The following is a 121,896-nucleotide window of genomic DNA, read 5'->3' as shown; positions in this document are numbered from 1 at the left end:
CAAAAAGCACAAGTTACTGTTTTTCCCTCAGACCCACTCCTCACAGGTAACCCCTGTTAATAAGTTTCTTGGATACCTTAAAATGCTTAACAAATATTTTCTGAATGCATAAATGTCCTTCAATGAATTTTCTTTGCCTGTGCAATCACATGTGTATGTAAGTTGCCTTTTCTCTTTAACAACATACTTAAACCTTCTGTCATTTCACAGCAGCGGGGTACTGGCACTCCATCATATGGTGGTATTTAACCACTCTGCTGTTGATAGGCATTCATGTTTATAATTTCTTGTTATTATAAACAGTGTTGCAGGGAAGATCCTTGAACAGCACATGGAGTGTCTGACTCAAACTTTGAGTTGTTTTTCCAGGAGCTGAGAATCAGCCTGGTGATGACAAAAGAACATGGACTTGGGATCCAAAAGTACTAGCTGGGAGGGGAGCTATTCATATGATCACTGAAAAAAATGCTTCTTGGTCTGGGAAAGGTTAGTGGGATCGCCTTTGATCCAACAGTTTTAGGAAATATAAGGGAAGAAAGAAGCCTCAGAGTATTCCCCAGGCAAGCACATCCTCCCCTGACCAGCCAGTGAGGCAGGTCACTCTAGATCATCTTCTCAACCTGCTCTGGAATCAGAGACTTTGGTTCAGATGCTTTAGAATCCTGGCTCCATCTCTTAAAAGCTTCGAGATTTGGAAAAGTCACATCACAATGTCTCAGAGCCCCAGTTTCCTCAGAATAGTTGTAAAGATTAGAGATATGTTTGCAAATTACCTGGCTCATATAGGCATGTGATAAACAGTAACTAATGCTGTTAAACCAAGGTCATTTTCCACTGACTCATTCATGCTTTCGGCCATTTCCTGTTGCAGACTCAAGCACACATGCCCAAGGCAGCCTCCTGATATCAGGACTGTAGGATACTTTGAAGAAGTAGAACAGAATTGGCCATTATCCAGACTCCTGACTTGCCTGCCTTCTGGAAAGCAATAGGCATTAATTCCTTCATTTATTCAAGTAGCCATTTAATGAGTACTCACTATTTATTATGTGCCACAGACTATAGGGTAGAGCTTTTCCATTCCAGGAGCTTTCAGTCTCATTAGAGATAAGACACACTCATGAGAAATAAAATATACAAGACAATACAAGAGAGGAAATAGCTGTCAAGCAGTCTAGACTTCAGAGGAGAGCTATCACTTTCAGCTAGAATGATGGGGAAAGGATTTCATCATAAAGATTTCATGATGGAATTGGAATTTAGAGAGCTGTGAATGGCGGGTGTATTTAGATAGCTGCTGTCACAGCCGTAAGGATCATCTATCTTAGCTTTGAGGGAGAATCCCCTGCAAGCCAGGATGTGTGCCTGGCTCCCAAAAATGAAACTGTGAGCACATTTTTCTCTAGAAACATTGTTTTAAATTATCTAAACTACAATTCAATGACTGGAGCTATGTTATGGTAGCTAGATTATAAAGTCTATATTTAGAAATAGACATAAACTTTTGTGATCTGAGGTAAGTAGCAGTTATGTGCCACTGATGGGAAACTTTGTTCCACTGTTCTGAACAGCCAGCTTACAGATGAGCTTTGCAGTACCACCTGTTCATACATTAGAAACTACAATAGGGAAGCATTGAAAGTTCTTGAGCAGAGGAGCAATATCAAAATCTTTGGGGAAAGTTATCTGGTGCAAGCATGCAGGACGGATTTCAGCTGCAGAGCTATAAAGGTTACTGCCGAAGCCCAGGTGTGAGGTAACAGAAGGAAGGGACAGATGCAAAAGATAGTATGCAAACGATATCTACCAAATTAGTGTTTTTTAAAAAATCACATAGGGAATTCCTTGGTGGTCCAGTGGTTAGGACTCTGCACTTCCACTGCAGGGGCCCGGGTTTGATCCCTGGTCAGGGAACTAAGATCCCACAAGCCACGTGGCACAGCCAAAAAAAAAAATAATAAGATAAAAATCACAAAATTTACCTGACAACTGGATTCCTTTGCTAATTCAGTAAGTATTGTGTGCCTACTAGGTGCCAGGCACTGAAGATGTAACAGGAACAAAACAAAGCCCCACCCTCGGGGAGCTTATGGTACAATTGGGGAAGATGAGTCAACGTACATTTGAGGGCTCACTGTGTGCCAGGCACTGATGGAGGAGCTGGAGATGTAGCAGTAAATAAAGCTTTAAAATCCCTGCTTCTGTGGAGCTTACATTCTGAGAATGCAAATATGTGTTAAAAGGAAAAACCAAGGAGTAAGGGGGACAGGAGTGTACACAGGTTTACAGAACAGAAAGTGATGCCGTGGAGGGGTGGGTATATACTGTTCATTCAATAAGTTTGGTTGTGAATGAAAAGAGAAATGGAGTGGCTGGTGAGAACAGTGGGGTGAATAAAGTATTTTTCAGGATAGCGTAGGTAGAGGATTGGCAGCCAGTGAACAGTAAGGACTGAGCAGTAAGGGTAGAAGGAAGATGGGTTAAGAGCACTTTAAAAAGCTCAACTGGCAAAGAGGAGCGTAAAGAAGTGTGGTGTCAGAGGCTGAGGGTAAAGGAGAGGGACCCTCATGCCTGAGGTGCCTCAGGGTAGCAGTAGGAGAGATGAGGGCCAGTGTGGCGGAGGCCTGGAGGGAACCTGTGAAATCCACAATTCAGACTGGTCAGCAATGGATTCTAAAGTTGCTGAAATAGGTATCGAAGGAGGAAGCATATGCTGCAATCATGTAATGGGGGAATTCGGTGTAAACAAGAATTGAGAGGGCAGGTACGCTGAATGTCGGACTTCAAATGAGTGGGATGGGGCACCGTCCAACATGCTGGTCCAAGAGGGAAGGACTAAAGGGAACCATCTGGTCTCTCCCTTTGATGGGACTGGGAATTGGCCCTTTACCCCCTCACCTGCATGCCTGAGACTTGGCAATCGCTTTGCCCTGCGCTTCGGCAGCCCCCTCAAATCAAGTGACCATGAAGTTCCTTGACTGCAGGATGATCCTTGACCATCCTGATATCCGCTGGGGACTAGCACATGGTAGGCACTTGGTTTCTGTTCAGTTAAAGTGAAGCCACACACAGAATTTAAAGAGTTAGAAGGAACATCAGAAATAATCCAGTTTAAAAAAAAGAATCTGGTTGAACTCTCTTGGAATTTGCTTTCTGTGAGGAGTGGGCCAAATTTGGGGTCTGTCACGTTATCAGGGTCAAACCCCCTCCCACTAAACCCTTCAGTAGGATTTTTCTCCCATCTTCGAGATTACGGTTTTCAAAGTATGGGCTGGGGACACCAGGACTCCCTATGACCCTTTCAAAGGATCTGTGAAGTTGAAACATTTTCACAATACTGAGATGTCATTTGCCTTTTCCACTCATTCCTTACAAGTGTACAGTGGAGTTTTCCAGCGCCTGCATGATATGTGACATTGCAGCAGACTGAATGCAGAAGGAGACATGAGAATCCAGAAGTGAAGAGGCTTGCAAAAATGCAGAGCAATGCCACTCTCCTCATTAAAATGGCTTTTGGGAGATGCAAGAGGGAAGACATATGGGAACATATGTATATGTATAACTGATTCACTTTGTTATAAAGCAGAAACTGACACACCATTGTAAAGCAATTATACTCTAATAAAGATGTTAAAAAAAAAAGACCCAACACAGCCAAAATAAATTTTAAAATTTTTAAATATAAATAAATAAAATGGCTTGTTTTGGAAAAAATATCTGTTATGGTTATTTATGCTAATATGTAATGGATTTATTCTTTTTAAACGAATTAATAAAGCTTTTATAGTTGACCAGTTTTGCTGTCTAAGATGGTAAGTATCAGTAGGCAAATTACATATAAGCCAGAGCTCTTTGGGTCCTCTATCATCTTTCACAGTGTGAAGGAGTCTTGAAGCAAAATGTTTGAGCAACTCTGGGTTAGATACTGCTGCACCCAGCTTCCCACCTCCCTTTTCCATGGGAACCTAAATGGTAAGAAAGATCTAACGTAGCTTATGACCAGGCTGCCATCTCAACCAGAGAGCTCAGAGCAGCATCACAAAGTGACCGGTGTTTCCATGCAGACACACTCAGGAGTCTCACCCAGAAATCCCACTGAGCTAATAATCCTTGGACCAGTTTTTCTAGTTTCCTAAGCTTTGTTAATATCAACACTACCCTTCCACCAGGGAGGCCTGCAGGGAACCCTCCTAGCAGCTGAGAACCACCCAGTGAAATAACTGAGCTCCACCTCTTCTGAAAGGTGAAACCTAGTCACTCCAGAGAGCCACACGCCAAGAACTTGACTGTTTCCTTTGTTAAATTCACCTTCCAAAAGTATTTTTATAGTATGGCCCTGGGACGTGGTGACCAGAGTTATCAAGAAATGTGGGTTTTTTCCAGTTCTGCAGCCAACTGGCCACACAACCTCAGAGACGCTCCTTTCCTTCCATACCTCAACTGTACTCATAAAACAGGGACAGGCTCCTGGCCTCTCCTGTCGGAAGCACTGCTCCAGCAATGACAGGGGAGTGCTTTCCAGCCCAGGCACAGTGAAGCCCCAACCATGTGCTTACACACCTCTTTTTCAGTGTTTTAGATATTCAAATGCAGTAATCACTCTGCAAGAAAAATCTGATTTTAAGTTAATAGCTTTTCAAACTTCAGGCTCAAAACATTAACATCTGTAAATTCTGGGTCCAGCAATTACCCCCTGGATAAGAGCACTGCACTTGCGACACACCTTAAATGGTACTAGGTGCCCACTGTTCAGTCCATTTTTGTCAGTATACCTCACTTTAATCACATCTTCCACATATGCAGCACCTCCCGCATGCCCAGCCATGTATGGAGGGCATTACCTCATTCACTCCAGACAAGCCTGTGAGGCTTGTCACTGTACTGTCACTGTACAGATGAGGACATGGGCTCAGAGAGGTTAGGGGACATGCTCTGGCTTAATATGTAGTGGTCATGGTTTAAACCTGACTTCCAAGTCTGTGCAGCTCCACTAGGGCGCTCTGTACTAAACTTTTTTTTTTTTTTTTTACTTATTTTTGGCTGCGTTGGGTCTTCGTCGCTGCATGCTGTCTTTCTCTAGTTGGGGCAAGCAGGCTCCAGAGCGCAGGCTCAGTAGTTGTGGCGCACAGGCTTAGTTGCTCCGCGTCATGGGGGATCTTCCCGGACCAGGGCTCGAACCTGTGTCCCCTGCACTGGCAGGCGGGTTCTTAACCACTGCGCCACCAGGGAAGTCCCTGTACTAGACTTCTAAAGCAATAGCTGCGTTTCCTTAAAAATATTTTAGAACCTAGATCTTTAAGTTAGGCTGGCTCCTGTTTTTCTTATTGTTCTTATTTAGAAAGGCTTGTAGCAGTTTAAGACCAGTCTGCACAGAACTGTACTCAGAAGAAAAACATTCCCAACTGTCTGTCTTGTTTTGAGATCAGCTCTCAGTAAAATAACGTCCCCAAATCCCTGCCAATAAAATAGTGTTGACCCTGCAGGTCCCTTGCCCTTCTCCCAAGCCCTCCGGCATCACAGCAGTGGGACCAAGGGAACTCACCTTTGGTTCCTAGAAGGGACATGAACCATGTCACACTCCCCAACATTTTAAAATAGTCTTGACGCCCATGATTCCAGAGGCTCCTAGAGTTAAAGGGTTGAGAATGCTGTTTAGTTGTCCCTGGATTAGCTAAAGGCACACCATTTTGTCACTGCCTTTCAAACACATGGCAGAGAAAGATGGGAGTCCCCTCTCTAGAGGATCATGGAAGTCTTAGAAATGTCTTTTCTAAAGACAGCAAGGGTTCTGTACGTGGGGTTAGGTATGGCTCAGCCCACAGAGCTGCCGGGGGAGGCCTGGGGTGGCTCAGGCCCCGGGCCAGTCACCTGGAGCCGCCTCAGCACTTTACCTCATGTGCTGCAGGATGTGAGAGGCCTGCAGGCCTCGGCCTAAAGAGTGGCAGGTGCTTGTGCCCAACTAGCCAGTTCAGTAGGAATAAGAGAAAGGCTAAGGATATGTATGACTCTGGGGACAGACCGCCACTTATTAGCCTTGTGACTTCTCTGTGCCTCAATTTCCTCCTCAGGAAAACAATAATAAGAGAAACTACTCCGTAGGTTGAGTGGATTAAGTGAAAAAAATGCCAAATGTCATCTAATTACTATTAACCCCCAAAAGATAACTTTAAGACATATGGAGAGCTTCCACTCCAAATTCCTCATTATACAGATGAGAAAATTGGCCTAGAAACGTTGGGTGACTCGTCCAAGGCTAAACCAACCACCAGGGCAAATAGCTTTGGTCTCTGCAGCTAAGCTCCATTTCCTCCAGGATGTTCGTTCAGTCTGGGCAGCTGTTTTCAGGACTGCTATGACTCTGGCCTGACGGGGTGCCCTTTGCCTGCTCCATCATCATGGCTGTGACAGCCCTTCACAGCTCGTTTCCTGGGAGCACACACCCTCATTCCAGACTCAGGAAATACAATTCAGTATGTTCGGGGAGCCTCTGAGTCATCTCCGTCTGTAAATCAACCTTTATCCGTCTATCCTGAACAGAGAGATCTCATCCTCCTCCAGTTTCTGGAACTGGAACTGGTGTTTTTCCTTTGGATTTTGCTTACTGAGTCTCTTCCACCTCTAAGTACATCAGGCTCCCCTCCCAACTTCAGACTGGGGACTGAGCACCAGAGGTAGACATAAGCCTCTAAGATTCTAGAGGAAACACTGAAGACTTACCTCAGGGGCTTAAAAGAGGTCTCCCAGCCCACGCCCCCTCACATAGGAACTTCATCTGCCTCCCCACAGCTAACTGGCAGAGGTGACTGCATATGCAGACGGCTTGCTGGACATATGCCCCAGGCAGCTGGGAGGATGCTGATGACCATCTGAATCCCAGAAGCAGAGAACAGTTACCATGGCTACCAAGAGCTGTAACTATTGGCTGCCTTGGCTATGGGGATCAGCTCAGCTGACCTCTCAAGGTCCCTTCCAGCCCTGGGATTCTACATTTACAGTGAGCCTGATGAGACCGTGTCTGCTGCAAGAAAATAGGAAGTCCTGTGACATATACGGCTCAGGCATAGAAAGCAATTATCTCAGAGGTCACCTTGTCTTATTCATCAGAAGTGCTGAGTCACAAGGCTACTTTCTATCTCTGCTGCATCATTAATAAGCAAAGCCTTGCTTTTTTTGGTATAGCACTTCAGGCCCTTTATAAAGTGAGTCTGCGACCACCATGTTCAATTTTTCTTCCTTTTACAGCTCTGACCAGAAATTTTGATAGAAGTTTGTCCCATATCGTGACCAGGGAAACAGCCCAGAAACACTTGCGTCTCTGGGCCCGGAGGAGCGTGCTCCATCAGACAGGACGTTTGGATCACGAGCCTTCCAAGAACTAGGAGGAAGGAAGTCATTCATAAAGGAGGCAGATGCTGAACTGCAACTTTGGTTTCCTCTGGCAATTCTGATTACAGGAATGTGGTTTGTTCTTATTCCACACAGGGGAAGGGTTTCTCTTTAAAACTTGACTCCCAGAAGCTCCCTACCGGTCTGAGTCAGGACAGAGCAGGGAGGTGGCTAATTCGACCCCTGTAACCTCCACAGCAGGTGAGAACACAGGCCTGGCTGCACCCTCCTTGATACCCGACCTCAGGACAGAGAAGTCTGTAGATATCTACAAGACTTCCAAGAGCAGGAGAGAGATGCCCAGAAATCAGACTGCTGACTGTGCTTATGAAAACAGCTGCAAGTCTTGCCTTGTTCCTGACGCAGGAAGCTTCATGTTTAGTGGATGTTTGGAGATTTTTTAAAATCTGCTTATCAAGATTAAATCAAAGCCTTTATTAAACATCCCTCGTTCAAACCACCTGCATTTAAACCTATACCCCTCTCCTGACTTGCGAACTGCTAGGGCTATGTGTGTGTCATTGTCACCTGGAGGGTCAGATCCAGTTGGGCTACACAATGCTGAAAAGCCACACCAAGGCACACCACACTGGGCACACCTCCACGGTTCTGTGCCCCTCAGGATCTAGGCAAAGGTTGGCAGCACTGGCCCTGGGACCAGAGCTCAAGCACAGGAGACCAGGAAGCTGAAGTCTGAGCCTCCTTGTTCCAGACCTACATGCAGAACGGACAAGCAGCTCTTGGTTACCACTGGGTGAGGCTCACCAATGTGCTTTTCCTTCTCGTCTCCAAAGAAAAGGGTGAGAGATGGAGGAGGCAATTTTCAGTTGTGTGTGGGTTTGATTTAAGGCTTTGGCTGTGGTCTGCTGATAATATTAAAATACTTTCTGGGAACGCCATCTCCTAAGCTCCCCATCAGAACAAACGTATTTCCAAAAATGAAAACATTGAACAAAGAGGTGGAGCTGAAATGCTGATGCAGAGCCCAGTGGACAGGCCCAGGTCTGTCAGGTCAGGATGGTGTCGTCCACCTGCTCCGTGGAGTCGGCCTGGCTGGCCAGCTTCTTCAGAGACCTTCGGTTGCATTCATTCAGCACCTCCAAGCTGGTCACGTCCAGGATCTTGCAGAGGGACTGGGGGGAAGATGGAAACAAGGAGACGAAGTCAGAAAATATGGCTTCAGATTTCTCCAATCAAAGACAAAAATGAATGTTAACCCAGGACTAGAACCACTGAGGTGGAATCTGGCAAAATAAGGGAATCAGATGGATCCAGGGAAAGCCAAGACAACCACTCATCACGCCTTTCACGTGGTGAGGTATTGTTCAGTGCTTTAAAGGTTGCTCAGCGGGCAGGGGACTGAGTGACAGGACTCTGGGCCTCAACGGGCAGCACTGTGGGATCTGTTGTAGGGCTGTGTGCCACGTGAAAGTCTATTTGAAGAAGGGACTCTGCTGCTGAAAGACGTCTGAACACCTCAGGAGTAGAGGAGTGTGTTTTTAGGCACCAGACCTGTCACTCGACTACAATCTGCCTGTCAACACTCATGCATACGGATGGGGTGGCAGTGAAGAGTGATGCTTAAACACTGTCATGCAGAAGGCCTGCAAGGCCAGTGCCCACAGACGCCCAGGGGAGGCACGCCAGTCCCAGATTCCCACCTGAAACACCTCTTCTCCCTGCCTCATCTTGAGGAGGTTGACGATTGCCTGGTCGCTGTAGGCCCTGACGACGGTGTTTTTATCCTTGGTGTTGTCAAGAAGAGCCTTCAGGATGGGCTTGATGGCCTGGGGGTCCAGGGCAGGCAGTGGGTCCCTGTTTGCCCACCAGATCATCTTCTCAGCCACCAGCCTGATGTCACTGGATGGGTTCTGCAAACACTATGAAGAGGAGCGCAAGGCTTTCAGCCAGGCACATCCAGTCTGTTTCTCAAAGCAGCCCAGACTCTGCCCTGACACTCTCTTCATCGTGGAAACTGACCCCACTGCTCCCCTCCGATGCCATCCCCACTGTGGGAGGGTAATAACCAGGTGTGATTCGGACCCTATTCTCTTCCACTTCATCTCATGCCAGTCTCTCCTTTGCTCACCACTCTCGGCCCACGTGGGCGTTCAGCTTCTGCAAACACACCATGCTGCTTCCTGCCTCGGGCCTCTGCACTGGCTGGTCCCACTGCCTGGGACGTGCTTGGCCCAGATCCTCGTTTGGTTGGTTCCTTCTCATCCTTCAGGGTTCAGCTCAAACGTCAGCCTTTAGAGGTCTCCCCGACAGCCCCATCTAAATCAGAGCCTTCCCACAGGCTTTTTGTGTACCTCCACCTCCAGAGATCCTGTCTGCCCTGTTCACCTCTACACCTTCAGGGTCTAGCCCGGCTGGGCACACAGCAGGTCATCAGTAATAAACGCTGATAAAAGCTGCATGCAGGGTGATGCCGTCATACAGGCTCAATCTAATCGGGGCCCTGTAAACTCTCCACTGTGGGTGCCTGCAGGGTGGTGCAGTCAGCCTTGGGAACCTCACTACTCAGAGCGAGGTCAGCGCACCAGCAGCACTGACATTGCCTGGGAGCTGGTTACAAAGGCAGGGTCTCAGGCTCGGCCGCATCTCTTAGCATGCAGACTCTGGTTCTGTCTTGTGTGCACACAACCGTTTGAGAAGTGTGCTCTATTACACAGGGGCTGGGGCCTCGCCATCAGGCTCCCCAGCTTTCCTCCTTGGGTCTCACAGCCACCACAACAGCCACCACGACAGCCATACTAGTAAGTGTCATGCCTGCTAAAGGCAGGCAGGGAAGAGGAGGTTTATTAAGATTTGAACCCAGGTCTGCCCCAAAGTTTGCAAAATTGGTGTGCCTAGAAAGAATGCCTAAAATGGAGGTTCTTAGCGTGATTTGGGGTCATAGGTCTATTTGACATCCTGACAAAAAGTTGGGCACTCCTCCAGAGAAAAGCTCACACACGACTCTTTTGCATTCCAGCCCTATGGGCTCAGAGATGCCGCAGGCTATCCATGGAGAGCTCCTAGAATACAGAGGACACAGCTCTAGTGTTTTTTGGTCACGGGTTCTTCTCACAAGCCTGGCTGCCCTGCTCACCTTAATGAACAGGCTGGAGAGTTTGGCTGGCAGCTGTCCTCCTCCTGTCTCGATGTGATGCTTCATCAGGAAGCCCATGCCCCGGACCCCGCTCACAGCAATGGGGATCTGTGGAGAGAGGAGAGAGCTAGACGGGGTGGCCTCCGGCTCCGTCCCCGGGGCAGCAGGGCCAGGCACCAGCCCTTCCCCAGGACTTTCCAGGGACCCTGCCTCTTCCCCACCAGTCCCCACCCCCCGGCAGCTCTCATGGAGAGGGTCTGCCGTGGCTGTGAGGCAGATGAACCAAACCCGAGTCACTAGTTCCCAGGTCAGGAATCAGAGACCTTCTGACCTAGAAGGGACCTCTAGATGCTCCAACCCAAACTCCTCACTGTTCAGATGATGAAACTGGGGCCCAGAGAGATCAAGTACTAGTCCAAGGGCACAGTAAGTTACTGGCAAAGGTAAAATTTGAACCCAGGTCTCTGAGCACCAAGTCTGGCTGCCCCAAAGCCTTACCCTGTCTGCCATGGCATTGCTGAGGATCATGTCCTGAACTTCACTGCTGTATCTGCCTGCACAGAGTCTGCTGGGAGCCACATTCACAGCCACGGAGAGAGCCAGGCTCCGCCCGTGCCGAACCATCCAGTCGATGCCAGACACGTCCGCTGGGTGCAAGGACACACTGGGGTCAACCTGTACCTCACAGCATGGCCCACCACCCACGAAGCCCACCTCGCCAACCTGAGACTCATGTGGCAGCTCAGAGCCTGGCAGAAACCCCAGTCCACGCTGCACACAGGCCTCCCTGCCCCGAGTGGATGTCAAGCAGCCATCCCTCACAAACTGCTCCAGACTGTGGCTTGTGTTCTTGGAGCCGAAACACTCGGGGCTGCAGAACCCCCAGAAACTCCATTTTGTTTTAACAGCTGAATTTCCAAGGAGAGGGTGGTCCCACTGTCAGAAGACCCTCTGAGGGGAAGGGGAGACAGAGAGGCCCTGAAAAGAAAGCCCCCCGTGGACACAAGAGGCCTACCCAGCAAGTACTGCTGAAGAACAGTGTTGAGCTCCTCTTCCGTCAGAAAGGCACACAGTTCCCCCAGGCACCCAGCTGAGGAGATGCGAGTGTTGTCCTGACGGAGCAGAGAAGGCAGTGAATGGGGATGCAAGCCCACAGGGGCTCCGCGGGAACAACGTTGGAAGGAAGGCGGACCCTAAGTCCAGTCCTCCCTCCAGGCACTCCACGCTCCCACCGCCAGAGCGGGACTGCCACTCACTGCAGCTGCCACTTGGTGCCGTGTTAAAAATTACACACCCAGCACTTAATTTTAGAAAACTCCAGCCTGTGTGCATACGTTAATCATCATCGTAATAGCAAGAATAACTATATTTACATAGCACCTTTCTTCTTACAAGCCTGAATGCTTCATATTTATTATCTCAGTTACTATCAACAGCCCTGTGAGGCGGGGAGGGGCGGGAGCTCCCGCCCACAGTGCCCAGGAAAGGCGGTCAGAGAACCACTTGGAGCTCCACCCCCAACCCCACACCCACCCCCGAACCGCTCACGTGTCCGCCTATGTCCAGAGAGACTCCCTGCTGCCCCGACATTACTCAAGTTTGTCCCGGGAAGTTAAACTGAAGAGCTGATCAACCCAAGGCAATAGGTAAAGGCCGAGTGTTTTGTGTCAAAACCAAAGCCACGTACATAACAAGCCCTGCTGCTCTCCCTGCCAGCTAACTACGGGACACCACACAGTGGATTCAGGTTATGTGCTACAGTATTAGGAAGTGCCAACTTGGCGTGCCTCCCCCAAAACAAAACAAACAACCAGAGCCTCAAGGGCCCATGGGGAGGCATCAGCTGGGCTGGCACTCTGGATTGCCACCTTCGATCCAGCGCAAGTTCTGAGCGAGAGGGTGGTTGGCCAGCACCTTGGGCCTCTGAGCTCCCTGCCCAGGTGCCAAGCAAGGCTAAAGCTGGCTCTCTCTGACACGACAGCCACTCTCTCCACTCTGGATCTATTTTAAGCTCCATTGTGGTGAAATGCAAATTGGTTTACATACTAACTTTTGCTTGCACTGTGCATGGCCCTATAAAAACCGTGACAGACTGTGACCAAAAGAAGGTGGAGTCTCCCATCTGTACCCCAGAGAAGGCTAGAGGGCCGTGATAGTCGGCCCCATGCATGGGCAGACGACGGGGTGTAGCTCCATGTGAACCCAGGGGCCTCTCTCCAGAGATCAGCCCCACAGTGTACATCTGGCCACGCAGCAGAGGGCTGTCAGAGGGCAAAGAGAAAATTCTTCTCAGAGGCTCAAGCCCTCCTGGGCCCGCTACAGCACTGGGCTGTCAAGGGGTACTTCACAAATGCTTCTAGACGGGGTCAGGAAGGGCTACAGTAACGGCATCAGAACAGAACCAGGAGTCACGGGGCTCAGGTGCTGGTTTTGACTCTACCACTTGCTAGGGTGCAGCCCCAAGTGAGTCTCACCCTCTCAAACAGTGCTAAGCCCTCCCACCTGGACAGACACCAGACAGTTTCCTGAGGGCTGTGCCCATGCTTCATTTACCTCTGGGCTAGGCCCTTCAGCTCAGCAAATGTTTTCTAAACCAATAAACGAAACTCTTCACTTTACAACTGGGGAAATGAGGGGCAGAGAGGGAAAATGACTTGTTTAAGACTAGAGGACAAATGAATGAGAGACCTGGGACTTTAAAAACCTTACTTTCCTTATCTATACAACACATCATCGATATCAATATTGATATCAAGACGCGCCTTGTCTCCCTCACTACCAGAGGCGTGGTAAACCACAGAGTGATACGAATGTCGGGAGTGATTATCACTACTGACCAAGTTCTTCTAACACAAAGCAGAGATGCTAACCAAAGGAAAGAGAAGGGAAACCAGCCGAGCCCCCCAGCCCCACGTCCACCTGCCGCTGTACCTCGTCATGTCCCAGCGTGCTCAGCAGGAGTGAGACGATGCTTTTCCGGATAACCACGTCCACTTTGGCCCCTGCTCCCTGAATCACAAACCTCAGGGCCTGAAGCATGGTGTCCCTACAGAACCAGTACACCCAACTTAAAACCTGGCTCTGCTTCACCTATGCTCCCGCTGCACAGGCAGGGCCCGGGCTGCTTCAGGAGCTGCCCGGCCTCCCCACGGCCACAGCTCTCCCCACCAGGGCCTTACCTGACACCCGGGTCCTCCATGACCCGGATTCCGTTCAGCAACTCTGTGAAGAGAGGATCCACCTTGATATGGATGGAGATGAGCTTCCCTAGTGCATCAGCAGCCTTCAGGCGCACGCCCCGGTTAGAGTCCTGCAGGGCTTTGGTGAAAGTGGTCTGCAGCTGGGGCAGGAAGGGCTTCAGGGCAATCCCAACCTGTTTGAGAGACCCACACCCAAAAGCTGAGGTGGAGTCCAGGGCCACAGTGCACTATAGGCACAAAAACAAATGATCACAAACCACCATAAGCTGCCCTGGCTCCCACACATAGGCCAGGAATAGATGTCCCGTTAAGGCAGGGGCGCCCAGCACAGAGAGGTCACACTCAGTCTCCTCTTCCGTTTTCAGCATCCTGCGCTGCACTGGGAGGATGACACCACCAGCACCACCACCACTACCATCCCCCCACCAGCGCCACCAGCAGCACCACCACCAGCAGCACCAGCACCACCACCACCACCAGCACCACCAGCAGCACCAGCACCACCACCACCACCAAGGGAGCCGTGGACTTGGCTTAGTGAAGCCCTGTCCACGTGGACAAGTGACTCGAAACCCTTGTCTCCAAATACACTAGAGCAGGCTGGGAGACGCTGTCAGTACCATGGAAGAACATTTTAGTGCAAAGACAGGGAAATGGACCAGGTGTGTAAGGGCAGGTACCATCTACTGAGCATTTAACATTCAGCCTTCAGAACAATCCTATGAAACAGCCTCAGAAGGTCATCCTTGTACACATGTGCGCCCCCTCATTAACAATCCATTCTAATCCCCGACCACACATAGAAAAACAGGCACATTTGTGACAAAATACAGATGAGTCCAAGATGAAAGATTTACTTATTGCTAAATGGGAAAATCAAAGTAGCTGTTTGGAGGTTCAATGCCAATTAAAGTTTGGAGATACTGGGGTCGGGGTTTTGCAGGCAGCTGGGAGGCAGACCACAGAGTGAAGCTGGCAAACCTGCGGCGGGAACCACCTGCCTATGGGTGGCACCTGGCTTGTGGCCTAAGGGACAAATTCCAGGAGGGAAGGGCTCCATTTGTATACAGAGTTTAAAAAAACAAAACAAAACACAGAAAAGAACAGCACAGAATGTAAAGATGATACTTAATTTAAAAGAAAAAAAAAAAGACTCAATTTCCTACAGAATGAGGCTGATGCCCACGATCCCATTTTTTATCTGGGAAGATGCTCCCCACACTTTTCTCCCAAAAGGAAAAAGCTACAAATCTTAAGCTTTTGTTCCCAAACCTCAAGTAAGAAATTTTTTTTTTTAACAACAACAAATCCTGGCTGTTTATGCTTTTTTAAATCCAAAGGGCTTAATTATTACACTATAAAACATCAGAAACAGTTAATGTGTTCAATCTTTGCTTCTGACACTTTGGGCAAAAACTGAAGTTAACTGCAGTTGCTCTCAGACTTCCTTTTCATTCTCTCCTCAGATTCTTTTCACCTCATTTATGAGGTGGTCATAAAGAAGGGAAATGTTTTTGAACAAGGTTTTAATTGTATTTACATGGCCCTGGATTTTGTCCTTTGACCCATTTATAAATAATAGCAATTAACATGCACTGGTGTGTCGAGTGCTTAGAATGTGTCAGGCCTCGTGCCTGATGTTATTTTATCTGAGCCCTGTGTCACACCGCCCTTCGAGAGGCAAGCAGTCTTAGTACTCTCAAAACACAGGTGAGGAAACAGGCTCAGAGGCTGCGTAACTTTCCCAAGGTCATTCTGGCCATACAGCTACCAAGTGGCGGACCTGGAATCGACCATGTGCAGTGCGTCTTGACTCCAAAGTCTTAACTCCCTCTGCTCTGCCGATTCCCCAAGATAAGCTGTCACCCCGCCTCTACGGGACACCGCGTGCCAGCATCCTACACACAAATCCATTCTCTAAGGCCTGAATGGACTGAGAGTGTGAACTCATCAGTCACTCACCTTGGCCAGCAAAAGGCTGAGTGTCTCAAGCAGAGCCGCCTTCACGTTCCAGCTGAACCGGTCCCCCAGGATGCGAATCAGAGGGCCAGTGATGCTGACCACGGAGGGTCTCAGGGCGTCCGCTGAGGTCAGGCGGATCACCAGGCCTAAAGCTTTGGCTGCTTCCTCTTTCTGTTCTGGGCTGCCAGTCAGGACGCCCTCCCGCAACACTGGAAGGATGGAGGTTACTCCCTGACAAGAGAACCACACCTGAGAGTCAAATCTCAAAGGTTCTGGGCCCAGGTGTCTCCCACCCGAAGCAAGGAGCTCCTGTTAGCCAATCTCTCCTCAACTCCATGAGAGATCGATTCAGGCCGCCAGGGTCGCAGCCTGAGATGGTGCTGGCTGGGGAACAGTCTTGACAGTGACAAGAAGAGCAGAGTCCCAGCAGGCCTACCACACAGGGTACCTGCACTGCTGTCACTCACTCACTCTGTCTGAGGTGGCTTCCACCACTTAAACCGAAGATGATGAATGCTGTCCCCAAGGGGTCACCACAGGGAAGAAGCACGCTGCCTGTGAAGGTGCAGAATGGCACCTAGAGCAAGCACTAAGCCAGATTAACACACGGGCTGCTCCAGCGGCCCGACCTCCTGGGACCCAAGGGGAAGGCGGAGGAAGACCGCATGCCTGCCGCACCCTGCACGGGCCCTGGCTTACCTTCTTTGGAAGGCAGAACCCTGGCACGTGTTCGCCTTTGCTCTCATTCCCTATGAGCCGGATTTCTTTGTGTAGTTCCTCAATTAGTGCCAGCTGGTTGCCAGCATCCAGTTTCTGTGGGAAGCCGGGAAAAAGCAGAGAGGATGTCAGAGTTCTAGGTAAAACCCTCTCAAGGCTGTTTCAAAATAATATAGCAGGCGGAAAGGTGTGGGTGGGAGTATAGATAAGACTGCCCACGAATCGACAGATGCTGAAGCTAGGTGACAGGTACATGGGGTGCCTTAGGAGTCTAGTCTTATAAGCGCCTGGAATTGTCCACAACCAGAAGCTGGCTGTGGGGTCCACAGCTCCTCACCTTGGTGATGGCATTCAGGGCATCCCAGCTCTCCTCCAGAACCACAGGGCTGGAGTCGTTGAAGAGGCGGATCAGGCCTGAGACCAGGCTCCGCAGGTGGCTAGTGTAGTCCACCTTTGAGCGGGAACAATAGATGTTGAGGATGATGGCAGCAGCCTGCCTCATGCCCACTTCAGGGCTGCGGGTGGCTTCCAACAGATCCTCGATGATGATCCGGTGCCCGGTGTCATCTTCTACCGAGAGGATCACAGCCTGACAGTTGGCCATCTCCTAAAACCACAGGGGATGCCTCGGCTGAGCACAGCTCCTCCAGGACAGGACAGGATGGGGCAGGGTTAGAGAGCCTGCAGGAGTGACTGTGACACTCACCAGCTGCTCAGCTGGAGTCCCCAGCTTCTCCTTCAGGGCCAACATGACCGCCGGGAGGATCACGCCAAGATGACGGGTCAGGGCGTCGCCTGCCACAGACGAAAGGAAAGCCAGCACCCGGGTATTGACAGGTGGGGTCGTCAGCTGCGGAATGATTAACAGCAACTCAATGGGTGCTGCCCTGTGCTGGCCGCGGCGCTAAGCTCTGGGAAATCCCATCCCACTACAAGAGTCACCAGCCTCTCCTAGCATCTGAGTTCAGAGTTGGCCTTCACGCAGGCCCGGGGAACAGTGATGTGGCTGTGGCTTCTGAGCCAGAGGGTTGCCACGTGTTGGGACTTACCTTGGGCACGAGGTAGGGCAACACCACACGGCTCTTGATGGCCATCACTTGCTTCAGACCATCCAAGGCAAATTCTGACACCTCCTCATCATCCTGCAGAGGGGCAATGGGGGCAATGTTCAGAAGCCGGCTCTTGTCTCCACCTCCACTGTGTTGGACCGGCCGGCGCCAACGTCCTTCTCCAGTCTCCTCCCCTCCTCCCTCTGCACCCACATGGACTGACTGTCAAAGGAGAAACACAGAGCCAAATCCCATCCTGTGCACCCACTCCCTCTGGGGCCCACACTGCGGCTGCCTTGGCAGAATCAGCCCCCCGCGTGTTGCCTCTACAGAGATGGTAAAAGCCCGATTGGTAGGTGTGGGGCAGAGCCACTCACCAGCTGCTTCAGTAAAAACGGGAGGATGTCCTCCAGAGCCTGGTGGCCGATGGTGGAGTGCAGCTGCTCAAAGGTCTTGGCCGCCGCCTCTCTGACCTCCTCCAGCGGGTCACACAAGGCCTTCCTTGCCGTGGGCACAAGGGACTCGGAGAAATACAGCACCTGCAACGGTACAGGTGTACTGAACCCGACGTGGCAGAGGGAGAAGAAATCAGCAGGGGGGCGGTGAGGACCTCTGGCCCAGCCAGGCCACCGCTGCTCCCTGGGCTTGACTTTTTTTTTTTTTAACTTAGATGGTTTCTGTGGAAATGCACAAGTATGAAAAAGCAGAGAGGCTGTGTAATCTACTCCCAAGGAGCCTTCACCAGACTTAATAATTAATAGCCTGATTTTTTCCGGCAAGTTCTCCAAATACTCTGGTCTCCTACAGGAACTTCAAACTCGTTCTCATGTCAAGGACCCTAGTGATGTGGCCTCCACTCCCCAGACTCTTTTGCTCATCTTCATAGGAAACTCCGAGTCCTTCTTCAAGTCTCAACTCAAATACTTGCTCCCTGGGACTTCCCTGGTGGCACAGTGGTTAAGAATCTGCCTGCCAATGCAGGGGACACGGGTTTGAGCCCTGGTCCAGGAAGATCCCACATGCTGCAGAGCAGCTAAGCCCACGTGCCACAACTACTGAGCCTGCGCTCTAGAGCCCGCGAGCCACAACTGCTGAGCCAGCATGCCACAACTACTGAAGCCCGCATGCCTAGAGCCTGTGCTCCACAACAAGAGAAGCTTCTTACTGCAGTGAGAAGCCTGCGCACCGCAACGAAGAGTAGCCCCCACTCGACGCAACTAGAGAAAGCCCTGGCGCAGCAACAAAGACCCAGCACAACCATAAATAAATAAATAAATAAAAATAAAATAAAAATTGAAATTGAAAAAACCTTGCTTCCTTATGAAGTCTTTGCATCTGCAACGGGGCCAATGACAGGTCTGTTTCCTCTGCAACCAATTCAACCAAAGCAACGCCCCCTATGAATCTAAGGACTGAATATGAATATGGCCACCAGCAAGGCCTCAGCCTTTGGGGCACTTACTATTTAATGAATCACAGCTCTTTTGGTGACAGAATTTACCTTTATTCTTTGAAAAATGCAAATATAAAACCCCAAATGTAATACGTATACTGATACACACAGGAGGAGAAGAATCCTGTAAATCAGACGAGGCTTTTCAGGCTGAGCAATTGGCTACGTGCTCGAATTTCTGACCCGCCACCCATTCATTGCTTTGGTGCTTTCATCCCAATCGAGAGCTCTATGCCTACTCTCAACCTACTCCCCACGTTGGGGAGGATCAATGTTTGGAGGATCAATTACCGTAGAAAAGTAGGGTCAGTGAAAAGGACTCCAAGCCTCTTGAATGTAGCTGCTATGGAAACAGTCTCATTGCTGGAGACAATGCGTTTCCACCCACTGGGTACTCACTCTCATCTACTCCGCTCCCTCTGAGAACGAGCACACCCTCCTGCTCTCTGCCGCCCTCCACCACTCACACACGCGCACCTCCTTTCTCCGCTAAGTGCACCACACGTGTTAACTGAACTGATGTAGTGACACAAAAGGATTACTCTTGGAGCAACCTCAGGAGTGGTGAGGGAAAGACTATCTCCAATCTCCAAAAGCTACTCCAGGCCTCTAAATCGCTTAGGTCTTATAGCCTGTAAAACTGATGGGAAAGCTGAGAGGGAAATTCCAATGCACTGCGGCCCTGCCGGCACCCCGCTGCCAGCAATGCCCTCTGGAGCGAGGTTCGCATGTCCCTGAGGGTGAAGTGTCGCTAGTGGTGCAGTTTGTCCTGTAACCTCCCTGGCCCTCTGAGTCAGGTGCAGGACCCACAGGGCCCTGCGGAGATACTCACGGCGTCCCGGCTGGTGGACTTCATGATCTCGCTCAGCCCAATGCACACTCCCTGCCTCTCGTCACTCTTCCGAGACCTCAGGCCTTCCTCAAGGATAGGGATGATCTCAGGTAGGATTTTCTCCCCTAACTTCCGGACGAGATCTCCCAGTGTCCTGGCTGCAATCTGTCGGCAGAGCTCAAGTCAGGACATCGACTCCCTGCAAACCCCAGGGCACCCCATGCACAACTCCAGAATGAGGGCCCTGGAACCTCCCAGACTTTATCCAAGCCAGACTTAACTTTCCCAAACGCTCTTACCCCTGGAGAGCCCCCACGGTGCTTGCAAAACATGACAAAATAAAATGATCTCTCTGCGTCACACACACCTACACAACCTAAAGCAAAAGCTGGCACCTTATATACGACCAAGAAACTCATCATGTGCTGCCCAGTCAAGGGCCGATTTCCCTGGATCAAAAACTGGGGCCTAGAAGTCACTTAACCCTCATGCTCTTGCCCAGGAAAGCGGACCCTGAATTTGGGATAAACACTTTAAGGAAAAAAACTCATCTCCTCTGAGGCCTCATGCAAACCCTTCTTCAGAGCCAAATACACATCTGCTTGCCAAGGATGGGGGTTGGGGGTGGGCCAAAGAGGACTGGCAGGAGCGATCATCAGCCCTGGTGGGCCTCTCCTCCAGCTGCACCGGCCTTCGTTCAGCCCCTGCTGTTGGCCGCATTCCCGCCCACCTCATGGCTTGTGCACATCCCATCCTGGTATCTCAAGCACTAGTCCCTTGGTCTGGAACAGTCTTTCATCACCTCCCCACCCATTAATGCTCACTCATCGTTCATCCTCAAGCATCACTTCTTCTGAGAAGGCTTCCCTGACCCCCAGCTGGTTGACCTGTTATAAGCATTAGCAGTGCCACATAGCACTTGCCATAGTTGCATTTTCCATCTGTTTTTGTGATTATTTGATTAACATTCATCTCCTCTACCAGACTGTAGCTCCACGAGGCTGCCTTTCTTCTCCACTATCTCCCCAGGTCTTGGGCCGCTGCTTAGCACATAGTAGATGATAAATATTTGTTGAATAACTAAGTAAATAAACAAATGCTCCCGTGTTAGATAGGGGACCCTAGGGACTCTCCCATCCTCTGCAGGCATCAGAGGCATCAGGGGCTGCTTGGTCAGAAGCAAGGCCTGCGAAACTTACCGTTCTCTTATCTGCACACGTGCTGGCCAGGAAACCCAACAGGAGCCCGAAGAGGGTGGGCAGGATCTCACGCAAGGTGCGGGGGGTATTGGAGACCACAATCTTCCAGACGTGCAGGGATGCTTGCCGCACAACCAGCTGGGTGTCAGAGCGGCCCATGTACAGGCCTGCTAACACCCGGTTCCGCCGATCTACCCCCAGGGCAGTGATGATTGCCTGCAACAGTGGAAAGAAGCAGAGAACACGAGGTGGTGAAGCCTCCACAGTGTGAGTGCCAGGGAGTCTCCCTACCATCAGCAGAGGGAGGAAAATCAAAATAAGGCACACACCTTGTTGGACTGGGCAGTTCCGAAGTTATCATCTTCAGAGGCAGTTTCTGTGGTCATCTTCCCTGTGACTCCTGAGATGTGGAACAGGAGATCCCCAAGGAGCTGAACAGAGCTGAACCTGAGGAGGCCAAGAACAGAGTCACACAGTCACAGGAGGCTGTCTCAGTGCACAACCAAGCCACTGGACAGAAAAGAGAATAGAAGGAAATGTACCCAAAACACTCATGGCGGTTCTCTTAGAACAGGAGAGGTCACAGACGATACTCATTTCTTTATAGTCTCCCACATATGTTCCTTCCAAGTTATCTACTAATGAACATTACTTTAATAATAAAAAAGGACATTTTTTAAAAGCAGATACAAAAATTTCTATAATAAAGTTATTAAAAAGAGAGAAGAGAGCACAGAGGGAAGTATTAACAAGAAATCAGGAACGTGGATCATCAGAACTACAGACATAAGGAGAGGCCTAGAAGGATAAACTTTTGTTTCTCTTCAAATTAAATTAGATTTATTGTTGTTGTTTTTTTGGCGGTACACGGGCCTCTCACTGCTGTGGCCTCTCCCGTTGCGGAGCACAGGCTCCGGACGCGCAGGCTCAGCGGCCATGGCTCACGGGCCCAGCCACCCCGCGGCATGTGGGATCTTCCTGGACCGGGGCACGAACCCATGTCCCCTGCATTGGCAGGCGGACTCTCAACCACTACGCCACCAGGGAAGCCCAGATTTATTGTTTTTAATGATTACAGAAATACCATATTGAAATTGAAAATTCAAACAATACAAAAAAAATATAAAGAGAGTGTAAACAATCACCCAGACTCCCAGCACCCAGGCAACCACTCTGACACTCCAGTGACACCCTTGTACACATCACCCTCCCACACACACCATGTGTGAAGTGGGCCTGCACCACATACACCGGGCCATGGCCCGCACCTTTCCATCAACAATAGGTCGAGGAGCTTTCTGTGTCAGCTGACATAGTCCTTATGCCATTCTTTGTAATGGCCAAATCAAAGTTCATGGTGTGGATGTGCGATGACTTTTGTAAACCTACCTTCAGTTTTTCAAATGATAAACAATACCGCAACAAACATCCTTCTAAATACATCTTTAAGCACTTGACTAAATATGTCCTTGCAATAAAATCCTAGAAGTAGAATTTTCAGATTAAAAAGCATTTGCATTTAAAATTTTGACACAAACTGAAGGACTGAATAGAGAAAACTTTTTAGAAGAGAATTAGAATTGAAGACACTGCTATGGGATACTGGAGTTACAAAATGGTTAAAAGTGAGGGTCTGGAAAAATTGAGAGTTTTTCGCAGCATTTTGCTTTTCATTTCTCAGTTCCCCAAACACAGAACTATGGCCACTGGCTCTTTCCGCCTGAGTTCTCACCTTATTCTCCAGAGGTCGTCAAAGAGGCCTTGCTCCAGCTGGGGCAGCAGCAGGGCTATGGCCGTCTCGGCGTACATGGAGATGACCCGCTGGCCCGCACGCAGAGCGGTATCACGCACAAACTCGTTCTCATCAGCAAGAGCCTGTGCACACAGAGGGTGGGTCAGCCAGAACTGCCTCCCCCTAGGCACCCAAACCTAAGAGGAAATGGGACTCCCTGAAGAGCAGGATGAGGACTCCTGCCACCCAGCCCCAATTGGCGGGGAGCCCTAGCTCTCTGGGAGAGTGCATGTGTCCTGCCCTCCTCAGTAATTCTATCCTCAGCATTTTCGCTGGTGCCTACTTTGAGGATACAGGGGATGATGGGTCCCACATAAGGAGTGAACTTGTCCCCGAAGGTGATGGGCAGGTAGTTGAACATCATGATATAGCCATCTCGGACGTGGGGTGCAATGTCCACTTTGCTGGCTGTAGCCACAATTTCTGGCATCAGCTTCTCCAACTTCTCCACCCCCAAGCCAGCCATGACCTCGGCCAACCCTGCAAGAAAAGGACAGAATGAGCCCATCAGATCTAAGGGTTCCCAGAGGGCACTGCCGGTCTGGCCCCTGGGCCCGCCCTGCCTCACCCTGCGCAGCGCCTGAGCGATCCACAGAGCTCTGCTCATAGGTCAGTGTCTCCATCAGCCACGGCAGCAAGTCCTCAAAGCATGACTCCCCCATGCCCTTCACCATGGCTCCAAGAGCCTTTGCAGACACCGTCCGCACCTGTCAGGTAACCAAGAGCAGGGATGGTGAGGAGATGTGGCTCAAGACCAGGTGACCATGCAGGAGCAAGGCGGGGTGCCCTAGGGTCTCCTTCCCTTTACCAGACAGACGCAAATGCAGCTTATAGGGAATTCTTAGGAATCAATTTTCTGGGACTGGGCTAAAATAACGAGCTCCTGCCCCCTCTCCTCCCAGACTCACCTCAGGTACAGGATCCAAAAGAGAAGCTTTCAGACCAGGCGTGACGCTTGGCAGGTAAGGAGCCAAGTCCTGCAATAACAGAAGAGGTGGCTCAGGGGAGGCCCAATTCCGGCTTTCTCCAGCCCTGCTTCACGGTGGACCCTGACCACACCATTCTGTTGACTAGGAGCGCTCACAGGGGTGCTTGTCACTGGCAAAGAACCCCCATCACTCCCACTGGTTCCTTGAAGGCCCATGTGATTGCTCAGGGAAACCTACAAGGGACCCCAGGCCCATCCTCAAGAGGTCGAGTGAGCCCCCAGATGCAGTTCAATGCTCTTCCTCCTCCTGGGACCAAGGGCTGCCCAGACTCAGGAATCTAGGAAATTCTTTTGGCACTCCTTTCAGAATTGCATTATCATCTTTTCACTCTCTTCACCTTAAAAGGTTTATGTCTCTTGATACGGCATTCAGCTTTCAGAAACAGTTTTAAATATAGAAAATGCCTTATGTTCACTGCAGCATCATTTAAAATAGCAAAAAACCTTGGACACTGTATGACCAACAATAGAATTATATAAGTTATGATATATAAACTCGTTGGAATATTACATAACTATTAAAAACTCAGTTTTATGAATAACTTGCTATAACTTAGAAATACATTTATGTTTGGAAATATCTTTTTTTTTTTTTTGCGGTACGCGGGCCTCTCACTGTTGTGGCCTCTCCCATTGCGGAGCACAGGCTCCGGATGCGCAGGCTCAGCGGCCATGGTTCACGGGCCCACCCACTCCGCGGCATGTGGGATCTTCCCGGACCGGGGCACGAACCCGTGTCCCCTGCATCGGCAGGCGGACTCTCAACCACTGCGCCACCAGGGAAGCCCGGAAATATCATTTTTTTACATGTAATTTAAAAACATTAACAATAATTATTTTAGCTTTTGGAGGGCTATGGATAAAATTTTTTGGTTTTCCAACTATCCCAAATTTCCTAGGATTGACTAACTTTCCCACTTTATCTCTTGTGCCCATAGCCTCAGCAAGCAAAGCAGATCTGTGGTAGTGAGATCACACATCCAAGCCCCTAGGAGCAAGTAAACAAACAAAGTCAATCTCCCAAACTAGGCTAATTTCCTCTGAGAGGCTTACAGAAGCAAATGCTTTCAATAAGAAAACACCGCAAGCAGTCAAAGCAGCAGCCGGTTTCCCAACACTCCTGAAAGGTCGTCAAAGGCAAGGCTGGACCTTTCCTCCCTGTCAATCTATAAAAGGAGCCCAGTGGGACAGGCCTCACCTGGGGTCTGAGCTAGTAAGGACTTGTATCGCTATGTTCTGGAAGGTGCCCAGAGAGCCTAGATTTCTACCCTCCACCCCCAAATGGTCCATTTCTCCCCACAAATATAATCAGGGGCCAAATGCTCATAGCTCTCCTGTGTCTACTGTCAGTAGGGACTCTGTGCCCTAAACCAGCATCCATTAGTCTGTCCTGTACGAGCCCCAGATAGGCTGATACCTTCTGGTCTGTCAGGGAGTACATGTTGCCAATGATCTGGGCTGCCATCTTCCGTGTGTCCGTGGAACGGTCCTGGAAGGCTCTCTGGACAATGGGCATGATGAGGGCCAGGGACGGGGCATCAATGAAGTGGACAAACTTGGTATCCAGCAAGGTCTGCAAGCACTTCTGGGTCTTCCGAGAGGGGTCCGTCAGGGCATCCAGCAGGACTGGGGCAATGGCTGCATGTCCAAACAAGAGAGAGGCTGCTTTGTACAAGTCTATGGTGTGGCAAATCTGCTGGATCCCCAGCACTAGAGGGAGCCAAAAGAGAAGGGAGTCCAAGGTCACCCCTCCCTAGAGCCCCGCGAATCGCCAACTGAGGAAGCCAGCCTGTCTGCAAAGAGCAACTCTATTCTTGCTCCCCAAGAGGAAGCGGTGTGGGGACAGCAGCCATCACCCCTTTGCACTGCACAGTTGTGGTCTGGTGGGGCACCTGTGGGCTAGCTTCAATGGCACTGAGCTGCAGCCTCAGTGCTGGGCCTCCGTGGGAGAGCTACTTGGACAACATGGATCTTATTCTGGAAGCAGCAACCCAAAGTGGTCTTGAGAAAAAACTGTTTGGAGACACCAAAGGCCCCTGAACCAGTGGTGGGAGTGAAGCACACAATACTCAGAGCAGCTAAGCCCAGGTACAACAAGCTCTCAAAAGTTCAGCACCATCAGCCCAGCAGAAGGAATTCCAAGAGGAATACCTGGCTTATCTTTTCCACAAACCCAGGGAATTCAACAACTACAAAGACACATGCTGGTCAAGACTTTTAAGGGAATTCCCTGGCAGTCCAGTGGTTAGGACTTGGTGCTTTCACTGCCAGGACCCATGTTCAATCCCTGGTCAGGCGACTAAGATCACGCAAGCCAAGCACGCAGACCAAAAAAAACAACAACAGAAAACAACAACAACAAAAAACTAATAACTCAGTTAAAAAATGGGCAAAGGATTTGAACAGACAGTTTTCCAAAGAAGATATGCAAATGAAAAATAAGCACATGAAAACATGTTCCACATCATTAGTCATTAGGGAAATGCAAATCAAAACCACAATGAAATGCCACTTCACACCCACGAGGATGACTGTAACCAAAAAGACAGACAATAACAGAGGTGGCAACTGGAACTCGCATACACTGCTGCCGGGAATGTCAAATGGTACAGCTGCGTGGGGTAACAGTCTAGCACTTCCTCAAAAAGGTAAACAGTTACCACATGACCCAGCGATTCCATTCCTAGGTATCTAACCAAGAGAACTGAAATCATGTCTACAGGGAAAAAAAAAAAAACCTTGGATACAGACGTTCATAGCAATATTAACAGCCAAAAAGTGGAAACGACCCAAACATCTACCAATTGATGAATGGATAAACAAAATGTGGTATACTCATTCATTGGAATACATTATTGGGCCATAAAAGGAAAGAAGTACTGATACATGCTACAGTGTGGATGAACCTTGAAAACATAATGCTAAATGCAAGAAGCTAGACATAAAAGGCCACACACTGTATGATGCCATTTACGTGAAGTGTCCAGAATAGGCAAACTCAGAGACAGAAAATAGATTAGTGGTTGTCAGAGGCTAGAGGTAGGAGGGGAAATGAGGAGTGAATGCTAATGGCTGGGTGTGGGGTTCCTTTCTGAGATGATGAAAATGCCCCGGAACTAAACAGCAGTGATACTTACATAATTTTGTGAAAATGCTAAAAACCACTAAGTTGTACATTTTTGAGAAGTGAATTTTACATTATACAAACTAGTCAATTAAAAAAAAAAAAGGCCCCAGGCTGGATTCTGAAAATGAAGGCATTCATTTGATAGAGATGAGACTATTCTGGGCCTTAGAAATCCCCAGGGGTGTTGGACATTGTAAACAACAACAAAATCCACATCTACCTATTCATCCCTTAAAAAACAAAAACAAAAACCCATCATTTTCTGAATGAAAACAAGTCTGGAAATACTCAGGCTGAAAGGCACTGAATGGGTACCGATGTTCTATGCTGAAGCTTAAAAATTAACAAGTACAGTACTGGTCAAGGTAGCTGGCTGGGGTTTGTTTCTAGAAATCAATCTTTCCCTAATTACTCAAGAAATAACCACAGTAAAAAGTAAGCTCCCTAACCCCTCTATCACAGGCCTCCTGGAATGAGAGAGAATAGAAAAGTTCCCCAAAACCTAACACTTTGGATGATGCAGATGTGGTCCAGAGCTTGTCATTTATCTGTTGACCTCAAGGCTCCCTTAGAGTCAAGCTATTTCTGGGCCAACAACTCAGTTTCCCTACCTGAGCAGTCAATGACTGCTCCAGACCAACAGGAAAACAGACCACTTCCAAACTACTTTCCACTTATTATCGTAGGAAAAGGGCTCCCCCAAATTTAGAGGTTACCTCAATGTGAACATATCTGTCCTCAGAGGGCCTAAGCTGAATGGGTGTATGTTCCCTGCAGTGTCCAGGGATAGGAGGAGGAACCGGGGCCAGTGCCCTCGTGGGAGAGGCGTACCCAGGATCTCCGGGTTCCTGATGACGGAGCCAATTTGCCTGAGCGCCTGCTGTCCGGCCTTCTGCACTTTGACGTGGGAGTCGGTGAGCACCTCTGTGAGCTTGGGCACGATGTTGGGTAGGCAGGACGACAGCTGCTTAGGAGCACAGTACGCCATCGCCCCAAGCAATTCCACCGACCCTGCAGACGGCAGACACACGCCCAGCATGAAATCACTGAGCACAGGTTGGCAAGTCGCCTGGGCTGGCTGCCCGGGCAAGGGACACACGGCCTGCTCCTCTGCAGACTGCTCCAGCAGTCCCGGGAAGAGGGCACAGGGTCGGGCTCCAGCCAAGCGAGCAAAATGCTCCTGAGGCCTGCTGAGCCTGGGCAAGAGGCTGGGCAGTATTGGGGAGAGTGGCCAGACCTGGCTTAGAGCTGACAGTGATCCAAGGTCAATTCACTGAATTCCTCTGGCCTCAGTCTCCTCATCCACAAATGAGGAGACTGATTAAGATTGTGATTTTTCAAGATGTAGGGGGAAGCCTGAAGGACTGAGGAGGAAGCCCCGATGCTGACCCTCCCCAAACCTGAGCAACTCTGTTTTACAAATTAGGATTCCAAATAAGATTACATTTTTTAAAAAGGGGTTTCGGGACTTCCCTGGTGGCGCAGTGGTTAAGAATCTGCCTGCCAACGCAGGGGACACAGGTTCAACCCCTGGTCCGGGAAGGTCCCACATGCCGCAGAGCAACTAAGCCCGCCCCGTGTGCCATGACTACTGAGCCTGCGCTCTAGAGCCCGCGAGCCACAACTACTGAGCCCGCGTGCCACAACTCCTGAAGCCCACGCACCTAGAGCCCGTGCTCCACAACAAGAGAAGCCACTGCGTGAGAAGCCCACGCACTGCAATGAAAAATAGCCCCCGCTTGCCGCAACTAGAGAAAGCCCACGCGCAGCAACAAAGACCCAACACCACCAAAAATAAAATAAAAATTGATTCATTAAAAAAAAAAAAAAAAAAAGGCGGTTTAATGGGGTGGGGAGAAAGGCTTTAAAATCACAGACCTAGCCACAGACAAGCCTTAAAGCTCTGCGATTTCCTGACTTAGGTCTGTGGCTCCTGTGAGAGGCCTGTTCTTTGCAAGAAAGCAACAAACTAATAAAGGAATGAGCTGCCTAACCAGAGTCTTGGCCTCATCCCTGGGCTGGGGAGCACACACAGCACAAGAGCTGTGGCTCTGGACCCCTGTAAGGGCAGTTTTCAGAACAGGAAGTTGAGGGAGGGAGGGAGGGAGTGGCCTTACCGGCTTTGGTCCTCCAGGATTCCTCCTCCAGGGCAGCCAATAAGGAGGGGAGCACCAGCTTCACCCCATGAGCACTCAGGTTGCTCATCACAGCCTTGGCACAGTCATCTGCAGCCTCAAGGGAGGAGAAAAGATGTTCAGGGGCCTCCTCGGCTACGCAAGGGTCAAGGCCTGATGCTGGACCGAGGGTTCTCCTGGTGACCAACGCTCACTGGGGGGGTCTACTGCGTCAGACCCTGTGCCCAGGCCCGCAGAGACAGCTGAGCAGGAGAAACATGGTTTCTCACCTCACAGGGCTTCAGTACTTCACTGGGAACCAGAGGAGTCCGTACCAGTAACCAGTGTCCAAGATGCGGGCAGAGGGCTTGCCAGCAGCAGGGGCCTCGAACCACTGCCAGCCATTCCCAAGTGCAGCCTCAGGACTTACCTCACGCACGTACTGGTTCCCATCCCCGAAGCACAGCAGCAGATGGGGCAGCACATGAACCACATACGGCTCGAAGAGCTTCCCCAGCATGGTGCAGAGCATCTCGAAGGCAAAGAGCGCTCCTGGGGGAGAAGGCAGGACGGCTGGGAACAGGATGTCCTCTCGGGGCAGCCACAGGACAAGCTCCCCACCACCTCCTCATCCTCTGGAAACACTCAGGGCAGCTGTGGGACTAAAGTGGCTGCCCCGTGAGGGAGCAGCCCCTCTGCCTCCCCTGAGCAGAAAGGAGGTGAGAACAGGGAGCACTAACAGCTAGAATGGCAAGTTTCTCTCAGCTGAGGGTGTTGCTGAGTTAGAAAAAAGGGAAGTCCGGGCCGCATCAGCAAGGATGGGATGGAATGGCTCACAGACACCTGCCCCCCCTGCAGCACACACACAAACGCCAGCCTTCAGCAGGGGAGGAAAAGCCAGATTCCCTCCTCTGGCAGCCATGGGGACTGACCTCCCACGCTGGGCGGCACCGAGCTTGGAGACACTCACCCTCTCGGCGGCGGAAGTTCTTCTTGTCCTGGATGGCATCAGTCAGCGCAGCCATCATCTCCTGCTGCTTCAGCGACAGGATGCCCAGGCCCTTTACCAGGCCCGCCAGCCCGTAAGCAGCCCCTTTGCGCTCAGCGTACTTGTCTGACTCCAGCAGCTGCTGCATCAGCCTCTGGATCATCCCTCCAGCGTCCTCCTTGATGGCGGGGACGAGGGGCGGCAAGCAGCTGGCCACGGATTCCTGGACCTGGGGGAGGGGCCCGCCGCGTCAGTGCTGCAGCTCAACCACAGCCAGGCCCTGGCAGCCGATGCAGTCTTCTGCAGCACCTCACCCCTAGACGTCCCCCAGCCCCATCTCAGCCACCCACCGCCTGTCAGACCACACAGAGCATCGGAAAGGCAGATGGTGGTACAAGCTCATGCCTGACCCGCATTCCGTCAGGGTGCACGCTACATCTGTTAGCCAGGAGAGCATCAGCCATTACGGTGCTATTTCTGGTCTGAAGAGAGAACCTAGGCCTGGGCAGGTGGGGTAAAACCTCAGGAAGATTAAACCCACTCACAGAGGAAGATCCAGAGAGAAACATGCTACTGTGCCTCCTTAAAAACAACCCAAGTCTCTCGGTTTTCAAATTTGTCAGTCAGGGAAATGGGGCTGGGCCTTACAGGGCCAGGTCCAAATCAAGCAGTCCCAAAAGATGCTGTCAATCGTCTTCCAGCCACAGCTCATGAAGCCCGACCAGGGCAGCGAGGCAGTCTGCAGCCAGGGGCCTGGGCAGGAAGCTTGGGAGGCCAGGTACTCTGACAGACTATTTGACCACAATTCAGTAAACCTGTGGTTTTCAACTGTGCCTTTGAGGAGGACACTCTGGATTGTCCGAAATGCAAATAACAGAAAATACATGTAAATGTGTTTTTTAAATAAGAGAAAAAAAAAAATCCTTTGCACTGTGGCTTGGAGGCTGCATCACAAGGCCCCCAAAACATATAACTAACGCAGGGAGAGGATCAGGAAAAGGCTAACACAACAAGAACGATTCATTTTTTTTTTTAAACCTCTGTATCCCCAGGGACAGGTTTACTCTAAATGCAAAAAATGACTCTTAGAAAATGAGTAGAAAAAAATGAAAACATCTAAGAGGTCTACTAGAACAAAGTAACAAACTAACTCCCCCTCCAGAGGTGAGTATTCCTGACTATAAACCAGGCTGTCCCGAGACGAGATGACTCCTCGCAGAGAACTGGGCCTTCTGCACCCTGATACCCGACTCTGTCCCTAGCGTCCCACTGCCCACCCACAGTTGGGGCCCCAGGCCAGGGGGCAGGTACCTGTTGGGAGGGGGTGGAGAGAGCGGCGATGAGCTTGGCGACAATAGGCTTCACTTTGGGGTCGCTCTTTTCCAGGTGCTTGGCTAGAGAGCCCATCAGGACCACCACGCTCTGCCGCACAGCGTCATAGCTGGCATCATTGGGTGCGTTCTTCAGGAACTCCTCAAACACCGGCAGCAGCGAGTTGACGTTCTCCTGGAAAGCCAAGAGCTCCTGGATCCTCACATCAGCCCATAGGCTGTGCCTGGGGATGACGGTCTCTGCCCCAGGACCAAGCCCAAGTCTGGCTCTGGGACAGGCATCCTAACAAGCTAGCCAGCAGTGCCAGCGGGTTTCCCAGTCTTCTGGCAGGACTGCAGCAGACTTACAAGAATTTAACACCCTTTTGGGGGGGTCTTTATGACTCAAAAGAAATACAAATGGAATTTTCCACAGGGGCTAGTGCCCTGCCAGGATTTCGAGCACTCAGCATCCCTGTGGCACCACTGCTCAGCCCACCTTGGCCCAGCCTTCTCCCCACCTCCTCAGCTAGCTGAAATCTTTTACCTTCCCATGCGTGTTGAGCGTCTCAAGGGCTGCATCTAACATGCACTTCCGGACATCTGGGTTTCGGTCGTTGAGGGCATCAGGGACAAAAAATTGAAAGAGTGGCTTCACCTGAGAACTGTCCAAACACTGGGAGAGCTTGTTCAGGGCCAAAGCCAAGCCACACCTAGGAAAGAAGGGGGAGCATGTCAGGGGGGCAAGGGCAAGCCAGAGGCCTCCTCCCCTGCTGGTGGCACCTATCCCAGTATGTCACTAGGAGAGTGAGCCTGCCAACAGCAAACACTGCTTCAGGGGCAGAGCACAACACAGAGCCCAATGCCCTGTGCTTACCCACTGCTGTGCCCACTGGTGTGGCAACGGCCCACTTGTAAAACTCTGTCCAGAGTTTACCTCCTACAGGGTGACCTTGGGGAGGGGACCAGCTCTGCCTCTGTTTCCCCATGTGTGAGTGCATCGCCTACCCCTCTCCCTCCAGGGGAGGAGGAAAGGGAGGTGAAGGAACCAGATGTGAAGGCATTCAGAAGTAGACATACTCTACAAAGGCTAAGTACTATTATTCTTTCAGCTACAGCAGTAAGGAGGGGCCCAGGGACCTCTACAGAAACAGAGTCCCTCGGAGGAAAGGAGAAACATGTCGTCTAGCTAGCCAGGAAGAGCCAGAACTTGAACTCAGGTCTCTGACTCAGAGGGAGGTCTTGCTGTTTCCCTCCGCTGATCCATTATCCCATGCTGCCTCTTCACAGCACCCAGCCCAGCCAACCTGCCACACCTCAGAAAGCACTGAGTGGTACACGGCTGAAGCAACTGTTATACCTGGCTTCCCACTGATCTGGCGGAGATTCTGAGATAACTCGTCCCAAAGCATCCAGCACCGGGGGCGGCCGCTGCAACAGACAGGTTGATCAATGCACTGCAGTGCTCTCTCCAATAAAGCCAATGACCCAGGTGAGACGGGAGATTAGGCACAAGCCACCCTGAGCCACAGTATGGCTCCTGTTTGGAGCAGGTGGGAGGTTGAAAATGGTCCAACCCACCCTTACACACCCAGACTGCATCGCGGTGCACAGACGACTCACATAGAGCTTCTCCTGGTAAATCTCCATAAGCCTGCCCATAACCTCCGCCGCCTGCCGCTGGTAACGCGCCACTGCTTGGGAGAGGGCTTCAGCCCCGGCCTGCCTCACAGCTGCCTCATGATAGATGACGTCGTCGATGAGCAAGGAGCAGAGGTCTGGCTGCAGATCTAGGCCCATGGTTGACCAGAGCCTGTAGCAGACCAAAGGCGGAGCTGGTCAGACAAGGATCTGCAGCACGGGCCCTGCCAAACCCGACCACCCGACCCTTTTTCCCTCTGTAGGCTGAGCACGCTGGGTCCAGTTATTTCATGAGGGGAAAGAGAACAGAGCAGGAAAACCAGCCTTCCGACGGCTCTCACCTCTCTGCCAGCTTCCGGATCTCCTCCTCCTTGTCAAACTTGACCACCCAGAGCCTCCGCAGAAGGTTCAGGCCATTCTTCTCATCAGTATCAGGCGCTGGCAATACCATGTGGAGTTCCAACAGCCCCTGAGAGGGGGTGGGACCACACCGTGTGAGGCATGACCTTTGGGAAGAGCCTCTGACCTGTCCCCCACCACCCTGCCTCCCGCTAGGGCTGAACCGTCCAAGACGTAGCCATTAGCCGCACGTGGGTCTCCACAGTGAAATCATTTAAAACGAACTCTAACTTTTTCAGCTGCACCAGCCACATTTCAAGTGCTCAATAGCCATATGCTGGCTGGTGGCTACCACACTGGACAGCACAGATGTATATTTCCAGCCCTGCAGAACATTGCACTGGACAGCACTGGTTAGGGAATGCCATGAGTCAGTTCAGCTCATTAGCTGCTCTTCAAAGAGCTTTTCTTTCATGAAATGATGGCATATAGCGGTAGAATCTTTTCTAACATAAAATTTAAAAATTTAACTCTAAACACGCAAGTCAGACAAAACCTCAGAAAAAGGACATTCCCTTTGTTTTAGGAACTATCTGCCACATTGCCATTGTTTTTCAAATTTTTACCAAGGACCAGTGCAAACTCTGTCACAGAGCAATAGCAGGAGCCTGCAGTCTGGCATCTGGGAATCAATGTCTCATACTCCAAGGGGATCCTTTAGCTTTGGGTCCCAAAGCACCAAGAGAAAGCAAGTATAAGGTAGTAGGTTGAAGAAATGAACCAATCCTGTGAGTTATATCTGTCTATAAAAGTACCAAGATCCACATTCCGTTTTAGAAATTAGGTGAAGTCTTCCGAGGTGAAGAAAAAAATAGGCAGTGATACATGACAACTGCTTAGCTGTTCCAATTCCTAGAATGACCCCAAACCACACTCTGTGACCTCTTCTCTTTGCCTCCAGGACACGCTGGTGCATATGTGCGGCATCTCCCATCAGGGCAGCTCGAACAGGGACGCTGAGGGACAAGGGATGCCAAGGTAGCCCCAAGAGGGAGTGGGCACGCACCCGGAGCGCAGTGTCCCGCACACTAGCACAGGGGGACAGCAAGGCGCAGAGCAGCACGTCCACCTCCTCCTGCTCTGCAAAGGCACAGCCATCCTCGCCACTGCTGCTGGCACACAGGGTGGTCAGGGCGTCTGAAGCCAGAACCTGAGGAAGACATCCATCCACTGGGCTCAGTTCCCCAATTTTTTTTTCCTACTATGGGGCCAGGCAGGGGAGCCAGGTGATGGGCTGAGGAGCCCAGGGAGGAATCTGAACTGAGAACACCCACCCCACAGCCGTACTAGGGCTCAGACCCCAGCGCCAGGCCAAGGCCAGTGGCAGGACCCAAGCAAAACCCCTCACCAGCTGAGAACAGTCAGGCTGGCTCTCAAAAGCAGCCCTTCTGCCCAAGGCCAGAACTGAGGGCTGAGAGAACTAGAACCTGAGGTTGGGGTCATGAACTGAGTCACAGCAAAAGCCAACTGGGAACCAGATCACCTGCAGTTGGGGAGAGCCTGTGCCGATCACCCAAGTCAGAAGGCGCAGCATGGCCACACGAGGCAGCAACTCTGGGCCATTCTAAGAGAGAACAGAAGGTAAGTCAGGGTGAAGCTCCAGGGAAGGTATGTAACCAAGTCCGGTGGCACATGAAGCAGCACCCTGTCACCCACAGGGGAACATTCTGGGTCATACTGCTGACTCCACTGTAGAAACCCTGTCAGGTTTACAACTCAATCCACAGGAGCCAACCCCAGTCAACCAGATCTTCAGGGACTAAAAATAAATAAACTCTTAACCTTGGTTGAAACTCACAGAATATGAAATACAGGTGGCCCATAAACATATGAAGAGATACTGAACTTTACAAGTAAAGTAAAAAAATGTGAAATAAAACATTACACCATTCTTTCACCCATCGTTGGCAAGATTACCACTACGTGAGGTTGTATTAGGATTGGAGAAAAGAAAACACTCAGTGAGGGTATAGCTCAGAACATGTCACAGAACCTAACAATTCCATGCCCAAGAATCTGTCCTATAGAAATGTTCACACAGTGTGCAAGGGACATAAATGTACAAGGGGGCACACCACAGCGATGTTCAAAATATGGAAACGTTAGAAACAACCTAAAAATATCAATCAACAAGTAAAAAGTTAACTAAACCATGGTGAACCCACAGCATAGAACCCCACGCAGCCTGTGAAATTAGATCCATGTGACGTGGATCACATGGATCCGGACACCGGAGGAGACCCACAGAATATCGTCCCATGAAAGAAGGAGTGCAATCCATTTTTGCTTTACTGTGTTTGTGGGTATGAGTTTTGAATGTGCTTAAAAAAAAAAAAAGTCCACAAGGGTATAGGCCAAACTGTTAGCAACAGTTACCTCTAGGGAGTGGCATTTCTCTTTTTGCTTCTGTACTGTTGGAATTTTACACATGCATTACTTTGGCAAATTTTTAGAACATAATCTATTAAAAAGAAAACTCCTCAATGAATGAGCTCCAGTCTCACAATCATAAGCAAGTCAAAGGGAGAGAGAGTGATCAGAACTATCTTCTGAGTTAGAAACAAAACAATAAATTAATACAAAATCCTTCAACTTCTTTGGGTCAGAAACTATCAGACACAAGAGACCCATAAGCTTCTGTGAGGTCTTGACAACCACACTGAATAGAACATTTGGGTTCTCCTCACCAATGGTTGCTGCTATAGGTATATGTATATGCTGCACGACCTCCCCCCCAGAATTGTTCATGGGAAGCGTCAGAAGCCCCTGCCTCCCCAACGCCCTCAAACCGAGAGGGAGCCGAGCTCCCGGGCCAACCTCGTCCACACGCCCTGGCGGGCTGCTGGGTGAGGCCCTCAGCTGGGCGTGGACGGTGAGGATCTGAAGAATCTGGGCCACGCGCTCCTCCTCCTCCTTGCTGTGGTGGGGCATCTCGGTCAGCACCATCTTCAGAAACGGGAAGACTAAGGAGAAGGCTGGCGCGGACAGGGGCGCAGCGTCTGTGAGAGCAAGAAGCAGATGGATCCTGTAGGTTGGGCAGGACCCCGAGCACGGCTGCCTCAGTGTCCATCCTCAGGGCAAGTGGGTGGGGGGAAGGCTAGAGGCCCTGACACCCTGAAACATGTGGCATGACAAGAGGGATGACAGGCAGTAGCCCAGTTCTAAAGCCAATCCTGCTCCTACCCCAGACACTGCCCAGTTCCACAATGTGAGAGTTAAAACAGACAAGTAGCTTCCAATGGCAAGAACTAAACCCTCAGTGGGGGTCACAGTGACTCAGAATACCAGGGACCAGACTCAAAAATCGTCCATCCCCCCTTTTTCAGATGAGGAAATTAAGGCCAGGGAGGGAAGAGACTCACTGGAGGCTACAGCCTCAGGAAGCCCCGGGGTACGGAGCGCCATAGCTCGTGCAATCCCTGCACGGTTCACACTGCCTCGTGCCCTTTGTCCGTCCTGTCCCTTACCTGGTTCTCCCTTGCCTGCCCTGCTGGTGATGGTGTGACTGTGCAGCAGGGTCACCGCCCTCTTCACGGCCACCGACAGCTCTTCCTGGCACCATGACTTATCCAGGGCACATTCTGGCTTCAGCAGGCGCAGAGTCACGTGGCTCACCAAAGTTCCTGTGTCCAAGAGAAGGGACCCAGCAGGGGATGACCCTCGCAAAGACACAGAATCTGGCCCAGGTGCAAACCAGGGACCCAGGGCAGAGATGCCATGTCCCTCTGACTTAATAGTAATCAATTCTGCTCTGCCTAAGTATCCTCAACCTAATTTCTCATTTCATCTCCAGGACAGTGCCAAAGGGTAGGCAGGCCGGCAAGGAGATACCCTTCTGACACTAAGGAATTAAAAGTGCGCTGAGAGGAGGCATAAGCCACCCAAGGGTTATTCAGTTGGGAGTTATTCAGCTCTATCCACGTGGTCCTCCCACCTTCCATGCAACAGCACAGCCAGCCAGGTAATACTTCCGGCAGGTTCTATGTGTACTGCCTGACTCCAGCCTCACCCTGAAGGGAACATACCCCTCAGGCTCAAGGTATGTTCATCCTCAAGGTCATTAAACAACCCATAAAGCGAGGCCTCCACAATTCCCAGCCACCCCACTTGGTCTTTGTTTCTCCACAGCCAACAGAAAGCTAAAGGCCACAGAGACCTCTGGTCATCCACATGTGGCTGCTCAGGAGCTCTGGGCTACAGACAGGCCACGTGGCACCAAACCATCCCACTGCCACTGAATTTCAAACTGCTACAGGGCTTCCCTGGTGGCGCAGTGGTTAAAAATCCTCCTGCCAATGCAGGGGACAGGGGTTCGAGCCCTGGTCTAGGGAGATCCCACATGCTGCGGAGCAAATAAGCCCATGCGCCACAACTACTGAAGCCCGCGCGTCTGGAGCCCTTGCTCTGCAACAAGAGAAAACACTACAATGAGAAGCCTGCGCACCGCAAAGAACAGTAGACCCCACTTGCCACAACTAGAGAAAGCCCGCGCACAGCAACGAAGACCCAACGCAGCCAAAAATAAATAAATAAATAAGATAAATTTATTAAAAAAAAAAACACTGCTACAGAAAGATCACCGACTAGCATCTAAAAGTTGGCCCTCAGAATGAAGACTCAGCAGACATAAAATGGGAGAGAGGAGGCGGCACTGTGTGCTCCCAAGGATACGCTGCTTGAGATGCCTGAGGCTGTATCCATAGGAAAACAAGTCAGTAGCCTAGGTCACTGCGTGCCTCCCCACGAGCACTCGGGGGCATCTCTGTCCACCACCATCCTGCCCCGGGGTCATGCCCACAGCCAGCCAACGAGGACTAACCCAAAGTCTTGAGCCTAGGGGTCATGACACAGGCAGCTAAGGACAGGAAAGGGTTCTTGATCCTGGGAGCAGCGAGGGGAGATTTCAACAAGGGCAGGAAAGAGTCGACCAGGACAGGGATGTACTGGGTCAGGCCGGACGGGTTCTTGGCCAGGATGGTGTCCAGCAGTCCTAGCGCCGCCTCCAGCTCATTGTCCAGCTGTAAGCAGAGTCACCCCAGAAGGCCAGTCAGCGGGGCCCTGCCCCAGGACAGCGAGGAGCAGGCGACCCAGCACTCTCGTGGCACAGGCGTGTGGTGGCAGCGACTGCTTACCTCCTGCAGCCGCCTCCGGATCTGCGCCTCCTTGTCCAGCTGGGCCTGCAGCATCTCCTTCTGTTTGCTGGTCAGCTGCACCTCCTCTTTTATGCCTTTCTTCTTCTTTATCTCCTGAAGGGAACAAGCAAAGCAAATCCATCTCCAGGGAAAGGAACTCCCTCCCTCCCACCAAGCAGGGCACGCTCAGCTCCCCAGTCAGCACCAGGACAGTTCTATGTCTGTGACCTGGCCCCCCAACCTGCCATGTGGCCTCCCCTACTCCCGCAAGTCCACAGCCACCTGGTATCTACAGAACAGAGAGAGCAGTAGAGAGGGGATTTCTTGCTGGATTCTCTACTAACAAACACAAGAAGGGCCTTTATATGTTAGAGAAAAGAAAAGTCCCTCCAGGTGCTGAAAAGGGTATTCTGGTAGCCATGCAGCTTCAGCCTCCCCTCCTGCCAGCCCGCCCTACAGACACTCTCTTCCAGTATAAGCTAAGGTCCTGCAAAGACCGAGAGCACTCATTCATTTGATAAGTCTTTACTTAGCACCTACATGGTGCCAGGCACTGTTCTAGATGCTGGGGAGACCGTGAGAAGAAGACCAAGTCTCTATCCTCACAGAGCTGACAATCTAGTGGGTGCAGGTAGACCACGAACAGGGAAACAGATACATAAACAAGGTGACTTCAGATCATGACCAATGTTATGAAAGGAATAAATAGGATGCATAGCAAATGAGAAAAGGCGCGGGGTCTACTCTGGATAGGGTGGGCAGAGGGGTCACCTCTCCGCGAAGGGGATATGTGGGCAGAGACGTGAAAGACAAGAAGAACCCAGCCTTGTAAAGACTGAGGGAGGACAAAAAACAAAAAACAAAAAACAAAAAACCGAGGGAGGAGCAAACAAAGGCTCTGAGACAGGAAAGAGCCCTGTGTGCTTTGCTCCTGTTAGAACCAGTTCTGTCACTGCCGAATAGAGCAATAAACCACGATGCCCCAGCGGCTACACTGTGCCAGGCCCTATGCCTACTATCAAGAGGACAGATAGGTCCCGGCCTTCCAGGAGCTGCGGGGACAGGCATGGAATCAAGCAACACCACTTAGCAGAGGAAATACATGAACTACTGCCAGCAGAGAGAAAAATTTGTTTTCCTTGAGTTGGGCGTAGAGAAAGCTACCTGAGAAAGGGCAGATAAAGAGTGTGGCAGTAGGACCCAGGATCAGTGGGGAGGTCGGAGGAGTGTGCCATGGGTCAGGATGACCCAAGAGACCCGCCTGAGGCCACCCCGTGTGTGAGGCCTCCACGTACCCACCTCCTTCAGCTCCAGCTCGATGATCTGCTCCTTGAAGGAGTAAGCTTTGTTCTCTCGCTTCATGTTGGCCTTTTTTATGCTGTCCTGCTGGGCACTGAAACACCAGAGCAGGTGATCAGCCAGGTTCAAAACAGCCACCAGGCCCTTCAGCCTCCCACCAGCCATAAAACCCCAGCTAGTTTTTAAGTCATATGCACCAGGAAAGTGCTGGATACTCTATATGCTCTTGTATCCCAGGCCTAAGTACTGTGCCTAGAACACAGCAAGCACTCCTCCAATCAACAGATAGATTGTTTCATTTACTCCTCACAAGACCCTACAAAGGACACATAGTCTCCATCTGACAGGCACTTCTCTGGTGGTCCAGTGGTTAAGAATCCACCTTCCAATGCAGGGGACGCAAATTCAATCCCTGGTTGGGGAACTAAGATCTCACATGCCACGGGGCAACTGAGCCCAAGCACTACAACTACTGAGCCCGCGCGCTCTAGAGCCCACGTGCCACAGCTAGAGAGAAGCCCGTGCGCGGCAACCAAGAGGGCGCGTGCTGCAGGGAAAGATCCCGCATGCTGCCACGAAAGATCCCGCGTGCTGCAACTAAGACCCGACGCAGCCAAATAAATTAATTAATTAAAAAAAAAGGAAAGAGAAAAAAAAAGAAAACTAAGGCTTGGGGCTATTGAGCCCATGAGTGGGGGCTCACCTCTGGATGATGGATTTGTCGTACAGCTCCCCGGCAGGGGTCTGCATAATAGCAAACTCCTCCCGTGTCACCTGGCACAGCGCTGGGTTCTGCACGGAAGCGGTGATGGTGCTGATGAGCTGAGGGAGGACCCGGTCTGGGGACAGGATGGAGAGGGAGCCCATGGCATTCATGGAAGACTGCCAGACAAACATAGACATGGTCAGTGAGCGCCACAGCTGGCACTGGAGAGGGGTCCTGCCAGGTCTAAATGCCCCAGGCAATGGCTCCCCTTCTTCTTGCCACTGCCTGCTCTTTCTGAGCACTGCCTACTGGAGTGGACAAGCATAGTGTGTGTCTGCCTTCTCAGCGAGCTGTACCTACCTGGTACTAGCACCCTGATTTGGGGGACACATTCCTCTCCCAATCTCATCTCCGTGGTTCAGATGGAGCTGACCCCACCCTCTCCAGAGGTGGGCACGTGACCCAGACCAGGATGGGCCTCAGGATAAGCACAAGACCCAAGTCAGGTCAAGCAGGGCAGTAAGACCCCATGCCAGCTGAAATGACTGGAAAACGCAAGCTTTTCCCACTGGAGCTGATGGGGGACAAGAAGCCTGGAATAGCTATCCTGCTACTAAAAAGGGAAGACTGAGAATGGAGCCCATACCGTGGAAAGCAGAGATGGGACACAGATGGATGAGACAGAGAGATGGACAGAGAGCAAGAGATACACCACCTACAAGGTCCTGAAGACACCTGAGTCCCTGTCCAGTCACATCCTGGGTCTTACCAGTTAGATGAGGGAACAAGCAAGTTCCCTATTGTGCTCAAACTAGTTTGCACTTTCTGCCACATGAAACCCAAGGGTTCAACCCATTTTTCATCACACCTTCACCTGTTTCTCTGAATCTCCCGTCTGGACTCTGACCTGAGACCAAAACCAGCTCACATGCCAATTACCTGGTTCAGGGGGCTCTGTGTGGTGATCCTGGGAATGATCTGATCCAGGTGCCTAGTAATGAAGGCTTCCGGATCGATCTTCATCCTGGCAAGAAGTGCTGGCCACAGGCCAGATTGCACAGCGACTGAAGGGAAGGGGAGCTCTTTGAGGCCTTCTGCCCGGCCTGCTCCTACAACACAGTCCCCGCCCCTCCAATACCCGCCCCAGGCACGCACCTAAGGACGGGTGGTGGGAGATGATCAGCATCTCCTGGGCCAGTTGCTCTGTGTTGGTGACATCACCTTCCAGCCCTGGCACCCCAGAGATGATGCACAGAGCCTCCTGCAGGACCCGCGGAGGCACGTAGGCCTTGCCCGCCTCAGTCACCTCCCCAGCATCGGTCACAAGAGCCTCTAAGGGCAGCACCTGTGGGGAGACAACACATGAGCCCCACTGCTCAGAGCCCCGTGCAGGCCTGGCACACAGGAGATGAAGATGCCAGGGAGGCAGCTGCCTCTCATTCATGTTGTTCTCTGGGCTCCCTGCTGGTGTGGATACTGACACCCAGTGCCCGGCACTGGGACCCACAGGTTATGAGATGGGCCTGGAAGGAAGCACCTAAAACAGCCCACAGGGGGAAAGAAGGCAACAGACACTGGTCCAGGGGACCTACCCTGAGACTGCAAGTCTGTCACTGGCCCACATCCCTCAAGCAGGCTTAGGGAAGGAGGGAAGCAGTGAAACAGGGCACAAAGAGCACTGAAACTAGGAGCCGGGTCTTGCGGGTCAACTCCCAGTTCTGCCACCCACTGGCTGGGGGACCCTGAGCAAGTCATTTCAGCTACCGGAACCCTGGACAACTCATACAAAATAAGCATAGTAAGCCTGTCAGCCTTTTAAAGGCATTGTGAAAAACTGAAAGGGACAATGGGTAGAAAACACTTTAAAAATTATAAAGTGCTTTAAAAATGAAGTGTTTTTTGGGCTTCCCTAGTGGTGCAGTGGTTGAGAGTCCGCCTGCCGATGCAGGGGACGCGGGCTCGTGCCCCGGTCCGGGAGGATCCCACATGACGCGGAGCGGCTGGGCCCGTGAGCCATGGCCGCTGGGCCTGCGCGTCCGGAGCCTGTGCTCCACAACGGGAGAGGCCACAGCAGTGAGAGGTCCGCATACCGCAAGAAAAAAAAAAAAAAGAAGTGTTTTTCCATTACTCAAGAATAAAAAGGTTGAGCTACATGTCATAAAACATGGGAAGAAAGAAAAGCATCTGAAAAGGAAAAGGAATTATATGAAACAAGGTGTTACCCAAACTCCAGGGCAGAAGATTCTGGCATCACACAGAGTCTGAGTGAGTGAGAACAGCCCAGGAGCAGTCTAGTTAAAATCCCACAGCATAAGCAGGGTCAGCTAAGGGGGTCTGAGAGCCCCAGTTCTGCAGCCCAGATGCCCTGACCTTGTGAGAACTGAGGACAGTCTTCAGCTCCTCCAGGAGTCCATAGGCCAGCTTGAAGCCCCCGAGAGCAGAGAGCAGCTTCCGAACCGTCTGCTGGGCCTGCCTGCGCACGTGCCAGGTGCGGCTCAGGAGCACCGCCACCAGAGCCCGGTGGTACTGTCTGCAGCAGAGGGACAGGGCGTCCTGGGGTAAGGCCAGGTGTGGGGGTCTCCACAGCCAGCCTTCCACCCCTCACACACCGCCACGTCTCAGGCTCCTGTCAGGGTTTGTGTCATTTGGTCAAAGGGGAAAAGTAAACGAGCCCCACGTACTGAACTTTGTTGCCTGTGAGTCTGTGCGGATGGTCAAGGAAGAGTCTCTCTGTCAGATGCAGCACGGTACAGAGGGCTGGCGGGGGGGACAGAAACAGCACAAGTGTTTTTAAAATAGAGAACACATCCAGAAAGAACTGGGAAGAGCTGGAAAATGAACATCAAAATGTAAAGGGAAAGTTACAGTTCACTAGAATTTTTTTTAAGTTTTTATTTTATATTGGAGTATAGCTGATTAACAATGTTGTGTTAGTTTCAGGTGTACAGCAAAGTGATTCAGTTATACATATACATGTATCTAATGAATTTTCTTTTTTGCTAACTACACACGTGTATTCTTTTTTTAACATCTTTATTGGAGTATAATTTCTTTACAATGGTGCACTAGTTTCTGCTTTATAACAAAGTGAATCAGCTGTACATATATATATATCCCCGTATCTCCTCCCTCTTGTGTCTCCTCCCATACTCCCTATCCCACTGCTCTAGGTGGTCACAAAGCACCAAGCTGATCTCCCTGTGCTATGCGGCTGCCTCCCACTAGCTATCTATTTTACATTTGGTAGTGTATATTAAGTCCATGCCACTCTCTCACTTTGTCCCAGCTTACCCTGCCCCCTCCCCACTTCCTCAAGTCCATTCTCTACATCTGCGCCTTTATTCTTGTCCTGCCCCTAGGTTCTTCAGAACCTTTTTTTTTTTTTTTTTACATTCCATATATATGTGTTAGCATACGGTATTTGTTTTTCTCTGCCTGACTTACTTTACTCCGTATGACAGACTCTAAGTCCATCTACCTCACTGCAAATAACTCAATTTCGTTTCTGGTTATGGCTGAGTAACATTCCATCGTATATAATGTGCCACATCTTCTTTATCCATTCATCTGTCGATGGACACTTAGGTTGCTTCCATGTCCTGGCTATTGTAAATAGAGCTGCAATGAACATTGTGGTACATGACTCTTTTTGAATTATGGTTTTCTCAGGGTATATGCCCAGTAGTGGGATTGCTGGGTCGTGTGGTAGTTCTATTTTTAGTTTTTTAAGCAACCTCCATATTGTTCTCCATAGGCACACGTGTATTTTGGAACAAGCAAAAGTATATTCAATATCCTGTGATAAACCATAACAGAATATGAAAAAGAATGTATATATACGTGTAACTGAATCACTTTGCTGTACAGTAGAAATTAACACATTGTAAATCCAACTATACTTCAATAAAATAATTTTTTTTAATTACTATGCAGTTCTAAAAAAGAATGAGAGTGCTCATTATATACTGACGTGAAATTATTTCCAAATCTAGACAGCACAATGCATACAGTAGGAATATTAACACTTGTGTAAAAAAGGCAGAGAACTGATACATAAGGTTATTTATTGGTATAAATATAAAATATCAAAGATACACAAGAAGCTGATAAAATTGGTTCTCCACGGCCAGGGACACTGTGTGGCTAGAGATCAAAGCAAGGGTATAACTTTCAGTGTAGACTCTCTTGGGTCTTTTTTTTTTTTTGTATTATGTGAATATATCTCCTATTCAAAAATTAGCGAAACATTTTTTAAACATCAGGAAGTGACTAACAGTTGTAGCTCATTAAGAGAATGTTGTGATTTGTCAGTCAAAAGGCTGTTCCAATCACCAATTAGCGGCAGATACTTCTAAGGCAACCTAGAATTTTAAACATACATTTAAAGATCAACTGTTCCTTCTCTGCCAAGATAGAAACCAGTAGTTCTTCTATCTCCTGGTGTGGGTGGAGCCAGCCACACTTCGCCAGAGCTTCTCAGCTGCCTCTCAGTGCACGAAAACCTCTACGACAGCACCAATTACCCAGTCAACTATAATTACACCTAATATCACAGCTCCACAACTATTAGAGTGCTGTCTCCACAAATCTCCCACTTCCCTCCCATTTCCCTAGCCTTCCACATCCCACAGGAGTACATTCATTCCCACAAAAGCTGAGCTGTTGGCCAGATCACTCTGCTCCAGGTTTTTGCTGAGCTGTCTGGTCAAAACAACAGGCAGTCAGAGAAGGATCCTCTCTGAAGACCCACCAGAGACTCAGCCCCAAACTCGACTTCAACTAAGGGGGTAGTGACTCACCATCCTCTGAAGCCATGAGCAGGAATTTGTCAGAAGTGAAAACCTGCTTCTTCTCATCCAAAATTAGCTGCCAGAAACTGCTCAGTTTGGCCTCTGCAAGAAACAAAAGGTCACTCTACCACACAGCCCCCCACATGCCAGGGCTAGTCCCCGCCATGCTGAAGCTGCGGGGGCTGGCTTTGCTGACAGACTCTCCGCTGTTGCAGCAGGCAGGAGTTCTCCCTCAGCGGGGGCGGGTCACTCCCAGGCTCACTGTCCTCCGGTTCCGAGAACTAACCGGTTCTTCTGGTGGCATTGCCTATATGAAAAGCTTTGGTGGTTCTCTGCAGCCCACAGGAGCCCAGATGAGCTGCTTCCCACCTGGAATTCCCACCTGTTCCAGGTGCCAGGCTGAACTACTTGAGGTCCACATGTGGTGCTTTCCCCGCCCTTCCCTCATTTGAACTCACGCTGGGCCAGCTAGTGAAAACCCTTCTAGCCCTCAGGGCCCTAGTTCAAATGCTCCCTCCTTCATGAAGCTTTTCCTGACACCCAACCCCTAAACTAAAAGAAATCCCTCCTTCAAAACTGCTCTTATGCCACATTTTGCCTTAAACAACAGATAACTTTTGCATATCCTCTCTCCCAGTAGAGTAAAGCAGCTTAAAATTTGCTGAAACAGGGTCATGTTCTGCCTCCCCGCCACAGAAGTAGCCCAGTGCCTTGGTATATAGTCACATGGCACACAATAATATATATGAAAAGAGCTGAACTCCATTTCTAACCACAGGAATAAGTTCAGCTATGTCCCCATGCAGAGTAGGATGTAGACTAAATAAGCACAGAATACCGTGTAGCCACAAAAAAAGGAAAGCTCTTTTTGTTGTACTGATTTTGGAATCTTTTCCAAGATGTGTTCAGTACGCAATATGGCATGTATAGTATGTCACCCAGCATGTTTCGGCAATTACACATTCATCATCTCTAGACACGAAACTGGATAATACTATCCAAGGAGGGAAACTTAGTGGCTGGAAGACAGGATGGCTAAGGGGAAGCTTTTAATGTTATACCCTATAAATGTATAACCAATTAAAAACAACGTCCCACTTATCAGCTGCAGGGATGAGCCTCAGCGTTGCACGGTGCAGCGGGAGTGCAGCCAGGGGACTCTGTCACTGTCCTCCTTTGCCATGTTGCTCCAATGCTCCAGGACAGGGGCTTGTAGATAAAATTCATCCCTGCAGGTGACAAGTGGCCCTACGACTGCCCAGTGTGGTAAGTGGCCAAGCTAATCCTGTAAAATCCTAAATATCAAGGCACTCCTCCCAAGGACTCTGAAAGAGGCCCTTGTCTGCTAGCATCCTGGACATCTCTGGACTCTTACCAGCCTGTGAGTCAGCCATCGAAAGCTTTGAGAGCAGCAAGGCAGCAGCGACCCCTTCGGTGACTACGGGAACCTGAGTGCTTTGGGAGGCTGCCTTCTCCACTGTCTGGATGAGCAAGGGCAACAAGTCCAGGGCCTGCAACAGTGTGTCACCTGTGGAGATAGGACCAGCACCTTACAGAACACCCCAATCGCAAGGAGGCAAGATTACTTGAGAAAGGAGTTATTCACCCATGTCTGAATGGTTAACACCCTTCAGTTACCTTTCAAATATCTCAAATAAGTGGAAGTAAAATCTAGGACTTAAATCAAACTCTACAACCATAAAGCTAGAGCTAGAAGGGTCCTTACTAGTCCAATAGTCCAGGTATTCACTTGATGGATAAGGAAACAGACCAAGAGAGGTGAAGTGAGTTGCCCAAGGCCACACAGCTGGTTGAGGGAGAGCCAGGGCAAACCTCAAGTTGACTAATTTCTCTCTGGGGCTCTTCTCCCACACCAGACAACCTCCAGACCCAAATCCCAAAACCAGAACCAATCTGCTGACCTATGAACTAAACTCTGTTCAAAAAAAGAAAAAGTAGAGGGCTTCCCTGGTGGCACAGTGGTTGAGAGTCCGCCTGCCGATGCAGGGGACATGGATTCGTGCCCCGGTCCGGGAAGATCCCACATGCGGCGGAGCGGCTGGGCTCGTGAGCCATGACCACTGAGCCTGAGCGTCCGGAGACTGTGCTCCGCACGGGAGAGGCCACAACAGTGAGAGGCCTGTGCACCGCGCAAAAAAAAAAAAAAAAAAAAAAAAGTAGAAACCTACTAAAACTATAGCTAAACCCACGTATGTGTGTGTGTGTATGTATGTATGTATAATTTATTTAGGCTGCACTGGGTCTTCATTGCAGTGCACAGGCTTAGTTGCAGTATGTGGGATCTTAGTTCCTCGACCAGGGATCAAATCCGGGCCCCCTGCATTGGGAGCATGGCGTCTTAACCACTGAACCACCAGGGAAGTCCCAACCCACGTTTTCTTAATTACTAAATTGGTATATAGAGTATTTCACAGTGAAACAGTATTTCATTTGGATGATGCCATGGATTTGAATCCAAGAAATGTATATTTTAAAGGTTTATTTTATGATTGTTTTTAAAGTATTAAGCAGAAGCAGCTCAAGCTAAAGAGACTAGGTTAAACCAAGACTTGGCTATTTAGAACTCAATCTAAAATCAAGTTCAATCAGTGCAGCAAAACTGCAAACTGATACACAAGTACAGACACTGTACAGAAGGGGGTCACCTCTCTAGGGGCAGCTCTGGAGTCTCCTAAACATTTTTTTAAACCCAGTCATCATAAGTTTAAACTTTAAGTGAAATATGAGCCCATCTCAGAGGTGGACATCAATATTAGAGATTTTTACTTTGGGGATCAAGCTCCTACAGATTTGAAGTTTCCCCTCGCTGTGCTTGGGAAGGAGGTAGATGCTCAGGCCCAAATGACAGGTTTGTTAGCACTGAAGCGAGGGCAGTTGTTGTTTCTAATAGGTCCAGTGTAAAGATTATATAATTTACACCTTATAAATCAGTCTTATCAGAATCATTTCTCCATGATTTCAGAAAACAGAGTGACAGGTTCTGGTTGTGGCTCCTCTCTGAATAAAGCTTTGTATTCTGAAGGTCTGATAAGGAGGAGAAGCCAGAAACTGTTGTGAAGACTGGGCTCTGATTCTAGGCTTTATGGATGACTAAGCTAGATGCTCCCAGTGGCTCAGGAGGAAATGATGCAAAAAAAGCTGGACCGAAAGGGAAAGCCTGGAACGGTGATGACGCCCTGAAGATCACCTCGATCACCTCTGTGAGGGAAGCATCTCACCTCGGAAGCAGACCAACATGCACTGCAGATAGGCGTGCCTCACTGCAGAAGTGGAGGTTTTAAGGCTGAAGGCTTTCTTGAACCATTCAGTGAGCTTCTTGGGCACTTCTGTGGAGAACCGGTTACACCAGAGAGCCAGGACAGAGGTGGCGTGCACCAAGGTGCCTTCGTGAACTAGGGCAAGAAGCAGAAGTCCAGTCAGCCCTATGTCTTAGACCCACATCACATCACTGCCAGTTGCATGCGAAAGCAAGTAGGAGTAAAGGAGAGGAAGCAGTGAGGCTTCAGGGAGAGGAAGCAGGGCCCTCAGAAGGGGTTCATGGCAGGCTCCAACTGTGAAAACCGGGGGTCAAGGATGGGTCCAGGCTGCACCCTCACCATGGTGCACAATTACCTTCTTGCTGGAGGAAGGGGATGAACAGCTCAGCCACGGTCCCACTCAGGACTTGACTGGAAGGCCCGGCCACCACGTGATGACTGACACTCCCGATCCCTGGAAGGCAGGGGATTCCCTGCTCAGCCCCTCATCAGCACAAAACTGCCAACACACCAGTCCTCCTGTCACTGCCCACCTCCCCAGCAGCCATGCCTCTCCTCTGGCCATGACTGACCCCCCACTCAATCCCCCATCAGACGTCCTGCCTTTTACGGAAGCCAGACTGGGATGTCCAAAACTGTCAGAGGTGTCAAGATCCGACGGACTCACCTTCCCTAACAGTTACGTTACACTACTACTACTACACTTCCTACTACCCGTAGAGAAATTCTGTACCTGAGAGGACGCTCATCTTCTGGGCTACAATAGTTAGTTTTCCTTCCGAGCCTGAGAGGAGAGATAGCAAAGATTCAAAATTCACATCTGCCACATTTCCCAAGGGGGTGAATAAGGTAGTCATGTGTGTGACATCAAGATACAGTTTCTGATTCCAGAAGCAGCCTTTCTATCATGTAGCTGGGCTTAACATCACATGTACTGGCTTTTTTTTTTTTCTAACTAAAGAAATAAATAACATGTTCTTGCAGAAAATGTGACAAATAGAAAAAATATAAAAGCAACATCTAAAAATCACCCATGTTCCCACTACCTAAAATATTATTAACATTTTGGTGTATTTCCCTCTATTTTTTCCCCCTATGCAAACGATAATGCCTATGCTTAAAACTGAGATCACCCCCATCCACACTGATCTGCACATGCTTCTTTCTGTTCATTCTTGACGCAAGCAAACTCAGAGCACCAAGCCCCCAACAGGTCCCGGTGCCCAAGGAATGCCAGAGGCCACACCTTGGCCATCCGCATGCCCGGGAAGGACTTGCCCACCTCCGAGGATAGCAAACAGGTGCCTGGCCAGGGCTTCCATCGCCGAGGAGTCACTGCACTGGCGGACCAGGTTCTGCAGCGCCAGCACGGCTTCATCCATCAGGCGGGGGCTGTTGGACTTCAGCTGGCCTGGACACGGAGAGCCGCAACTCAGAAGCTGCTGAGAGCTGGGTAGCCAGGCTCTCATCTTTGTCTTCCCTGCTCCCAACTCTTCAATCCTGGCTCTGTGTTCCCATTATAAAGGATCTCAGGAAAGAAACTACACAACTGTAGTTTATTTCTAAACTGAGCTGTCTCCTACCCCTTTTTGTACAATAGGGATAAGTACAACCGAAGCCCAAGGTGCCATTCCAGGGGCTGGAGAGGGGTTGGGACACTCACCAGCCAGTCCTTTCACGATGTCCAGGGCATAATGGCTGAGATCGAGAGTCACTGATGCCAACAGACTGGAGATAGCTGAGGGGGACAGAAAGCACGCATCATGCTGGCCTCCAGGGGAAATGCCCGTTTCTGCCTGACTCCCCAGCCAGTGCTCAGGCCTGCTGTGTAGACACATAGGACATGACCACTCTTCATCTCTGTATGGTCACATGGTGGTCACACCTTTGTCCCACAGCTCTGCTGTAAAGCTGTATACTGCCCCATCCCAATCAGCAAAAAACTGCCCCTCCGACATTCCACCCACACCTCTTACCAAGATAAAAAGAGACAGAGACTCAACTCTCATATCCTATGGTTTCAAGTGCCACCTCCACACCAAGGTCAAACTGTCTAGAGCAGAGGTTCTTAACCTGGTTTCCGGAAGGTTCTTAGACCTCTAAAAATGTATGCAGTATTTTAAGTGGGTATACTTTTGTGCATTCTTCCAGCAAGAGGGCCCATTACTTTCAACATACTCTCAAAAGGGTCCCTGATCTCTCTCCCAAGGGCCCAATGAGGTAAACAGTGAATACATCTCCCCCCGACCCAAGCACTTCCTGCTGCCAAGTAGTGGAGACCCGGCTTATCAGGCAACTTCATCTCCCTCCCACCATCCTGTTTGGCAGGAACCTACTTTCAAGAACATTCTCTGGACTCCTCAGTAAGGACTTCTGTATGGTGGGCAATATCAGATCCTTAAACTCCGAGTGGGACATGTATCGGAGCAGAGGGGCACAGTTATCCTACAAAGAGAAAGGGGTCAGGCACCCAGCCTTCGTGGGAACAGACCAAGAATAAAGGATGGTTCTGAATCACAGAATTTAAAATGGGATTTAGCTTGCCCAGGTGAGTAAGGGCCACCTCACACTCACCAACAGATACTTCTGAGGCTTTACTTTGCTCATCAAGATGTTCTTCACATAAAAATCCAGCAGGGCACTCTAGGGAATACAGAGACCTGGTTAGACCCTGACGTTCTGAGATCCCTCTTGTGGGACTGCTTCTAAAAAATACCAATCAGTGCCCCAAATGTCATGGTGTCAAGCATGAAGATCCCAGTGATCACTCCATTCCCCATCTAAAAGCCTTCCACAGCTTTCCATGGCTCCTAGGAGCAAGTCCAAGTCCTTGGCATGGCTCACAGGCCTACCTGCTACCCTCTTTCACCCAGACACCCACGTGCCCCTCCAACCGCACTTTGCCTCCTCTACATTCCTGCCCACATGCTGCTTTCTCTGCCCAAAATGCCCTTCCTCCCCTCTTGACCTTGTTAACGCCTATTCACCCTTTAAGTTCCTTCATCAGAGATGTGTTCCCTGACCCACAGCCTAAGACAAGTCCCAACCAGAGTATCACAGCCTCTTGCGCTTTTCCTTTGCAGCGTGTCTCACAGAGATAATGAGATGACGATTATGTCTAACGGCAGCCTCCTCAGATTCAGTCCCGCCGGGGAAGGGATCACAGCTCCCTCACGCACTGCTGCATCCCCAACACCTGGCACAGAGCTTGGCACAAGGCAGATGCTCAGTGTGGGTGAATAAATGACTGCATGAACAGGCAAATCATCATCCCGTTAACTATGGCAGGATCCATCCCAAGCCACAACTGGAGGGGAAACTTTCCAGCTCCTCAAAGTTCATATATCACCATGAAAGGCCGGGGTCTCAGGTGAGAAAACCAACAAACTTCAGATAAGGCCAGCAGCTGGGGGCCACCAGGGCAAAACAAGCTCCCCCTCCTTCCCTCCAGAGAGTCCACTTGCCTTGTGCCGATTGACCACGTCCATCTCCTTGTGTCTCGTGCAGAACTGCACCAGCAGCCCCAGCATAGCTGCATAGTTCTGGTTGGGTTCTAGGCTGAGAATGGCTGACAAGTATTGTTCCACCAGTCCCGGGTTCTGAAGAGGAACGGGTAAAGCAGGTGTATCAGACGGCAGTGGAGGTGGTAAGGAAGAAGAAATGACCGCCACCCTGCTGCCTCCTGTCACCTCTTTCCATAGTTTGGTGAGCTTCTTCACAGCACCATCCACGGCGTGCTTGTGGGAGCCGCCTAGCACCTCCAGCAGGAGCAGGCACTGCACCTCTACCTGCAGGGACAGGGAGGCTCAGGTCCGGACGTAAAATGGGAGCGGAGATCCCATGGCCCTCATAGCCTGCCCAAGACCTTCGTCAGGCCCGCCAGAACCTGAGGTCATCTCCGCCAGGCCTCTCCCACTCAATTCCAGCCAGATCCTCTTCCTTCCACCCCCTGCCCCCGCCACTTAACCCTGTCCCGGATTTACATCTGTTCACTCAAGCACTTCTTAATAAGTATTTGTTGAGCACCTACTATGAGTCAGACAATGAAAACACCTGGAGAATAAGACAGACACGGTCCTTGCTTTCATGCACCTCATAGTCCAGAGGGAGAAAAAGATACTAAACAAATAAACACACAAATGAATACATAATTCCAGGAAGGTTAAGTGCCATGTGGGAAAAGGATAAGCATTCTGTTTCATATATTTCTTCATCTGCCTTGACTATTCCTTCATTAATTCTACAAGCAATGAACGCTGATGAAGTGGCAGGCACTATGCTAGGCACTGTGGATACAGAAGTGAACACTGATATGCTGATCCTGCCTGCAGGGGGGCCCACTATCCAACCCAGAGTGAAGCACCTAATAGGTGCTCAATTAAAAAGCCTCACAGGGCTTCTCTGGTGGCGCAGTGGTTGAGAGTCCGCCTGCCGATGCAGGGGACACAGGTCCGTGCCCTGGTCCGGGAAGATCCTACATGCCGCGGAGCGGCTGGGCCCGTGAGCCATGGCCGCTGAGCCTGCACATCCGGAGCCTGTTCCCCGCAACGGGAGAGGCCACAACAGTGAGAGGCCCGCGTACCGCAAAAAAAAAAAAAAAAAAAAAGCCTCACAGAGACTGTATGTACCACGAACACCCAAGGTCACTGGTGAGCAGTGGACTGCCACCCTGAGAAAAAAGGCATGCTTAAGAAGTCTGCCAAATTCCATTTGCATGTGTACAAAATGGCAGATGTACAAAGTTATTCATGGCAACAATTTTTTATAACAAAAGACTATAACAACATAAGTGGTCATAAACAGGGAACTAGTTATATCTAAACCGTGGTACATCCACTCAAAGGATTAGTAAATAGTCATAAAGAATGAGAAACTCTATATAATACTCTGGAACAAATCTAAATCCAGTTAAGGAAAAAAACACAAGGCGAAAGAAAAAAGTTTGTATGTATGCTACCACTTGTATAAAAAGGTCTATTTAGTCATATACACAGAGAATACCTCTACTACATAAGAAACTAGTAATAGAGGGGGACCGAGATGGCTAGGGAAGGGGTGGGAAGGAAACTGGTATATCATTCTACACCTGTTGAATACTGAACCTTTTTTAAAAAATTATTATTAAAATAGCTTTTTAAGCTTGCTGATATCACATTCAGAACTATATTGCTGTTCTTTCTTCCTGGAACGTTCTAACCCATAATCTGGGCATGGTTTTTTCTTTCATATCCTTCAGGTCCCTGCTCAAATGGTACCTCCTCCAAAGGCCTTCCTCCCACCATCACCGTCCACCCACTCTCTCTATCCTCCTGCCTGCTTTTCTGCTGCACGACTCTACACCTTGTCATTTATATGTGGACCTGTTTGTGTCCACCCTCTCCCCACAACTGAAAGCTATGAGAAAGTAAGGTCCTCTCACCTGTCCCCTGTTTCAGCCTCAGCTCCTCGAACAGCACCTGACACGCAGGGGGCCCTCAACAAATACTTAAGGGACTGAATGAACTACTCCTATGTGTATAGTCAACATCAGCAATGAGCAAAGGAAAAACCCAGATTCAAGACACAGAAACCACCACCACGGTTTCAAGCTCCTGATGCATCCTGTCCCATAAACACAACTCCGGGGTTGACCCCTCCCCCTCACTAACCCACACTGACTTACCTTGGATAACGGTTATAAGAATTCATTGGAGACATGCTAGTGAGGGAGCCCATGATAAACCATCTTACAAGAAGGCCTTTTGGTAACAATGGAACCCACACTCTGAAGGTGGTTTTCCAGCATATCCACTACCTGTGAGGTTTCAGTGTTCTTATCCTTCCATCAACTGCTGATGGTCAATCTATGGTCATTCCCAGAAGTATGCTGGATAAGCTCCCAGGGATGAGGCCTCAATAAGTCTTACAAGCTGGCTGTGTCAGGCAGAGGCGCTCACTCATTTACCTGCACAGCCCTCTGTAAGTTTCTACAGCCCTTTCACACCTCTTCTGAGCCCATCTTCATGGCAACTCTTTGAGGCGGATGGGTGAGTGGTACTTTTCCCCATTTTTGCAGCAATGGGAAATGGGCTCCGAAATTAGGTATCTGGCCAAATCTCATGGCCAAGAGTCAAATCCATACCAAGATCCTCAGACTCCTTTTTTGTTAAACCGTAAGACCATCCCTCTTGCCCTCCACTAAGCATATCTAGACATTCAAAAGAATCTCCCAACCTGGCCTATTGGGCCATCTCTGGTTAGCAGACATGCTGAAAGGCAAGATAGGGAATGTGGAAGGAGCAGGCATAGAACGGGAGGAAAGAATTGGTAATTTCTGGGTTACTTGTTTTCTGCCTATCTTCCCCATTCTGGCCTGTCACGTCTTTCTCACATGCCATGAAGGCAGGGACCACGTTTCTCTTGCTCATCACTGTATTCCCAGGGCCTAGCACCATGCCTGACCCAGGAAAGCTCAAAGATATTTGATAAATAGACGAATGTTATTATGCTGCACTCATGCCCATCCACCAAAGTCACACACCTCAGGGTAACTCAAAGTGCCTGGTCACCCAGCACTAAGAGCACTGGCCAGAGAAGGTGCTTAAACATGTCCCAACTCTGTGCAAAGAGCTGACCGGCACAACTGCAAAGACCCGGGGAACCTACCAGTTTGCTCCAGATGTCTCCTTGCCGCTTGGCTCTCGAGGGAAAGACAATGCGCACCAGTAGGCAGGTCCAGGACAGGGCCAGCAAGGCAGCCGAGCCACTGCTCTTACTGAAAGGGGAGGGGAGGGGAGGGGAGGGATGAGGTCAGAGCAGCAGCCTCCATCTTGAGGACGAATGCTCACCGCAAGGCCTTGCCTGCTATGCAAGACCCTCCACTGACCTAACTGGAACTGGAAACTTGTTCCCCACAAATCATCTGTGACAACTCAGGACAAGGAGTGCCAAACTCCCACCTCTTAGCACTCACAACTATAAATCAAAAGGATGGTTTCCTCCATTCAGTGCCTAGTGGGCATTTGGTTTCTCCTTAAAATGGCCTTACTTCCACTGGTTTCCCAACCCTGTTCCTCAGGAAAGTGGTTTCTCCGCTGGGCCTGACATCTTGGCTTCTCCGTCCATACAGAAGGCAGACTGCCGGCACCCCTCAGAGTTGCAAAGGGGAAAGGGGCAGGCATGTTCACGCCTGCTCACCTGCACCGGCTTCTCACGAGTAGGACTCCACCAACCCCCAGTGGGCCACCACCTTTACCTCTTACCTGGGGACACCTGCTTTGGAGCCAATGCCTGAAGACTGCAGAGAGTGCAGAAGGTTCTTAGCAGTGGCTTCTGGCTGGGCCTCAGCCAACTGCTGGATTGCTGCCTGCAGAGCCCTGCGTGAGGCTGCATCTCTAGGAGGAGGAAAGAAGGGGAAGGTGAACATGTGGACTCGAGGCAGGGGTGGGGGGCTTAGGCCAGGCCTGGTCTTTCTCAGGAAAATTAGACTGCACTGTATTCCAGTGGGTCATAGATGATGGGATTAGGAAGTAACTGGATAAATCTACCTCATCTGAGAGTTCTGGAAGCATCTAATAAGGGCAAATGAGCCTTAAGGCTGTAAGCACAACATCTACCTTTAGGGAACACTTACTATAGGCCTCAAACTAGGCCAAGTGCTTTTACACACATGACCGGTGCCAGCATAGAGACTGAGCACTCAACGTGGCAAGCAACGTTCCAAGAACTTGACTCTTACTGATAACCACCTATGAGGTAGGTAAAAGCAACATCCCTGTTCTGCAGATGAGGAAACTGAGGCACAGAGAGGTTCAGTAACTTGCGCAGGACCCAGGCAGTCTGGCTCCAAAGCCTGGGCTCTAACCACTACCCTATACCACATTTCTGCACAAACTGCTCTGGACACTGGGCCTTTGATCGGGACTCACCTGTATCGATGCAGAGTCAAGCAGAATAATTTGCAGAGGCCTTTCACTGCTCCCTCTGGCAGATCTAAAACCAAAGATTACACAGGGGTTAATAAAATAAAATCTACTCAATAAAATCTACTTCCTGGGCATCTGCTCGAGCCAGGCATTCTGCTGACATGACTTCTGCCCACTGGACACTCCCCGGGCGTTTGAGATAGAATTCCCAACAGGAAAAAGTAATGACAAAATAGGACTCTAAAGAAACATCTAGCACGGGAAGGCTCTCGGACAAACATCTGTTAAATGAATGAAACTAAGGCAAGACAAGTGCCCTCGAAATTTAACATGCTTTCGAGTGGAGGTGCTAGAGTACAGGAAATGTTCTGCTTCTTGATCCGGGTGCTGGTTACACGGCTGTGTTTAGTTTGTGATAATTCAGCGACCTGTTCACTTATGATATGTGTACTTTTCTTTATGTACGTTCTAATAATTGGTTTTAAAACATAGGACAAAACTTAAGTACTATGAGGGATCAGAAAAGAGAAGAACACCTATAACAGAAAGGTTTCTGAAGATTTTAAGGACACAGAAGCTTGGCCTAACAGATGAGTAGGCTGTGGACAAACGGAAAGAGGGGCCTGCATGCAGAGTGGTGTTAACAACATGAGCAGAAGTGCACGGGATAAGAAGGCACAATGCCTGTGCAGGGCGCGTGAGGAGGAGGAGGAATAACAACACCCGACACTTAACCAGTGCTCATGAGGCACCAGGCCCTGCTCTAAGCATTTTATATACATTAACTCAATTCCTGTAAGGTGGGTACTGCAATTGACCTCATTTTTAAGATGAAGAAACCAAGGCATGGAAAACCAAGCACGCCAGCTGAGTGAAAGGGAAACTAGTGAAACAATAGTGCTCAATAACGGAGAGCCAACCTGTGACAGGTTCTGCATGCCAGACTGAAGCCCGCAGACAAAGAGGGGAGGGTCTGATGGGGGAAATGTACGCTGAGTGTCAGACTGACCGGCGTGGGAGGCACCGAGAGCAGGAGGCCCACAAAGGGCTTGCACAGGGCCTCACATTTCAGGCACCCGAACGATGGGGGCATGGGGAATGAAGGAGGGGCAGGCACCCAGCTCCCCCAGGGTCCTGAGCCTGGTATTGGTCCATCTGATTTGAGGCTACCTCAGTAACGGAGGAAAAGAGTGACTGGAGCCGGGAACAGGTTGTGGCTAAGAGAACAGTGGTAATAACAGCTAATAGACACTGGGCGTTGACCATAGCCAGGCACCGAGTCAAGCACCGTCCCCATGTGTTCTCATTCACTCCTCACTCCCAGGAGACAGGCTCACAGGTTAAGTAACCTGAACCGGGTCCCACAGCCTGTAAGTGGCAGAGCCATGGCTAGAACGCAGAGCCCTTCACCTCTGACTCTGCACTAGACGCCTGTGACTGGAAAGAACAGGCACAGCAGACACCGCCTCAGAGTCTCAGGCTTCAAGTACAGTGAGGCAGAACTGCGGAGAGCATCAGAGGCCTCAGGGCCAGACTGGGCTGAGCCAGGCCGACCATCCGCATCGACAGCTCTGAGGAAGACTTCAACTCCTCGCCCTGGCAGAAAACACCTTGCACCACTGCACCACCTCTGATGAACTCTCCTGGTGACCTGCTTGCTACCCTAACAAAAGGAGAGGCCAGAAGAGTTACCACTATGCAATGACTCCTCCTTAGACTCAAAATCAGGAAATTGAGAATTAACAATTTCATATGGGAGGTTAACTTCCCCCAATCAACTTGTATATCAAAGACTACTAAACATTTTACAAACGTAATTCACCCTGAATTGTAGAATTTCAGGGTGACTGAAGAGTAGAATCACCCTGAAAAGGCCCTGAGTAGTTCATAAACTTCACCCACACATGTCGAACTCCTTACTCCACAAAATGGGGAAAAGTGTAGTATTCAGCTGTTACTTAGCAGGGAGTCAGCCATTATGGTTCAGGGAGTCCAGCTAGCATCTATCACATGGCAGCCTTTTCTAACTAGAACTCTGTTCAGAAGTGACCAGAAAGACTTTTGAAGGTGCCATAACACTCATATGCTAAAGTTCTGATCCACAGGAGAATCTCTCAGAAGCTCACAAACAGCAATTTACTTAATTTACACACTACTTTAACAAGCTTGGGTATGTAACCAGGCAACAGTAGATCAGAAGCAGCGAATGAGAATGGGGGTGAGAGGGGGGTAGGAAGTAGGCTTTTTCCTAACAACAAGTGAAAGCTGACAGAAACGGAGACCCAATTCTATACCGCCATGGTTCTCAAACTGCAGCAAACACAGGAATCACCTGCGGCTTGTTAAAACACAGACTCTGGGTTCCACCTGCAGGGTTTTGGGGAATCTGAGTCTCTGGGGTGGAGCTGAGAATTTGTATCTCAAACAAGTTTTGAGGTGATGCTGATACTGCTGGTCTAGGGACCACATTCTGAGAACCAATGCTGTATAGTAAAAACACACCAAAAGGAAACTCAAAACTAATGAGCATTTATTGGTTGAAGGCACACTAGTCTTATACATGCCCCATAATTTGCAGCAAGAGCCCTCGGGTTATGGTACAGAATCAGGGTAACTACATGTGCTCAGCACTTCCCAAAATGTGGTGCCCAGACCCTGAACAGGTTTTTGGCAAAAATGAGGTTCAAGGAAACACTGGATTAAAATGTGACATCTGGGCTTCCCTGGCGGCGCAGTGGTTAAGAATCCGCCTGCCAGTGCAGGGGACAAGGGTTCGAGCCCTGGTTTGGGAAGATCCCACATGCTGTGGAGCAACTACTGAGCCTGCGCTCTAGAGCCCGCTAGCCACAACTACTGAAGACTGTGCGCCTAGAGCCCGCGCTGCGCGACAAAAGATGCCACCGCAATGAGAAGCCCACGCACCGCAACGAAAAGTAGCCCCTACTAGCCGCAACTAGAGAAAGCCCACGCGCGGCAACGATGACCCAACACAGCCAAAAATAAATAAAATAAATTAAAAAATAAAAGAAATAAAATGTGACATCTCACAAACTTACATGATCTTGGAATCCTTTACTAGCCAATCACTTGATACCATCTTGCTTGTTTTCACGGAACACTGACTGGGAAAAATGGTGCCCCCGGTCATAAAGAAAATGTTTTTCCATCCAATAAATCACTTAAGAAAGACTGCTGGTATCTTTTAGAACTATTTCCAATCAAAATGGTTAAAACTGGTAAAACGGTTTGGCGCCTAGAAGGATAAACTCTCCACCAACCCAACTGCTTCAGTGCAGATTATAACAAGCAAATACTGACAGTGAAGACAGAAGTTGCTGTGAGGGGAAAAGAAGGCCATGGTTCTAAGCAGAGAACCCCATTTAGTTTGAAATGAAATCAATGAAATGAAAAAAAAATACCTTTTCCAGCAATACATTTCCCCAGCTCACTGAGGATCTCTCTCCGTTCCTTCACACTGGCTGTTGTCACCTTCCCTGCAAAACGCTTTAGTGTCTCAGAAACCTGTGAAGACCAAGCCCACAGAGAAAAATTTCAGCAGTCAAACTACAAAACATTGCCCGGGCGGGGGGGGGGGGCGGAAACAGAGAGAGCGAGCAAGCTGTGGGAGGTGCAGAACTCAGTGAAGCTCTCTCTAACCAAAGGTTTCTCAACCTCCACACTCCTGACTTTGGGGGCTGCCTTTATACATCGTAGGATTTTGAGCAGCGTTTCTGGCCTCTACCCAATGGACACCAGTAGCAGCACCCCATCCTCCCACCACAGCTGCGGCAACCCCAACTGTTTCCAGACATTGTCAAACATCTCCTGGGGGACACAATCACCCCCAGTTGAGTGAGATGTACTGCTTTTAACCCAACCAGTCAGCCACTCAGTATACCTCATTTAAACGTGGACAAAAAGAGGCAAGGTCAAAGGCAAAGACCTCAGGACAGAAAATATCCCTTCCAAACTATGCAAAATCTAGGAAGGGCCTACTAAATGCCAGGTATGTTCCCTTTATATTATCTCTTGTAAACCTCCCATAAGAAGGAGTATCCTGGCAACTCATAAACACAGTTGGCTAGCAGGTAAAAGGTCAAGAAATTGAATCCCAGCTCTGCCTCCTACCAGCTGTGGAAACTCAGTCAAATTATATCATTTCCTTGATCCTCTGATTCCCCATCTATACAGGCAACAGCACCTACCTCATGACTGTTAAACAGAGACTAAATGAGACAGTGTATGTAGAGCATTTACCTCTCATCCTGAGCACAAAATCAGCTACTACTACCAGCAAGCCTTCCAGACAGGCACCATATCCCCATTTCACAGGTGATGAAGAAACCAACTCCCAGAGAGGAAGCCACTGCTCAGACTGGACCTGTGGGCCACAGCACCTGCATTTCTGAAACTAAACCTGAAACCAACAGGTCTAAAAACTGATGCTAACAAGTCCTTAGCTTTCAACCACCATCCATGTTACCACAACTGCATCCCCTGCACAGGAACATAAGCATAAGACCTAGAAAGAGGGGCAGTTTGCAAATATTCCTGAAAATCTGGCTCCTGAACAATATTCTACAGGCTACAAAGCAGGCAGGTTGTAGATACATGAGCAGTTGAGCAGGGCATAATAAGACCCAAGTGGGTAACACCCGCCCTCTTTTTCTTTTGAGGGTATTTCACGGACAGGCCTTATTAGTAGAATAAGACTCAAGGGTGCATAGAGAGAGAAAGTAATACTGAGTTCTTCTTACAGATAAATCCCTGCTATAATTCTATTAGCAATGAATAAAATCATGTCCAAAACTGTCTTCTACACAAATTATTTGTTTTAATATTGTCTCTTGTTTTTATAGTCATTCATGTATATAATTAAAGAGTCAAAAAGTTCTGGGAGGTTTGCTCTAAAAATCAGTCGCATGCCCTCACACACAAGGACAATCTCTTTCACCAATATTGGCTGATTATTTCGGTAGTTATCGCCATATCTCTAAATAATTTGCTTGTGCTGCTACTTCTGCCTTTCTACCAAAGACCTCTCTCCCTCTTCAACCCACCAGAGACCCTCCCCATATCCCTGACACAATTCCTTTGTTTCATAATATGGGTTAGCCCAGTAATTCAGTGTTTACATTATATGCAAATGGTATTCAATTTCCATTTAATAAACTGTTTACTCTCTTGCACAGCTTTTTTAAAATTAACCCTGGAGTTACATAAAGGCTCCCAATGCCCATTCCCTCCTCACCTCAGTTTGCCTTGTTTTATCTGTTCTAATTAATAATTCAATCTCAAACTTTCTGCCACTTGTCTAAATCTCAATACATTTAGGCAGACCAGGTATTCTACCAAATTCTATTTTCCTGAAGAAGCCTCTCCCAGTGCTTTCCTACCTGCCCCAATTTGGTGGGTGATCTCCTACAGCTGGGACTCTATCACCCTGAAAATGTACTCTTTCTTGTGTTTGGGTAAAGTACATCCTCCATCTCGTGAAGTCCTTGCAAGTTTGAAAATGTTTTGGCCTCCTACCTGAAGTTTGTCTGGGTACAGAATTCTAGGTTGAAGTTTTCCTAGAATACTGAAGACCTTTCTTCACTGAGTTCTAGCTTTCATTACTGCTGGGAAACCCAACGCCATTCTGGTTCTTGATCCTTTGTCTGAGACCTGATTTTCCCCCCTGGAAGTTTCTAAGATCTTCTTTTTGTGTCCAAGGTTCTAAAATTTCACATTAATGTGCTTTGTTGTGAGTCTGTTTTCATCCATTGTACTGAGCATTTTTGATCTGAAAACACATGCTTCCGTTCGCAGAAAGTATGTTGAATTATTTTGTTGATGATTTCCGTGGATATTGGACCTCCCACACTTTTGTGTGGTCCTGTTTTACACAGAACAAGTTTTCTCCAGAGAGAAAACTTTCAGGCTTTTACCAAGATGGAGAAAGGAAGCTGGGGCTCTGACTGCATCTGAAAGGGGCTTTCAACCAATCCTCCTAACTTAGCCCCTCCCCACTCACCCTCACTTCCAGAGGTTAGCTGATACCACTAATTCCCAGCTGTCAGAGATTCTGTAAATCAGGTTGATTCTCAGCTTTCTTAACTTGGCTTAGGATTCATTTCCCTTGGGTCTGCTGAACCCTTTACCACTTATCACTTTCTAGCTTCCAAAAGTTTGCTGCTATTGTCTGCTCCCCATTCTTCCAATTCTCTTTCTTTTTTCCAACTCTTTACTAGTTTTAGTGACGCTGGAGGAGATAGCAAAAATAGATGCATATATATAATCCACCCTTTACCTAAAATTCTCACATAGCTGTTTTTCCATGCTAATATTAAATTCCTGGCTATAGTTTCTCCCCCAAAGATGAAAGAGCCTTTCAGGTTCAAGGCTCTTCTTTTTCTTAATCAGAAAATGAATGTTACCCACTTGGGATCCTGTCAGAATAAAACTGAGGAAGATCCTTCAGAGAAGTCATTTGCTGGTGAGATCAGATGCAAAGAGCTTAAATGTTCACAGGTTTCTCTCTAGAGGAGCACCGTCCAGTAGAACTTTCTGTGTTGATGGAAATGTTCTTTTGCACTGTACAATGCAGTAGTCACCAGCCACATATGGCTACCGGTGCACTGAAATGTGGCTAGTGCAACCGAATAACTAAATTTTTAATTTCATTTAATTTTAGCTAACTTAAGTAGCCGCTTGCCTATTAATTAACTAGCTACCATACTGAACAACACAGCACTGGAGAGATTTTTTTTTTTGCATTTGAGTTTTAATGTTACACAGTCAGCGTGTATCCTCCCAACACTTTTCAAAATACCCAGGAGACTATGCTTTTCTTTCCAGGATTCACTATAACAAACTTGGAACAAATTACCAGCCCCTGGGACTTCCCTGGTGGTCCAGTGAGTAAGACTACGCTCCCAGTGCAGGGGGCCCGGGTTCGTTCCCTGGTCGGGAACTAGGTCCCCACATGCGAGCCTCAACTAAGAAGTCCACATGCCGAAACTAAAACCCGGCGCCGCCTAAATAAATAAATATTTTTAAAAAAACTACCAGCCCCTCCCTTGCACAGGAAACTCGCAATTCGCATCTTTTTTTTGTTTTGTTTTGTTTGCAGTACGCGGGCCTCTCACCGTCACGGCCGCTCCCGCTGCGGAGCACAGGCTCCGGACGCGCAGGCTCAGCGGCCATGGCTCACGGCATGTAGGATCTTCCCGGACCGGGGCACGAACCCGTGTCCCCTGCATCGGCAAGCAGATTCGCAACCACTGTGCCACCAGGGAAGCCCAATTCGCATCTTTTGAATGCTCAGGTTGAGGAGTCACTCTCTGGCCTCTGGGCCTCCCTATCAAAATCAATTAATCTCCTCACCCTGATACCCAAGTAAGCCATGCTGTCCTTTAGAGACCCATTTCCTTTTCCCATAATATTGTCTTTTCACCCTAAAACACGGCTAAAAGGAGGATGGGGTGGAGGAAAAAGGTCTTCCCCAGCTCCTCCCTTAACTATGAGGCACTTCACAGGTAATAACACTCAAGGTGACAAGACTCTTCCTGAATTGTGACAGTTCTTTTATCTAACGCTGCACCTAATAACAACCATCAACATGGAGTCCTACTTTCTTTCACTGACTCCTCACAACAACCCTACACGACAGGTACTAGTTTAGCCCCATTTTATGTATGAAAAGACTGAGAATTGGCAGGGTTAAGAAACTTGCCCAGCGTCTCAGAGAAACTGAAACTGACCAAGACTCCAACTCAGATCTGTATGAATCCAAAGAATATACTATAAATCCCTGCACATAGTAGGTGCTTGAGAAATATTTGCTGAACACAGTTTAAGAGGGAGTTGGCGTTGGCCGGGGCTCACTGCTGGAGGGCTTCGGAGAAATGGAGCAGAGACTCCTTGAAAGAGGAACTTCGGCAACTCCGGAACCGGGGAGGGCCCGACGGGTTCCAGCCGCCGAGGCCGGAGTCCCTGATTCCTCGAGCCCGCGGCCGGTCCGCGCCACCCGGGCCGGGAGCCGGGACGAAGCCGGGTCCGGGAGGGACCGGCCCAAAGCGGCCCCCGGACCGCGCCCTCCGCAGCCGCCGGCCCCCGGCCCCCTACGCCAGCGGCACTAGCGGTCCTGCCCGACCGCCGCCGTCCGCGCCCCGTCGCTGGCCGCGTTGGCCTCGCAGCCGCCCTCCTCACCTGCGTGTCCGCCGCCATCCTGCCGGCGCTGACTCCGGAACCGCTTCCGGAGCGCTTCCGGGTCACAGCGCGGGCCCACACCGCAGAGCGAGGCCGGGATAGTGTTGGGGCCCGGGGCCTGGCGCCCCCGGGCGGGATGGCGGCCGCGGCAGCCTGGGCTTCGAGGCGGGAAACTGGACTGGGTACCGGGGTGAGCGCCGGGGACTATCAAGGCCTCCTCCCCAGGGCCTTTCTCAGCCCGGCCTCGTGGGAGACGGGGTTCCCTGAGGGTTTGTAACGCGTCGCGACCGCCCTGCAGACATCGACCCACGAGTGCGCAGGTCCGGCCCAGACACCCCCGTGTGAGCCTCTCCTGCGTGAAGACCATTTTACAGAAGTGTGTCCTAGATGCTTCCTAGAGGAGTTTCCTTGATAACAGGAACTGAGCTCGCTAAAAGGCAGGCAGCCAACTCGTGTCTTATCCTATTAAGAGTTTGTACCCCAGCGGTGGACAATGTGAGGGTTTAAAAACAGGGGTATACCTGGCAGTCAGGGGAGGACTCTGGAGCTGAGAGAAAAGCCTGCCCGGGGACAGCTCCTTAAGACAAGGTCACAGGGTGGGAGGCTGCAGGTAGTGGGCCTCATGGTCCAGAGTTGCTTAAGTTTTATTCAGCATGCAGACCTGCCAACTCTGTAACTAGTTCAAATACGGTCTGCACAGCTCAGCTGTCGTCCCTGTTAGCAACGGCTTTCAAAACTTTTGAGTCCTGGTTACAACTAGCACATTACTGGGTGACCCAGTGCAAATCGATAAGTGAAACCTAAGATTCACAACACCTACAGCATCAGCTGTTCTATCTCCTTAAATAACGGCCACCACTAAACTCATCATTAATCACATCACCACCCAGTTTGAAAAACTCTGGCAGCACTCATCCAGTGCTTATCTCAATATGACACCTACTCAAAGTATCTTGGAGTGACCCAGGATAGTGGCCTGATGGTCATGGAATCAATTCCATTTAATAAGAATTCAGTTAAAGCTGGGTCCACAAAAAGTACAGGATGCTAGGAGAGCAGTCCTTCACTTACAAAGAGGACACCAAATGTCAACTCCAAATAAAGCTCTATGATTTTACCATGGCTTCAGTTTCTAGCACACAGAACTATAACCTCAAAATGCACAAAATGAAAAATCCAGAGACTTGTAAGAGAAGTAAGCCTTTATTTCCTTGTTTCACAAATAAAGCCGGCTGAGTTGGCTGCTTTTTGGTGATTAGTCAAAGAGACCAAATCCCATGTCCTCATCCGACTCCTCCGACTCTTCCTTTGCTTCAACCTTGACTGGGGCTGCGGCAGCAGCAGCAGGAGCAGCAGTGCTGGCAGCTGCCACAGGGGCAGCAGCCACAAATGCAGATGGATCAGCCAAGAAGGCCTTGACCTAAAGCAAGGGGAAAAGTTCATGGTCAAAATAGTCCGTCTACACCCCCTACTACCCACAACCCTTCAGCCTCTGCAGAGCTCAAAAGTTTTAAGGACCAATTTCCGTATCAGTGAAATCTTATTCTCGAAGTGACCAGACAGGACAGCTTGGGTATAGCCTGGTGATCTTAGGCCCAGCTCTTACCTGTTAACTAAGCCCCCTTTAAGTCTCTTGTAATTTCTAAAGTCGCGAACACGCCTCCCCTGCCTCCCAACCTCAAGTATACAGTTGGCCCTCTGTATCCAGAGGTTTCACATTCACAGATTGAACCAACTGCTGATCAAAAAAAGGAAAAAATTTCCGAAAAGCAAAACCTGAATTTTCTGCACGGGGGCAGTTATTTACATTGTATTTACAACCATTTACATAGCATTCACATTGTATTAGGTATTGTAAGTAACCTAGAAATATTATTTAACATAACACCATTTTATACAAGGGACTTGAGCACCCATGGATTTGGTGTCCGTGGGGAGCCCTGGAACGAGTCCCCCTAGGGTTTCTATACTCAAAAATGTATCTGCTACATAAAACACTATTATAAAAACACTAACGGGCAGCTATTTATCCTCCTGCTAATAACTGTCAGGTCTGCTGTGGTCCTGGTGGATTTTTTTTTATACCTTTTCAGCAAGTGGGAAGGTGTAATCAGTCTCCACAGACAAAGCCAGGACCCGCTTGTACCCACTGATGATAGAATGGGGTACAGATGCAACAGTTGGGTAACCAATCTGCAGACATATGCTGGCAACATTGCGGACACCCTGTGGAAGGAAGGAAAAAAAAAAGAAAAAAAAAATCACACTTCAGGTGTGATGTCTTTGCTGTTGAGTCCAAGCAAAGCTCGACAGCAAACAAGACTTGCTAGATTAGTATATTAGTCCCACACAGGACAATTCACCTCACACCAAATGCTTCTGGCAGGGAAGTTCAGACCCAATAATTTATAAATGCTTCTTGCTGTTATTCTCAACATGGGCGTTCCCTATACCATGATGGTGGCATTTACGTCAAAACCCACCATCTTGTGAAAATATAAACTATTAACATAACCATTGCATTCCAAGAGAGAAAAACATTAAATTAGTTCCAGATGTGAACTTCATTCACTAGTGAGATTTCCAAAAGTAACTGGAGTTAAGAGTATGTATAATTGCAATGTTCCGTTCATCCAATAAAAAAGGAATTATATCTCCTACCACCTTATTTGTTAACTAGAGGATATATTAGTGGCAAAAACTAAGCAATAACAGTCCCTGAAAGAGTCCATCTTCCCAAGACAGGGTACTTGGCAACACTGATGTATTAACTATCTCATCTTCTCATTCCTCTTTTGACTCACTGACACTACTCAAAATCTCACATCTTACTGCACACCCTAGAATAACAGTCCTTACCATGTGCCCAGCACTGTTCTAAGGCTTTACATTCATAAATTCATTAGATCCTTCAACAATCTTATACTGTTATTGCCATTTACAGACAAGGAAACTGAGGTACAGATTAAACAACCGTCCCTGGTTATTACACTGCTAGTCAGCTGCATGGCCAGGATTCAGTCTGAAGCTAGACACGCTCTCAACTATTAATGCAAGAAGAGCCTGGAATGGACAGCGTGTACCTCCAGGAAGCGAGAATGCAGAGTTTCCTCTGTGATGTCAAGTACTTCAGGGTTATAGATGCTGCCACTGTCAAACACCTGCTGGATGACCAGCCCAAAGGAGAAGGGGGAGATGTTCAGCATGTTCAGCAACGTGGCTTCACTGGCTCCCACTTTGTCTCCAGTCTTAATCAGCTGCACATCACTCTGAAGAACAAGGGAGCTGGCAGTTAACACCTGGACATCCAGCAGGTTGGCAGCAACCGAGCCTGGCTAGCACTGGCAAGCCAGGTCCACTCACCAGGATTTCGATGGTGCCCCTGGAGATTTTAGTGGTGATGCCTAAAGCCTGGAAGAAGGAGGTCTTCTCAGGCCCCAGACCAGTGTTCTGGGCAGGCACAGTGACTTCGCATGGGGCTATGGCACCAGCACGGGCGGCAGCTGGCACCTGAACAAAAAAATGAGAAACAGTGAGAAGTCTTCTCTCCACAGACACAACCTGAGAACGGTCAGTTTTGTTGCTTTTAAGGAGCCAAAATTAATAAGGTCTCTCCAACCAACCTGATTCTCCCCTTACCTTATTGGCCAGCAGCATGTCCCTGATCTCAGTGAGGTCCTCCTTGGTGAACACAAAGCCCACGTTCCCCCGGATGTGAGGCAACAGTCTGCAAAGAGAAGTTTATGGGAGACAGTCACTTTTCAGTACCGTTCTTCTCCAGGAAAAGGGAGGAGGACACTGAGAAGGGCGGATAAAGATGCCCAGGAGGATGAACTGACTTCTCCAAAGCTGGGTTGTTTTCCAGATGCCCTCGGATGGCCTTGCGCATCATTGTATTTTTGCCCATCAGTACCACGGCCTTCCCTCGGAGAGACATGCGGATCTGCTGCATCTGCTTGGAGCCCACATTGTCTGCTCCCACAATGAAGCATTTCGGATAATCATCCAGAAGTTGCTACAGAAACAAGCCACAAACAAGCAACGTTTCACAGGACAAAAGAGGGAAGAGATTAATAGAAACCAAATCCCACAATAACTGCTTTCCATCTCACTCCCTTTCTTCTATGCTTTTGAAATGTCTCAAAGACTGGGACAATTACTTTTACTGCCAGCTGCCCGAGTTAAAACGCTACATTTTCAAAGATTTGCTTGCTGAGTATGAATGGTAAAAATTATGTTTCTACATTCAATCAAAAAATTTTGCTTGTAACTTTCATTTTTAATTTTTCCCAACCATGAAGCATGTTTCTGTTTCACCAAATCAGCTGCATTAATACAAAAAAAATACTTTTCCAAGTAAGATTAGATTTCAATTATTCAAAATACAACATAAAGCAAATACAGTAAAATATTGCTTATAGGACCTAAGTTGCGGGTATATGATTTTACAATTCTTTTAAGTTTTTTGTGAGTCTGAAACCCTGAATGAATGGGGAAGAATACAATGGACTAAACTCTACAATGCATCCTAATGCCTGAAGAGCAGCATGGTTAGCATTTCTAGGCAGGGGAAGACCCAACTCAAGGCCATCCAAGAGAAAGCATTCACTTAAAGTTTAGTTTCTTGACTAATAGGACCTGAATATGCAACAACTTGACTTTATAATGAGTCACTCATTGCCTCAGACCTTCCCAAACAAGGAGGCAGGGGAGTAAAAGTACGATGAGCGCTGTTTGGAAGCCGACAGACCTGGGCGTTAATGCTGTTACCCTAGGAGCCACTTAACGTGCCTGAGCCTATTTACCTGCAACAAAGGGAGGACAAAGGGCGCGCATCTCGGGAAACTGGGAAGATTAAATGAGATTTGCCTAAAACGACCTAATGTGGTAGTAGGCACTCAGCACATGGCTGCTGATTGTCTCCGTTAGTGCCCGGGGCCGAAGCAGCACGGTGGGCGGCTGGGACCCACCCCGCACTTACGATGATCTTAAGGAAGTAATTGGACTTCCAGGTCGCCCTGTCTTCCCTGGGCATCACTGCGGTGCGTCAGGGATTGCCACGCAGGGTTTAAAGACGATGTCACTGAAGAGAAAAAGGGAGCTCAAGACACCCCGACACAAGTCCCCAAGACATGGCGGGCTCCAAGCCCAAGGCACATGTGGAGTAGACCACGCGCGGGCGCCCGCCGCCCCGGCCCGGCCCGGGGCTGCATTTGCCGCCGCCGCGGCCCAGACCAAACAGGCCCAGACCCTGCAGTCCCGAAGCGTCCCCCCCCTCCAAAGAACCCCCGAAGAACCGCATCCTCCCCGCCGCCAGTCCCGGGCGAGACTGCAGGTCACGAACGAACCTCACTCCAGGACGCCTGACGAGAGAAAGGCCTCGCGCCGGCGTGCATATTTTATAGGTGAACGAAGCAGCCAATTAGAAGCTGCGGACAGCGCCCCCATCTATTGGCTGGGGTCAACGTCTGTCTGGAGGAGCCGGATTGATACAGACAACCATTGGATGATATCGGTGCCATTCCATCCAACAGGAAGCTTCCTTTAAACGAGGTAGTTAAAGGAGGGCACTGCTGTGTGTTGGAGGACCTTTCTCAGAGTTGCTTCCCTCTGCTGGGCTGGAGCCGCTCTCGTGTAGGTGCTAGAGTTTGCGAGCTGAGTCCACGTTTCTTCCGGTCAAGTCGCAACTAAAGAGTATGACGTGGAGCTGAGAAATAATTGCTCATGAAAAAAAAAAAGGAAAAAAAAATTGCTCATGGTTTAGAAACAGAATGGTCTCTTGTCTCCTCTGCAGTTTGTTCTTCTCCCTATCGAAACAAAGGAATCCTTTAAAACCTAAGTCGGATCATTTCCTCATCTGCTCAGAACTGTTTAAAGGCTCCCCATTTTCCCCTCGGTAAAAAGCCTAAAACTTAAATAGCCTGCAAGGCTCTACATGATCTGTTCCCCACCTCCACACCTATAATCTAATCTCCGATTTGCTTACTGATTCATTTCCTTCCAGTCGGATGATGTTGCACTAGCTATTACCTCTTCCAGGAAGCCTTCTTGCCGATATCCACACCTCCATCGAGTCTTCGCTCAAATATCACCTGCTGGAGGCCTACCCTGATTGCCCTATTCAAAATTACCCCATAACCACTCCCACTCCCCCCCTTCCTCTGTTCTTTTTGGCAGCACTTACACCTTGTAACACAGTATATAATTTATTTGTTCCATTGTTGTTTGTCTCTCTCCAGATATTTTTGCCTTGTGCCTGGCACATAGTGAGCTTATAATAAATATTTTTTGAATAAATGGATGCAGGGTTTGCAGACAGATATCCTTGTTCTGCCACTTGCTAGCTGTGTCATCTTAGGAAGTGATTTCACCTTGCTGACCCTCTGTTTCCCTTTCCTTATCGGTAAAATGGGGATAATAGTATTCACATTCTAGAGCGATATGTCTTAAGACAACACAGTTCCTGGAATATAGGAGGAAATCACTAGATGTCAACTTATTTTATTACACCTTCATTCAACACTTATTTGAACAATTGTGCTACATCAGTAAATATCTTTTGGAACTTCCCTGGTGGCACAGTGGATAAGACTCCATGCTCCCAATGTGGGGGGCCCGGGTTCAATCTCTGGTCAGGGGACGAGATCCCACACACATGCCACAACTAAGGAGCCCTGGAGACACAACTAAGGAGCCCACCTGCCACAACTAAGACCCAGCGCAACCAAATAAATAGAATAAAATAAATATGTTTTTAATGAATGAGCTTAGATCCTAGGTCGGAAGTGGGGAGGGGTTCTCCTTATCTCCACCCTTTTCACTTGACCAAGTTAGAAACCTTGGTATGTTGTTTTCAAGCCTCCTGGTGCCTCTGATGATGAGCCTGTATAGAGAACTGCTGGAATCCATTACTGCTAAGATCTCTTTTTAGTGACAATGTATTGATATAACTGCATGCTCAGCATTGTGCTAAGTACTTTGTGCACATTACCACTGTTAATCTTTGCAACAATCCCCCAAGGAGGTACAGTTTTAGTATTTCACTTTTATTGATAAGAAAATTCACAGAGGTTAAATAATACACCCAAGTCCATCAGCTGATAAGTGGTGGCTTCAGAACCGAAATCTGGGAGCAAGTTCAAAGCCCATGGGCCTCACTATGCTATACAGTCCCTTCCAAACCTTAAGGCTGTTTCCCTCCAAATGCACTTTTCCAAGTATATACGTTTTCACATAGTAACTTCCCAAGGACATCCTGGCTCTAATGATATAAATATAAATATGTCTCTAATTATAGTACATCAATATAATGGAATACCATGAAGCCATTAAAAATGATGCACATATTTATTTATTGACATGGTTAAATACAAAGTATAATTGAGTGAAAAAACAAATTACAATGAAGTGTACTGTGTTCATTTATAGAAATAAATCCAACATGGGCTGGAAATATTATCTTTGGGTGAGGGGTGAAGGTGATTTTCACTTCTGAGCTTACTGTGAAAGGGTCAGGGTTCAGACTAGAAGTCAACAAGCAGCTTTTGGAGGACCATTCCAAACAATAGGAAAACTATGAAGTTACAAAGCTGTCCAGGAAGCTCTCAAGGGCCCAGGACTGGAGTTCTGGCTCTGACAAGAGCGAGGGAGCATGCAAATACAGACATGACCACCAGGGGGAAGTCGAGAACCATCCTCAACTGTAAGTGAAGCCACTTTCAACTGGAAGGTTTTACACCCGAGGTGTGGTGCCGGAACGTGGGAGTGGTGGTGTCTGGTCAATGTAGGAACACAGACAGAGACAAGCCCTGGGTTCACACCCTGTCTCTGTGCTCATTCACAGGATACCTTGTGCATGTCGGTTCTATCTGAACCTCTTTCCCCATCCATGAGTGTAAGGCCACCCCGAGGCCCATGTAAGGACGCCCTTGGCGAATCCATGGCAAATTGCAGTGGGCAGGGCCTCACCCATGCAGGAAGCCAGGAGGACCACAAGTGCCCTGTGGGACAGGGATCCCATCCCCAGGGCTTTGGCCTCAAGTAAGTGAACTTCAATGATTTACCCCCAAACTGTGGTCCTTGTGAGCCTGGGGAGGGTTTGGTATCTTTTCTGGGACTAAGCTGTTAATCCCAGACCACAGAGAAACGGCACTAGCACAGGTGAAAATAATGGCAAACTTTATTGGCATAAATCACAGGAATTGAAATGGGGAAAAGCCAGGTTATAAGTTTACAGAGAAAAAAAATTAAAATCAAATCATCAAATAACCATTGACCCAGAGGGTGGACCTCTGAAACCCCAGGTCCTCTAGGGGAGGGGTCACTGTAAACAGAGCAATAAGGCCTGTGGGTAGACGTGGAGACATCAGACCCGTGGCGGGGCCTGGCTGACCTCCCCAGACCCGGGCTGCTCTCAGCCCTGCCACCAAGGAGGGACCCTCTTCCCTCCCTGGGAAGCCTCCTTGAGAGGCTCAGCACACCCAGCCTCTGCTAGGAGGCTAGCGAAGTGGTCTGGCTCTTCCTCACTTTAGACCACACTGGGACCCCGTTCCACTAACCCAGAACCCCAGCCCTACCTATCTCATCCTTGGGGGAGAACACTCTGGGGGCTTCCTGTTGCTTCAGCGAGATCTTGTCCTTTTGCCGAGAATCCTAGCAGGCCCCCAGCCAACGACCTGGGCTCTTTTCCCCAGGACACCAGTCTCCAAGGAGGGCAGGAAATTTGGGGAAGGGATGCACCCAGTGGAATCAACAAGACTAATGGTCAAAATCAGACACCAGCTTTCCTGAGGAGGCAGAAGAGCCCCAGAGAAGCAGTGAGAAGGTCGAGAATGTTCTCTTTGTTGCCAGAAAGTTCACAGGGGAGTGGACACTCCTAATGGCTAACTTAGGAAACAGCACCCCCAAAGTGTACTTCCCCCTTCTCCTCCCTCAGGAACAGGACGGATGAGGTTCGGAATTCTAGGCCCCAAAGGGCAAGACACCCTTAAGGCCGGTTTCAGTGAAGAGCTTGCTGGCCTGGATAGTAAGGAAGGGGTTTCAAAATACAGCAGTTTATAAAAAACAGTCCTTGTGAGCTGTGAAGTTAAAGAAGGGCAGTCACAGAGCTGCTCCCAGTTCACCTGCTTGTGCTAAGAAAAAATAAAATACAAATTGCTTCACCCCCTCCAAGCTCTCAGTACAAGGCAAACCCCATATACCAGAGCCACCGTGGCATACACAGGACAGTGGCAGTGCACACGGGGGAAAGGTACAAAAGGAGACGTCTTTAAAATCTCTTCAAAATCATTTTTGTATAGAGAAGTAAAAGCAACTCAGACGATATGAATTCAAACCTCAGTGTAGAAATCTATCAAAGTTGGTACAGTGTCCAGGCACGGGGTGAAACCCCGCCTCACACCATCCCGGGAGAAGGAGGAAGTGATTATAAAACATTATTGCTGGAGAGGCCATTCTCAGTAGAACCAGAGAAGTTACAGGGGTCGGAGGGCAGCTGCCCAGGCCTGGGGAGACTGGAAGGGCAGGAGGCGCACAAGGAATCTTCCGTGGCCCCTTGGACACTTCCGCCCTTGGATGGATGGATGGGTGGATGCTGGCATTGTCTGGAGGGAGCTGCTGTCCCCCCAATACTCTCAAAACAAGGATAATTAGGTTGTGGGGGGGGATATGGATGAAAAGAGGCCCCCATGTGACCCTGCCTGCCCTCCCCACCCCCACCCCCAGCTCCACTGCCGAAATATGAGTGAGATGGCTCCAGTGTGGGGTGCTGGACTGGCCAGGTGGGTTCGTGGGGACACAAGTGGAGCCCTCCAGCCTCTGCCTCTGGGGAGGGTGAAGAGCTGGCAGCCTGGGGGGAGCTGCAGGAGGAGGAAGGAGGCCCAGAGGCTCTGGCAGGGGGTAAGAAAAGCAGGCGGGACCCCTCAGGACCCTCTTGCCATCCTGCACCAGCCAAGGACGTGGTTCCAGTTTCAGTCGGGTTTGCCCCTTCACCCCTAAGCGAGGCCTCTGGGTCACAGTAGCAGTTGGGAGCCTGGGCCGGGAAGCGGGGCAGAGGAAGGGATGAGCGCGCCTAGCAGAAGAGCTTGACGAAGCAGTTCTGACAGTAAGGCTTGTCGTTCTGCTCCTTGAAGGTGCCCTTGTTGAGCTGCTTGAGGCAGAAGGCACAGACAAAGTGCTCCGGGTGGAACTTCTTGGCCATGGCGGTGATGCAGCGGCCCGTGATGGGCTTCTGGCAGCCGGAGCACAGCGAGCCCCGCCGCTCGTGGTAGTGCACCTCACAGTAGGGCTGCCCGTCGTGCTCGAAGAAGCTGCCGTTGACAAATGGTGTGAAGCATTCCTGGAGACAGAAGAGGGGTGGGGTGGGGGGGCAGGGGGCTCAGGCTGGGGCTGGGGGCTGAGGCAGCTCCCAGGTGATGGGCAGGTGACAGTCAGGGTGATCACACTCGAAATGATTCTCCCTTGCTGAGCATCCTCTACGTGCCAAGTGTGGGGCTAAACGCTTATTGAAGTCTCCCAATGGCCTTGACTTGCCACTGCCTGAATTCAGACACGGATCTTACGCCTGGGCACTTCAGCAGGTGGCTTAATGGTGTGCCCAGAAACCCTGGTGTCGAGAAAAGGGTTCCAGGGTCAAACTCTGCATCCTAGATTCCCATTTGGAGATCCAAAGGCACGCTTAGGTATTAAAGGCTCTGAGAAGTCTGGCAATGAACAGTTTCCCAAACTTATTTGATCAGGGGACACTTACTGGATCTCTAATAACATCTGGGGGACATTACCCCCCAGAATGCAGTCTGGAAACCATTGCCCATTTCCGCTGAGGCTGCTAAATGCTTGCATTATCTCATTTCACTCTCACACACCCTTCTCCCAAACATGACCCGTCTCAGGGCTGCTGCACAGGACCACCTTGCTCTTGGTTTCTGCCAGCCTCAGTACGAGCCCTGGCCCAGGACCTACTGGACTTGAAGGAGTGTACCTCCCCCCTGCCTTCTCACCTCATTAATACCCCCAAACAGGGCCTGTAAATCGGATTCAGAAAGCACAGTGAGGTAGGCCCTTCTCTCCCCACTGCCCGCTCTCGGCCCCCTCCAGAGGAGGGCTGGGGGCCCCTTACCCGACACACAAAGCACTCAGGATGCCACAGGGTGTTAAGGGCCGAGATGTAGTTCTCCAGGATGGCTCGGGCACAGCCGCCACACTTGGGGGCGAACATGTCAAAGTAATCCTTCCGGCAGTAGGCCTTGCCGTCTTTCTCGTGGAACCCTGAGGAGGGGGGGTGTGGGGGGCAGATGAGGCCTCCAGAGGAGGAGCCACCCTGACTCCAGCCTCAGCAAGGTCTCCCACCATGCCCCCGCCTCCCCAATGCTCCGGCGACAGCGAGTGAGAAGGTACCGGTCAGTACCTTCAGGCCCAAAGAAGGCTCCACACTGGGCACAGAAGAAGTGCTCGGGGTGCCACGTCCGGTCAAGGGCTGTCACCACTTTCTGTGAAAGCAAAGTGTGGGACCAGAGCTGAGCGCTGCCCCACTGGACAGATCCCACAGTTGAGACCCACAGGCAAGGCCGTCCTTCCACCCTGCCCCCAGCCCCAGCAAAGGAAAGAGTATAACACTCCCAAGATGGGGGTCTCTCCCAACTGTGCTCTGAATACCACTGAGAATTCTGACTTATTGAAGGATGTGATATGTCAGGCACACTCTGTCTCCTCTAATCCTCATGTGCAGTTGAGATCATAGGTTCTATTGTGACTTCCATTTTATAAGGGAAGAAACTCAGGCTCAGAGAGGCTAGACGTTTCCCTAACATCACACAGCAGGAGAGTGAGGGAGCCCTCACTTCACTCCATTTACCTGGGCAGGGCTCCTAACCTCTGGGAGTCTCAGCAGAAGGGAATCGGGGATGAGAGGTAGCGCTGCTTAATGTGCATTAGGACGGGCCGTGCATCCGGCCTGAGTGTGAATCCCAGTTTCCAAGCTGTGTGAGCTCGGCCACGTAATGTGACCTCTCTGAGCCTCAGGTGGCACCACCTGCACCCAGGAACTCACATCCAGGATGGGCCCGTTGCAATAGTAGCAGCGTGGAGAGAAGAGGTTGTGATAGTCCTTTTCACAGTAGGGCTGTCCATCCCGCTCAAAGAAGTTCCGGGATCCGATCTCCTCCTGGCAGTGGGTGCAGACAAAGTGCTCTGGGTGCCACGTCTTCCCCATGGCGGTCACGACCTGAGGAGAGAGGCAGGATACGGTTCAGGACGCAGGTCTGCCACAAAGCACCCTCCCAGAGAAGCCAAGGTCCCGTGCCCACCTACCGCTCCCTCCCCTGCCCCACCCACCCCATCATCACCTGCCCCGCGATGGGTTTCTTGCAGGCCCCGCAGACCCCCTTGGCGACCGTGGCGACCCCCAGTTTGTTCAGGTCAGACTGCAGGCTCCCCAGCATGCTGTCAAGCTGGCTCCCAGGCTTTGGGGGCCCTCCCGGGGGAGAGCTGCTCCCTGTCTTCCCCTGGGCCATGAACTGTGGAGAGAGGGGAGAAGGCAGGTGAGGACATCTGGGCCTTGGGGGATGAGGTTCGCAGCACCAGGGGCTCTCCCCTCTCCTGGACAGATGGGCTGAAGGAGGCAGGAAGTGCAGCCCCTCCAGGGGCTTCAAAAGCCCTCAAGGTGGGAGTGGCATCTGCAAGACATTCTGGTGTCAGAGGGGCTCACGGTGGGCCTGACCGAGCCCTGGGAACACATGGCAAGCAGGACATTAAGCCCCAGCCTTGGCACTGACCCCTCCCTCGTCCTGCCCTTCAGGGCTGCTCTGGCTGCCGTTCGGAGGCCAGCCGGCCGCCCAGCACAGCTCTCCGTCCGCTCTTTGTTCCAGGCCCTGGATCTTAGACAGGGGAGGAAACAAGAATAAGAATTTCTTTTTTCTTAATTAAGGAAGAAAGAATAGGAGACCCTGTCATCGGACCATTTCACAAAAAGGACTTTAGGATGAAATGTAAGGATGGATTTTTTTTTTCCCCTACTAGCAGTACCAACGTCAGGAGAAAAAGTCTAGAGAAAAACAACCACGAGAGAGAGGCCCAGGGAGAGATGAAGAGGGAGAGAGAGGTAAGCCAACCAAAAGGTGCAGGACTTAGGGAGGGGAGGTGATGGGGCCGGAGAGCAAGGAGGCCTCGCCAGGTACTGGGTCTGGGGCTGAAGGGGGGGATAGGTTTTGGTTTTCCTTCTGGGAATGGCTTCCTCAGATGGAGCCTGGGGCAGGACCGAGGGGCGGCAGGAAGGGGCAGGCAGAGGGGAGGCCCCACGGGGAAGAAAGAGGGCGGCTGATGTCTCGGGGGTGAGAGCATGGACATCAGGTTAAGCGAGGGTCCAGGGTCAAGGCCAGGTCTCAGGAAGGACCATGGTACCATGCAGGGCTTGTGGATGGAGGAACAGAGGGGATGTGTATGTGTGCAGAGTGGGAATACCACTCGAGCATAAGGACAGGGACAGGTAGGGCTGGTGTCAGGGCCCCGGGAGGCCTGCCTGCATCGGGGGGAAGAGTGGGTCCTCGTCGGTCTGGCAGCCCATGGACCTCACAGAGTGGGGCGCAGGAGTGGGCGGGGTGGGGCCCTGCACACCGTCTTCCCGTGGCCCCGCCCCAGCACTCTGGACCCCGGGGGGACCTCGAGGAAGAGCCGAGGGCCCCAGGGTGGAGGAGGTGGGCGGGCTGGGCCGGGGAGAAGAGCTGCTGGCCGAGGCGTCTTTGCGATGCTGGAGCAAAGGGCTGGGAGGAGAAGGAGAAGGCAGAACAGAGAAGGTTCTTCTCAGGGGAATGGGAGAGCCAGGAGGGAAGACAACCTGGGAGGAAGAAGAGAGGGAGAGAGATGAAGGCAACGGCGGAGGAAACATCAGCTCAGCAAGTAGGGGCTCCCTGGGGCCCTCCCACTCTGACACCAAGAGTGAGGCTGGCCTCGCAAGGCCACGGGATGCAGAACCCCCCCGCCACATGCCAAACTTCCCCTCTGGCCGCTGCTGGGGAAGAACTGGAGGACCTCCGCCCTGGCCCAGCCCTGGGCAGCTACTCACTACCTTCTCTACCAGCTGCCCCCTAGCCCGCCTCCCACACGGCTGCACAGTGATGACGACGCCCTCGGTCAGCCAGTCCTGGGCAGAGGCCCCCGCGGCCCCCTCGGCCTCCTCCACCTCCGGCTGGATGCCCAGCCGACCCTGCAGCTCTGCGATGAGCCGCTCCTGGGACGGGGTCCTGCTCAGGGTGGCGGGGTCCAGCCGGCGACGAGGGGAGGGCTCCCGGGACATGGGGTGAGCGTGGCCGGTCTCCCGGCTCCTTCTGATCATGGAGCGGATCTGGGGAGGGGGGGGAGGGAAGCTGTCACAGGCCACTCTGGGCTCAGCAGATGCTGCTCAGTCCACACTCGAGAGCCCCCAGGAGGGGTGGGCAGGACCAAACCACCAGAGAAGAGCCAAGCTGAGCTAGGGTGGAGGCAGGGGGCAGAGCAGACACCCTCCAAGTCAGCCCTGACCTTGGGTAAGACACTTCACTTCCAGGGCCTCAGCTTCTCCATCCTTGAAATGGGGTAACAGTATTTTCTCAGCTGCCTTAAAGGGTTATTACAAGAATTATTTGAAAGAATGTAAGTGGACATTCTTGAAAGGGCGTAAGAATTTCCCTTCTTCCCTCCCTTCCTTTTTTTAATTTGTAGTAGAAAAAATGTGGTCTTTCCTTACAGTAAATCCTTCAACCAGGTTTTTTTTTTCCTTGTTTACATTATAACCTACTTGTTTCTAGCACTTTGGTTATTATTATTTATTTTTGGCCGCACTGCATGTCATGCGGTATCTTAGTTTCCTGACCAGGGATCAAACCCGTGCCCCCTGCACTGGGAGCGTGCAGTCTTAACCACTGGACTGCCAGGGAAGTCCTGGTTTGGTTATATTTGTTGTTGTTTTATTTTACTTTGTTTTTGAAAAGGGCCTAACATTTTAATCAAGAAGCGAATAACAACCGTTAACGTCAGCCACGGCTTATTGGGGACCGTGTGCTATGTTCTTTCTAAGCACCTTCCAGGCATTACTTCATTTAATCCTCTGGACAGCTCTGGGGGAAATGGTCTATTACCCTCATTTTAAAGAAAACTGAGGCTGGTGCGGGCGTTGCCCAAGGTCACCCAGGGAGCAAGTGTTGGAAGCGTGGTTTGTATTCAGTTCTATCTGGTTCCCAAGCCCATGCTTTTCACCATTCCACACACATCCCATCAGGATGTCAGGGGAAGCTCATCTGAAGGAAAAAGCCTTAATCAAGCAAGAGGCAGGGTGCCACTAAGAGAAATTCCAGGGCCCAGGGAGCTCCACTGGCCCCACAGAGCCCACTGCCCAGGGCTGGTTGTCAGGGTCTCAGGCCACGGCATCTCGGAATCGGCTGCCCAAGCAAACATGCGCAGAGTGGGAGGCTGCATGCAATTAGCCAGGCGTGGTCCACGTGGGGGCCATGCCTAGCAGCCGTGCGAGCTCACGCCTGCCTGGCCAGAGGTGGAAATCCTCTCCGTGGTGTTGGGTGTGTCCATGACCACAGCCTGTGGAAGTTCTGGCCGTTCCCTCCTGGCCTCTGCAGCGGCTTCGGTGGTGCCCTCTGGCCTCCTGGGGGTCTCGGGTCTCTGGGCTGGCCTGACCAGGCTGCCCCCCGTGGCCGTCTCTCCACCTAACTGCTCCTCCTCAACTGGGGCATGGCATCTGCTCTCTGGCTCCCCTGGCTCTGGCCTTGCCCTCTCCTTCTGCTGTCCACGTGCCTTCGTGAGACTCCAGGTATCCGGTAAGATAGCCTGACGGTCCACGGCCATGGCAGCTGGCTCGATTACTTCCTGGAAGCTGGGCGTAGCTCCCCGGGGGCACTCAGGCCTAAGCGCCTCCAGAGCCCACGGCCACTCCCATGTGGCAGCCACAGCCTCTCCTGGGCACAAAGGGTTGGCTGACAGCACTTGGGGTTCCCCAGCCTCCTGGGAACCTGTGCACCCAGTGTGGGGTAGAGTGTGGCCGGGAGGCACCCTGGAGAGCTCACTCACCAGGCTCGCGTTTGGTGGGTCCCTCCAAACACGAGCCTGGCTCTCTGCACCCGGTGGCCCCAGAGAACTCTCCGTGGAGGGAGACCTTGAGTTGGGGGTGTCAGGCATCTCCCCAAGGCCAGTCAAATCAAGCCAGCTGGGGGTCACATTGTCCTCAGGGCAGAGGACCTCCAGGGTGTGGCCGTGGCCTCGAGGGGAGGGTTTCCTAGGGGGTGGCAGGAATACATAGGGCCCAGGAGGAGGAGGAGAAAGTATGTGGTGTGGGGATGGAGCTGAGCTGGGCAGCAGCCTTGGGGAGCTCAAGGCCACAGCAGAGGAGCTGGTCTAGAGGAGAAAGACAAAAGACAGAGGGGAGAGGAGAGAGAGTTGGGAGAGATGAGGAAGGAAGCCCACTGCAAGGGGCAGGCTGGGCCTCAGGGCTCTGAGAGTCCCCGTCTACACTGACAAGACAGTCTACACTGACAAGACCAAGGTGGTGGCGAAGCTGAGGCATGAGGACTGGCCCTGGAAGAAGACCCAGCCCCCAGAAAGGTTTTCCTGGGCTTCATATCCCTGGCTCCCATCAAACCCAGGCGCAGAAAGCAGCCTCTGAGCCATGCCTGTCGGGCACTGCCCCCCCGCCAACCCCAAGTACAGACGAGGGAGAAAAAGCTAAGGTGAGGTGGGTCTTGGGGAGGTCAGCCCAGGCACCAATCAAGGGACAGACAGCCACAGGCAGCTCTCAGCTCTGTCTCTCCCAGACAATCCCAGCTCTCCTACATCCCCCGAGACCTTGCTCCAGGGGCACAGTGAGAACCAGCGCAGCTTCCCAAGGGATTTCAGAAAAGCAGCACAGCCTAAAGGGTGCTGGGGCAGGGCTCCCTCGGGCCAACTCCTGAGTCCAGTGTACTTGCTCCTGACGGTGGCCACTCAGAACCACTGGCACATGAGGGCCACAAGCCCAGGCCGCACCCATCCCCCCCGCCCCGTGAAACCCCAGCCGAAGGGAGGCTTGGAGGCACCAATGGGGCCAAGAGCCGGCTCCCCTCCTCCGATTCCCTAAGTCATGCCCCCGTGGAAGGGTGGAGTCAGCAACTGTTGGCGAGTTCAGTCCCCATCAGTCCCCATCAAAGCACTGCATCCTCTAAATAAAACATCTCGGGTCTGGCAGGCCCGGGGAGGAGATGGGGCGCCTCATGCAGGACTGGCCCAGTAGCCTGACGGGTGAGGTTTCCCAGAGAGAACTTGTGGGGACTCAGAGGCCCGTGGAGGATGGAAGGCGGATGGCAAAAGAGGCCTGTGGATTCAGGAGCCAAAGGCAGAAAGAAAGGATGTGTTGAGGACAGCCAGCCAGCGTGGGAGATGGGGCTCCAGGGCAAATGACCTCTCGGAACAGGATCCCACAAGGCCTAGCAGAGCACCCCCTCCCCTACCAAGAGCAGCCATCGACACAGGGTCCTTTGTCCCAGCCTCCTGATCCCTCGCCTGGGTGGCTGGGAGCTGAGAGCACCCAGGGAGGAAGGAATGTCCTGCTGAGCACGTCCTGCCTTCACAGGCTGAGAGGCAGCTCAGTCCCCACGTGGCCATCCTGGCCCTCCCTCCCCCATATCCTGGCAAGGCCAGGGCACTGCCTGCGGGGTCCCAGGCTCAGGGCGAGGCACCCAAACACGCAGGGGCCAAGGTCCAGCTACTCATGCTGAGGTACAGGAGGGGAAGGATGGGGGTTCTGAGGGGCCAGGGCAGGGAAGAGGGACCTCAGGGCACCTTAAAATCCGACAGCGAGGCCATCAGCTCATCCAGCTCCCTGGTGGCAGAAGAGGCGGAGATGCGTGTCTGCTGCTGGCTGGAGGTGACTCGCTGGGGGCTGCTCATCTCGCCCTGGTTCACAGTGATGGCGGGGCTGCACGCAGGCATGGCATCAGCGGGGACCCCAGAGGCCAGCCCGTGCACCCCCAGCATGTCCCTCCCCTCCCCAGGGGATCAACAACTCAGCTCTGACACTGGGGTCCTGCCACTCCCAACCCCAGGGAAGCCCACCAGCTCCCAGTCTCTCCTGGGGACCCATTGTTGGGAGGGGCTGCTGTCAGCCAGCAAGACAGAGCACTGAGGTGAGCTGATGGCAGAGAGGCAAGGTCAGCTCAAACGGCACTTCCTTCCAAGAAGACCAAGTCCAAGCCTGCCCGTTCAACAAGCCCCAGCATCCTGTGTATCCTCCACAACACTGCACGTACATGTGAAGTTGTTCCAACAACACAGTAACACCAAGGAGAGCTAAGACTCGGTAGACACTTACCATGGGTCCTGCGTGCACGTGCTTTACGTGTGTTATTGGGTCTCACCCCTACTGAGGTAGGTGGTCTTATCCCCCTTATCCCATTTCCCCTTATCCCATTCTACAGATGGGAAAACAGAGGCTTGAGAGACAACACTTAGTAAGTGCACAGCCAAGATGTGAACCCTACTGTGTGGCTCCAAAGCCTGTGCTGACAGCTGCTGGGCTATGGGTGCCCTCAGCGTGCACAGTGTCTGTCCTTCCTGATGGATAGTGGCTCGTTGAAGGCAGGCATGGTGTCTGCGTGACTCGTCACCATCCCCCAAGGCCTGGTGCAGGGCCTGGCAAACAACAGGCACTTCAGAGGGAACGGGTGACACTGGGGATGAGACGGCAGACCCTGGAGCATGGGACGGGCTGGGCGAGACCTTCCCCTGCCTGGGAGGGCCCAGTGGAGACTCACACGGGGCTGGGCACGGAGCTCTCCAGCTCATCCAAGAGACTCTCCACGCTGGGCCGCACGTCCTCCAGGCCCCGGCCTCCGTTCCGCTTGGGCTTCTCTTTGGTCAGTGGCCCAGCTTTGCCCCCCAACGGGCTGTTATTCTCCGGGATGCCGTAGTGGGGGCTCAGAGCCCCAGGCAGTGGGGGGCTTGAGTTGGCCTCATCTTGGGATAATGGAAGAGAAAAGGTGCTCAGCCCTGAGCCCTGCAGGGATCCAGAGGCCAGCAGGTGGGCCTGGTGGGCCTGACCTAGTCCTACCTGCAGGGTAGCCTGGGGGGTTATGCTGCACGGCGTTCAGCTCCAGCAGCAGGCGGTCGAGTTCAGAAAGGTTGCTGCCCAAGGAGGAGCTCATGACGGTGGGTGAAGGCTCGGCCGACTTCTGCTTGTTGGGGAAGCTTTGAGAGGCAAAGGGAAGACCTTGGTGAGAGACGCTCCCCAGCTCTGGCGGCCCCCAAATCCTCAAGGAGAATAAGGCAGAGGGGATACAGCGTCTCCACCGGCCAGAGGACGGAGAGCGGGGAAGTGATGTGGCAAGAAGAGGGGAGGAAGGAAGTCTTGCTTCAGTTCTTGAACCTTCCTCAAAGCAGGGCAATGTGAGAGCCAGCCCAGCTGCTGCACGGTGATGGCAGATAAGGCCACCGGGCCAGGTGAGAGGCCTTCTGCCGTCTAACCCAGTGACCCTTGAGGCAGAATCCCCCTCCCATCCAGCGCTGTGCCGTGCCTGTCCCTGGCCTCAGTGGCCTCTGCCCGTCAATGCGCAGGATTCCCAAGCAGGGGGAGGAGCTGGGCAGTACCTGTACACGTGCTCTTCCTCGCCAGCTCGGGGACACGGAAGGCCGACGCCGTCCTGGGGGTTGGAGGCACTGGAAGTTTTAGCACTGGAGCCGTACACGGGGGACGGGGATGGAGGCTGCAGGAAGGACAGTGCTCAGAGCCTCCCCGGGGAGGAAAAGGAACAGCCCGAGTCACCCCTGGAAGGCTCCTGCTCACAGCCAGTCTCACCAGGGAGTTTCCACACTCTGACCAGGAGACAGGTGATTAACACTTGGTCACTGCCCCCTCACGTGGCGGCGGCGGGTGGGGAGAGCCAGACGCTTCCCGCCTCTTCTCCCTACTTCCCTGATCGCTGGCTCCCCGAGCCACTGCCAGACAAGCTCCTTGTGCCCTGAAGCTGACTTCCGAGGCCCTGTCCCCACCTTACCTGCTGGTGGATGAATCGGGAGGTGCTGGGCTGCCACTGGTCTAAGGGGTCAAGGACCGTGCCATTGAGGGCCTCGCTGGACGGGGGTGGAGGGACAGGGGGTGGCACGGCAATCTCCTGGTATGTGTGGTTTCCTGTTGGGTACGAGTAGGGGGTCTCCTCAGACAAGAACACAGGCCGTTTGGAGATGTGGGAGGTCGTGGACTCCAAGTCTGCCAGCAGGGCGTCTGCAGAGAGAAGGCGTGGGGAGCGGGTAAGAAAATGGATCCGGGGGACGAAGTCTCCAGTGGCAGCGCCCTCCCTGCCTACACCCAAGAGTTAATGACTTCTGAGCACCTGCCCCGCCCATGGGAGAAATGACTAGCCTCAGGTCAGGAAGGTACCAGCCCAGACCAGCCTGGCTAAGAACAGCTCCCAAAGCTCTTCTCCCCAGCCACGAAGAAGGTGCTCTGGAGGTTCCTGGGGCCGCCCTGAGGGCTCTCCTACCTCTGGGAGCCGGGCATCTGCGTTCCCTTCCAACAGGGCTGTGCAGCTGGCTGGCTGGCCAGCCGGGAGTCAGAAGTACCTGCCTGGAACCCGCACTCTGACTCCGCAGGGCAAGGCGGAGAGAATGGGTGGGAGGGGCCCCACGTCACGGGGAGGGGCCTGGGCACTGCCAGGTCCCACTTAATTTCCAAGAGCTTAAGCCCGCTCAGCCCCCAGCCTGGAGGGGCCCCTGGGGTGGTACCCGCCCTCCTGACCAGGTAGAAGTCGAACCTCAGGCTCCAAGCTCCTCCTGAGAGCCTCGGGGCTGCTGTGAGAAGTGTGAGGGACAAGGCTGGTGCAGCGTTCCCGCCCCCACCCCCCGCCCCCGTCAGCAGAGAGGGGCAGGACTGCTCTGTAGGCTGTTTCTGCGGAAGCCTGGCAAGCAGCCTGGCCCCAGAGGCTCCAGGGCCCCACTATTCTGCTTTTAACAGCAGCAAGGGAGCCGAATCAGCCCTCAAGTGCAAGCTTCCATTACCCTGGCACTAGGCAGTCCGCAGGGGGCCCTGCATCTCCCCAGTCCCCAGACAAGAAGGGTACAGCTGGAGGGGTGGGGGCAGGAGCTGCTGATCCTGCCCTCCTGGGACCCTCAACAGCCCCACAGCCTGGCCCCACATGCCATGCCCTCGTTCCTGCTGTGTCACCGACTAGTTCACTCTCCCCCCGCTGCTGGCCTGCTGCAGTGGGGTAACTCGGTCCCTGGCCCTTGTGATAATAACCACCAGAAAGCAATGGCTGGATCATGGCCGTTTACTAGTAACAGGCACTGTGTTGGGCACGTTGCATATGTGATCTCAGTTAATCCTCCTAATACCCCATGAAGTTGGAATTCTCACCCTCCCTTTACAGACGGGGAAACCAGCTTCAAGAGGTGGTGGGACTGGCCCCAAATAACAAAGCCGGTAAGTGACAGGACTGACTCCTCAGAGGCCCCAAACCCCAAAAATCTGCCCTGCAAGAGGCTGCTGTGGTCACAAGATGGTGCCAGATTTAAACAGTACAACTTCCTGAATGACGGGGCCCAAGCTCCGAGAGCTGCCAGTCTGATCCTTCCTGGTGGCCCTGTCCCCAACCCCACCCCTGCTCAAAGGAAGTAAGAAAGAAGCAAGGGCCTCACCCAGGGCCTGGGTCTGTGGGCCCACACCTCCCAGCTACGTGCCCTGATGTCCTACCCCCAAGGCTGGCAGCACCTACCCCAGGCTCCTACCCAGCTGATCAGAAGCTTGTTCCAAGGCCTGGGATGTCTCTGACTTCCAAGGAAGGTCAGTTCCTGCAGCCCCCGACTCCTCCAGGTCCTTTGGAAGAAGCCTGACTTCCTATCTCTAGCAAACCGGAACTAGAGGGAGTCTGTGTGTCTAGGTAACAGTGGAAAAGGAACCAGTGTCCAGGGCCAATCCCAGTGGCCTCTCCACAGCCACACCTGCTGCCTTGGCTTCACAAGGCGTCCTGGCTTCCTCTGGGCCCAAGCCAGCAGGAGGGGTGGGGTCTTCTCCATCATGGGCAGAGCCAGCCCCCAACAAGTGCAAGTCCAGTAGGGGTAACAAGGGCAGCTGCCATGCCTGAATGCCCACCACGTGCCAGGAGTTTCACCTGTGTCACCTCTCTTTCTCCTCACGATACCACTAGCACAGATGGCAAAACTGAGGTTCAGAGAGGCAGAGGCACATCTCCACACTGCCTGAGCTGGCTGAAGTGACACCGCTGAGACCTGAACTCGGGTCTCTCGGGCTCCACTCAATAGAAGACAGATGGTTAAGCTTCCTTGTCAAACCTTCTGAGCCAGGGACACCACCAGCCTCTGCACCAAACACCTTCTCCCACCTCACTCATGACCTGACTGCAAGCCTGGCTTATTGGTTCACGGATGGATTCTGGTTTATGATTTAAACAGGCTCTTTTCAACACAGATACATCTGTTGGTCAAAAGGACCAGTCCTGGGGGATGGAGAAAAAAGATCTGTGGAGTCAAGCCAGACCTGAGTTCAGTCCCAGCTCCTCTATCTACACTACCCACAGCCACAGAGCAAATCACTTAGCTCCCCACCTCACAGCACTGGCGTGAGCTTTATATGGGATAGCAGATGCTATAGTACACGGGAAGCTGCAAACACCACACCTCAGGTGCTTTGTGTAATTCAGAAAAAGATTTTCCTCCAAGGAGGTCAGGTTGGGTTGCAAAGTGCTGACTTCTCCTAAGTCCTCTATGGGTAGGATCTGGGCAAGACAAGAAAAAGGCAACCTTGAAGAGAAAAGCAAAAGCAAAGTAATAAAGTAACATTCAAAGGAAAACATTTGGGGACTTCCCTGGTGGTCCAGTGGTAGAGAATCCACCTTACAATGCAGGGGACGTGGGTTCAATCCCTGGTCAGGGAACTAAGATCCCACATGCCGCAGGGCAATTAAGCCCACGTGCCACAACTACTCAGTTTGTGCGCCTCAACTAGAGATCCCACGTGCCGCAAACTACAGAGCCCACGTGCCCTGGAGTCTGCGCGCCACAACTAGAGAGAGAAAACCCGCGTGCCGCAACTAGAGAGAAGCCCGCGCGCCGCAACGAAAGATCCCGCATGCCTCAACTAAGATCCGACACAGCCAAAAATGAATAAAATAAATAATAAATCTTTTTTAAAACACCCCAAAAACAGAGTGAAACATTTGTGGATGTCAGAGAGTGGAGGCACACCACTGTCCAAACTTGTGTCTGAGTGAGAGTTAGGACGTGCACAGCCACCGGTTCTGCGGTGTAGCTTCCTCCTCTCTCTCCATCCTTGGTCTTTGCTCTGTGATAGACAAGACTTGGTGCCACTGTCCCACCAAACCCCTCACAAGCGCCTCAGGGGAGAGCCAGGAATACAGGAGGCACGGAGGAGTACTCGCTGGCCCCTACTTTGGATTCCTATGGGTGCCGAGGCCTGCTCTCTCCCCAAAGGCTGCAAAATGGTGATGGGCCAAAGTCTCCTTGCAAGCTCAGCAAACTCCTCCCCGGCCTGAGTGAACAGAGGTGGCAGATGGAGTCCACTTGCAGTCCACAGTGGGGGCGGGGGTGGGGGGAAGGTTCCCAGTTTTCAGCTACAGTTACTGCCTGGTGCCAGCTCTGAATACCCTAGGGGCAGGCTCAGGATTCCTTCTACACATACCCCGAAGAAGGTGTCAGAGAAAATGGTGCCGCTGGAACACACCCTCTCTCCCACATGTTTGGAGGATGGCTTCCATACACACAGAAGCAGTAAGCAGTCAGGGCTCACTCATTCAGCCTAAGGAAGGCCTCAGACTTCCTCAGCGTCACTCCACTAAGCTTCTGGGTCCAGGCCTGAGACCACCGGAACAAGTCAGAGCAACTAGGACCACCCTAGTCACCCTGGGGAAAGAGCTCTCTCTGGGGCTTCCCAGCCCCTTGCTGGAGGAAATCACCCTAGATTCTGCAGGCGTTTTGCCTCTCCAGACCAGCGGATGCAGGCTCTGTCACTTCCATCCAAGAAGAGGGAAAGCCCAGGTCTCTGGGAGCCTATCCAGTGTATGTGTGGAGAGGGAGAGTTCTCCTTTCGAAACTGGGAATGGGGGAGTTAATGCAAAGTTTCCAGTCCACCAGAGGCAACCAGCTTGTTGCGCCCTGGCAGCGAAGGGGTGCAGACCGTCCTCCGCTGCCCGCCAGAGGGAGCTATTGGCCCGTCGGCTCTCCGCCACGGGGAGTAACCGAAGGTAACCTCGCGCAATCACGGAATTTTAGAGCCGGGGAAGACCCGGGAGCCCCCAGCCGGCCATGGGTGCACCGGGAAAGTTTCAGTGCCAGGGAATGCCTGACTGAGCTGGAGGGACGGAGCAGGCTGTGAGGAGGCGCACAGCGACGCCGGGGGGCCAAGCCTCTGGGCCGTGCCTGCAGCACACATCATCTGAAGGCGTGACTCAAGAGTGACACAAGAGACAGACACATGCCCTAGCTTCTAGTGCCCAGCGGCTGCACCTAAGCAGCCACTCAGAGGAGTTGTGGCTTCCACTGAGAGGCTGCCCAGGAGCAAACGGGTGGGTGGGCACAGCGCACGGGGCCAGGACAAGGTGAAAGGCCCTTCCCTGGGCCCCAGCAACCATCGGCCGTGCACAATCCTGAAGACAGGGTCGGGGGTGGGGGGTAGCCGCTGGCTCTGCAGCCCTGAGGGGGTTAAGACTCAGGTGCCCAGGCTCTCTGCGCTGGGAGGGAGGAGACTCGGGGGCCAGTTGGGCTGCATTCCAGGGCAAATGCTGCAGTTGCTCCCCTCATATTCCCAGACCAGCTCAAGCGCCCAGGACGGAGGGAGCCCCAGGCCCCCTCACGTCCCCAACATAGGGGATCTCCGCCAGACTGAGGCCTGGGGGCCTGGGTTGACCCACAGACACACGGCGCCCAATAATAAGTTAAAGAGACTCAACTAACCACCTCCACCTCCACCCCCAACTGGAATATAAAGACAAGTCAAGCCTCTTTCACAAGCCTGGCTTCCTCCTACCCAAGCCCGGCAACTTCTTAGTATGTGATAAAGACTATCAAGATCACAGACCTAGAGCTGGATGGACGCCAAAGAGAGTGAGATAAAGGGCCATCCAGGATCCCTCAAATGTGGCGGGGGGGCGGTTACCAGAGCGATTTCATTCTCCCTCCCAGGCTCTGAGGACATGAGATGTTAGAACTCACACAGGGGAATTCTGAGTCACACAAACTCTGCTCTGTGGCCAAGCTGCTCGTCCAGCTGCTTAACTGCTCTCGTACCTCGGTTTTCCTGTCCGTCCAATGGGAATTCCACCACCTTACTCACAGGAGTAAGGATTACATGAGAGAGTGGATATAAAGTGCCTGCTTTAGCACAGTCCCTGGAATAGAGCACATGCTCAGTAGATGGAGTTCCCTCCCAGAGAGATGGTTAGCCCTGGAGGGGAAGGAGAAAAGCGCTTCAACATCCTGAAGGCAAAGGATGTTGCAATCCTAGATCGTCAGTTAGGGGCTCCATTCTGGGGAAAACAAGGTCACCATGGAGAAGCCTGCCCAGCAGATCTTCATGATGGGGCAGGTACATGTGGGGCATCATCCCATCCCAGAGTTCACAGGCTCCCCTGCCACACCAGCGCTAGGCCGATCTAAAAGAGGTGGGGTCCTTTGGCCACCAGGAAGACCCCAGCTTGACATGCCTTATATTCTTGATACCTAGCCTAGAAGAGGCCCACAATAAGAACAAGGCTCAGCTCACCCACCTTCTTTCTGCAGGCCAATGTAACTCAGCTTTCGCAGCTCAGGCAGGTGTTTCCTTGGGAGCTGAGAAGCAGAAGGAAGGTGTAGCAAACACTGCCCTGAGAGCTCCAGCACAGCCATAAGGGACTGCCATTGCACGAGGCCTTCCCAGGCCAGGGCCAACTGTCCATTCCCTCCATTTATGGTGAGACCCAGACTCTAACAAAGACAGCAGCAGTTTGGTGAGTCCCTTGCCCACCGGACCTGGAGAAACCCAGCCTTTCAGCCTGCCTACCTTGCTGGGCTCAGAACTGTGGGCAAGAGAGGTTTCGGCCCCCCTGCTGACCACCTGCGCAGGCTTGGTGGCCTCAAGTGTCAGAGCAGAAGCTGCCCAGCCTCCTTACAGCTGCCCAAGCTCAGTACATAAGCAGTGAGCGGGGCTCGGCCCTTCCTAAGGAAGGAGCTGTGTAAACAGCAGGACCGGCTCCCCTCTACGGGGATGGTCTCATCTCGGCCCCTTTGCTGAGACTCTTCCAGATTAGGAAGGAGAGCAGGACGAGAAGGCGTGTCTCCCCCTCCCCCAGCCCTGAGCACATGAGCAGTTAGAGCAGAGGTAATCTAATCCAGGGCAGCAGGGCACTTTTACATGGTGAGTAACTCCCCAGGAATGGGGAGCTGGGTATATTTATCCTGATAACTGTCCTGGGAGGAAAGACAGATCTGTGACCAGTAAGGGCCAATCTACAATTTAGGCCAGATCTGCTCTGCACTACCCAGCCCGGGGACCCAGGGCCTGGACACCGACTAGGAACTCAATCTCCTGAAGGGCCTCCCCTGCCAGTTTGGGTTCTTGTCAACCGACTGCCTCCTCTCCAAGAATTAAGGGGCCCTGTCTATCTTGCTTGATGCCATATCCCCTGCAGGTAGAATGAATGGCTGAATGACAGCGGGACTGTGAGGACGAGGAAGATGGGGAAGGAGCCATGAACAGAGAAAGTTGCCAGTGCCAGGATGCTGTGATTCCAGGCCCAGCCTGCTGGGTGCCTGTCATCGGGTCGGGCATCTTCTCTAGCTGTAAAACGGGCAGAACCCAATTTGTTCCCATGCCTGATAGCAAGCTCTGAGGAGGAGATAACATAATTTCGGGTGAAATTTACACAGAACCTTTCTGGAGCTCTTTGGAGTTTGTCTAAATCCAAGATACTGCTATTATCTGAATCCCAGACAGCGAACTGCTCTCCCTAAGGGGATGGAGGAGAAACAATCGATACTGGAGTGTCATTTAAATATTTAATAGCAGTGCCTGGAGGTTATGAAGACGCAGCCACCATTCTCCTTCGCTGACTCATGCCTCACTCAACAGGAACTGCAATTTTACTCTCAGCCCTGAAGGAAGTGTGGGCTGGGGGTGACACAAAGGAAACCAGGGGAGATGGCCAGGAGTCTTCCAAGCTGCTGCTCCGAGAGGTGGGAGGCGGCCCTTTGGAGGAGGCGTTTCTTGCCTGGGCTTCCCACATGCCTTAGGAGGGCGGTTTCCTGTCTGCCCTTCCTTGCAGGGGCTGACACAACATGAGTGTGTAGGCAGGTTGGCTCTCTTCACTGGGTGCCTGGCTGGCGCCCAAGGTCACAGAGCACAGGTAACCAGAGACACGAGAGAATAAAGGCGGAAAGGCAACTCCAGAGGTCACCCCGAGCTCCAGGCAGAAGCCCAACTGTGCCAGGCCCCATCTGCACTGGGTACCCACACAGGACCCCCCAGTGACCAGGCCCTGGGCCACGGTGGCTACCCCATCTGATGGGGCTCCAGCAGGTTAAGCAGCAACAGGTGGGAGAAGCCGCCCAGGTATACTTTGCACACCTCCACCCCCCCAAGATGGGCCCAGCAGCAGGTCCAGGCTGACTGGACAGCGGAGTCTCATTTCTGTTGTAAATAACTCATCTCTGGGTCCGGGATCAGCGGGCCCCACCCTCCTCCAGAGGGCCCAGAACCCAGTGGACGCATTTCATTGGTCAGATTTCATCACCTCCTCGGGTCACCCAGAGACTCTGGACTTTTTTAAGGTCGTGTCTAGGGTCCAACTCCAGGCCCACCCCGCTGGTTCCTTCAAAGGGTAAAACGTGGATTTACATACAAGATAGACAGCATTGAACCCAGGCGGCTCAGGGGCTGGAATTTTTCTCAGCTATTCCAAATCCACCCAATCCATTCCTGCAATCTGGGCTTTGTGGCAAGTCAGTCTGTTGCAGAGCAGGGCGGCTCCGGGGGCCTCTCACCCCTGCTAATCATCAACAGAGGTTAGGAGGGGCTTAGAAGTGAGTCATCCGCCCTACAGAGACCCAAACAGAAAGTTCAAAAGTTGGCCTGTTCTAGGAATGAGCTGTAGTCTTTTCCCGATGTTTCTGGATTTCATAGCACTACTTACCCACTCTTGACCAGTCAAGCTCTGACTAATGAACACGGCTCACGGTGGCCACAGGACAGGTCCGTTCTTCCCCACCTCCGGCAGCTAGGCCATTTCCTGACCGCACTCTCTCTTGCTGGCCTTCCCCGGTTCTCCTACAGCACCTGTGATATCCTGCGGCCCTCTTCCAGCTCCCCACATGTCACTGTCACCAAGTACCATCCGTTCTTCCTTCATGGGGCCTCTCCCCTTTACTTGCCTCCCTTTCTGTCACAGGAAGCCAACAACTTAGACCGGCATCCGAATCCACGCTCGGCCCCTTCTCGAACTCGCCGGCAGTGCCTGCCCTGCGCTCCCCCATTCTAACCCTTGCAGCAGACGACAGCAGTGTGAACTTGAAACCTCACCCCTTCTGTGCGCGTCCACTAGACCGCTTGCCCTCTGAGGGCAGGAAACTCCTCCCCCCTTGCTAGATCCACAGCGCGAATACCCTCATAAGCCTCTCGGACAGTGACTGGACGTTTGCCAAGCCAAAGAGAGTCAGAATACTCAAGCCACCATGACCCTCTCTGCCTACAGAACGAGATCGGAACCCCTGGGGTTGGCATTCTGGTCTTGAGCATCTCAGAATACAGCCCCAACTGGCCTTTACCTTCTCGGCCCGCTCACTGCAACCTGCCTTGCTGGCCAAATTGGGCCCCCTCTTCCCTTTCCCCAGCAAAGTGCCTTTATTCACAGCACTGAACATACCTCCCACCCCCATCATCTACAGGGATATCCACACCCCCAGGGGGAGCGTGGAGGCCAGGGGCACAGGTAAACCCAGAACACCTTCTGAGGATCAAACTGACTCAGAAGCAAAAACAAAAAACAAAAAAAAAACTGACTCAGAAGCAAGAAATTGAAATCACTGCCTTAAATTAAAAGGCTACTTTATGGAGTCAGGTGCAAAATGCAAATGAATTGTAAGATAAGAACTGAGGCTTCAGAGAGACCTTTTTTGTACATGCACATGGGGGCTTAGGTGACATTTAAACAGCCCCACAAAGCCATCCTGTCCATACCATAGATCTGTCTTCCCATGTGACGTTGGGAGCTGGGACAATCACATAGCTCTCTCTATACCCCTCCTGGCATCCCAGCCTGCATGGCAGCGTGGCCGAGTGGAAAGAACGGGCCTTCAAGTAGAGAGGCGGACAGGTTCAAATCCACACCACTCACCAGCCTGGGTGGCAATTCTGGGCTTTAGTTACTCAGATAGCTCATAGAGCACAGGGTGAGTAATCAATGAAAAAGTGTGCGAAAACCACCATGGCTGGGGAGAGCCTCCCAGGCCTCCCGCTGTGACACAAGGAGACACTAGGGGAAAGAAACCCACATCATCGCATCATGGCATCATTGCCGACTTTCATCTCCCTAAGGATGGGAGGGGGAGGAGGCGGAGCCAGGGACTGCGGCCAGGAATCTTGGGAGCTGTGACAGGTCTGTCACTAACTCGGGCCTCCTTGCTGAGCAAACCACTGACCTCATCCCTCTGTTCCTTGGGTTCATTCCAAGTCCTCCTCAGAGAACATCAGCTGAGCCCAGAAGCCTCCAACTCACTCCCTAGCAAGGACAGAGGCGAGAGCGAGAAGATACAGGGCTCCAACACCCCCCAGCCCCATGCCAGCTCTGCCACCTGCTGGGAAGTCACTGCAGTCTGAGAGCTCTGTGGCATTGAACCTGGCATCTCGGCAATAGAAGGAGCTCAGTCTCTGACCTCCCAGAGCAAGCCCAGGGCAGAGCAGCCTTTGCTCCTGCCACTGAGGCTCCGAGCCCTGCAGAGTGCCACAAAGGAACGTAAAGACAGGGCCACGTGACCAGAAAGAAGCTCAGACAAGGGGGCACGGGGAGAAACGTGCAGGCCTCACAACCCCATTTTATAGATCAGGACAAAGAGGCTCCGAGATATCTGATGAGTACGCTCTGCAGCCTGGCAGAGTCCCCCACCCCGACGAGGACAGCTCTGCCTGACTGCAGAGCTCACCCATGTTCTTTCCATGACACCCCACTGGGAGAGGAACATCGCTGTCAGCAGCTGTCCCTCATTCTGCCTGTCACCACTCTCCACACTCTCCGTTTCCAAAGCACCAGTCTCCAGAGCCCCTCGAGCAGTCCAAGAAGGCTGGCCACTGGGGTGCCACTCCACCCTGGCCTCTGTTGGGGCCCTTGCTCTGGGCCTCCCTTCCTGTCTTTGCCCCTCAGGCAGGGCCCTGTGCCACAGATGAGCCCCTAGTGGTGGCACGGGGAGCTCCATGTTCTAGGCTAACTTGATGCCTGGTAGGTCTACTTGCAAGAGTGTTTTCCACCCTGTTGCCCATCCAAACAGCATGATGCAAGATGGGGCTGCCCCAGGCGCTGACCTCCGCCCTCTTCTTATCTGCACAGATTGAGGAGCCTGGGCCATCGTTCTGGGGCACAGTGGCTCCCCAGCCTCCACCAGAATCAGGCAGAAGTGGCAAGAGAATCATCAGGAGACAGACTGGCAGTCAAGGCTCCACTGAAGGCACCAAACAGCCAACTGAGGGAGGGACAAAGAATCTCTCGTACGATGTACGATCAATCAGCCTGAGGTGTGCCACCACCTGTCCTTAGCTAAGGATCATAAAGTATGGACATCTGCTATTTATTTGCCGCTCCGTGGCATGTGGGATCTTCCCGGACCGAGGCATGAACCCGTGTCCCCTGCATCGGCAGGCGGACTCTCAACCACTGCACCACCAGGGAAGCCCTGCTTTCGCTGTTTGAAAATAAGCTTAAATGGGTTCATGCCTGTCAGCCCACCCACATGTGTTCCAATATGCTTTCCTGAGGGACAGAAAGAGCTGGAAGGTGCTCAGAACCCCAGGCAGCACCCTCCAGAAGAAGGATGGGCAGCTCATGATCCTTATCTGTCACGAGTATCATCTGGAGGGTATGACACTGTAGAACACAGTTGGAACCACTATCTGAGATAGTCAAGAGCAGAGAAGAAGGGGCACAGGGGGCAAGAAAGAGCCAGGGCCAGTGGCCCCCAGTTGACCCTCAATTACACTTTCACTTCCCTAGAAGTATCTATGCCTTCCAGCCCTGGTCTTCCCAGTTTCACAAGTTTGGAAGCCATCTGCTTGGTTTGGGGCAAGACAAAATTCTCGGGCTGCCTGACTGACTGTTGGTACCTCCTGAGTAAGGGAGGAGCCCCAAGTCTTGGCCCAGTCCTTCCCAAGCTCCCCACACAGGCCCTGGTGGGATGGTGTCGCTGATCTACAAAGGAGAGATGCTTCCAGCCATTTCCTGAGGCGGTCAAGACAAATTTCTCTGGAATCCCATATCCTTGCTGACGCTCTGCACTGGGAATTCGGCCTCTTCCTGGACAGGGAGGGAGCAGATGGAGGCCACAGTCCTCATGACTTTGGCTAACAAGAGTCACACTGGGAAACCACAAGAGAAAAAAAGGAGGGAAAGACCTGCCTGAACGTAAAAGCATCCAAGGACTGTCAGTCTCGCTGGCAGGGCTCACATGTAGGGACATCAAGGTACAGAGGAGGAGGACGGGGTGGGAAGAGAACCAAAATAAGCCCCTGTAGTCCGTCACCTAGAAGCCTACCAGCCCCAGAACTGAAGCAGAGAGCCAAGCAGATGCCAAGCCTCGCGGAAGAACCGAACAGGGTGGTCTGTGCCCCGGGGTTCACGTGGCAGAAAAGGTCCCAGGGCTCAGCTTGGCTTGGCATGGCTGGCCTCCCTCCACCATGCCCAGCTGGTTACATCAGGAGATTGGCCAGGGTGGTGGGGGAAGTATCCATCTCAGCCCTACTTTGGGTTTTATTGGAGGAGACATCTGGGGCTCTCGGGAATCCAACCCAGCAGAGCCAGGACAGATGGCAAGAGCGGTACCCCCCCAAGCCCCCCCTCACCACAACTGAAGAAAGCCCACGTGCAGCAACGAAGACCCAACACAGCCATAAATAAATAAATAAATAAATGTATTTATTTATTTTAAAAAAAAAGTGCAAGTCTCCTTATGGTTACCAGAGGAGAAAGCAGGGGAGGATAAATTTGGGATTAACAGATCCACACTACTATATATAAAAGAGATAAACAAGGACACACTGTACAGCACAGGGAACTATATTCAATATCTTATAATAACCTATAATGGAAAAGAATCTGAAAAAGAAGATATATATAACTGAAGCACTTTGCTATACACCTGAAACATTGTAAAGCAACTATACTTCAATAAAAAAATAAAACTTAAAAAAAAAAGTGCAAGTCTCTGTCCCCATCCACCCCCTCCCCGTTGTACCCCGAACTGTGAGGTCTCCCTCCGTGGGCACCGTCCCTTGCAGGGAGTCGGGGGCGGGGGGGGGTGTACCTGGTCCCCCCACTCCACTGTCCTACCCCACACGTAGTTGAGGTAGGAGCTGGGACAAGAGGAGTCAAGTCTCACTGGCTGTGAACAAAGACTCCTGTTTCCACGTGAGAGGGACAAACTTCAAAACCCAGGCTCAAAGCGCAGCCATGGCGCTCTGGCCTGGCGTCCAGGTCCTCTGAGGGAAGATCCCAGGGGTGGTGCCACCCTTAGAGCCAAGGGCAGTTCAGTGTGCAGTGGCCGACAGCAGGAAGTGCCAGCAGCCACTGGGGGTGGGGCTGAGCCCAGCCACTCAGGCCAGGAGCACAGACTCCCGGCGAGGGCAGATTTTACAGTTCCTTACTTGCCCACGCCTACCTACCCTTCTGGTGAAATAGGAACCACACATGGCTAAGGGTTGGCCCAGATAATCTTCCAAGAGCTCTTTCAAGTAATGAACTCTGATTCTTCTTCCAGAGGGGATTCTAGAGGCAGCAGGACCCGGGGAAGGGGGGTTAAAGGAGGCAACAGAGAATATGGCAGATGCCACCAGCCCTAGGCCTGCAGGCTGCATCCCACCACACAACTCCCTGGATGTGTTTGTGGGGTTTTTATTGGCTGCAGGATCTTAGTTCCCCGACCAGGGATCGAACCCATACCCCCTGGCCCCCTGCAGTGGAGGTCCCTGTTTGTGCTTTTAAAAGAAATCTGAGTTAGTCTTAATAAATCGAGAGATTTCACATGAAAGCCAGATTGTCTGGCTTCCCAGGAGCAGTCAGAAGAGCTACCAGTAGGGGTCTACTTACCTGCAGGGCCACCACTGGCTGTAGCATGAAATCTAACGCCCTTTCTTTTTGGCCCACTCCAACCATTCACAACACCCACCGGCCTCAGCAAGTACGTGAGTTTGCAAGGAAATGCAGTGTGGGTTTTGTAGTTGGAACTTAGAAAGTCCCAGCTCTGCCACTTGCTGGCACTGCACCTCTTTGAGCTCAGTTCCTACATCTGTAGACTGGGTATGTTAACAGCCTCTGACATCATAGGGATGGGGGAATTCCCCAGGACCTGCCTCCTCCTGTCCTTCCATCCCTCTCCCTGGGTGCCGCCTCACCTTTACCTGCGGTGGCCCCGATAATGTCTACAAACACCATGCTGGGCACAGAGGTGGCAAAAATACAATGTCTGGGGACTCCCCTGGTGGTCCAGTGGTTAAGACTCCATGCTTCCACTGCAGGGGCATGGGTTCAATCCCTGGTCAGGGAACTAAGATTCCTCATGCCACACGGCGCAGCCAAAAAAAAAGTGACAAAACAAAACAGTGTCTGTCCCCACAGAGCGCTAACTAGTGGAAGATTGTCATAATCTGGGCCAGGGGGAGAGAGCAGAGGTTTTTTCCAGGCACAGGAAGGAACAGAGGCAGAGGTGAGACACAGCCTGGCAGACAGAGGGGGCTGGAGCTCAGAGCACAAGTCCCAGCTTGGGGGAAGAGGAGCACAGGAGCTGTGGAGTCTGGACTTACAAGGGCAAACCGTGGGGGGGAGGGAAGGCAGGACCAGGCTTGCGTTTTACATCAGTGTGTGCAGGGGAGCGGGGAGGAAGGCGGGGCTTGACCAGAGGCGGCCCAAGAGTCACAATGCTCTAAATAAAACTAGGCGAAATCAAGGAGACCTGGTAATTGAGTGGCTATGAAGACAGAGGAGTACAGGATGCCTCCCACGTTTGTTTCCTGCGGGAGGACGGAACATCCACCAGATGAGATAGGGCAGGTGGGAGGAGAAGCAGGGCCTCGGGGAAGAAGGCGCACAGGAGAGTCAGGGTGACAAGGGCAGCGATCCAGGACAGGCAGAGCCACGGGGCTACCCAAGCCCAAGGACCTTTCTTTTCCCCTGGCCAAGCCACCTCTGAATCTCTCCGGGGCCCAGGAAGCAGAGGTTTGGGGAACGATACAGTGCTGCCACTCCTGTGTGCTCTGGCCCGGGTGTGGGGAAGCTGTGAACTACATGTAGCCGGCTCTGGAATTCTCAGAGTGCTCACCCCTCCCTCAGCCCACTCCCGCGGTGCCCAAGTCCAGCCCTGAAATCCAAATACAAAGCTGCCTCCATCCCCTGACAGCCCCCCTCCGGAAGAGGGGTAAAGTCAAGCGTGTTATCACAGGAACCAGGTCCTTCCTGTCACACAAGCATACAGGCTCACCACTGGGGCCAGCGGGCCCAGGACACAATCTCAGGCCCCAAACTCTTGTGGAAATGCCCTTCAGAACTGGCCCAGGGCTCCACCGCAGCTGAGCCGAGGAAGAATTTGCACTGACAGAGCTCAACACCTAAGTGGAGGATAACAGAAGCCCCAGAGGCTGGCCCCACCTCAACTGCCATACCAAGGCCACCCAAAAAGGTCATTCCACTGGGGAAACAAAGGCTAGCGACTGTCCGTGGCCTTGTTGCTCAGGCTAAGTTTGATGAGTCTGTAAGATCCTGTTGGGACAACACACGGTGCCACAGCAGAGCCCATGAACTTATTAGCACATACACACAAAAGCCTCCTCCCTCCAGGCCTTTGCACATGCTGTGCCGTCCACTCTCCTGTCTTCTTTTCCAGGCTAAATCCTTTCTTATCCCTTGAGACTCATCACAGTTCAGTTTCCTTTTCTGCAACACGAGTATAAAAAGGATCCGTTCTACCTACCTAAATAAATAGGAACGCGTGGTTTCTATGCTGGCGGGGGGGGGTCTCTTCTGTAAGAGATTTCCAAATCTTATTATGGAAAATAAACATTTTGGAAGGGGCGGGGATTCCAGCTTTTTTATTTTTCTCCTTTTACACAAAACAAAGGAGAAATAATACAGGATTAAAACTGCAAAAGTAGTTAATTGGTAGAACACATATACACAAAAAAAATCCAAAAAAAAAAAAATCCAGATAGGAAGAAAAGCCTGCTTACAATGAGGAAACACACATAAATTAAGGTAGTTTGGGGACTTCCCTGGCACTCCAGTGGTTAGGACTCCACGTTCCCGATGCAGGGGGTACAGGTTCGAGCCCTGGTTGGGGAACTAAGATCCCTCATGCTGCATGGTGTGGCCAAAAAAAAAAAAAAGGCAAACATATGCTACATGGGTGACACTGTTTATAGCAACATTGAAAGGGAGAAGACAACACTTATTTAGGGACAGATACACCACAATGTACAGGTTTTACAGCATTTTCTGTAAGAGATTCCCAAATCTTATTATGGAAATCCTTATGATTTATATAAAGGATGAAAGTGTGGGGCTTTTCTAAATGTCAAGACTCCAGTTAAAATAAGCACACATCAAAGAGTCAGCTTAGGGTACCATTTCCTCCAGGAAGCCCTCCCTGACCACATTCCTGGCACAGGGCTCCAGGTCCCTTTCCTTTGAGTTTCCAAAGCACTGTGCACATCCCCTATGACAGCACATATCAAACCAGTAGGAACTGTCTGCCTGAGTGCCTCTGTCCCACCAGCTTGTGACAGCTCATTAAGGGCAGGGAGTCTGTCTCCATCCATCTTTACCTCCTTGCATCGAGCAGAGCCCAGCCCCACCAAGCCCATCTGTTGCTGAGACCTGCTCACCACTGCAGTCCATGCCATTCCGGGCTTCTGTGAGCGCTCAGTACATGCCAAGCACCATGTGGGCGAGCAACACATAAGCACAGGGCCCCAGCCCTCCCTCCTCTTCTATCCCAGGAAATTTCCCTCTACTGTGATCTAGTTACCTCTCCAACCGGCACCACTCCTGCCCTTTAAAGAAAAAAAAAATCAAAGGAACACTGCACAAGACTTTGTGGCCTGAGCAGAGCAGCCCCTGGTGGTACATAAGGTTTCAACTCACTGTGTGGCCTGTCTGGCTTCCTCTGTGGGTGGGGGAGGGCAGGTCAGGGAAGGGGGCTGGCTCACAAGAGTGAGGCAGCTGGCGGGAATCTGGTACCCGGGCAGCCAGGCCCTGGGGCTGGTGGCACTTTCACTTGGACCTGGAGGGGGAGGAGGAGGGCAAGGAGGAACAGGGAGAAATGCAGCCCCAGCATCCTGCAGATTGGATCCTGTCACACCTCTCCCTGTGGGGCAGAGGAGCAGGAGATGGGAGCTGGAATGTGTGGATTTTCTGAACCCTGGACCACTGGAATGTGTTAGCAACACCAGCCATGGGGCTCTGTAGTTGAAGCAGCTGGTAGCATCATTGATTATCACCACCAAGCCACAGATGAGACAGCCAAAAAGCACGCACGGATTAGCGATGCAGAGGGAAGCTCCACAGGCAGGGGAAACTCGCCAGGAAAAGAAAGAGGACGACAAGTTTTTGGATGAGAAGCTGAAAGAGAGAGGAAGGGAAAAAAATAATGTTTTGCAAACATTTTTGTTAATTTCTTCAGACTTAAAAAAAGCCCTTTTTACAAAGGAACAAAGAGTTCCAGAAATAGTAAATTTGCGGGTAAATGTAAAAGCCTAGCAACATAGTGTGGGTTTTATAATATAAGTAGAAGTAAGACTTATGACAACAATAACACAAAAGACGGGAGGGGAGAATGGGAATATCTGTACCGTTGTAAGGTTCTTACATTATATGTGAAGTGGTTTATGATTTGAAGGTAGACTGTGTTAAGTTAAACCTGTAAACCATACAGCAACCGTGAAAAAAAAATAAACCAATGAAGTATAGCCAAATAAGCCAACAGTGGAGATAAAATGGAATCTTAAAAGATACACCATGAATCCAAAAGAAGGCAGGAAAAGAAGAAAGAATAAAGAACAAATGGTAGAAACAGAAAACAAGTGGCAAGATGGTAAACTTACACCCAATTGTGTTGATAATTACTTTAAATCTTAGAAGGTCTATACACTCCAATTAAAAGGTAGAGATTGTCAGACTGGATAAAAATGCAAGATTCAAAATAAGCTGTCTAAGAAAAACACTTTAAATATAAAGACACAGATAAACAGTTCCTACCAGTTTGATAGGTATAAAACGATGGAGAAAAATATACCACACTCACACTAATATCAAGAAAGCTGGAGTGGTTCTGTGAAAATCAGACGATGTGGACTTCCAGACAGGAATATTATTAGAGATAAAGAAAGACACTTCATAATGATAAGAAGTCAATTCGTCATGAACATGTAATAGTCCTAAAGTCATACACATCCAATAACTGAGCTTCAAACCAGATAAAGCTAAAATCGACAGAAATGAAAGGAAAGAAAGACAAATCCACAATCGTAGCTGGAGAGTTCAACTCTCTAATTGACAAAGCTCAGTAACTGAGAAAAAAAACTTTCAAAAGGAAGCCGAAGGAAGATATAATCAAATAACCCGAAAGCTGTAGAGCAGCAGGACAGAGAACCCACAGAGGGCTGAAGCAGAAGTCGCTGGGGGACACCAAGGAGTAGGAAAGGCTCCTCTCTTTTTTCGGGGCCCACAGACCTCTCCCAGAGGGGAGAGAGACATACCAACTGACACTATACTTCCCAGGGGTTTTGACTCCCTGACAAATCTGGGTGGGAGGGCAGTGTTCACACCTGCCATGCATCTGTTTGATTCGTTTCCTCAATCACTACACTCCCAAGCACACTGTGATACACACACACACGAAACACACACATGCACACATACCAGCCTGTCTCCCTCACCTCCTCCCTCCCCAGTGGCATCTCTGAGTGGGAATCAGAACAGTCTACAGGAATCAAAGGGGGCTGTATGGGACAGTGGCTTACAGCAGTCTCTGGATTCCAATCCCAGCTCAGCCACTTACCAGCGATTCACTTCAGGCAAGTCACTTACCCTCTGCATGCTTTAGCATCTGCATCTATAAGAATACCTACTTCAAAGGGTTGTTGTGAGGAAAAAAAATATATGGTAACGCAAGTCAGGCACTTAGATCTGTGCCCGGCGCAGGGTAAATGTTATATTAATGCTGGCAACTGGTATCCCAATTATGTAAATACATATGCATTGAAGAGATTATACAGAAATGTATAAAAACAGTTACTGTGGTTCTCTCTGGACGATTATCTCCCTGAGTTTTCATTATTTCCTTCTTTGTGCATCTCTGTACTTTTTAAGTTCTTCTGCAATGAATGTGTATAACACTGATAATCAGTATTAAAGAAAAGTTAAATATTAAAAGGAACATGAATATAATTAGTCCTTTTCATAGGCATTTACAACAATATAGTAAAATAAACTTTAAAAACAATGAGAAAAACTACTATACATAAAACAGATAAGCACAAGGATTTACCGTGTAGCGCAGGGAATTATACCCAAAATCTTGTAATAATTGGAATATAATCTGCAAAAGAAACCCCAAAGAACAAAAAACTGAATCACTATGTTGTACACCTGAAACTAACACAATATTGTAAATAAACTTGAATTAGAAAAAGAGAGGAAAGGACTTCCCTGGTGTTCCAGTGGTTAAGACCCCATGCTCCCAATGCAGGGGGCCCGGGTTTGATCCCTGGTCAGGGAACTAGATCCCACATACCACATCTAAGAGCCCACATGCCACAACTAAAGATCTCAAATGCCGCAACTAAAGAACCAAGTGCTGCAACTAAAGAACTGGTGTACTGCAACTAAGGAAACGGCATGCCGCAACTAAAGAACCCACATGCCCCTGTGAAGATCCCACATGCTACATGGAAGATCCCGCACGTGGCAACAAAGATCCCACATGCCGCAACTAAGACCCGGCGCAGGCAAATAAATAAATTAATTAAAAAAAAAAAACGAGAGAAAAATAAACAATGAAGGGATATAAACATAAAAGATTTGAAAACAGGTATTCAGATAAATACTTGAACGAGAATGTTCATAGCAGCACTATTCACAATAGCCAAATTCTGGAAATAACCCAAATGTCCATCAACAAATGAATGGGTAAACAAAATGTGGTCTATCCATACAATGGAATATTATTCAGCCATAAAAAGGGATGAAGTACCGATACATGCTATGACATGAATGAACCTGAAAAACATTATGCTAAGTGAAATAAGCCAATCACAAAAGGCCAGGTATGGGGCTTCCCTGGTGGCGCAGTGGTTGAGAGTCCCCCTGCCGGGGACACGGGTTCGTGCCCTGGTCCGGGAAGATCCCACATGCCATGGAGCGGCTAGGCCCGTGAGCCATGGCCGCTGAGCCTGTGCATCCGGAGCCTGTGCTCCGCGACGGGAGCGGCCACAACAGTGAGAGGCCCGCGTACCACAAAAAAAACCCAAAAAACAAAAACTCTACACAAAAGGCCAGGTATTGTATCATTCCACTTATATGAAATGTCCAAAATAGGCAAATCCATCGATACAGAAAGCAGATTAGTAGCTGCCAGGGATTATGGGGAGGGAGTAAAGGGAAGTGACTGCTTAACGGATACAGGGACTCCTTTGGTGGTGATGAAAATGTTCCGAACTAGACAGAGGTGATGGTTACACAAATTGTGAATGTCCTAAATGCCACTGAATTGTATACTTTAGAGTGGCTAATTTTATGTTATGTGAATTTCATCTTAGTTTTAAAAAAGTGAAGGGTATGTATATCACATGCATGCTTATGTATTCACAAATGTGTAGAAGATGGGTGGGTAAGATACACGGCAAACTGTTAACTACAGTTACCCCTGGTGGGGGAAGGAAGGAAGGACTTTCACTCTGTACCTTTTTCTTTTTTGTTTTTACAATAGGTATGTATCTTCTTTGACATAAAAACTTTTACAAAGTAAGTAACAATACTGGATACAAAATGGCATGAGATGGGCTTCCCTGGTGGCGCAGTGGTTGAGAGTCTGCCTGCAGATGCAGGGGACACGGGTTCGTGCCCTGGTCCGGGAAGATCCCACATGCCGCGGAGCGGCTGGGCCCGTGAGCCATGGCTGCTGAGCCTGCGCGTCCGGAGGCTGTGCTCCGCAGCGGGAGAGGCCACAACAGTGACAGGCCCGCGTACCGCAAAAAAAAAAAAACAAAAACAAAAAAATGGCATGAGAAAGGTCTCTAGAAGAAAACAAGGCTTGAGGATACACTGTGGCAAGTGCGTGGTTCTAGAAATGAAGAAAACTAGGAAGCTGGATATTCCCAAGAAGGGCTAGAAAGAGGGAAAAAAGCACAGGCTTGTTCTGCTATGAAGTGTCCCAGGCAAGTACTTTCTCCTCAGAGGGTCTCAGTTTGTCCCTCTGTAAAACAGGTGGGTTGAACCTCATAAGTGATTTTCAAATGATTTTACATTTTTATTTTCAAATTTTTGAAAAACCACAAAACCCCTTTTGCAATTGCAGTCTTCAGTGGAAGCCCAATATATAAACAGATATGAAGTGAGCAGCTCTGACTGAAGAGGTGATCGGCAGAGACCCCAACCACAGGAGTGGGTGACATCCTAAGGCCCCTTCCACTCTAAGAAAGACTGAAGTCCAGAACCACAGAGAAGGGAGGGCTGACTGGTCACACGCAACAGAACATTTGGAGGAAAAATCTCACAGGCAGTAGAAGCAGGGAGAAGAGAATGGGCAGAGCCGGGATGAAGCCCAAGCCAGTGACGAGGAAAGGAGCTGCTACCGGTAATGCCATCAACAGCCAGCAACCAGCAAGCCCAGGGTCCCCCGGGGCAGATGAGCTGTGACACCCCTGGCCCCATGCCTCTGTCCAAGATCAGGCAGATAATAGCTGTCTCCAGGTCAGAACTCCTGCTGCACTAAGGGTGAAAACAGGATGTTTTGGAACAGATAATCACAAGTGACCACAGGAAGCATGACAACCACCTCCAGGTGACACTCCTCTTCTTCCCCAGCTTGTTTCTGGCGTGGCTGCCTCAGCAGACCAGGCAAAAAGACTTCCAGTGTGGCTCTCCAAAGACAGAGAAGAGGCGGGAATTCTTGCAAATTTTAGGACAGGCCAGAAGAGACCATCTGAGGGGTTCAGACAGGGAGGAAACAAGGCCACCGAGCTATCTCAACAGCTCCCTCACCCCAAAGATGCAGCTAGGCTGACGCTCCTAAGGATGGTGAGGAAACCACACATCCACTTGTGAGGACATAGGACTTTCCAAGATGGGCAGCATGTAACCAAGCGAGCCCAGGAGGGAACCAGGTCAGGTCTCCGACGAGGCACGAGTGTAGTGTGCCAGGCGCCATGGCCGCTCCTTCATCCCCGCCCCAGAGGAGCCAGCCCCATGTGGCTGTCCTGCAGCTCACCAGTGATGAGAACCCACCCCAGCCGGTCAGCAGAGTCCGGAGGGAGTCCACGGGGCAAATGGTAAATCCGGAGGAAACCAAGTGCAGGCTGTGGGACACTCCCATTTCCACCCAAGGAAGAGGAATATTCCTGGAAACAGAGAGCAAGGAAAAGCCTGGCCACGACTCTCTGAACCACTTCAAACCTGAATGGGGTCTGGGACTGACCCAACAGATCGGCTGCCCCTAAATGGGTACAGAGGCAGACAGGGGGCAGCCTAGGTACTGGGTCCACTCAGCTGACAAAAGCCACAGTTCACGGCCCAGAAAACCAAACTCTCCCTTGTTCTACTGCTACTAGGAACCTCACTGGCCTAGACCCAGCCTGGGAGGTTTTGTAGATGTCACAGACCATCCTTTACAGCTTGCCTTGGCCAGAGGAAGGCCTGCGAGTTCTGGGAGAAGCCCTGCACTGATCCAAGAGCAGCTCTCTGGCCGCTCTCAAATTTTAGTCTTAGATAAGCAATCAGTATAAACCAAGCCACCAAACAACGTCCTCCTCCACCGCTTCCTCCTCAAAGCCACGGAAGAGGCTCAGGGGAAGCGAGATGTCACACAATCAAAATCCAACTTAACACCACCAGCACCAGAACATGACTATTTCACCTGCAGAGCAGAGCCCCAAACACTCGTCCTCACCCCACAGGGACACGAAGGGTCCCAAATCACATTCTCCGGGGAGCTAACAGAGCTCAGAATCCTCCCCCAGGCCCAGCTAAATGGCCATCCAGGTACGTGTGCTCTAAATGCCCGCCACCAAGGCCACAGCAGACACAGGCAGCAGAGTTGTCAGGTGGAAAGGTGACAGAGAAAGCCAACCCCCCCCAGAGCAATGTCTAGATTATTCCAGGGAATAATAATGATAATCGTTACCGTTTATTGAGTACTTTATAGCATTTCAGGAAATGCGCCTGTTTCACAGATGAGGGGACTGAGGCTCAGGGTATAAGGTGACCTGTCAAGGTCACACAGTTGGCAAGTGGCAGCACGGATACAGACCCAGGAGAGGAGGGGCTGATAGGCGAGCCTGTGTTCTTTCTGTGGCACTACGCTGCCTCCCCACCTGCCTGGAACCCAGAGGGTTTCTGGCTCAGATTCTCCAATGGAGGAAGTGGTTTGCTGGACGTTCAGCATCATGATGGGTGTCTGCAGTTCATACTCGTTTAATCATCAGCCACCTTCAAATATTTATTAAGCAACTGCAGAGAGAACCAAGCCATACTCGGAGGTTAGAGACACTTGAACAGCAGGTAAGATCCCTGTCTTCAATGGGCTTACAGGGCAGAGGGGGAGACAAAAGGAAAAAAGCCCAGTGTACACAGATCTGTGAAGTTACAGTGAAGCGGGAGGGTCAAGAGGTTGGCTAGTTTCAACCGGAAAAAAAACCTTCTCAAGAAGATGACTGCAGCTGAGACCTTAAGGGCTGAGAGTGAAAGGAGACGGACAGGTCAGGAGGCTATTTTCTGCAACATGGACAAGGGTCCAGACTTCGGGCAGAACTAAGTGCTTGGAGTGGTCAGAAGTCAAATCTAACTCAGAGAATGCAGTTCAAGAAGCCCCCTAGACTTGGCAACTGTGTGTTTGCCGTAAATGCAGGGCAGAAAGAAAGCATTTTTAGAACCTTCCAAAGTGGGCCCGCTGCAGGCAACAGAGAGGGCCGATGCAAGGGCGGGAGCTGCCGAATTCAACAAACCAGTGCCATGAAGGATGGGCGTCCAGTGTAGCCGACTCTGATTTTTCGAAAGAAATAACATACGGATTTTTGGGTGCAATCTCCTTATACTTTAAATACTGGCAACTAATTCGGAATTTTTGTTTTGTTTTGTTTTTTGGGGTTTTTTTGTGGTACGTGGGCCTCTCACTGCTGTGGCCTCTCCTGTTGCCGAGCACAGGCTCCGGACGCGCAGGCTCAGCGGCCATGGCTCACGGGCCCAGCCGCTCCACGGCATGTGGGATCTTCCCAGACCGGGACACGAACCCATGTCCCCTGCATCGGCAGGCGGACTCTCAACCACTGCACCACCAGGGAAGCCCCGGAATATTTTTAAATACCACGCAGGCCAAGTAACACGGGTCTGCAGGCCAAATCCAACCTGCAAATTCCCATCTCTGCGTTAAGGTTTCCAACATGAAGAACGAAAAAGAGAAGGGGGTTGGGCACTCAAAGACCTAAGATCAAGTTTTTACTACATTATCTGTGGTGACACTGGGTGTGACCCTTTCCTCTATGTGCCCTGAGCTGCAGTTTAGCTTCCTCATCTGTAAAATGGAGGAAGCTACCACATACTCCAAAGAGCTGTTGTCAGAATCATCAACAATGACGAAGCACGTGAACATGTTTCCTAAACCTTAAAATGTTGCAGAAATGGGGCTTCCCTGGTGGCGCAGTGGTTAAGAATCCCCCTGCCAATGCAGGGACACAGGTTTGAGCCGTGGTCCAGGAAGATCCCACATGCTGCGGAGCAACTAAGCCTGCGAGCCACAACTACTGAGCCTGTGCTCTAGAGCCTGCGAGCCACAACTACTGAGCCTGTGTGCCACAACTACTGAAGCCCGTGAGCCTAGAGCCCATGCTCCGCATAGAGAAAAGCCACCACAATGAGAAGTCTGCACACCGCAATGAAGAGTAGCCCCTGTTCACCGCAACTAGAGAAAGCCCAGCACAGCAATGAAGACCCAATGTAGCCAAAAATAAATAAATAAAATAAATAAATTTTAAACTGTTGCAGAAATGGTTTAACACAGGCCAAGAGAAGGGAAGGGGCAATAACAGAGAGAGCAGACAACAAATGAGGCTGTGAAGAGAGAGTGAGAAGGAAATGAGCTGGGTCTTTGCTGGCGTGCAGACCGGAAGAATCTGGACAATAGAATCCACGTCAGGGGTGGAAATATAAATTTAGGAGTTGCCAACACACCAGTGATAAAAGAGGTCACGCAAGTAGATAAATTTACCTGGGTACCTAGGAGAGAAACAGGGAGCCCAGAAAAAACCTTTGGGAAAATGCAATGTTGCGCCCCACAAAGGGATCAGAGAAGGAGGAGGGGAAGGAAGAAGGGGGTTCTGCGGAGAAGCAGGTTTTAAGGAAGGGAGGGGAAATATGGCTGCTACAGAGTGAGATGCATGCTTAGCAAAAAAGAAAACGTGGAAGAACGGCCCAGGCTGCATTCAAAACAGAAAAAGGAGCAGGCTAAAGAAGTTAGCAGGGGCAGACGGGGTGGAAAGGAAACCAGAAGGAAAGGGGATCCAGGTGTATCTGCGGATGGGTCACATTAGACCACGGATGTTGACACTGATGGGAGATGCTGGCGGGGTAAGGGGGGCGCGCGGGGAGTTACAGGAGGTGTTGAGGTGGAAAAAAGGGGACACAGCAAATAGCAGACCGTCCTGGAGGGTCTGTCTGCTGTGTGCTGAGCGCTCCCACGTCCACATCACGAGGCCTCCTGACAACGAGGGAGGCAGCAGGTCCAGGCTCAGTTCACAGCCCACTTGCAGCAGGGTCTTTCTGTTGTTGCAAGAGGCCTGAGTGTCCATGGCTCATTCAAAAAGGCTCCCAGACTGGCGTCCAGGAGAGTCGAGCCGAGCCGTCTGAGGATCCTTGCGCTGAACCGAGAGGAGATCCCCGGAGGCCTCTGCCTACCTTACTCATGCTAGCTCACCCTGGGTTCCACTCTTTCAAACGGCTGCAAGTGTGTGACTCGTTCTCTCCAACAAGAAAACAGAACAGAACATGGCTGTTTCTGCCAAGAGAGTTCTGAATAAGCTGCATTCCATTTCATTAAAACAATTACCTGAGTCCCAGCCAAGAATTACATAAAGCTTCCTCCCAGCACCACCCCTCCCCACCCCCACCCCCATAAAGCACACATCATCCTGCTCCTCAAACAGGCAGTCAGGCTGGACACGGCTCTGAGACCTCCCTAGGACGACCCCACGATCATGACCCAGCGTCCAGCCTCTGTATCCTTGCTTGCTGACAGACAGAAGTGAAGCTCACAGAAGACCCTCGGGCGAAGCACTCCCCTTACGAGGGCCGACTGGCTGCCCAAAATGCTTCTAGTAGGCACCAGGGCCCTCAAAGCCAAGGGGGCCACTGGTGCCGGAACCCAGCTATTTCTCCCAAACAGATGGGAGGCCTGGTGGACAGGATTTGAGTCTGCACAAACCAAGACAAGAGAGACCTGGGAGTGGGGATTCCAGGAGAGGGAGCCTCAAGTCTGGAGAACTGGACAGCCAGCGGAGCTGCAAGCAAGAGCCTAGGGCCACTCCGGCCTCCGCTGCCCACAGGCTAATGGTGTTCCTTTGGCCACAGATAGGAGGTTCGTGATGTGAAGCAAATGGCATTTCGTCCCCTCCCCCAGTCTCCAGCTGCCCAGAGGCTGCTCTCTGCCTTTTGTAAAGCATTGCTCTGCATCCCACCCAGGCAACCCCTTCCAAACTCCAACCAGAGCCCAGCATCTCCCTTGCCCCGACACTGGTCCGTTTAACATCACCATACCCAAAATAACCCCAGAGGCTCCCTCCACACCAGGGAAGCTCACTGTCTCTGCCTGGCCCTGTCCTTTTTTCTGCATGGGTCACAACATGCCCCCAACCCCAGCTGAGAGTCACCAGTCACCACCATCCCAGAACCACTTGGCTCCTGTCTCTGCCCACCCAGGGAGGCCGAGAGTCACTCAGGTCAACCACAGGTAGTCACTTATGAGCACCCCTAACCGAAAAACTCCAAGCCCACTATGGAAAAGCAAGGTTTTCTTACTTTTTTCCCAGCTTTTTACCATGAAAATGTCTAAACATACAGAGAAGTTGAAAGGCCATTGCAATGAGCACCCATATACCCTCTACCTAGATTCAGTCACAGTTAATGTTTTTGCCACTTTTTTGTACACACTTGTACAAATGCTTTCTCCTTCTCTCTCTCGACATATATACACAGTATATACACATATACCCCTTTCTTTTTTTTTTTACTACATCATTTAAAACTAAGTTGCAGACATCATGATATTTCACTCCCAAATACTTTCACATGCACCTAAGTAACAATGTTCTCCCGTAAAACCACAATATCACAATCACACAAGAAATCAGCATTAAAAGGCCATCTTTAAGGGAAAATTTGGCCACTGGGGCTCTGCTGGGCCTGGCCAACCACATATTCTGCCTGTCACTGGCCTAGCATCCAAGGCCTCCCTAGAGAGGCCAGCCCTGGGCCCCACTGGTTAGGCAATCAATCCACTAGTTGGAAGACTTATCTGGATGTGAATGGACACTTGAGGCCGGATGTGTGACTCCAACTGAAAAGGCAATGTGGACCTGGGAGGCCGTGGTGGCTCCAGGCCTATCCCAGGTCAGGAGACCATCTCTGGACAGCCCGCCCCCCCCCTTTATTTTTTGGCCGCACTGCCCAGCATGTGGGATCCTGATTCCGTGACCAGCAATCGAACCCAGGCCCCCTGCAGTGGAAGCGCAGAGTCCCAACCAATGGACCGCCAGGGAACTCCCCTGGATACCCCTATGAATCTGCTGGTTTGTCAAGATTTCTGGGAAAATTCAACTTCCTAATGCTTTCTCTCCCTCTCTCCCTCCCACAGGACATCCTCAATTCTCCACCTCAAAAGTTTCCTAGGACTTCCTCTTCTGGAAATGGGCGGGCTCCCAATGGCAGCCATGTGCAAACACCTGAACAAAGAAAGGAGAGTGTATGGGGTGGGGGGCACAGAGGGCTCTGATTCCAACCACAAGGAGTGAAAAGGGAGCTCAGAATCCGCCCCAGGTGCTCCGCAGCAGCTGTGCTGTAAGCTCTCAACCCTGTCTTGAGGCTAACAGATGACTGAAGAGGTAACAGGTAAGAGAGGAATGAGGTCCTCCACTGAGCAGGAGACACTGCCACAAGTGCCCAGCATCCCATCCTCAGCATGGCATCCCCAAGAACGAACAAATGAGAGGGAAGAAGTCACAGAGAACAGGAAAAAGACAGATGTGAGACACTGAACAGAGAATGTGTGTGTGGGAAGGGGCAGAGAAGATTTTTAGCATCCTAGAAGTGGAAAGCAATCAAACCAACAGGCAACCCAAGGGCTTCCCAGGTGGCACAGTGGTTAAGAATCCACCTGCCAATGCAGGGGACACGGGTTCGAGCCCTGGTCTGGGAAGATCCCACATGCCATGGAACAACTAAGCCCGTGCGCCACAACTACTGAGTCTGCGCTCTAGAGCCCGTAAGCCACAACTACTGAGCCCGTGTGCCACAACTACTGAAGCCCACGCGTCTGGAGCCCATGCTCCGCAACAAGAGAAGCCACCACAATGAGAGGCCCTCGCACCACAACAAAGAGTGGCTCCCACTTGCCGCAAATAGAGAAAGCCTGCGTGCAGCAACGAAGGCCCAACGCAGCCAAAAATAAATAAATAAATAAATAAATAAAATTTATAAAAAAAAAAAAAAAGAATCCGCCTGCCAGTGCAGGGGACACGGGTTCAAGCCCTGGTCTGGGAAGATCCCACATGCCACAGAGCAACTAGGCCCGTGCGCCACAACTACTGAGCCTGCGCTCTGGAGCCCACAAGCCACAACTACTGAGCCCATGCGCTGCAACTACTGAAGCCCACGCACCTACAGCCCGTGCTCCGTGACAAGAGAGGCCACTGCAATGAGAAGCCTGCGCACCACAACGAAAAGTAGCCCCCACTCACCATAACTAGAGAAAGCCCGCGTGCAGCAACGAAGACCCAATGCAGCCAAAAATAAAAATAAATAGTTTTTAAAAAAACAGGCAACTGAGATCGATCCAGTATCATGAACAGACATGTAAAAACGGTTACAAGCCCAATCTGCATTTAAATCCCAGCTCTGCCACTCACTAGTTATAGAACTTGGGCAAGTGGGCACACCCTTTCTGTGCCTCCATTTTACCATCTGTAAAATGGGTAGTAGTAATAATAACGGAACCTGCACCTCATAGGGCCAACATGATTCAATGAAACAATGTATGTAAGGTACCCAGCACAGGGCCTGCACATAGTAAGTGCTCAATAAACATTACAGTAAGAGTTCTGCAAACACTGTAAAAAAGAAAAAGTGTTCTACAGATGGCTGTTATTATTAATGAAGGCACTGAGACCAGGACAACCCAGCGGAGGGCTGGAATGAGAGTGAAGCTGGGAGGAAGTTTTTTCAACATCTCTGGCCTTGGAACAAGGTAAAGGCCTAAGGGAAGCTTTGGAGAGTTGGCACACTCAGGAATAATGAATAAACGGGGGAGGAGGGCTGGTCAGCACATCCACAGTTAATCTGGCCTTCCACTGGCCAATGCACAGCCACCCCTGGGCAAACTGGAAGAAAAGAATACTGAGATGTTCCCTCGGGGGACTTCAAACCCACAATGGCAGGGCTCTGGCCCCCAGCGGCCTGAACATTTCCACACTAAGCTATGGCTGCCCAGCAGAAAGGGCACCTGCTTAAGAATCCAGCACTCCAGGGTCTGAATTCCAGCTCTGCACCTCACTAGCACACAACCCCGGAGAAGATCTGGCCCTGACGCAGAGCCCCACTAGGAACTCACCATCACCCCACGGGCCGCGCCTGTCACAGGCCCAGCAGCTGGGTGCCCTGACCCTAGCCTAACACACAGAGGCACCACAGATGGGTGAGCCCAAAGTCCAGACTTTCCATGGAACAGAGAGGCTCCGTAGCCCAGAATGCCCCAGGCAACTCCCCTGCTCCCCAGTACTCCCCCCAAGGACAATGAGGCACTGTGTTCCAGAGGGTCAAGACTGCTGAGAAGCTGCAAGAAGACAGGTCCAGATTCCAGCAGCAACTGGGCATTGCCAACAGCTGGCTATTCCCCCTGCAAGGGATGGGAAAGGCAAAGCTATCAAGGCCTGAACCAGACCACCCTTTGCCACCATGACCATATGGGATGGCCCCCAGGGCAGAAATGTAAAAGGTACCTAGCAATTACTCAGGAGGCCCCATGGCTCATCCCCCTGGTTAATTACCGAGCATTTACTACCTTATTATGATGAAGATGACCAAATCTGGAATTGGATCAATCTGGGTTACAATCCCAGCGCCCCCCACTGAATTTCTCTGACTCAGATTTCTGCATCTGTAAAGCGGAGATTAAACACCTCCCTCTCGGAATGGCTGGGAAGATACCAAGGAATGCTGAGTAGGATGCTTGGCTCCCATCAAGCGCACATGATCATTATTAGCCCCCAGCTGTGGTCACTGTCCCTACCCCCACCCCAAAGTGCACTAGACACATGAAGGAGGGGAGAGAGAGGAGTCAGGTCCGAAAACATAATCAGAGTGCATCTCAGTGTTATGAGAACTCTGTCCAGGAAACTCCAGCCAGAACTCGAACAGGGAGAACTCCCAGCCAAACCAGCATCTAAACAGTAATGAGAAAAGCCACCACCAGCCACCCCGCAGCACAAAGCAGAGAGAACACACATGGAAGGGCAGGACATGCTGTGTTTATGTTTTTCTGCCCAGAGAGCTATAAATTTGTAACTTATTAAACAACACACGGTGAGTTTGTCACTAACAGCTCCAGGAAGGGGAGAGTTCCCCAATTTTTTTTAAGACCAAAAAAAGTCACAGCAGAGACTCTGACCCCTCTAGACTTGCTACATGTCAAACGCCCCTGTTTCAGGGACCAAGAGGCTCACAGCTGAGAGCACTCTCAGGAGAAAAATAAAAACAAGAGGCCTGGCCTATGTGTCCAGCCTAACTAAGAAAACAGCTGACGGGCAGGGTGCTGAGCAGCCATCCAGACAGCTGATGGGGCCTGAGCCTGAGCGCAGAGGCAAATTCCTCTCTCCTCCTGCACAGCCCATTCCTCCCACCCCAGGCTCCGCTCAGCCAGGCGTGGCTGGCCCCCTGGGAGCTTAGGCCAAGGAAGCTGGGCAGCCCAGATTCAGACAACTGAGGAGCCTATGGTGGAAAGCAGCAGAAGTTACAAGTGGCAGCCATACCCCACTGCGACCCCTCCTCAGGCAGAAAGGCCTCGGGGTACACAGAGCTGCAGACCTAGGAGCTAGGGATTAGGCTTATAGCCATGATTTTGTCATTCTGTGGCTGTGCAGCCCTCGGCAAGTGAATCAACCTTTCTCAGCCTCAGTTTTCTCAATTTGTAAAAGACAGGTAGTAATGATAGCAGTGGCCCTAAGGGGCTCTCAAAAAGGGCTGCTGTGAGGACAAGATGAGTTGAGGTACGGGGAAGTACTCCTCGAACAGCAAATTTAAATTCCTACAATCCACTCTGCCAGGGCACTCTCTTTCCTTTCAGAGACGAACTCAGTTTCCTGGCCCTAAATGGAAGACTGTCAGAGGACAGGAATTCCGGGCTTCAACTGCGAACTCTAAAAAGCCTTTCTCAGTCCTTCAAACAGCAAGGGGACTGTCTAGAAGCAACAGAACCCCCATCAGCGTTTCAGAAACAGTAACTCTGCTCGCAAATTCCCACTGGGAAAGCATTGAGACTTTCAGATTCTGATTGAAAAAATATCCCCCCAGACTCCTTTCAGCTCAGTTATTTTTATGTGAAAAAAAAAAATACCTGCCTGAAAGCCATGCCAACCTTGAGTGTGTTGGAAAAATGGGTGCCAAGCCAGACCCAAAGGCCGAACTATGCTTGGCAACCATCTCACTCTGCAAAACAGGCAGGACCGGACACCATACCCAGCTCCAGGATCTCGGGGCCAGTGGGGTGGGGAGGCACCCTGATCCCAAAAGGAAGCCTCCGGGAAGCAGTCAAGTCCCAATCCTCCTCCCTGTCCCCTTGGAAATTCAGTGCCTACAAATAGCCAGTCTTAATTTAGTGCCCTGTGTGCTCAGGGGAGGCCCATCAGTCCTGTCTGATGAATCCACCCCTCAGAGCCTGAGACAGAGAAAGCATCAGCGGTCACACAAGCCACCCACAGTCCATAGAGGGAAGACAAGGCTCCTACAGAGAAGAAACTTTTCCCCCCTCCTCAACTCCCCGGCTCAGAGGCCCTCCAGCCACAGGCGTGAAGGGTAGGGAGGGAGAGTGAATCCTCCCACTCCGGAGTTCACACCACTCAAGGCATTCCTAGAACCCTGGCACCAAGCTCCCTGGGTTTAGTGTCTGGTTCCAGGAGATACTTTCCCCTTCCCTAACACCAGATCAAGACTGGACTGAGAAGAGTAATTTGGGAGCTCCACTAACAACAAAAACAGTAAAACTCTGTTCTGGGCATCTTAACTTCCTTACCTGCGTGGCTTCCCGCAAGTTATGCTGCGGTGGGGGTGGAGGGAACGTTACCAGCCTGGACAAGTTCAAAGATGGCCATACCTTGGGGCCCACTTCCCACCTCATTCCTCTGGCATTTCACCAGAGTCTGTCTCCCCAGCTTACTCTTCTAGGACGAGGCTGATCTGTGATATAAAAGGGGAGGGGCTGGTCCACAGAGTGGCCAGGGCAGTCCGTGAAATGGACTGGGGGGATCAGTGGGACAGGAGGGAAACTTGTCTTTGTGGCAGCTCAGAAGCTCATCAGAGGCTGTGTCATCAGAGGCTTATCTCTAACTTGTGAATCTGACCTGTAAAATGAAAGGCGTCGGCTCGGTGGGGCTACCCCTGAAGTGGGGATGTCTGCCTGTGAAGGGGTGGTCCTCGAGGGGGTGGGAGCGGATCCTGGAATTGAGGGCCCAGCCTGTGAGACTAGGCAGCTGATCCCCAAGTTGGGTGTTCTATCTATGCGACCAGGGTGAGGGAAAGGTCTGTGAAGTGAGGGTCCCACAGCTGGGGAGGTGGTCAGGTCCGGGCAGTGGGGGCCCGTCCCTGAGGCGGACGGGGCGGGTCCTTGACGTGGGTCCCTGAAGAGGGTCCCTGAAGCTGCTCTGGGAGATGGGGGTGGCACCCCGAGGTCGAGGGTCCGGAGGTGGGGCTGTCCTCGAAGCGAGGGGGTGGCAGCTGTGAGGACGGTGCGGGGCTGGCCTTGGCCTGGGACTCAGGCCCAGCGCGGGATCCCGGCCCCGCAGAGCCCCGGCCGGCCGAAACCAGAGCCGGGACCCGGGCCGCCGCGGGTGGGATTCCGCCTGCCGCTCGCTCGCGCCCGCACCGGCCCGGGGCCGCGCACCCCTCGCTGCCTACTCTCTCGGCCTCCCGCTCACTCACCGAGGTCGTCCATGGCGGGGCCGCGGGCGCCGGAGGCCGGCTCAGCGTCGCGCTCGCTGCCCGTCCCGGGGCCGCTCGTCACCGCCGCGCAACTTTTCCGCCGCGAGCCTCGGCCCGGAACGGAACGCGCCGCGCGCGCGCGCGCCCGCGCCCGCCGCGCGTCCCGCCCCCAGCCGCCCCCGCGAGCACGCGCGCCCCGCCCCCGCCGCGCGCTCCGCCCGTGGTCGCCCCCGCGAGGCTGCTGGACCCGCCCCGTGAGCACGCTAGACCCGCCCCCGCCGCCGGCCCACGAGAGCGCGCGCAGCCTGGACGGTGGGCGCCGCTGGGCGAGGCGGCAGCGCCGCCTTGTGGTCGAGCTGGCAGGTGGGACGCTGCCAGGCCTTCAGGCCCTCTGTCAGTCTTTCTCTGTCTGAGAGTCACATGCCTGACTGGCTAACAGATCCATCTTCCTGTCTTGACATCTCACAATCCATCAGTCACTCATTCATCACATGTCTGTCCACTGGAGAGTCAGATTTATCCGTCTGTCTATCTCCCAGTAAGTCGCCTCCCAAGGGGACTCTAAATCAGTACCAGGCGAAGCCAGGAACATTTGGAGGACCTTTCCTCGGGGCGCCCTCTGGATCGATAGCAGTGAAGCTCGCAGCCCAGGCTTTGGGGCCAGATTCAATATTTTCGAGGTTATATATCCTTTAATCTTCCACATATCCATCCTCTATAGACGGAGATTTTTCCGAAACTCTGCATGGAGCAAAAAGGACCCCACCTTAGACAGTAAAGGAAAAGTTACAGGGAAGTTACACCCAGCGCTGGGCATAGTTTCCTGAAACACCCCACTGCCATCCCAGACTCCAGAGGGGTTTTGCTCCCACAGAGTCAGAAATCGGGTAATAGGGGCTTCCCTGGTGGCACAGTGGTTAAGAATCCACCTGCCAATGCAGGGGACACGGGTTCAAGCCCTGTCCAGGAAGTCCCACATGCCGCAGAGCAACTAAGCCCATGTACCGCAACTACTGAGCATGCGCTCTAGAACCCATGAGCCACAACTACTGAAGCCTGTGCACCTAGAGCCTGTGCTCCACAATGAAGAGTAGCCCCCACTGGCCTCAACTAGAGAAAGCCCACGCGCAGCAACAAAGACCCAACACAGCCAAAAAAGAAAAAAGAAAAGTTCCCCTTCCCACAGAAATCCAGCCCTCAAGACCCTCTGTGTCGGGTTAGGTCCTCCAGGAAGCAGATGTTGAGATAGAGTTGGAGGAATGCCTGTGAGAGAGAAAGAGGAAGAGGCAGGACTGGCAAGGAGAAACTTGGATATGACAAAGATAAGCCAACTCAATTGAGAGCCCTGGAACAAAATTTCATTAGAGGAGTCCCCAGTGGGCAGAAATGTCCAGGCCCCAATTCCCCCACCATGTTCAGCCATCAGCTGGGGATGCCCATGAAGTGTGTGGCCTTGTCCTGAAGGCCCTGCATCTGGAAGCTGTCATTTCTCAAGCTGGATGACAAGCTCTTTTTTGAAGGCAGAACCAAGTGGCTCTCCTCTGTGGATGCCACATTCTCCTCCATTAAAATTCAAGAGCTAAGACTGCTTCCCAGCTAGGCAGTCTATTACATGCCCTTCCAACACCTTCCATGTACTTCTGTGTTGTAGGCACTTCTCTCTGCTGTAATTTACATTTAGTGGTACGATTGTTTGATAAATGTCTCTCTCCCTTTCAGACTAAAAGTGCACAAGGGCAGAAACCATGTCCATTTTTGCTCATATCTGTACTTAGTCTGTGTGTTTCATGTAGTAAGCACTCAATATATATTTGCTGAATGGCTGGCAGATGTTGTGCTTGACACTTGGAACAAAGCAAATTGTAGTCCCTTTCCTCAGAAAGTTCACAGTTTAATGGAAGATTAAGATAGTGAGATCACCCATTCATTCACTCAATGATGAGATATTTATTGGCACTCCCTTCGAACAGGTCCTGTGTTGGGGCTGGTGATACAATGATGAATAAGACTGATATGGTGCCTGCCTTCTTGGGATTTAGTCCAAAAGGGCAGACAGAAGAGCAAACAGGCCTGTATGAAGGATGAATAACCTCACACCATTCCCAGCTGCCTGGAACAGTATATGCAAAGGCCTTTAGGCAAGACAGAGACCATGGTGCATTGGAAGAACTAGAAGGAAATTGCAGCATGGAATACAAGGTGAAGACTGATAATGGGGGTACAGAGGGGTTAGCAGGGGTGCCTATCCTGCATCAGACACTGGGCTAAACCTGGGAGAGGCATAAAGAAGAACCCACAGTTAGTCTAATTAACATTAAGCCCTGGAGTTTCTGGGGTGAACAGTATGCTAAAACTGTAATAGGGGATATTACAACGGGGATGTAATGTCACATTTCCTCTAGAGGAGGTCAAATGCGTTCTCTTCAGAACAATAGTAACAATTATAATTGTACTATCAATATAATGAACAGGCTGTGGGCTGGGTGCTTTCCATGCTTTTTTGCATTTAATTCTGACCACAAGCCTAGGAGATGACCACTATTATCCCCTTTTTCAGTTGGAAAAGTTAAGAACAGAGAGATTGAGTTACCCAAGGTCACAGAGCTAGTAAGTGGGAAGTCTGGGATCTGAACCTGGGAATTCTTTGCTAAGGCCTGTGTGGGAAACCTGCTACTGTGCCAAGTGAAACCATTATCCTTAGACCAATCCCAGGACATACACTTGTCCCTGTCTCAAAGGTCTCAAAACCTTTTTCAAAGCAATATTCCCTGGAGAGGAAGAACAAGACATCAATTGAGCCGTCAATTTTGCCCTTGGTGGGTGGAATTCTAAGGAGAACTCAGTCTTTGGAGTTCAGTGCTGGTGACCTTGGACACTCAGACCCCTGCTTGGGATTTCCTAATGTAAACAGCCCCAAAATACCTTTTCCTGGGACTTCCCTGGTGGTCCAGTGCTTAAGAATCCGTCTTCCAATGCAGGGGACACGGGTTCGATCCCTGGTTGGGGAACTAAGATCCCACATGCCACAGGGCAACTAAGCCTGTGTGCCACAACTACTGAGCCCGTGCTCTCTGGAGCCTGCAAGCCACAACTAGAGAGAAGCCCACAGGCCGCAACTAGAGAGAAGCCCACGTGCCACAACTGGAGAGAAGCCCACGTGCCGCAACGAAGAGCCCATGTGCTGCAACAAAATATACCGTGTGCCGCAACTAAGACCTGATGCAGCCAAAAATAATCAATAAATAAAAATTTTTTAAAAAAACACAACTTTTCCTCCCCTCGGGGACTCCCATCCCCCAGCCATCAGACTTGGTTAACTCAAACCAGGTTTTCTCATAATTCCTAAGGATGAACTGGCATTGCCTTTCCGCGCTACCCAGACAGGGGTCCATACGGCGTTGCTCTGGATTCCCATCGTAACTTAAAGGGAAATTTTCACAATGTCCGGAGCCCTTGATGTCCAGCAAATGAAGGAGGAGGATATCCTCAAATTCCTTGCATCAGGAACCCACTTAGGTGGCACCAGCCTTGACTTCCAAATGGAACAGTACATCTACAAAGGAAAAGTGAGTGGCATCTACATCATAAATCTGAAGAGAACCTGGGAGAAGCTTCTGTTGGCAGCTCGTGCCATTGTTGCCATTGAAAACCCAGCTGATGTCAGTGTCATATCCTCCAGGAATACTGGCCAGCGAGCTGGGCTGAATTTTGCTGCTGTCACTGGAGCCACTCCTATATCTGGCCGCTTCACTCCTGGAACCTTCACTAACCAGATCCAGGCAGCCTTCTGGGAGCCAAGACTTCCGGTGGTTACTGATCCCAGGGCTGACCACCTGCCTCTCACAGAGGCCTCTTACATGAACCTGCCTACCATTGGTCTGTGTAACAGATTCTCCTCTGCACTGTGTGGACATTGTCATCCCGTGCAATAAGGGAGCTCACTCAGTGGGTCTGATGTGGTGGATACTCGCCCGGGGAAGTTCTGCACATGCGTGACACCATCTACTGTGAATACCCATGGGAGGTCATGCCTGATCTCTACTTCTACAGAGATCCTTAAGAGATTGAAAAGGAATAGCAGGCAGCAGCTGAGAAGGCTGTGACCAAGGAGGAATTTCAGGGTGAATGGACCGCCCCACCTCCTGAGTTCATTGCTACTCAACCTGAGGTGGCAGACTGGTCCGAAGGTGTGCAAGTGCCCTCTGTGCCTATTCAGCAGTCCCCCACTGAAGGCTGGTCTGCAGCTCCCACTGCTCAGGCCACTGAATGGGCAGAACAACCACTGAGTGGTCTTCAGCTGTTCTTCTACAGACTCTTAAAGTGGAAATAGGTTGACGGAAAATAGTCTCAAAAAGAAAAAAAAAAAAAGAACTGACATTGACAGGACATTGGTGGACAGCCCTGCCAAACCTGAATTCAGGATCCTCATGGTGAGAAAACAGCCTCCAAGAAAGTAGATCCTCCATGGGATCACT

General features: G+C 51.1%; 4 protein-coding genes and 1 non-coding gene across 12 annotated transcripts; 2 read left to right on the top strand and 3 right to left on the bottom strand.

Annotated features, from left to right (window-relative positions):
- Positions 1-1,842: 1,842 nt before the first annotated feature.
- TRNAG-UCC (transfer RNA glycine (anticodon UCC)) lies at positions 1,843-1,914 on the top strand. Its single transcript has one exon. It is a non-coding gene; the product is annotated as a tRNA-Gly (tRNA).
- A 5,883-nt stretch (positions 1,915-7,797) lies between these two features.
- On the bottom strand, positions 7,798-64,591 carry GCN1 (GCN1 activator of EIF2AK4). Its single transcript, XM_030860531.2, has 58 exons — positions 64,554-64,591; positions 59,780-59,882; positions 56,364-56,427; positions 55,698-55,829; positions 55,102-55,210; positions 52,146-52,244; positions 51,921-52,055; positions 51,031-51,099; positions 50,793-50,901; positions 50,120-50,194; positions 49,739-49,867; positions 49,190-49,240; positions 48,812-48,910; positions 48,418-48,591; positions 46,554-46,706; positions 45,188-45,280; positions 43,070-43,145; positions 42,759-42,918; positions 41,544-41,733; positions 41,328-41,452; positions 40,386-40,564; positions 39,683-39,776; positions 38,384-38,497; positions 38,071-38,269; positions 36,719-36,874; positions 36,069-36,250; positions 34,735-34,815; positions 34,258-34,401; positions 33,194-33,321; positions 32,835-33,024; positions 32,572-32,642; positions 31,759-31,924; positions 31,213-31,407; positions 29,884-30,130; positions 29,344-29,465; positions 28,917-29,031; positions 27,631-27,810; positions 25,090-25,310; positions 23,593-23,661; positions 23,253-23,391; positions 22,968-23,164; positions 22,625-22,767; positions 21,222-21,339; positions 20,893-21,108; positions 19,694-19,858; positions 17,786-17,947; positions 17,409-17,501; positions 17,066-17,209; positions 16,697-16,966; positions 16,342-16,455; positions 15,643-15,873; positions 13,660-13,853; positions 13,412-13,526; positions 11,496-11,592; positions 10,979-11,127; positions 10,481-10,588; positions 9,048-9,266; positions 7,798-8,519 (listed from the first exon to the last, which is right to left on the bottom strand). The coding sequence occupies exons 1-58, from the start codon at positions 64,569-64,571 to the stop codon at positions 8,394-8,396; spliced, it is 8,016 nt and encodes a 2,671-aa protein (XP_030716391.1). The 5' UTR covers positions 64,572-64,591; the 3' UTR covers positions 7,798-8,393.
- Positions 64,592-65,737: 1,146 nt separating this feature from the next.
- On the bottom strand, positions 65,738-69,944 carry RPLP0 (ribosomal protein lateral stalk subunit P0). The gene is made up of 8 exons (XM_030860542.3): positions 69,902-69,944; positions 69,535-69,636; positions 68,393-68,568; positions 68,193-68,280; positions 67,917-68,063; positions 67,637-67,822; positions 66,639-66,779; positions 65,738-65,973 (listed from the first exon to the last, which is right to left on the bottom strand). Exons 2-8 carry the CDS (start codon positions 69,586-69,588, stop codon positions 65,809-65,811), a joined length of 957 nt encoding a protein of 318 aa, XP_030716402.1. The 5' UTR covers positions 69,589-69,636; positions 69,902-69,944; the 3' UTR covers positions 65,738-65,808.
- A 2,770-nt stretch (positions 69,945-72,714) lies between these two features.
- Positions 72,715-117,546, bottom strand: PXN (paxillin). Of its 8 annotated transcripts, none has more exons than XM_060310398.1 (15): positions 117,422-117,546; positions 84,554-84,780; positions 84,147-84,262; positions 83,611-83,747; positions 83,315-83,516; positions 82,344-82,479; positions 80,055-80,924; positions 78,613-78,888; positions 78,067-78,381; positions 77,324-77,425; positions 76,895-77,065; positions 76,600-76,773; positions 75,958-76,039; positions 75,670-75,818; positions 72,715-74,889 (listed from the first exon to the last, which is right to left on the bottom strand). In XM_060310398.1, the coding sequence occupies exons 1-15, from the start codon at positions 117,432-117,434 to the stop codon at positions 74,623-74,625; spliced, it is 3,237 nt and encodes a 1,078-aa protein (XP_060166381.1). In that variant the 5' UTR covers positions 117,435-117,546; the 3' UTR covers positions 72,715-74,622. The 8 variants fall into 8 exon arrangements, with proteins under 8 accessions (XP_060166381.1, XP_060166382.1, XP_030716392.1 ...); XM_060310399.1 differs by having other exon boundaries at positions 80,061-80,924; XM_030860532.2 differs by having other exon boundaries at positions 78,067-78,888.
- Positions 117,547-120,861: 3,315 nt separating this feature from the next.
- LOC115855533 (small ribosomal subunit protein uS2B-like) lies at positions 120,862-121,353 on the top strand. Its single transcript, XM_070047020.1, has one exon. It carries the CDS (start codon positions 120,862-120,864, stop codon positions 121,351-121,353), a length of 492 nt encoding a protein of 163 aa, XP_069903121.1.
- The last annotated feature ends 543 nt before the right edge of the window (positions 121,354-121,896 follow it).

This window comes from Globicephala melas, chromosome 13 (assembly GCF_963455315.2).
Source record: "Globicephala melas chromosome 13, mGloMel1.2, whole genome shotgun sequence".
Classification (NCBI taxonomy): domain Eukaryota; kingdom Metazoa; phylum Chordata; class Mammalia; order Artiodactyla; family Delphinidae; genus Globicephala; species Globicephala melas.
This window is presented reverse-complemented; position numbering and strand designations above follow the sequence as displayed.

Bases quoted from the DNA above. Each gene is read 5' to 3' on its own strand.
- GCN1 (XM_030860531.2), bottom strand. The intron at 41,734-42,758 runs GTCAGGGCATCT...GTCTCCCCACAG, and splicing joins CTGTCCTCAGTTCTCACAAG to GTGCTGCCCTTAGAGGCTCT. The intron at 22,768-22,967 runs GTAGGCACCAGC...CTGTGTGCACAG, and splicing joins TCATCCCCTGTATCCTCAAA to GCTCTTGCTGATGAGAACGA.
- RPLP0 (XM_030860542.3), bottom strand. From the start codon at position 69,588: ATGCCCAGGGAAGACAGGGCGACCTGGAAGTCCAATTACTTCCTTAAG. The intron at 68,064-68,192 runs GTAAGGGGAGAA...TTTTTTGTTCAG, and splicing joins ACATGCTGCTGGCCAATAAG to GTGCCAGCTGCCGCCCGTGC. The intron at 67,823-67,916 runs GTGAGTGGACCT...CTTGTTCTTCAG, and splicing joins GGGGCACCATCGAAATCCTG to AGTGATGTGCAGCTGATTAA.
- PXN (XM_030860532.2), bottom strand. The intron at 83,517-83,610 runs GTAGGACTAGGT...CATTATCCCAAG, and splicing joins CCCCCCAGGCTACCCTGCAG to ATGAGGCCAACTCAAGCCCC. The intron at 77,066-77,323 runs GTCAGTGCCAAG...CTCTCTCCACAG, and splicing joins AAGGGCAGGACGAGGGAGGG to TTCATGGCCCAGGGGAAGAC.
- LOC115855533 (XM_070047020.1), top strand. From the start codon at position 120,862: ATGTCCGGAGCCCTTGATGTCCAGCAAATGAAGGAGGAGGATATCCTC.